At 38.7% G+C, this 111,090-nt stretch overlaps 5 protein-coding genes across 9 annotated transcripts in view; 2 read left to right on the top strand and 3 right to left on the bottom strand.

The window, feature by feature from the left end:
* Window positions 1-7,223: 7,223 nt before the first annotated feature.
* WDR5B (WD repeat domain 5B) lies at window positions 7,224-11,438 on the top strand. 2 transcript variants are annotated; one of them, XM_012780494.3, is made up of 2 exons: window positions 7,224-7,282; window positions 7,745-11,438. In XM_012780494.3, the coding sequence occupies exon 2, from the start codon at window positions 7,818-7,820 to the stop codon at window positions 8,808-8,810; it is 993 nt and encodes a 330-aa protein (XP_012635948.1). In that variant the 5' UTR covers window positions 7,224-7,282; window positions 7,745-7,817; the 3' UTR covers window positions 8,811-11,438. The 2 variants fall into 2 exon arrangements, with proteins under 2 accessions (XP_012635948.1, XP_012635947.1); XM_012780493.3 differs by lacking the exon at window positions 7,224-7,282 and adding an exon at window positions 7,306-7,405.
* Window positions 7,327-63,633, top strand: MIX23 (mitochondrial matrix import factor 23). Of its 4 annotated transcripts, none has more exons than XM_076002038.1 (6): window positions 7,327-7,405; window positions 13,191-13,285; window positions 52,247-52,372; window positions 55,079-55,225; window positions 60,169-60,228; window positions 63,324-63,633. In XM_076002038.1, exons 2-6 carry the CDS (start codon window positions 13,208-13,210, stop codon window positions 63,372-63,374), a joined length of 462 nt encoding a protein of 153 aa, XP_075858153.1. In that variant the 5' UTR covers window positions 7,327-7,405; window positions 13,191-13,207; the 3' UTR covers window positions 63,375-63,633. The 4 variants fall into 4 exon arrangements, with proteins under 4 accessions (XP_075858153.1, XP_020142756.1, XP_012635951.1 ...); XM_020287167.2 differs by lacking the exon at window positions 7,327-7,405 and adding an exon at window positions 11,628-11,715; XM_012780497.3 differs by lacking the exons at window positions 7,327-7,405; window positions 13,191-13,285 and adding an exon at window positions 42,470-42,570.
* Window positions 11,859-41,620, bottom strand: FAM162A (family with sequence similarity 162 member A). The gene is made up of 5 exons (XM_012780495.2): window positions 41,464-41,620; window positions 21,306-21,428; window positions 17,628-17,736; window positions 14,516-14,624; window positions 11,859-12,123 (listed from the first exon to the last, which is right to left on the bottom strand). The coding sequence occupies exons 1-5, from the start codon at window positions 41,495-41,497 to the stop codon at window positions 12,031-12,033; spliced, it is 468 nt and encodes a 155-aa protein (XP_012635949.1). The 5' UTR covers window positions 41,498-41,620; the 3' UTR covers window positions 11,859-12,030.
* Window positions 63,634-72,067: 8,434 nt separating the features above from the next.
* CSTA (cystatin A) lies at window positions 72,068-86,314 on the bottom strand. Its single transcript, XM_012780501.3, has 3 exons — window positions 86,034-86,314; window positions 75,202-75,303; window positions 72,068-72,299 (listed from the first exon to the last, which is right to left on the bottom strand). The coding sequence occupies exons 1-3, from the start codon at window positions 86,163-86,165 to the stop codon at window positions 72,171-72,173; spliced, it is 363 nt and encodes a 120-aa protein (XP_012635955.1). The 5' UTR covers window positions 86,166-86,314; the 3' UTR covers window positions 72,068-72,170.
* Window positions 86,315-106,453: 20,139 nt separating this feature from the next.
* The window catches only part of LOC105879892 (cystatin-A-like), a 12,611-nt gene continuing 7,974 nt past the window's right edge, over window positions 106,454-111,090 (bottom strand). Inside the window, exons 2-3 of the mRNA XM_012780502.3 lie at window positions 107,485-107,586; window positions 106,454-106,682 (exon numbers count right to left, since the gene is read on the bottom strand). Of these exons, the coding sequence (XP_012635956.1) occupies window positions 106,554-106,682; window positions 107,485-107,586 (231 nt within the window). The 3' untranslated portion in view covers window positions 106,454-106,553. The remainder of the gene's footprint in view (window positions 106,683-107,484; window positions 107,587-111,090) is intronic.

The raw sequence follows: 111,090 nt of genomic DNA, 5'->3' as shown, positions 1-111,090 counted from the left end.
AGCCAAGAGTGTGACGCATTCTTCACATCTAGTCTGTAGTTGTGTCTGTGCTCTGGGATGGATACCGTCTGATGTCTGTTTTGTTATTGATGGAGCAGCCACTGCAAAACTAGTCAACTCCCATCTATAACTGTTACTTTTTCTAGTGCTGCTTTGTGCTGAGAGAACATTGTAGTTTACTGCACTCGACCTGTAAAAGACTTTGATTCTTTGTAATTTTAGGGATAAATTAGGTGGTTAATTTAAAGAAGAATTTTCAATGTTGCCTTTACATCACATTAAAATATAACTTCTTTCAGAAGGGTAATAGAAGCACTGATTCATAGTAAAAATCTTGTTTTTAGCTTTGACTTCTTTTGTGGCTGAGTTTTTTAAAATTGTAAATTACTGGTAACATGTCATTTCTATAGGATGTTTTAAATTATGTACCTTCTATTGGATGGTTTAAAATTTTTCATTTTATAAACCAGTTTGAATGGAAAAAACATAAAGCACACAAAGTTGTCTCCTCACGTTAGTAAGAGTAGTGTACATTGGGAATTTTTGCTGCCAGTTGCAGGTGTTTCAATGAATGAATTAAAGTTCATTTAACTGACACGATCTATTTGCTGTCTGAAACAGAGGAATTTGTCTTGCTCCTGTCCTAGAGGAAGTTCATAAAGTATAAGATCTGAACAAGATTTTTTTTTAAAGTATAGAAATGGAATTGGCTAAAAGTTAAATCCCAGCATAATTCAGATGTATTGGAAGTTGGTACTAATAAGGCACCCTTTTTGGTAATAGAAATGACATTTTTAGGGGTAACTATAAATCCTATTTTTAGTTTTCTGCCTGGTAGTCTATTCATTTAGTTTCAATTTCTCAGATGCCCTGTCACTAAGGTGTTGCTTATTAACAAAAGCATGTTGATTTTAACACAGGAAAACTCTTTCGCAGATTTATTTACTAATTGGGGAAAAGTAGCTTTGTTTTTCCTTTCCTTTATATTTTTTCCTTCTTTTAAACTTTCAAAGTGTATTCTTTGAAATGAGAACTTTGGTGGGAAAAAAAAAGCACTGAGAGAATTTGGGATATAAAAGCACCTGGTTTCTGAAGGACCAAAAGGTACATATGGCTGGATTGAGAAATATCAGGGAAGGTAAAGATGATGGATATGAAGAAAGGAGAGATTTAGGAGACAGAGTTCTCTGTGGAACACTTTCATGTTCTTGTCACTAACTAATCAAGACCCTTTGTAACTCTTACTTTGTCAGTTGTACTGCTTTTGAAAATTCTGTTGCCCTACTATTGTTTCTTCCATATGCCAGATAAAGCTGATTGGGTCATTTTCAGCATTAGTGTCACAGAGAAAAACATAGGCAATCATCCCATAATAAATCTGAATTATTCCAGGTTGCTGCTGATTTTGCCTAAGGAAAAATATGTAAGTATATTTTATAAATCAAACTTTGTCAACTAAATCTTTTATTGTACATGGCTACCCACAGGCAACTTTGAATTTACTTCTCTAGTGCTAAATAAACATTTCAGCTATTTAATTCCCTAACTTGGGGTTGCATTATGAAAAGGTTTTCCTCGAGTCCAGGGGTTTCTTTTCTTTCTTGCTGATTAGTTCTGGGAAATTTTTCATATTAATAGACAAGTTCAATATAACTGTTTTAGTGGTTGAGGCTTTTTATGTATATTAGAAATTTTGGTATCTAAGGATGATAGTAAAGAATAGGGAAAATAAGGATTCACTTTTGGAAAGGGGCATTGTTTGCTTTCAACATATACATGCTGTATGTGTGTGTGTGTATACATATATATGTATATATACATAATATGTATATATACGTATATGTATATATACATATGTGTATATGTGTGTGTGCATATACACACACACACATACATGCCGCATACATTCCAGAATTTACTCATTTGCAGAAATAGATATGCTTATATATGGAAGTCTCAAATCTGAATTTTTGTCCACCCCAAATTAATAGGACCATTTCTACTATGAGACAGAAAAGAATTAAATATATATCTGCCCAGTTGGGAAATATTTGGGACTTTTTTTTTATCAAAAGTTAATTTTTAGAAAAAAGTTAAAGTAATTGAAGGCTAGATATAACTGGTACAGTAAGTTGGTGGTAATACAAAGAACATTCTAGCCAGGTTTGGTGGCTCACGCCTAGAATCTCAGCACTATGGGAAGATTATTTGAGGCTAGGAGTTTAAGACCAGTTTGGGCAACATCAGGAGACCCTATCAAAAAATAAAAAATTAGCTGGGCATGGTGGCGTGCGTCTATAGTTATAGATACTCAGAGGCTGAGGTGGAAGGGTTGCTTGAGCCCATGAGTTAAAGGCTCCAGTGAGCTATGATTGTGCCATTGCACTCCAGCCAGCCTGGGTGGGAAGAGTTGAGACCGCCATATCTAAAATAAAATTTCCATAGCATGTTTTATTGTCAGAAAACGATAGGTTATAAGAATGGATACCAGAGCATCAGAAGAATGTGTGATAAAGCAAATATTTATATGCTCATTAAAACTATTAAAGTGCTATTGGACATAAAATACATTTGGAAGCTTGGGGTAGGAAGGAAGAATTAATGGTTAGATGAAGTTCCATTCTGTTTTCAACTAAAACAAGTCCCAGAGTGTTTCCTTATAGGTCAGATAAAAGCAACTTACTTGTCTTTGATTATCTGTTGTGTGTCAGGTACCTGGCTAAGGGCTTTTTCTCACTTAATCCTCCAACTGCTCTTTGAGGTGGATAATTACTACTATATTGTAGATGACAAAATCAAAAGACTTACAAGAAATTACTTTGCCCCAAGGGTCACAATCCTTAGATTCTGGCTGTCCAAGAGAGGGGAAAAGCTCCACAATTTCTATCGAAGAAAGCAGTGGTCATGCAGTAGTTCTGTGCTGAAATACTCCCAGAACTAAATTTCAGCCGCCAGCCCTTTTTGTTGGACATTCTTCCTGAATCTTCCTCATTAGTACACTTAAAATGACTGAATCAGGCATAAGTTGCTTTTAGGTTACATAGTCTGGAATATAGGCCCTCAGCCCAAACATCTTTTTTTCCCTTCTGTGGTGCTAAAATTCTCTATGGCCAGGTAAGGACGGCAGAGGTTTAAAAAAATAATATGCAAATGGTGGATTATGAGTTTTATAACATAGTGGCTAAACTCATGGAAATGTGTTTCTATTCAAATGCAAATGTAGAAGGTATTGACTTAGAGAAAGAAAGTCTTTGGAATGAAGAATTACTGTTTTAGAAAGCAGGGCCATGGATATGAATTTAAGAGTCTATTTCCTAAAGAAGTATAGTCCAAAGGAATGTCAAGAACTAAGATCATCTTTTAATGTATTGGTTGTTGAGTATTTCTGCTTAACCTCAAGTCATTCTGACCTCTCTATATCCTTTTTCAAAGTGGTCTGACACTTTGATTTGGAATGGCTCTAATGATTCTTTGTACTTCAATGTAGTCTGTCAGGCCATGGGTGAGTGCCTTGCACAGAGTAGACATTCAATAAATACTAAGTGAATGAAGGAGTAAGCATCTATGTGATGTTAGTAAAAGGTACTTGATTACAAAAGAAAACTCAAAGGAATTCTTTGATGCTGTTATTTGAAATCAGGATTAATAACTCTTAAAACAAGAGTTGCAACATCTGTTTTATATGCAGTTACCTTTCAGGAGACATAATTTGACGAGAAGTTTACAAAAGCAAACACTGTCATAGAGGAGGTCTGTTATTTAAAAACAAACTATCTCAGAAAAGTTGATGGGTGTATTCCACAGGTTAACTAAAATATAATCAACCTCATGTGTTTATATATACCAAAAATACCTCATCACTCTATTCTGGCATATTTTAAAATTAAGAAAAAATTTTGTCAGTTATAACCAACTGATGTGGAAGCTGATGATTGCCTTAGGCTATTAAACGGGGATTTTTCATTTTTACATACTGTATGTATTGCGAGAACTTTTTTAAATCCATTCCTGTAAGTTACAGGTGAGTAGAAACAGAAGGTGTATTTCTTCACTCCATGACTGCTTCTTTTTTTTTTTTTTTTTTTGAGAGATTTCACTAACCAGATATTTTTTTCTGAAAACGAAACAAAAAATTTTAAAGTAAAACATAGCCTTAGCTCCTGCAAACTACAGTTTTATCTGTAGTACAAAATTGCTGGATTTACAAGTTTATTAAAGCTAGCTTGAATGATTGTTGCCCCCTGTTTCACTTGCACTTTGAAAAAGTCATTGTTTTCTCTAACTTGAAATCAATATATGGTCATTTCTGTGGTCATGAATGTTTTTGCAAAAAATAAAATTACTTTTTAAATTTCTTTATCCATATCCACTTAACCCGAGGAAGCCAATGGAGTCCAGTGAGGGTCCACAATAAGGATCACTGCTTTATCTACCACTTGGGCCCAGCATTATTAAGATAAAGTGATGGGCAAGGAGAAAATAGAAACTCAGAAGACTGTTGTGGTGGGGCTCAACAGGACAAAGTTTGGGAGAGAGAGATGGGCAGGCTGGGATATATAAACTGTTATACAGAGTGGAACTTTTGAAGATTAAGTTATGATTATGAGATCTTGGGAAGTCAGCAGTGACTAGTGTTTCACTGGAGACTGTCTCAGTTTATATTTTAGATTTGTAGTTAATACCTGTTAATTATTTTGGTGCCCCTTTCACTTTAAAAATGTCCCAGTTTGGATGGTGTTACCACCCCATACTTAGCCCAACTAGATTTTTGTACATTTGCTAGTAGTCTGGGTATGTACATAGTTCTATTAATGCTTGATTTTGAGGACTGGATTTGGTAGTCAAGAGTTGCTATGAAGAAAGGTAGTCAAGAAATTCCTTAATGTCAGAATCACTCAGGCCATGGTTAGGTCCTACACACATACCAAGAAAAATTGCTCTATTTGTGGCAATACTTATAGAATATTTGCAAATTTTTCCGGGGGTCAAGGGAAATATACCTTTGATTAAGGTGACTTTGATTGTGATGTTTGTAGTGGGCTAAATATACTCCAGCACCAATATACCAGGCCTCATGTCAAGTGATTGACCTTATCTAATCTATCTTTACTCCTCTGGTGCAGCGGTGCCCAACCTTTTTGGCACCAGAAACCGGTTTCATGGAAAATTCTTCCACGGTGGTTGGCGGGTGGAGCTCAGAACAATAGAGTGCAGGAAAGCTTCACGTGCTTGCTCACCCGCCAATCACCTGCTGTGCACCCTGTACCCCTTCCCAAGTTTCATGGAAGACAATTTTTCCACGGGGTGGGGGCCAGAGGGACTCTGCATTCAGTCCCTAACAGGCCGCTGACTGGTACTGGTCCGCAGCCGGGGGTTGAGGACAGCAGCTCCAGTGCATACAGTTACTGGAAAAATATAGATTTACCTAAATTCTTTAAAATAATCCTAAACTCTGTGTGTTGTGAAATTTACGTTTTAATGAGTTAATAAAAATGGAAATAGGTTTCAATTGGTGCCATTTCTAGGCTTTCTAGCTGAAATCACACTGGCCCAGGTTAATGGGAGGAGGAAAGGAGGAGAAGAGGCAGGATTTAGTCAGAATTGAAGATACTTGGAAGGTTTTTCCCTTTTCAAAATGTTACAGAGCGGGGAGGGGCATGGAGACCTTGCCTTAATAGCTAAGAGTTACGATTTAATGTATATAAATGAATACTCTAGACCAGGGTTCCCAACCTTTTTGGCACTAGGGACAGGTTTCATGGAAGACAAATTTTCCACGGACCTGGGGTGGACTAGGGAGGCATAGCTAGGACGGTGATGTGAATAATGGGGAGCAGGGAAGTTTCACTTGCTTGCGAAGACAACTTTTCCTCAGACGGGGGCGGGGAGGGGAAGGACGGGGCAGAGCTCTGCAGCCAGGTCCCTAACAGGCTGCAGACGGTACCGGTCTGAGGCCTGCGTGGTGGGGACTGCAGCTCTACCATTTTAAAGATGCTCTTCCCATTGCCAGAACTGTCTCATTGCGTTCACACGGTTAATTTGCGCTAGCTTATTTGTACAATTCCTGTTTAAATTTCCAGCTAGAGTAGTAGTAGGGTCTTAATGAGGTTTTTACTATAGTCAATTTATTACAGGTGACCTAATTATGGCTACTGTGCTTTATAAAGCCAAAGATTTTCAGTTATCCCTAATAAATATACAACAGGAGACCCTTTGGTTCCAAATGCTTTTTAATTCTGGACTGACAGCATCTGGCTCTGTCACGGCGAAAACCTTTTAAACAACATTTTCTGCCTCTCTTGGGCGCACTATTGAACTACTACAGGGACGGAGAAACTAATCAGGCTTATAGTTTTTTGGAAAACCTAATTCTTGTTTAAAAGAGTAACTTATGTGTGAATAGCATGTATATTTTGCATACTTTCACAGCTATTGATCATTACTTTTAGAACTAGGGAGAGATCGTAAAGCCTAATTAACAGTAGTAACCTTACCCATTTCTTATCCCGTTCCACCAACCTCTTTGTTCTTTTCTGTTTCAGATCTCACCTCAATTTTCTATGGAAGCTTAAAACTTCCATAGTTTAAGTGCTAAAATAAATTTTTGCTCGTTACTTCTGGCATAGCTCTGGCTTTTAAAGGCCCCTAACAGACATGCTCCTTATCCTTTCCAAAACGTTTTCAGGGAAAACTTTTAGATCAGGAGTTTTATAATGTGGCATAAATTCTGCCACGCACCCCTTGCCTACACATCATCACTGCTCAGCTACCCCAACGCCATGCCACCAGGCTCTGAACCACAGCGCACGGAAGGGCGCAGAACCAAAGCCGCCTGCGGAGGAGGAGTTTACTAGGAGTCGCCGACGGGGTAGATCGAGTTTAGCGCATTTCCGAAAAGCGTGCAGTTGGGCAGTTTACATGTCAGGTGTGGGCCTCAGCCTGCGGCTAAGGGGCAACGGCAAATTCAGCCCTCTCCTGTGACAGTTTCCAGAAAGAAATGGTCTTTGAAATATACATCCGTCGCTTCCCGCATTAGCCAGTCAGGTCTGGGACAAGCCCTGTACACCTAACAAACCCACCGAAGGACGCGGTCACGTTTGTGTCTGGAGGGCGGGGTCGAAAAGGACCTGGGGCGGGGCAGGACCGGCTCCTCTTGCGCAGGCGCAGGAAAGCGTCTCCCATTGGTTATCTGGGCTCGGAAGTGGTGGTTGGGAGGGGCTTCCTTTGCACAGACTTCCTTTCCCGCTAGGTTAGGGGTTGTCGCTGCAGTGCTGTCTCGTAGGTATGTGCGCAAGTAATCCGTAGGCCAGGGCTTCAGAATCCTGTGGCTACGTAGGTTTTCTTTTGGCTTCTGAAATCTGTTTAAAGCCGTGGTTCGTTCGTCCTCAAGGACCTAGTCTGACTGGTAGGATTGCTCATGATGGCAAACATTTGGGAGCTGGCGGTGGGGGCGGGGGGGCGGTGAAAAAATACTTAATGTAGAGATCCCCCTCGCCCCCGCGTTGGACAGCTTTATATTATACATTAATAAAATAACGAGCATTAGTACCTTACTTGTCAACAGCACACAGGACCCTTTCAATAGCATTACTCAAATATTTAACAAAAGAGAGAGGAAAAACTGAAGTGGTCCAAGCCGTGCTGCAGATTCAGTATATATAGTATAAAGATGATCCAGAAATTATAATCATTAAAAACTGTATATATTTGAATCCGATATTTTTATCTTCATTTTGCTGGGCAGAAAACCAAAATACTGGACTGCCTGGTTCAGGACTGGACGCCTAGCCAACCTACTGAATTGGAGCTTCAGATCCATGGCAACAAAGGAGTCAGGAGATGCCAAAGCACAGTTGGCGCTCACTTCATCAGCCAATGAGAGCCAAGAAGTGCCTGAAAAACCGAACTATGCTCTCAAATGTACTCTGGTGGGACATACGAAAGCTGTATCATCAGTTAAATTTAGTCCTAATGGAGAATGGCTAGCAAGTTCTTCTGCTGATAAACTAATTATAATTTGGGGAGCATACGATGGAAAATATGAGAAAACACTCTATGGTCATAATCTGGAAATATCAGATGTTGCCTGGTCATCAGATTCCAGTAGTCTTGTTTCTGCCTCAGATGATAAAACTCTAAAGATATGGGATGTGAGATCAGGAAAATGTTTGAAAACACTGAAGGGACACAGTAATTATGTCTTTTGTTGTAATTTCAATCCACCATCCAATCTCATCATTTCAGGATCTTTTGATGAGAGTGTGAAAATATGGGAAGTGAAAACAGGAAAGTGCCTCAAGACTTTGTCTGCTCATTCTGACCCAGTTTCTGCTGTTCATTTTAATTGTAGTGGGTCTTTGATAGTGTCAGGTAGCTATGATGGTCTCTGTAGAATCTGGGATGCTGCCTCAGGCCAGTGTTTAAAAACACTTGTGGATGATGATAACCCTCCTGTCTCTTTTGTAAAATTTTCTCCAAATGGTAAATATATTCTTACTGCAACTTTGGACAACACTCTTAAACTGTGGGATTACAGCAGAGGCAGATGCCTGAAGACATATACTGGTCACAAGAATGAGAAATACTGCATTTTTGCTAATTTTTCAGTTACTGGTGGAAAATGGATTGTGTCTGGTTCTGAGGATAACCTGGTTTACATATGGAACCTTCAGACTAAAGAGATTGTACAGAAATTACAAGGTCATACAGATGTTGTAATCTCAGCAGCTTGTCATCCTACAGATAATATCATTGCATCAGCAGCATTAGAAAATGACAAAACAATTAAACTGTGGATAAGTAACTATTAATCCCTTTGGAAACCAAGTAGTAGAGCCAAGTTGGCAAAAAAATTTTTTAAAAAGTGGTTTCTCTTAATTTAGGCATGGTTTTATATTTCTTTTTAAATCTGTCTTTGATTATAAGATTTTGAGGCTTATAACCTACATTTACAAAATGAAAACAGTTGGAAAATGATGTCTAGAACTTAGAGCTTCTGACTTCTAATCTTGAGGCCTGTTAGTAATCTCATGTCTCTCTTCCTGTACGGTTTCCCATTAGGGTCTTCTCAGTGACTATCCTAGAGGGTCAGTGTATTTGAGAAATATTTAGAAATTAAGATTATAGAACAGGGGGTGACTAAATAAGGGCATTTGGAATAATTCTAGGGTTTCTGGTTTGGAAAATGCTTAAGTCAGGGATGGTGGTGGAGATTTCTTATCAAGAAAAAACCTAAAAATATACCAAATGTTGCTTACTGAAGGACTGCGCACTACCTTGTTAGATTGTGCTGTCTTGTGATTATTCAGACAAGCTAAATGAATGGTGAAAACTTTTCTCCTTCGTTATATGTCCGACCTACTGTCTCCCACCCATGGTTCAAACTCAGTTCAGAAATCAGTACTTGTGGAGCCATCACTGCTTGCCTCCAGTTGCAGCTGACAGCTGAGTTAGGTGTTCCTATTTCTATTATTCACCAATTTGTATTGTAATGCTTTCATGGGTTTTGTGGAATCAGAAAGTATGTCTCTTTGTATTCTTTGGTTTTTATATAGAGAATTTATGTATTCTTGGTTTTTGTATAGTAAAGGGATTCAAGTAATGTTTGAGGAATGACAGTGTCACCACTGCTTTATTCATTCCTTGCCTGCTTTTGATAAATTTTAGTAACAGATTCCTAAAACATGTTGATTAAAAATAAAAAGTAACCATATCCTCACATACTAACTTTACTCAATAGTGCTTACAGGAAATATAAAGTAGAAAATGATTTCTGCCCACTTTACCCATGGACACATGATACACAAGCAAAAAGAATTTAGAAATTAAGCCAAAAAAAAGAGTACAACATTAATTTAACTGAAAGCAACAAGGGCAAAACTGTCTTCTTTTGTAGATTATAGTACTTTGTAATACTATACATTAAATTTGATTTGCTTGGTAAGTTCTTAGGGATATGACAGAGTTACTTGTAGGGGATGACTGCTAAGAGGTTGGTATGTGAGGATATTGGAAGAAGTAGTATTAGTTAGGAGTAGGTCTGAAATTCTGGCCAAGAAATAGATATTTAACCCATAAAGAGGTAGTCACTATACATTACTGAATAGCAGAATGACACAAAATGAGAAATCACTAAATTCTTGGTGCACAGTAACGTTTGTGAGCTTAGTTTAATGAAACATTTTTATTACAGTAAATCTCTGAGATAACAACACTTTGTAATGTTCTTCAGAAGTTAAAAATGGTACTGCTCTGTGAAGTATTTTTTTTAAAAGAAGTACATTAATATTTACCCATATTTAAAACACTGGCATTAAGTGTCCTAAAATAATTGAATCTTCTAAAATGTACAAGAAGCAATGCTTTTTGATAATAAATTTGCAAATGATAAATATAAAAAAACTTGATATCTAAAAAAGCAGCTAAGGTCAAATTATTCCAAAGTATATAGGCAGACATCATTATTAGATAGATTATGAAACTACAGGGTAGTATGTTACATTTCACTGCATATTTTATTAAACTAAGTTCTCATAGTTTCTCAGCTGCATATATTACTTTTTAATCTCTCTTATAACTATCTGAGGAGAAGAACTAGCACACTGGGATGGCTGTAGTCTCCCCTTATCCTTGGGAGAATATGTTCTAAGACCCCCAGTGGATGCCTCAAACTGTGGATAGTCCCCAATTCTATGTATACTGTATTTTTTCATACATACCTATGATAGAGTTTAATTTATAAATTAGGCATAGCACAACGCACTTTCAGGCCATTATTAAGTAAAATAAGGGTTAATTGAACACAAGCACCCTGATACCGCGAGAGTCAGTATGATAACCAAGATGGCTAGTAAGTGACTAACAGGCAGATAGTGTGTACAGAATGGATACACTGGGCAGAGGGATGATTCAGATGTTGGGTGGATGGAACAGGACAGCAAGAGATTTCATCATGCTACTTTGAGCTGTATGCAATTTAAAGCTTATGAATAGTTTCTCTCTGGAGTTTTCCATTTAATATTTTCAGACCTTGAGCAACTGAAATCACAGAAAGCAAAACTATGGGTAAGGGGGGGTCTAGTGTAATGACTTGCCATCCATTAATACTTATGAAGCATGTTAGAATAAATGAAATGTTTAAAATAGAAACCTATACCTATGTCTAAATATGAGACAACTTAGTATCCCAAAGTCAAAACTAAATGAGATACATACATGCTTGGTACAAATGCTTATCTTTCAGTGCTAATAAAAAATACATTATATTTTCATAATTGAGAAATTTAGTTTCTCAGGCAGCAGGAAAAGGGCCAGTTGAGACTTCTAAGCCATGAAGCTAAGAGGTGACTGTGCTGGCTCCAAGCAACTCAATGATCCTGGGATTTCTAAGTCCTCAAAACTCCCAGTCAGCCTACTCTTACCACCTTGCCAGGACGTTTTCAAAAACTGCTCTCCTAAAAGCTTCCATCTGCCAGCATGCCTGAAGATACTGAGTGTGGTTTGGCTGCTACTCAGGGCTCTCTCTTTTGGGAGCCCACCACCCCAATAGCACTATGGCATTTGGGAAGGCTGGCTCTCCAAGATGTACCTGAGCAGTGTGCTCAACTGGCCTTTCTTATCTTTTCAGAAATGACCTCACACAAGAGAGAGAAATAAAGAGTTAGAAACCCCCATTTGGGCCTGTGGAGAGAAGTCACTTTGGTCACAGGAATAGAAGTAAGATATGGTACTTGTTTTCTCTAAAGAAAACTTAATATTCAAGTTGAAATAAGTTGTTTCAATTTTCCTCTTGATTTTTCTTCAAAAAGCTGAGAGGCTAAATTTTACTTAGACCAAAGCCATAAAACACAGACAAGTCATTCTTTAAGGAAATTTATTTGTACCTATATAGCAGAAATAGGGAAATGGTATAAGTTTGTGCAAACTATACTTTTATGAAATGGATCCCCATAACAAATTCTTTTTAATACAGGCTTGTTGTTGCAGCATTATTCCTCCATTTTCAAAATCCAGCCAACATAGATACCGCTGCTACTCTGTTTTGGCCTTCATAGCTGCTTCCTCTCTCAGGCGAGCTTTCTTTTCTAAGTTCAAGCTAGTTAAAGTCTCGTTCCTTCTGGCAGCCTAAAGTGAAACAAATTTGAATAGGTGATTATTTATGCCCATCAGGGGAGGATGCCATTACCTTCACTAATGACAGCAGGTTAACTAGGGCTGTAGAGGTAGGGAGTGGTATGCTGCTTGGACACTGGACACAGCAGTCCCCTCCATGTGCCTCTGACCTCCATGTGCCTTTGCTTCAGAGAACAGTAGCCCATCCATTCAAGCATAAAAGAAAAAGGGCCACACCATTCCTTCTCTTCCTTTCTGGCCCCTTTATATCTTTAGCCTCTTCTTCCATTATACTTTATTCCGGTGTCTTTCCTGTTTTTCTCTCATTTTTTATATTAAATATCTTCTCATATTTTTACCCCTCTTTTCCCCTTTTCACTTTTCTTAGTTGCTACCCTTTCTCCTTCCTCAGTTCATCTGCATCCTTTCACACCCTTCTAGCTTCTCGCTCTTTTACCGAAAGCATTCAGTTGTGGGAATCCCAGACTTTACCAAAACTACTACCACTGATGACTCCCAGTGCTACCTATCCTACAACTCCATCCTTTCAGTGAGGGAGGCTACTGTCCTCTCCCCTTGTTCCCTTCCGTATGTGAACTGTTAACATTTCTATGAAGCTTACATAAACAGATTAGTTTCAAGGCTTTCATACTAAATAAGTGAAACTAGTATCCTTGGCTGGTATTTTCTTACATCTGTGTAATTCCATACAAAAAGAATTAGGTATGTTGAGGGGGAGGAGAATGGGAGTGGGAAGTTGATAGGGAGAACAAAACATACAATGGCTAATTTCTTTCTTCCAAATCACATTAAGTTCAAAAGTTCTCCATTCTAGTAGCATTTACCAACTTCTGGGAAATGGAAATTATATAAAAGGTAAATGTTACAATTTTATGGTATAGAACAGGAGAGAAACTCTCTAAAATACATAGCATACACCCTTGGATGATGCTAGAAGAGATCCTAGGGGAATAATTTGCTTCTGGAGTATTTAAACACAGCTAGTAAAGTATACAAAAACAATGCAGATTTCTTGGAATTCTAGAAGCACATATTGTCCTGTCCACGTGCTCTTGTAGGTTTCAATCTGAGGACTATGCATGAGAGGTCAAAAAGGGAGACAGAAGAAAAACCAAACTGGGACAGGAAGAGTTTTCAAGAGAACTTCACCCAGGTCAGCACACTTGCCCCTTCATAATCCCATGAGGTCAGCCTAAAATGGTCAGTATTTCCATTTAACTGCAAGACTCTAAAGAGAGCCAAAAGTTCATTTCCTTTTACTCTGGAGTCTCTGAGAAGAAGGAAGTCAGCTAACAGTGGGTGTGTAGAAGCATCATTTTAATATCTGATAATAGTTATAAGACATCTCTTTTCACATGGAATCTGTGACATTAGACATGGTATTAAAATAAGAATTTGACCAGCACTGCTGAATATAAAAATAACTTCATCTTAATAATAATATAATGCAGTATGAGGTTTGGTAACCTACAAACTTGGGTCTGATTTTTATCCTGTCACTTATTAGCTATATGACTTTGGAAAAATTATTTAACATCTCTAAGCCCCAGGTTCCTCCTTTATAAAACATGGTAATAAGAGAACATACCTCTTAGGTTCTTAGGGTTATTGTGGTGATTAAATGAGCTTAACAGTACCTGCTATATAATGAGCACTCAATAAATGGGAACAATTTTACTATCACCTCAATTAGGTCTAGGTTCACACTGTAGGTCTGCCATTAGGGAAATGTGTGGCTTTGGGGAAGTTACTAAAACTTTCTAAGCTATAGTTCCTCATTTGTAAATGAGGTCCTAATAATATCTATCTTATAGTGTTTCTGTAAGGTTCAAATGAAATTATTAATAATAGCAAAGTACCTGGAATATAGGGAGTATTCAATTAGTGATAGCTACTAATTATAATCTGTGTTAAAACGAAAATTTCTAGACTTGTATTCCTATATACTGCTTAAGAGCTATGGTGCTTAGACATGGCTTAGTTTGGCTGAGCTTGAAATAAAGAACCATGATAAGAATGCTCACCATGAGTTATAGTGAAGATAAATATGCTCGTGTATGAGAGTGCTTTATAAATAGGCAAAGGGTTATTAAATATGCCAGTGTCATATTTCTCGGTTCACATTATTTATGACATCTGTGATAATAAAAACTTTTTTTTACAGTATACAAAATGAATTTAGTCCTTCCAATGCCAAAGTTAGGATTTGCTATTTATCCCCAACCATGATATTCCAGGTTTGTTCCTAAAATGTCTTGTTTTGTTTCTAATCATCTCATGTAGAAAGTAGCCTCCTCTCAGAATAAATACGAGGGTCAATCCCTGATGTCCTGCAGATCCTTTGTGGAGAACACACAGAAATAAATAGGAAACCCACTCTTACCTTCTTGCCCTCAATAATCATCAGGATGCATCCTGCCACTGTCAGGGCAATCATTATATAGCTAATCTTCACCCGTACCTTGTTCTTTGCAGCATCAAGCATCTCAAACCTAGTACAATAAGATCATGAAAGAAACTTAACTTTTCTCTTTCTGAAGTCGTAACAGGATAAAAAGCTCTGTGTATAAATTAGAAATGTACTGGTGTCTATAAATATAAAAAAGGAGGTAGGACCTAGAGATCTCATAGGACTTTGGAGGGAGGATGGGGCATTTTTCATAACTATTTATATATAAAATACAAGATAGCACAAATTTAAAGTAGTACATAAGCAGCAGAAAGTTTGAAGACACAAAAAGAAGTCAAGAATGAAACAAAAAAAGGCCAGGCATATTAATCTACACTTGCAATGATGGGCCCCAACTTTGGCTTTCAGGTTTCTAGCAGCCTATGAATGCTGAAAGTGAAGCCAGTAGCTATTTATCTCTCCCTGCTGTTCTTAAGAAGAAGATACTACGTGATATAATGATTGTCTGAAAACATTCTGACAACACATACTGCAATGAGCTTTGTAAGTTTCAACCCAAAGCACAATTCAGGAAGAAAGCAAACATGACAGAGTTAAAAAATGTGTTCCATCTACCCAGATGTTTGCTCTCTGTCTTGAACCAGGAATTAAATTTGAGAATATCTGAAACAGTAGAAAGTTCCTTTAAGCAATGCTCCCTTAATATCTATCCTTTAACTAATGTTTTGCTAAAATTCAGTGTCAGTGAACTTGAGATTGTGCTCTTTGGCAAGTGCTTAAGTGTAGCTCTTCTAAACTGTCCACTGAATATAGATCCATGCGCCTTAACAGAAAGTTGAGGGTTGGATCATCATTCTTGTGTAAAAGCTCAGAGGTGTAAAATGGAAGAGTCTAAAGAGGTAAAGCAGAGTGCCACTTTACCTTGGTGATTCTGCAACTAGGCAACGAGTCATGGTTCCATTTTTAATTTAATTATTTTTAAGAGAAAAGATCTCACTCTGTTGCCTAGGCTGGACCTGAACTCCTGAGTAGCTGGGACTACAGGTGTGCACCACCATGTCCCATAGTCATGGTTCTATTACCTAGGTGTCTGGTAGAGCCTCAAGGCTGGGCATGTGGAGTCCTTATGGGCTAAAGAACTGGCTTCAGTAGACATGTAAATAGGAATGATTATCTCTGGTTGATGGGATTGAAGTGCTTTTTACTTTTTTCTCCCTAGATATTTAACATATATTACTTTTAAAATCACAGGGGTGAGGGATAGTACTTGAAAAATGCTTGTAAGGAGGCACAGGGTCTAGAATGTTGCAGTAGGAGAAGGACCCCTAAAAACATACACAGTGTGAGGTAAGACCTCTGAGGCAGCATGTGGATGGAGTTCTCCAGGTACTGTTGGGCCTGTAGTCTGGTAGGAACCAGGGCCAACTGCTAAGGACAGTTAAGTGGTACCTGTTCAGAACTACCAGCATAAGGATGAATAGCTGCCCAGGCCCAGAGAAGAACCTTCCAGGGTGACTCACTAGGCAGTATTTTGGGCCTAAGTGGATCTTGGAACCATCTAGAAAGCAAACTAAGGAAGGCATTGCATAGCAATGTCTATATGGCATCTGTTAGGGCAGTGGATATATACCAGTTTATTTTCTGCTGGGATATTCAGGAGGAAATTAGAGCACAGGCAAGGACTTGGTTATTGTTATTTCTGGTATGTGTGTTTTGTGGGGTTTTTTTTGTTTTTTTTTGAGACAGAGTCTCACTCTCTTGCCTGGGCTAAAGTGCCATGGCATCAGCCTAGCTCACAGCAACCTCAAACTCCTGGGCTCAGGTGATCCTCCTGCCTCAGCCTCCCGAGGAGCTGGGACTACAGGCATGCGCCACCATGCCCAGCTAATTTTTTCTATATATTTTTAGTTGGGCAATTAATTTGTTTCTATTTTTAGTAGAGATGGGGTCTCGCTCTTGCTCAGGCTGGTTTGAACTCCTGACCTTGAGCCATCCACCCACCTCGGCCTACCAGAGTGCTAAGATTACAGGTGTGAGCCACCACACCCGGCCCTGTTTTTTTTTTTTTTTTTAAACAGTATCACCTTTACTGTTTTGATGGTATGGTCTCATTTCCCGGAAGAACAGATAGCCACTTGAGCTAAGGAGGACCAGGGCTTTCCTGCTGAGATAGTGCTAATGAAAATAATGTGCTGCTTTGACTGGCAGAAGCAGAAAAGCTCTAATAAAGCTGTTGTGAACAGAAAGCAAATACTACCTATCTTCCTGGAAAAGATACCCTTAATGAACTGAGATTTTTTTTCCATCATGACTTGAAAGATGCCAACCAATCAGGGTCTTATACATGAGTCTGGGGTACTGGTTCTTAACTGGGGGTGATTTTCTCCCTCTAGGGGACATTTGGCAATGTCTAGAGACATTTCTGATTGTCACTACGGAGGAAACACTACTGGCATCTAGGAAGTAAAAGCCAGAGATGTTGCTAAACATCCTACAATACACAGGATGGCCCTCTACAACAAAGAATTATCTAGCCAAAAATGTCACTAGTACTGAGGTTGAGAAACCCTGGGTTGGAGGAACCTATATTCATCATCTACAAACTCTGAAAAAAAAACAAGCCCAAGATCCCAGCCAAAGCTAGTTTTAAGGAAGTTGGTGACAGGAGGCACTCTGTCCTGAATTCCAGAAAAAGAATATGTTGCATATAAATAAATTTATGCCTAAGGTTGAATACTCAAGTGGATTTTGTAGAATATACTTATTGTCACTGGTACCTAATTTATACACCCAAAGTAAAAACAAATTAATAAGCAGTCACATTTCTGTAACCAGGAGATGACATCAAACAATCAGTTGGGCAATTACCTGACAGTAGCTGCAATGTAACATACCAAGACATAGGTTTGCTAGCACTGTTTTTATTCCAAATACTTACTAAAAGACAAAATATTTAGAGAAGTGAAAAATGTTTTCAAACTTGGTTGAAAGGGTTGGAACAATCAGGAGTCAGAGGAATTGCTTTTCCCTTAAAACAGATCAGTGAGAACTGAAAGCTGCTTACAACCCTAAATTCAGCACTCACGTGACAGTCTCTGGGATTTCATCTTCCTTTTTGAAGCGACCTGACCATATCAGGATCTTTTTCTCCCAACTTGTGGGTTTGTGTAAAGGCACTCTGTGGCTGTAGGTGTCTATGAGAAAAACCAGACAAGAAATCTTACTTATTTCTTATTTGAGATCATGACTCTCAAATTTAGTAACAGAAAAATGCTGTTTATGCTTTTCAGCCAGTCACTTAACAGACACACTGAGAAACCTCAAGCTACTTATAGCTTTATTTGAGTGGAATTTCTTTGGATATCTCATTTTCCACGTGAGATTCGAAAATTCCATGAAGACTGAGGCAAAATAAAAGCATTATTTCCCAATATAAGCCCCACCCATTGAAAGCAGAAAGAACATCACAAAGATATGGAAGTAAGGATGAACTAAGAAGGGAACAGTGAGGAGCTTGTCTGCCTTCAGCAGAAAAAGAAAAAGGCAAAATCAGATTATAAAAGACCTTGAATATACCAGGCTTAGGAGTTTAGACCTGATTTGGGAACTATTGTACATTTTGAAGCAAGGAAGTTAATGTTTTGTGAAGATTAATCTGCATGATAGATGGATGGAAGAGAGAAAGGGGGATAGGGTAGAGTGGGCAAAAAGTCCAAATAGGAGATTGTAATACACGGGTGAGGTGATATAGTCTGAACAGGAATTACGGCAGAAGGAAGAGAGATGAAGTCAGTCTGAGGATGACTGAAAGAATTTAGAGACTGATTAAGTTGAGACAAAGAAGAAGAAATCATAAAGAACCTCAAACTTTTAGGACTAAGGCAACAGCAGTACTGTTAACCAAAACAAGACTATGAAAGGAACCAGTTAGGAAAGGAAAGAGCATGAATGCTATCTTAAGATTTGTGGAGTCTGAACGGAATTTATAATATCTGAGTTGCTTTCATTAAAAGGTTGGGAGTAGAAATAGACATCAGTGCAAAGGGAGAGCCAGTGAGTGACAAAGAGGAGCAGAAGGCCAACGGCTAAGCCTTGATGCATGACCCAAGAAAGAGGCAGCAGAGGAAAACAGAGTGGGGGAAGACAGATGAGCAAGAAAAGTACAGAATCAAAGACTGGAAGGTAGAAAGTCTTTCAAAGAAAGCAGAAGGCACTGAAGTTAAGGAGCAGAAATAGCTAGCAATCACAGAATGTCAGGGTTAAATGTGGCCTCCAAGGTTATCTCAACTCAACGTCCATCCACTGCCTACGTCTTTCCTGCAGACAAATCATCTCCTTGACTGTTACCGACATGTCACGTGCATTCCCACTGCCACATCTTTGCTTATGCTGTTCCTTTCGCCTAATCAGATGATAACAGCAAAAGGAACAGAAAAGTCATAAGAAAAAAAGTACAGAAAGAACCAAAGACAAGAAAACAGGTTTAGGACAGGTACAGTGGCTCATGCCTGTAATCCTAGCACTTTGGGAAGCCGAGATGGGTGGATCGCTCAAGGTCAGGGATTCAAAACCAGCCTGAGCAAGAGCGAGACCCTGTCTCTACTAAAAATAGAAACAAATTAATTGGCCATAAAAATATACAGAAAAAATTATGGTGATGCATGCCTGTAGTCCCAGCTACTTGGAAGGCTAAGGCAGAAGGATTGCTTGAGCCCAGGAATTTGAGGTTGCTGTGAGCTAGGCTGACGCCATGGCATGCTAGCCCGGGCAACAGAGTGAGACTATGTCAAAACAAAACAAAACAAAAACAGATTTAGAAGTATAGAAATAGTGCTGCTCTACTAGTCTTACCTTTTAATCCTTCAAGCACTTGGCACAATTCTCTTTATACTTTTTCTTTTTTAAATTTTAAGTAACACATACCCATTAAAGATAATTCAGAAAGTATAGATATGAAAAAGAAAAACATGGAGACTCTTCTTAATTCTACTGTCATTGTCATAGCATAGTCACTGTATTTCAATTTTGGTATGCTTCCTAAGTTTTATCCCCCTGAGCATAACCATATATGTATATATGTATATGTGTGTATGATTTTTAATTAATTAATTTTTTTTTTGGAGACAGAGTCTCACTTTGTTGCCCAGGCTAGAGTGAGTGCCGTGGCGTCCTAGCTCACAGCAACCTCAGTCTCCTGGGCTCAAGCGATCCTACTGCCTCAGCCTCCCGAGTAGCTGGGACTACAGGCATGCGCCACCATGCCTGGCTAATTTTTTCTATATATATTAGTTGGCCAATTAATTTCTTTCTATTTTTAGTAGAGACGGGGTCTCGCTCAGGCTGGTTTCGAACTCCCGACCTTGAGCAATCCACCCGCCTCAGCCTCCCAGAGTGCTAGGATTACAGGCGTGAGCCACCGAGCCCGGCCTATTTATTTTTTTTTAGAGACGGGGTCTTGCTCTGTTTTTATTATTTTAGGGATAGGGTCTTGCTATGTTGCCCAGGCTGGTCTCAAGCTCCTGGCCTCAAGCGATCCTCTGCCTCAGCCTCCCAAGGTGCTGGGGCATTCCTGGCTGTGTATGCAATTTGTGTGTATCATGTTTATGCTTACACACAATATTAAAAAAAAGTCTGTATCCTGCTTTATTCATTAACATTATGGTAAACATTTTCCATACTAGTACATGTTTATTTTTCTTTTCTTTTTTGAGATAGTGTCTCAATGTTTCTCTGGCTATAGTGCAGTGGAGTCTTCATAGCTCACTATAACCTCAAACTCCTGGGCTCAAGGGATTCTCCTGCCTCTCCTGAGTAGCCAGGACTACAGGCATGTGCCACCACACCCACCTAATTTTTCTCTTTTTTGTAGAGATGGGGTCTCACTCTTCCTCAGGCTGGTCTCAAACTCTTGGACTCAAGTAGTCCTCTTGCCTCTGCCTCCTAAGGTGCTAGGATTACAGGTGTCAGCCACCTTCCAGTACATAGCATTTATAAGCACCATTTCTAACAGCTGCATAATATCTCATCAAGTAGTTCTAATATACATTAACTAATTATTCCCTGATTATTGGATATTTAGATTTACTTATAATTTCCCATTATATATAAAAAATGGGAACACATACTCAAAGTTTTTTCCGTATGTAGTGATCATTCCTTGGAACAGATCCTGGAAGTGAAATATCAGCTCGAAGGGTATAAATATTTTTAAAATCTTGATAAATATCCTTTGGGAATGGTTTCTTTCCACTCACCAAGACCTGCCTGGTCCAAGTGTACTCCCATGAAGAAAAAACAGTAAAATATCACCTAGCACCCAACAGTTTATATATTATGCCCCCTTTTCTCATAGTGGTGACAGTGACAAGGGTTAGAGTTAGGAATAGGACTGGATGTGGCTGAAGTCAATGCCCATGCCAGAGCTTAGCCCTGGTTAATATTTTACCCAAAACATAATTTCTTAATTTGGTTCACCTTTGGGGTTCCTTAAAAGATCATTTCTAGACCACTATTTACTTTGGGGCATCAATACTCCTAGAGACAGCTCCAGTCCAACTGCTGAGGCAAGAAAGCGAGGAAAATGACAAATGAGGAAAATGAAATCATTATGTGTGTGTGCATAACCAATACAAGTACAATATGAGAGGCCTGCCCTACATGAAAATGTATAAAATAGGAACCCCTCTCTGTTAGGTTCTTTTGATTCCAAGTTGTCCTACTCATTGGGTGCTACCTACCCCATAAATGGAAAATAAAAACTTACGAGATGGAGCTCTGGAACTTTCCTGTGGTTTGGTGCAAAATCCATTTATTCTCTTCAAATCAGAGTTTCTGGTAAGCCTTAGAGATGAGGAAGCATCTCTTTCACATAACCTAAAACAACTTCCTAGAAAAGAGAGAAAAATATTTCACAGAAAGAAAATTTGATGTTTTCTCAAAATGAGAAATGCCTATAATTTATAAATTTCATTTATAAAAGTCAGCTCATTTAGAAAATGAACATACTATCCTATATGTAAAGTACATATACTATATTTAATGTGCTATATTTGGTTCTGTTTTAAAATATAAATGTTTTACTGATTAGAAAATTAGGAATTTATAATGTAAAAAGTTTATCTACTATAAATTTTATATAAGGACTCTTCATATATGTCTTATCATAACAGTAATGGCTCTGGTGGCAACATTATGTATTATGGCACCTGGGCTGTTTAGGTAAATATCAGCAACATCTCAGAAGTGATAAACCAGGTCACCAAGTTGCCAATACTATTCTGGTAAACTCTGGGCAGAGGGCTGCAGTGGCCAGCAAGTGGCTCTCGAAAGCCCGCTCATTCCAAGCCATAACAGAAATAAACTTTAGATGTAGTTATGAATTATGTGCTATTTAAAGACTATAAATGGGATTTTTTTACAGTTAGTTTAAATAGGTGCACAAATTGAATATGGTTGATGCTTCCTGAGTTTCTTTAAATCTACAGTCTCCCCTCCCTTTTAATTTTTTTTTTCTTGTCATTCATTTGTTGAAGAAACTATGTCATTAATCCTATAGAATTTCTCTCATTTTAGATTTTGCTGATTGCATCCCCATGGTGTTATCTTACATATTCCTCTAACAACTTTATTTCTTATAAACAGATTTTTGAGGCTTGATAAAATTCAGGTTAGAGTTTTTAGCAAGAATATTTCATAGATGGAACTATGTACTTCATACTGCATCACATCAAGAGGCATATGTCAATTTTGTCTCTTTTTTTGATACTAAGATTAATAAGTAGATGCTATCAGTCTGATTCACCCCTTATAAAGTTCCTTATCAACTTTTCGTGTTAATGTTTTTAGCAAACAATGGTGATTGTTACTTGGATCCATTATTTCATTAGGGGTTGCAAAATGATCGTAATCTTTTTCACATCAACTACTGTTTTTTTTTTGTTTTTTTTTTTTTGAGACAGAATCTCACATTGCCCAGGCTAGAGTGAGTGCCATGGTATCAGCCTAGCTCACAACAACCTAAAACTCCTGGGCTCAAGCAATCCTTCTGCCTCAGCCTCCTGAGTAGCTGGGACTACAGGCATGTGCCACCATACCCGGCTAATTTTTTCTATATATATTAGTTGGCCAATTAATTTCTTTCTATTTATAGTAGAGACAGGGTCTCGCTCTTGCTCAGGCTGGTTTTGAACTCCTGACCTTGAGCAATCTGCCCTCCTTGGCCTCCCAGAATGTTAGGATTACAGGCGTGAGCCACTGTGCCCGGCCCACGTTAACTATTAACTACTTGGTTATCCTAAGATATAAGTCATAGAGGAAATATGGAATAAATGCTTGATTTTTTCCCTTTATTTACCATTTTCCAAATGAACAAACTGGTTTTCTTGCAACTTCAACAAATGATCTTTTGTTTGAAGGTAACATAAGGAACTCTTGCATTTGAACACATAATATGCTCCAGCCCATTTCAATTATTCCTTTTAATGCTCAAATATTCCCATCTTTAGTCACTGAGAACCCTTCTAAGTTGGCTCTTGAGTCCTTTCAACATATGCTCAGTGGTTATTGATAGCTTCCTTGCTTTCTAACAAGATGTTCCAGACTCATTTAAATGTTTCCTGGCCCTGACTTGGAATCACACATTTTCCCAAGGAGCTCTGGTTCCTTTAAAAAGGAAATGTTTTTAGAGATCCTAGAGGGAGGCTCATTTTTGTCACTGCTTCTAAGCCTTTTCAGTAAATGAAGCTAGGAAATACATACTTTCAGAAAATAAATAAATACATTTAAGAAAGTGGTTTCAGTTAGCAGTTTTCACCTTGAGCTTTAGCATGAACAATTTTAATTAATAAGTCAATAATTAATCAGAATTAAAAGCAGAAATCCCCAGAAATAGTTTTTAATGAGGGTGGGAGAAAAGGAAAGTAATTCTGAGTATGGGGGTTGTGCACGAGATACCAGATCTGAACCCCAAGGTCCTTGGATGTGGGAGAATGGAACCGAAACGAAAGCTGGAAAGGCAAGGCACCAGTGGTAAATCTGACCAAGGCCCTGGCACTACATGATGCTCTGGATGCCCAAGACTTGTGTCTAATGCAACAACAGTGTGCCCTCACAGCTTTGTGGTTAAAGCTAATTTGCTAGAGGATAAAAAGACTGTACCTCTGAAGTTCCAAAGTTCTACTTGGGTGTCCAGAATTTGGACCAATAAAGGGAGGTGAGGAAGTAGAATCAAATATGGTTACAGAGGTGTTCCTCCCAAAGATGGGGAAAAACATTATTTCCTCACTTTTCTCCCTTGCTGTTAAAAAAAACACAAAAAACAAACTTTTGAACATAACAATTTAAAAGATACTACTGTGGACTTCTCATGGGATTATATTTGTGTCTGTGTTAAGATTTTCAAATAATACTTGTATTGATACATAATGCCCTATCATAATGTTCACTCTTTTAACACATACAATTCAGTGGTTTCAAGTATATTCAAGTTCTGTATTCATCACTATTATCTAATTCCAGAAGACTCTGATCACCCCAGAAAGAAACCCTGAATACATTAGCAGTCACTCCCTGTTTCCTCCTTCCCCCAACCCTAGGAAACCACTAATTTACTTTTAGTCTCTATGGATTTGCATATTCTGGACATTTTATATAAATGCAGTCATATGATATGTGGCCTTCTGTGATTGGCTTCTTTTACTTACTATGACATTTTCAAGGTTCATCTATGTTGTAGCATTTATCAGTATTTGATATCTTTTAACTGACAAAAATTATTCTATTGCATATATATATATACACACCAGATTTTGTTTACAATTAGTCAGTTGATGGACATATGGGTGGTTTCCGCTTTTTGGCTATTATAAATAATGCTGTTATAAACAGCATTTGTGTATAAGTTTTTGAGTGAACATATATTTTCATTTTGGGGGGCATATACTAAGGGTGAAATTGCTGGGTTATGTGATAACTCTCTATTTAATCACTTAACTACAAGACTGTTTTCCTAGTGGCTGCAACATTTTATATTTCTTTTTCTTTTCTTTTCTTTTCTTTTCTTTTTTTTTTTTTTTTTTTTTTTGTGATAGAGTCTCATTTTGTTGCTCAGGCTAGAGTGAGTGCCGTGGCGTCAGCCTAGCTCACAGCAACCCCAAACTCCTGGGCTCAAGCAATCCTCCTGCCTCAGCCTCCTGAGTAGCTGGGACTACAGGCATGTGCCACCATGCCTGGCTAATTTTTTCTATATATATTAGTTGGCCAATTAATTTCTTTCTATTTATAGTAGAGATGGGGTCTCGCTCTTGCTCAGGCTGGTTTCGAACTCCTGACCTCGAGCAATCCGCCCACCTCAGCCTCCCAGAGTGCTAGGATTACAGGTGTGAGCCACCGCGCCCAGCCAACATTTTATATTTCCATCAGCAATGTATGACGGTTCCAATTTCTTCACATCCTGTCCACATTTGTTATTGTCTATCTTTTAGATTAAAAACATCCCAGTAGGTGTGAAGTAGCATCTCACTGTGGTCTTGATTTGCATTTCTCTAATGAATAATAATGAGGAAGCTCTTTTCATGTGCTTAATTGGCCATTTGTATATCTTCTCTGGGGAAATGTCTATTTAGCTCCTTTGCCCATTTTTTAAACTGAGTTATTTGTCTTTTTATTGTTGAATTGTAAGAGTTCTTTCCTTATCTCATACATGATTTGCAAATATATTCTCCCATTCCATGAGTTGTCTTTTCACAATCTTAATGATGTCCTTTGAAGTACAAAAGTTTTTAATTTAGATAAGATTCAGTATATCCATCTTTTGTTGCTTGAGCTTTTGATAGCATATGTAAGGTCACAAAGCTTTACTCCTACATTATCTTCTAAGAATTTTATAGTCTTAATTCTAACAGGTCTATGATCCATTTTAAGTTAATATTGGTATATTGTACATGGAAAGGATCCAAATTTGTTCATTGGCATGTGGACATCTAGTTCTCCCAGTACCATTTGTTGAAAAGACTATTCTTTCCCCCACTGAATTGTTTTGGCACAATATAGAAAATCAATTGACCATAAATATGAGAATTTATGTCTGGAGTCTCAAGTCTATTCCACTGATGTATAACGCCTATCCTTATGTCTGTACCACACTGTCTTTTTTTTTAAAAACCTCATTCTAGAGTCTGTAGGCACATTGTTTTGATTATGACAGCTTTGTGGTTAAGTTTTGAAACTGAAGTATGAGTCTTCTAACTTTGCTCTTGTGTTTGTTGTTGTTAAAGATTAGTCTGCCTACTTGAATTTCCTCATGAATTGAAGATCAGCTTGTCAATCTCTGCAAGGAACCTCGCTGATATTTGTTTAGGATTGTGTTCAATCTGTATATCAATTTGAGGAATACTGCTATCTTAAAAATATTAAGTTTCCCAAACTGTGAACATGGGATGTTTTTCCATTTATTTGGGTCTTCTTTAGCTTCTTTCCATAGTTTTGCAATTCACAGAGTACAAGTCTTATACTGCCTATGTTATTCTTTTTAATGCTATTATAAATGGAATTGTTTTTCTTAATTTCATGTTCAGATTATTTATTGTCAATTTCTCTTGTATGCTACAAACTTGTTCAACATTCAGTGTAATGGGGCTATGTGTGTATTCCTTAGGATTTTCTATATACATGATCATTTCATCTGGTGATAAAGGTAGTTTTACTTCTTTTCTAATCTGGTGCTATTTATTGTTTTACCTGCCTAAATTTCCTGAATAGAACATCCAGTATGGTGTTGAACAGAAATGTTGAGAGTGGAGTTCTGGAAGAAAGCATTCAGTCTTTCACCATTAAGTTAGCTGTTAGCTGTTAATTTTTTCCTTTATCACACTGAGGAAGTTTCTTTTTTTTCCCTAGTTTCTGAGCATTTTTATAATGAAGAAGTGTTAGATTTTGTCAAATGCTTTTTGTGTCTAGTGAGGTTATTATGTGTTTTTGTCCTTTATTCTATTAACATGATTAATAATGTTGAGTGACGTATTATCCTAACCTTGCATTTCTAGGATATATCTCAGTTGGTAAGGGTGTATAATCTTTCATATGTTGTTGGATTCACTGTGTAGTATTATTAATATTTTGAGGATTGCTGCATCTGTATTCCTAAGGGATATGGGTCTGTAGTTTTCTTGAGATGTCTTTGATTTTGATATCAGGATAATATGGCCTCATAAAATGAGTTGGGAAGTGATCCCTCTTTTTCTGTATTTTGGAGGTTGTAAAGGATTGATTTTAATTTTTTTTTAAATGTTTGTTAGGATTCACCATTTAAGCCATCTGGGCCTGGGCTTCTTTTAGGGGGGAAGAATTTTAGAATTACTAATTCAATCTCTCTACTCATTAGAAGGCTTTTCAGATTTTTTATTTCTTCTTGACTCACTTTTGGTAATTTTTGTATTTCTAGAAATGTGTCCATTTCATCTAGTTTATGTAATTTTTGGGCATACAAATGTTCATAGTATTTCTTTATATTCTTTGTGTGTTTGGCCACAGAAGTCTCTGTTTGATTATCTTAGTGGTTAGCTAATAATTGGAGAGACTTCCTTAAATGCCTTCCACCAATAAGTTTGTCAGCCTTTGCCGAAGTGCTCTGTGTGCATGCTGGGGCATGTCTTCTACCCTCTGCCAGGCAGTTTGCAGTGCTGCCTTACCCTTCCACTCCTGCTTGTGCAGAGACTCAATGTAAGGTGAGGGTTTAGGACTTCTTAGGTCTTTCCTGGAGCATGTGCACAACCTTACACATATTACATCCCAGAAATATGTTACAGATGTCAGAATGGACATCTCATTCCCTAGCTTTTCCTTTTAAATATTTTCCTTTGCTTATTTGACCCAACTGTTATCACCCTCTCTATCTAAGTAAAACAAGTGCTATTGATGGTTTTCAACAAATGCCCCAAGGAAAAAGCTGTTTGTACTGAATAAGCTCTGAGTCAGGTGAAAAAAACACAGGCTCTATGAGTGGGGTTTTCCAGGAAATCGTCAGGTCAGAAAGTAACAATTCTTTGGAGCTGCAGGTTTGGGGAAGCTCCAAACCTATTCTGCCTTCTTCAGTGCCTGCTAGGCTGCTGATTTTCATAGCTACTGTGATTATGAGGCTGTTGGTTTTCAAAGCTACTATGAAGCTGAAAAGGCGATAGGAATAAAGCAAGTTAAAACTCCAGAAGACATGCTGTTCTGACCCACATCACATCGTGCCAAGCCCCTAGGTTATTTTCCAGAGCTCTGAAAAAGTTGACTTTGACAATTTCTGGCAGTGTTATCACTGTTTTTTAGATAGGAATGGATTTTAAGAGGTCTTTACTCTTGACATACCAGAAGTTGGAATCTCTATTTGTGGTTACCTGCAATCCATCTCTTTCATAAGAGGCCTCATTTTATTTCAGTTTTCGAGGGCTATAATCCCAGATAGCTTTGCCTGTATCCAGGTAAACACAGTATCAGTGCCACCTAGTGGCAGCAAGTGTACACTATAAGGAAAGTAGATAAATTACAATTGCTCTCAGTTTGTTTCCTCATTTTAAATATAGAAAATGTAGTACTTACTTCACCAAGGCTGATTTGGGGGTTAAATGGAAAAACAAACATAGGAGTATCTGGTAAGATTCTGGAAACATCGCAGACTCTCTAAATGTTAAGTTCATTTTTTTGAAACATTATTTAAAACGTTAGTCTTCATAAAGCACTTCCACAGTACTTTTCAATTTTACCCCAAAGGTGGTCAGATTTTCTGACAAAGGTTATGCAGTTATGAGGGCATGGAAAAAGTCTGTGAAATGCTTCGACAGTTTTCATAGCACTCAGGATTAAGACAAAATTATTTAATGCTATGATTCTCAAACTTTAGTGCATATCAGAATCCGCTGATGTCTTTGTTACAACACAAATCACCAGGCTGCCTACCTCCAGTTTCTGAATCCATAGTTCTGGGGTGAAGGCTGGGAATTTACATTTCTAACAAGTTCCTTGGTGATGCTGCTACTGCTTGTTCTGGACTATACTCTGAGAACCATTAGGGTATTCTTCCCCTTAAACTGTGATTAAATATACATAAAATTAACCATGTTAGCTTTTTTTTTTTTTTGATACAGAGTCTCATTCTGTTGCCTGGGCTAGAGTACCGTGGCATCAGCCTAGCTCACAGCAACCTCAAACTCCTGGGCTCAAGCGATCCTCCTGCCTCATCCTCCAGAGTAGCTTCAACTACAGGCATGCGCCACCATACTCAGTTAATTTTTTCTATATATTTTTAGTTGGCCAATTAATTTCTTTCTATTTTTAGTAGAGACAGGGTCTCGCTCTTGCTCAGGCTGGTTTCAAACTCCTGACGTTGAGCAATCCACCCATCTCGGCCTCCCAGAGTGCTAGGATTACAGGCGTGAGCCACTGTGCCTGTCCCATGTTAGCTATTTTTAAGCATACAATTCAGTGGCATGAAGTACATTCACACTGTTGTGCAACCACTGCTACCATCCATCTTTTGGACTTTGCCATCTCCCCAGAGAACCACTGGTTTAGTGTGACCTACAATGGGAATGCTGTCACATTTCTCCTCTTTGGCAGGCACTTAGAAAGGAACAGGGTTAACTGGCAGCAAGATAGAAGGAATCTGCTCTCTAAACAGAAAAAGAATCAATAATTATTTCCTTAGATAGCTGCCCATCCCCATCCCTCTTAATTAGAATGAAGGCAGTTCAGGGGAACAGAACAGAATAGAGGCAGTTTAGGAGAACAAAAGACAAGTTGCCTCTCAGCTCAATTTAGGAAATAATAAAGCAAAAAATGTTACCATGTACACCTACTCACTATCAGTCACATATAAATGCATGTTGGAGATACTCATTTACTCAACAAATAATAATTAAGCCCCTACTATGTGCCAGGCACTGTTTTAGGCAACACACAAAATAGATAAAAATTTGTATCAGTAGAACTTACATTCTACTGGAGAGTTACATATATGTTAGATACTAAGTGCCAAAAAGAAAAAAAATAAACAATGGGGGACATGAAGTGTGCCTTCAGAATGGGGTATATATGTGGAATTTTAGATAGGGATGTTCTCTTTGAGTATGTCACTTTTGAAGGAAGTAAGGGAGCTAGCTATGCAGCTATCTGATGGAAGAATATCCCAAACAGAAAGAATAATAAATGCAAAGGCCCTAAAGGTGGTTTTAGGGCCCACAAAGAGGAGGCCAGTGTGGCCAGAACAGAATGACTAATGGGAAGAGAAGTAGAATTGATGTCAGAGAGGTACCTGAGGTCAAGGTAGGAGGTAGGGACTTACAGACATTAGATGTTTAACTACATCAGAAAATATCTCCCAACTTTTTCTTACTGCAACTTCATACTGTATGCAAATAATGTTTACCTCCCTACAACATAAATGCTGATAAATATGATCTTATTATATACAATAGAAATAATAGACCAATGTAAAAATAATTTTTAAAAATGCTATCACTAAAAAAATGTCTAAAGTGCTTGATGTGGTCTTGGTTTTTATCCTGCAATTACAGCAAAATGAAAGCATCAATAAGTTTTAGTAAGTTTAGAAGACCTTCATTTTCTATCTCAAAGAGATAGAATATATTGCCCCAGACATCCAGGCCAGAAATTTTCCATCTTCTGGTAGATCATAATTAAAAACATACAAATCAAAACAAAAACAGCCCTTTAACCTTCTGGCTACACTTGCAGCTTGTCCCTGACTGACCAGTTCTGTGTCCCCAGGGCTCTAGCAGGAAGTCAAGATGAAGCCTCACAGCTGTCTCTAAGGGACTGGCAATTAGCTTGTTAATCATATATAGAGGTTCTCAAACTATAATATGTATCAAAATCACATAGAGGATTTGTGATACAGATTATTGGACCCTATTGATTTAGTAGGTGTGGATGGAGCCTGAGAATGTGCAGTTCTAACAACTTCCCAGGTGACGCTGATGCTGCTGGTGTGGGGACTCATAATTTGAAAACCAGTGCCTTTAGAAGTACTGTTGCTAGCTGGAGGCTGTAGTGGGTCAGCCAGGATGAGGCTGGATGAAGTATTGGCTATTCTCCTGGTAGTCCTCTCTTTTCTATAAATATCCTTTCCAACCCCATGATAAACAGTGGCAAGAGGTGGGGATGCTTTTATTTTCTCAGAATCTTTCACGATCTTCCTAGAGATAATTGTCAGTGATGCAACCTGGGACGTGACAAATCTCTGGGAATCAGTGATAATAAATGAAGACTCAATAAATGTTGGAGGAAAAGGGGGCCTTTAGAAGATTATCTAATCTAGTGTTTCTTAACCGATTGTCAAACCAATTGTTAGGTGTGTAGCAAGTAATCTGTTGCTAGCTATGAAGCTGGCTAATGATTTACTTTAAAAAACACACACACAGCATTTGTCAAAACCCAAAAAACTGTACATTACAAAGAACTTTAACAGACGCAAATTTTAAAATATAAACTAGCATGTTGGGGGATACATACATGTATTTGCCAGCTTTACTCACCAGAAGGCCCTGGAATCAGTAACACCTCAGTTGCAATGAACATGCCTAGCACCCAGATCTTGGTTTCTAAATACCATTTTCCATTCTCCTTGGAGAAAAATGGCTGATTTTACATTGGGACTGAGAAAATACAAGAGCCGGGAACATCTTTTAGAGCCAGAAAGTAAGAAAGTGTTAAAAACACACACACACACACACACACAAAAGGATGAGAGCATGTAAAGGGACACAGGAATTGATCTAAACTGGAATAATCTGAACAAGAAAATAAATTATGTAGTAACGGTAATAGTTATAAACCCAAGGTATAAAATATATGAGTCCATACTCACATAAATAACACAGGATGAATGAATGAATAGGGAGAAGAATAAATTTTCCTTCCAGAAAAACTCCAAATATATGTAGATACTCCTCTCTTGAATTCCTTAGTCCCTTTAAGTGTGGGTTGGACTCAGTGACATACTTTCAAAGAATATAGAAATGGAAAAACAGTAACTTTACAGGAGAGAAACAACTAGTCAAGGTTAAAATTACCAGTCCCAAATAATGTGGACAGCATGTACCATTTAATATGATGGGATGGGAAGGGCACTTTATCTCTGTGCTATTTATTCTTCTCTAAAACTCATAACCCTAGTCATGGAAAAATATGAAACAAACCCAAATTGAGAGACATCCTACAAAATAACTGGCTAATATTCCTCAAAACTGTCAAGTTCATGAAAATTAAAGAATGTGAAACTGTCACAGACCAGAAGAGACTAAGGAGATAAAACAATTAAATGCAATGTGGTTTCCTGGGATTGGATCCTGGAACAGAAAATGGGTATCACTGAAATAACTGCTTTAGTTAATAGTAATGTACTAACGCTAATTTTTTTAGTTTTGACAAATGTACCATGGTTATGTAAGATATTAACATTACAGAAAACTGGATGAAGGGTATACAGAAGTCTGTACTATCTTTGCAACTTTTCTGTAAAATTATTCTAGAATATATTTTTAATAACATGGGTACTTGCATTTTAATTATGTCTTGTTTTTACTTTATATTTATCTTATAAATATTTTGTATTTACTTGATATTTAATATGAAAAAATTAGAATTTGACAGTATCTCTGTAAAAATGTCACTTTCACTCGAACTTCAATATACTTCTGGAATGAGAGGGAGAAGGAGGAATGGGTTACAGTAGGAGATGTGCCCAATTCAGGATAGATGAAGAACATGCAGGTGAAGTGTTCCTTGTGGAAATGAGATGAGAAAATGACACTTGATGGTATTCACCTTGTCATACTCTAAGACCTTGCTATTCTCAAGTGTGGTTGATAATCACCTGGGAGCTTGTTAGAAATGCAGACTCTCAATTCCCACTCAAGACCTATGAAATTTGAATCTGCAATTTTAATGATATCCAAGTGATTCATATGAACATTATATTTTGAGAAACAAATAGACACCCATATTCATTCAACAGTTTCTGAGTATTTACTGCCAGAAACACAAAGACCAATAGTGCATATTCTAAAGTCTAGAACAGTGCTATTCAGCTTCAGCTAGGAGCTTCCCAGAAATGCAAATTATTTTTTTTATAGGCCTTCCAGGTGATGTTTACACATAATAAAGTTTGAGAAGCACTGCTCTGAAAAAATGGATTTCAAACTTTGCATATTGGAATCACCAGAGTACCTTAAAAAAAAAAACAACCAATGTACAGGCCCAACCCAGACTGATTAAATTCCAATTTCTGGGAGCAGGACTCTGGCATCAATATTTTCAAAAAAGATTCCCAAGCGATTCTAATGTACTGCCGTGTTTGAGAAACACTCTTTAGCACAACCAGTTGGGAGACCCTGTTGAACCCAGTCTATGTAAATGATTGATCAGGGTATACCTGCAAAACTTAATACCTGTGTTTCAGGCTGGGTTCAAAATCCCTCTTTTCAACAGATAATACGCTGAAAAGAAGCTCTGCTTTATCTCTAACTTCTGCACATCAATAATATATAATTTATTACTTTGAAAGTTTGGAATTCCTATAGAGTATATTAAAATACGCCCAGCTTTCAGATTTTAGAGCATGTAGTATCTAACACACTGCTTAGTACCTGAAGACATGCAGTATAAATTGGTCTACAGTCTTACCTTCTCATACCCCTCAGAAAAAAGAGATTTTATCTCACATCCTTCCTCCACAGCACCTGGCTGCCCCTCATGGGTAAATACAGTGTCTGATTATCTCACAATGAATGGCCAGAGCCCAAAGAGCTGATCCTACTGCACTGATGTGAGACTGCTCAACCTTCTCATTTCCTTTTCCTAATGTTCCAGAAGGCCAGAGGCTACTGTGACCCTGGCTGGAAAAAGTAGCTGTTTCTGGGGCAACAATATTCCTTTCCCATGGAAAGATTTAGTATTTAGATTAACCCACAAATGCATATTTAATCCTCTTAAAATGGAAATAGGGTATTGCTAATACTATAATGTTTGCTTTGATAGGAAAGGGCAACTTTAAGGAAACAACTTTGAAGGTTTTAAGTCTCAGGAGAAAAAAAGCTAGATGAATAGTTATCCTGAGGATACCCAAGTCCATATACAGTCATCCTTCAGTATCCATGGGGGATTGGTTCTAGGACGTCCTTGCAAATACCAAAATCTGCAGATGCTCAACACCTTTGAGCACTGTATAAAATGGCATAGTATTTGCATATCACCTATGCATATCCTCCTATATACTTTAAATCATATCTAGATTACTTATACCTAATACAATATAAATAGTCTATACTATATTTTTAAAATTTGTATTATTGTTATATTTACTTGTTTTTTATCGAGGTTGGTTGAATCTGCAGATGCAAAATCCATGGATACAGAGGGCCAACTGTATATACACCAATCAGTACCGCATTTTGTAATCTAATGAAATTGTATGTGAAATGTTTGTAACTGCTCAGTAGACTAAGCAGAAAAAAGAATGATTAAATTATGGTAATTATGTTGTTTAGGGAAATTGGAGCTCTCATTCCCACCTGGAGCTCACTCAGAATAGAGAACCACTGATTTAATTCCACATTAGAATCAAAGCTGGGCTGCCATAAAAGCTGACCACAAATAAACAAAAGACCGAATCTGAAATACTAACTTGCTCTGGGCCTTTCCATGACCAGACCTGAGTGGCTTGAAATCTCCTGTGTGCAGCTATACTGACAGGGATGGATTTTTTCTGCCTTCAAATGCTGATTTGCTCTGCTCTTGTAAGTGACATTGTGGATCTGTCTGCCAGACAATCCACACTTACAAACCTAACTACCAAGCCAGTGAGGTTCATGCTGAATCTGGGACTCAGAATCCAAGTGATGATATTGGCCTAACTTGCTCTGGCTCTGGGTATTGTGGCTATCCGTGCTTCCCCACAGTCAAGAGTCCTTTTCTCTGCCATACCCCCAAAAAGGCTTTGCCAAACATACAGAGCAGTTCTGAGCAGGGAAATGACAGTAACTGGTGTCCTAGGAAGATAAATCTGAGTGCGGAACACAAGACCAGGCCTTGGTAAGGGCAGATGTGGGGGGTAAAAGGAGCAGGAGTGGGAATACATGGGCATGGAAACCTCCTGTTAGGTAGTGTCACAACACTAGTTCCTGGGTTGTGTAAAGGAAATAAGACAGCTGTGGTAACGGAGAAGACCTGCCTGACATGTGAAAAATACTCTGGAGGAAAAATGGGCAAGACAGATTGACACTGAGTTTTTGTGGGCTGGCTAGACCCCTAATCACCACTTGTAACATTGTTTCTACATGGAAAAAAAACCCTTTCAAAGTTTAAAAAACCTTGTAACCCAACCAGTTTTCAAGTCAGGGGGAGACTACTTTTCCCCTGGACTCCTTAGTAGTCTGTTAATGGGAAATCCTTAAAAAAAAAAAGTCTTACAATTCTATGTATCTAGGTGGTCAAACCACAGTGAAATGGGCACCCCTTGGCGACCGTTTTTCCTCCCATCAACATTCCAGCCCACAAAGGCCATGCTCAACAATGGCTATTTGAAACTTTCTAGGCCTTAGTTGTTGACCTAAGAGAATTGTGACAGAAACAGATTCCCTCCCTCCATCTGCTTTCTCATCCTTCCCTCTCACGCTCAGAAGAACACCAGTCCTCCTTCATTCTGAACCAGTCAGCCCTTCCATCTGTGATCCCTCTCCTGAGGAATGTTGTACCAAACTTATCACAACCTCTAGTTCCTGATTTTCCACTGCCTTTTCCCTGCCAAATATGTCCCCCATCTTTAAAAACAAAACCAAAAAACTTTAAATTATAAAAGTAATACTCATTACAGAAAATGTGACAGCTAAAAAAAAGTATGAAGAGCACTCATCATTAGGGATAACCTGTATTTCTTTTGAGACATTTTCCTACACTTATATACAACATATACATTTTTCATAATCAGATAGTACTGTATCTTCCTTATGTTGCAAATACTTTCCACTATTTTTTTTTCTTTTGGAAACAGGGTCTCTCTCTATTGCTTGAGCTAGTAGTGGCATAGTGGTGTTACCATAGCTCACTGCAACCTCAAACTCTTGGGTTCAAGTGATCCTCCTCCCTCAGCTTCCTGAGTAACTAGGACTACAGGTGTGTACCACCGTGCTCAATTTTTTTTTTTTTTCATAGAGATGGGGGTCTTGCTGTGTTGCCCCAGCTGGTCTAGAGCTCCTGGCCTCAAGAGATCCTCCTGCCTCAGCCTTCCAAAATGCTAGGATTATAGGTGTGAGCCCTGAATTTAATTATTCCCTAAAACTGGATTTGCTTCTTATTTTCCACTACTACAAATGTTTCAAATGAACAGTTTTCTACATAAATCTTTGATGGTATTTCTGATTATTTTCTTAGAACAAAATCCTGGCAGTGCAGGGTTAAAGAGTATGAACCCTTTTAATGTTCTTTATATATATATAACAAAATACTTTCCAGAAAGGCTGAACCAATTTACACTTCCACCAGTACTTGATAAGAATTTCTGTCTCATTATGCCATAGTAACACTGAGAGTCCACTATGTTGGACAAAACATTCACTTGTTCTCGACAGGTCCTATAAATAAAATACTAATCTCCTTTCTTTCATAGCTCTAATGATTAAATAGTGGCACGTATTTACTACCTTCACTTCACCACCCACATTTTATTTTGCTACAGTGTTTCTTTCGCCAATCACTTGACTAAAATTGCTCTAATAACATTAGATCTCTTTCTACTCATACGAATACATTTTTAGATCCTCATCATTAGTCCTTTTGACTCTACTCTTCCCATCTTGGTGGCCATTTGACTCCATGATCTCATCCTTCTACAAGCATTCAATTCCTCCTTACATCATACCACCACATTTTCTCCAATCTTCATCTCCAATCTTTATGATCTATCTTCTTTATTATTATTTTTTTAATTCTTTTTTTCAACAAAGTGGTAGCTAGGTCTATCTTCTTTAATGTCCTCTTTGACACTTCCTATTACTTACACTATGTCAGGCCTCCAAAGTTCAGTCCTTGCCACTGTTCTGTGCTATTCTCTGGAAGGACTCCTCCATTCTAACAATCAGATCCACACTAATTGCTCCCATATCTTTATCTCCATAACTTTACCTTTCCTTTGTCCTTAGTTTTTTGACTGAGAGGTACCATCATCACCTGTAACTCCACACCACCTACGACTCAATAATGCACTATATTCTCTGCCAAACTAACACAAATGGTATTTCTGATTATTTTCCCAACTTTCTTATTTCTGACAATGGGGCACCAATTCTGCAGGCCTGAACACCCAACAACTTGTCTTTAAGACCATCCTTACTCAATGCCTCCAAACTCACACCAATAATTTCTTCAAGACCTAGATGTATTCCTTTGTCGTTTCCATCAATACCTCATGTATCAACTACTATAACATCTTCATAGGTAGCAGCAATTCAACTTGTACACAGTTGTCTTGTTCATTTTCCAGAAATGTTTATTACTTTTCCTGCTTAATGCTTTTTTTGTTCAAATTCATTTGGTCCAAACTCCTCAAAAGACCACACTTTATCTCCTATTCCCTCCTGATCAAAATCCAAGGTAATCTTTCCTCCCTCACACTGTCTTCAGACTTATTACCACCCTACCTGTGCTCATGTTACTCTCACACCCCCCTTTTGGTTCAACCCTCCAACTGATAATCTTAACTTAAAGCATTCTCTGAATTCTTGAAGCCAGTGGTGTCCTGGCTCTTGAGATGGAGCCCAAGATGTCCTGATTTGTACTGTTTGCCAATAAACGTCACCATAGCAAATTTTAAGCTACCAATGTAATGTCACTGATTGTGAAATTAGGAAAAAATGTGCACAAGGACAGTAGGAACTGGCTCCAGGGCACCACAGCAGCACTTATAACCTGCTCTGTAATCTATAATTTTATATATACTGTTTTCTATAGGGTTTGTAGGTGTATTATATAGGTTTGTTTGTTCATTGCAATAAACTGGCCCTAGGAATTGGGGCAGTCCATCATTCATTTTAGAGCTTTCACAGCTCTACAGGGTGCCCATTGTGTGCTCAATAAGCAGGCAAGGCCTGGAGAGGGGTGATAAGCAAAGCCAAAGATGGGGATAGTTAAAATGGGCATGTCTTCATTTAGGGTAGGTTAGCAAGAACAAACAAAAAGAACAATGAAGGAGCAGAATGTAGTGGAAATAAAATCAGAATTGGAGCCAAAAGGATACTGGTTATGTCCCAGTTTCCTATGTGTGTGATCTTTAGCAAGTCAATTCCCTTCCTGGCCCTTAAGTTTCCTCATCTGTAGAAACTAGAAACTAGGTGACTGGGTTATCTACCTTCCAAGATATCTCTAGACTCTAATGCTCTGGGATGTGGGTTAAATTGACAAGGAGACAACCTATAGTCCAGTGGTCCCCAACCTTTTTGGCACCAGGGACCAGTTTCATGGAAGACAATTTTTCCAAGGATTCAGCGTAGGGGGAATGGTTTCAGGATGATTCAAGTGCATTACATTTATTGTGCAGTCAACTGTCTCTGCTAATAATAATCTGTATGTAAGCTGCTCACCAGTGCGATCATCACCATCCCAGCTCCACCTCTGATTATCAGGCACTAGATTCTCATAAGGAGCATGCAAGCACAGTTTACAGTAGTGTTCGCACCCCTATGGGAATCTAATGCTGCTGCCTATCTAACAGAAGGCAAAGCTCAAGCGGTGATGTGAGTGATGGGGAGTTGGTGTAAATACAGATGAAGCTTCGCTCACTTGCTCACTGCTCACATCCTGCTGTACGGCCTGGTTCCTAAACAGGCCACAGACTGGTACTGGTCTGTGGCCCAGGGGGTTGGGGACCATAGCCATAGTCCATTGTATTGGTTAAAAATAATGATAATAAATTCATTTTAATATCTGACCAGTCAATACAGTTGAGGGCAACAAAACTGTTCTGAAGATGTGAAGAAACCTTCTTGTAAGGCCATTTCATTCCTTTGATCTAATGATCATTCTGTGGAAAGATACAACATCCTGAAAGTTATATCTATTTTATTCTACTTTCAGGAGAAAAGAGACAGAAAAACCCACCTAATATCTGCAGCATGTTCCAAAATATTTCCTAGTGCCCCTCATCCAAAAAATATGTATTGCCTATCTACTATCAGCTGGACACTGATAAATGGTAAGGATTTAGTTTAAAAAAAAAAAAAAAGCAGATCCAGCCAGTCTTTACCCTCATGGAACCCACAGTAGTGTGGGTCAATAGCCATTTCATTCCTAGTCACCTGTATCAGTGCTTTTTAACTTAAACAGCGTGAACTCCTCTGAGCAGCAAGCTATGGACCCTCTCAGAAACAGGTATGCAATAACAAAAATTTGAGTATAACTTGAGAGGTTCACAGGACCTTTCCATTGTGGAGGTATACAACTATCATAAGTTAACAATGTTGACCTGTTACCTACAAAACAATAAACAAATTCAAGCTCATAAAAGCGTATATTCTGTTTGCTATGTTGTGTTTGCTAAGGGAGTATAGCAAAGATTTCCAAAAGAAACTAAAAGAAAAGTTCTATCATTTAACCCTTTGCACTCGCTTGCTTTTTCTCGATTCCTTTATTCTACTCGAGATTTAATTTTTTAAATACCCCAGAATAATAAATACTGGAGTTTCTTTTCGTACAAACTTATTTATTTGGATTTTTTTATATTTCAAATTATTGATATATTCAAAGAGTAACTTTAATCTCTATAATTTTTCATGGTGTGAGCTGCTACCGATGCTGTGTTGAGTCACACTCGACATCCTAGTGCAAAGGATTAAGTTTTGATTATATGAAATTTCATTTACCTAAAGTATCTTATTCCAAATAATATTCTGGATAAGTAAGGTACGCCTAGATTATGTTTCTATTTGATCTACATAATTCCTTTGGTTAAGGCTGCTTATTGGTCCCCTTTCTTGAAAAACCATTTGCACGTGAATGTGTACTTCCATTTCACAAATAAATCTGCATTTCATGACTCTTCCATTTCACATTAATGCAACCTAACTAGTCATGACAAATTCATACACATACATATCCTGAATAAACAACTTGAACAATATCAAAGAGCACAAATTCTAAAATTAGAAGACACCAACTCCTCTTCTGGCTCTAACATTTTCTGGCAAATCATTTAAGTCTCTGACCTATGTTTCTTCATTTATAAAGTGGAGATGGAATAAAACTTACCTCTGAGGGCTGCTATGAGAAATCAATCAAATAAAATAATGCATATGAAAGAGTTTAGCTATAAGATGGGCAAAAGTGGGTAAAAGACACAGCAGATTGTTTGGAGTTGCTTACAAAATATCAGATTCACAGATCATTTGGAGGGAGGTGCTCATGTAACACCCTTAGTGTGCTATTAAAATTTTTCTATCTGAAAAAAAGTGTCCTTAAATTGCTCAAGGATTGTTTTGGTTAACTGCACAATAGTGAAGTTCTTAAACATGAGAAGATAAATTACTTACAACACACTCAGTCTTAGTTGCAGATATTAAAGTCCATTTTAACTTTTTCACAGAGCAATGATTCTTTCACTTGCCTTGTTGAAAAGGTTTATAATAGTTAACAGGATGTACATAAAGATTTTAGGTGAATTAGTTTGATGAAACTGACAAAATAAATAGTATGAAGGCTTTTCTTTTTCAGTGGAGCAGGTGTTTACTTTTAAAGGAAGTAAATAATACTCTTCAGTTTGAAATACATTTTCCAGTTTATTCTCCACTGAAACACATGATAAGCCATGGAAAGGAAAACTTTTTTTTTTTTTTTTGGTTATGTATCCAACTTGTGAAACAATCTAGCATTCTGGGTTTTTTTTTTTGGCATTATTTCATTTACATTTACAATGTACATTTATGTTATTTCAAAACCAAGCTTGGGGCTATTCTTCCTTTAAAAATTGAATTAAACAACTTTTTAATGATGTGGTACCATGGAACAAAAAGATCATTACATCTTATCAAATCTCATGAAGTTGACCACACCTTTATCAAATCTCATGAAGGTGACCCAAAGAGTGAACTGCCTCGGTATCTAGAAAAAAGTCAAGATGGAAAAAAAAAGAGAATATTTCTTAAGAATGGGCAAAAAGAGAAAAAGAAAAAAAGCCAAGGTGCCAGCACTCTGATTCCTACTAAGCCAAGGCTATGCTAGTTTTCCCAAGAAGGCAAATTAAGCTCTCCTTATCTGACTTCAAAATGCCTATCACATAAATGTCAACTACCAAAACAAACTGCAGATCCTGCAATTACATAACACTTTCCTCCAAGAAATTCAAAGCACTTAATTGCAGAAATGTTTAAGAGTAATGCATCCCCCATTTTAAGAAAACAAAACAATTATTCCCTAAGACCTTAAATCCCTTGACTAATCAGACACTTAATGAGTGGGAAACTCCAGACTCGAGGATTTCTGAGACCTGGGATAAATTCTTGAGATGAGGGGGAAAGGGGAAAGAGGGGAAACTCACGCAGAGCAAATGATGGGGGAGGTTAGGGAGTTCCAGGAATGGCAGGTGCATTAAAGACTGAGCTCAGGGGAGGCTGGGGACAGGGATAGAGGGAAGGGAGGGAGGAAAGGCCCGTTAAGTTGGTGGGAGCTGGGTGGATGGAGAACCGGCTGCAAGATTTAACTCCATGCCTGCCTCCAGTGTCTGCTCAGTCCTTGTTCTCGCCCATTATTGCTCCTAAGCGGGTAGGATTCCGAGCAACCTGGGCAGAGCAACTCCCGGGCCTGGGAAGGCCGCAGGATTCCCATCCCCAGCGGCCAGGCGGGCTCCCTTCCCTCCCTCAACCCGTCCTACGTCTCACCTGCCGCCAGGCGCAGGCTGCGGAGGCTCCCCATTGCCGCCTACTCCGCCGACCAGCACAGAACCGCGCGGGGCCCTGGTGGCGCTGGTGCGCGCAATGTCACGCAGCGCTGGAGTGGGAAGGGCACGGGCGTGCTGGGGGCGGGGCGTGCACGACGCGGGGGCGGACCCGCGTCACGTGCAGGCGTGCGGGACGTGCGCGACGTGCGCGACGCGCGGAGGACGCGGGCGGTACCGCGCCTTGCCCCTTGGGCGCCGCGCCCGGCCGAGCTGTGGGAACGGCCCTGTGCAGCGTGCGGTCCGTGCGCCTTCCCCTTATTACTCCCTGGTGCTCGGAGTTCCTGTTTAAATAGAAGAAAAAATGTAGAACTTTTGTGAGCTGTGAGCTCCCCAAATACACTAGATAAGTCAGTGTGTCAGCATACTGTTCCTCCAGTGTTTTCAGTGAATATTCTTTTATCAAAAACATAATTAAAGTGGCCCTATTTTTTGTTGACTTTTGAGTATCCCTGAGCCTACGCAGAGAAAACAACGTGTATGTTTTCCATCTTGCTATTTATTTTCTAAAAATATTTTATTTCCACCTCTACATACCTAACTCCACCCATACCCACCCACCTACACTGCCAGAAATGCCCTTTTTATCTTGACATTTCTTAGTGGTCCCAAATTCTTAATGAACAAGACCTCCTTGCTCTCTAAGGTCGGAGGTGGGGGTGGGGTGGGTAGACACTGGAGTGAGAGGGGTTAGCAAGGCCTTCCTAGATTTTCCTCTCGGAATGACCTGGTTGGTGTGACCAGAAAATTGTTTCCCTTTTGTAAGAAGATGGGATTGGAGTTAATGGTCCCTTCAAGTTCTGACAATCTTTGATCCATGCATGTGGGCCACTTGCAGGAGGGCACGTTAAAGGAGTTAGAGTGAAAAGCAGGACAGCAGGGTTACACCTTCGATGTGGCTGGGGATCACGGAGAAGTCAAGCCTTGCACTCAGGCGGCGTCCCAGACACCTTTGCTCCGCGGTGATTGGCCGGCAGCGGGGTCCTCGCGTTTGTCCAATATGGCGGCGCCCAGTGGCGGTGTGAACTGTGAGGAGTTCGCTGAGTTCCAGGTGATGGGGTTTTCCTCATGTGGCAGGCGTGTCCCTCCTTTTGTCCCCAGACCCTATTCCCTGCTCTAGGAGGGAGTATGGACCAGTTGTGAGAAAAGCGGGCAGTTCAGGGCTTTATTTGTAAACCAGCGGAGGTCATGGGGGGCGCTGGTTTGGCCTTAGAGAAGGAGGTTGCTCCGTGAAGGGAGGGAGAAGGGGGTCATAGTTCTTCCTGCGCCGCGCAGGCCTTGACTGGGAAATTCTGGGTAGTTCCGCGGGGATAAAGCCGAGCTCTGGCTCTGAGGGTAAGGATTGTAACGATTTTGTAGTAACTGAACTCAGTTCCCAGCCTCTGCCATTCCTCTTCCACTTTTAAGTTGAGCTTTTGTGGGAGAGAAAAAAAGTGAAGGAGAGCTTATTTACTTAATAAAGCAAACACTTGGCACAATTTATTATTTTTGTGGGAGAGGTCTTTTGGAAGTTTCCAGAGGGGATTAATTCTAATACCTGCTTCTGTCTAGTTACAGAACTGAATTCAAAAATCATGACCTTAAAAATATTGAGTTTTTAGCTAACGAAAAATATTGAAAAATAATTTCATGTGTCATTGACCTATGTTTAGTAAGCTTTGTGCTGCTAACGGTTTGAAAGTAGTGATGTTCTTGAAGATAATCTCAACAGACTGAATTATTTGACAGATAGCATTTGGCCAAAGTAGTTTATATGGGGTCTTTTCACCATTGTTTGCATCCTCTTCACCACCTCAGTTGCTCTTCTAGATCAGAACAACAGCAACCAACCTCATACGCCATCAGAGTGCCCAATAAATAAATACAAATACTTGTAAAATTTTTAATAGGAAAGAAAAAGACTGTTGGATTCAAATTATACGGAATATTTAAGGTTAATACACCCATTTGTGGCCTTGGCCTTGTCACTTCAGTACTGTGACATAACTTGAGTTAATGAGCTCATAATTTAGCAATGGTAGTCTTAAGGTCAATGGGAAAGAGTACTGATTAGGGAAATTAATATTCTGGGTTTAGGACTGTATCCGCCATTAACAGCTTTGTGACCTTGTGCTAATTAACTCCTTAGGGAATTAACTTGGATCTGTAAAAAAGATTGTTTTAAGTAACATTTAAAGCTGTTTCCATGTCTATAGTTATTCGAATCTGTGAAATTAAATGTCAAAGGATCGCTTTAAGCTGTTAAAACATCCCAGAGTGCTTAAAGAACTGTTTGATTTTTATTTTGCATGGTCAGATAAAATGTAAGTGGGTCAAAAGCTAAACTGTCTTGCCTAACCATTCCATTCACAGAGATAATGTATATTAAAAGGTCATAAAATGAGTCTTAGTCAGACGGTCTGGTTTTACACATCAGGCCTTGGCACATTGTTTAACCTCTTTGTAAATGGGCATACTACCTTAGGCACACAAAAACATAAATGAAGATGTTATAAAAATGTAAAATTTTACTATAACGTTTAGATTTAGTAGGGATATAAAACATGGAGAAGATATTGAAAAAATGAATAAAATGCTATGAGAGTTTAGAGAGAAATAAGTCAAGAGATGGAAATTGAGTTGGGCCTTAGGTAGACAGAAACCAGGGTACTTCTAGGCAGAAGCAGTAATATATAGGCAAAGTTTTTATGTATTTGAGGGTAATAGAAAATAAGTATTGCTGGAATACTGTATTAGTTAGTACAGGGGCACATTGGGATTACACAAAAATTTGGAACCAGACAATGGAAGGCCTTGCATGCAAGTGTGAGGTTAGGAAGTCATTTTTGAGCAGAGTGGGTGAGATGATCAGAGAGAGGTGGTTTAGGAAGATTCATCACTACTGCCACTGGCTTTGTTTAGGCCTACCCTGTTGTTTTTGCAACTAGCTTTCCAACAGGTCTCCCTGTCTAGGTATTCCTTTCGCTAATATATCCCCCTTCAATCTAAATTCCATAATACCGTGGCATATAATATTATCTTCTGAATTTTAGAATCCAATTCATGCTTCTAGTTTTTAGGCTCACATGATTAAACTGCATAACGTGGCCTTTTAAATAGGATCTCAAAGTGTGTCTCCGTAGTCATATCTCTTACCACTGCCCTTATACATTTTTCTTTCTTCCCACTCACCTACCACCACCTCCAGCATGCATTTGAACTCTGCTCTCCTGTCACATAGGCCTGCTTTTTTCCTGAACATATGCACTTTGTCATTTCAGTGCTTTTTTTAGACTGATTGCCACTGTGAAATCCCTTCCTCCTACTATCCCTGAGACCCAGTTCATATATTGCCTGGACAAAATCAACTAGGCATTCCTTCCCAGAATTTTTGAAGTCTTTATATTTCTATTAGGAATATTTATTTATACATAATTGATTTTTAGTCATATGGTAATTAGACACAGATTTAGTAGATTATTTTCTAGCATCAACCATGGTTCTTCTTTCTCTCTTTTCCTGTCCCCTGGGGGTGCTAGGTGTCAGAGGATTCTGGCAGTTAAAGATAAGTTTGTGTTTCTTGCTTGGGGAGAGTGCTGTGAGTCTGGCAGTAAAAATAGGGTTTGAGGGACCATATCTGCCTGAAAAAAGCATCATGCTAATGAGGTCTATTTCTGGGTACCTTCAGGCAGAGGGGGAGGAGAGAAAAGATTAAGGGAGTTCTAGATCATTCTTTGTTTTTTTTTTTTTAATGAGACAGAGTCTCACTCTGTTGCCCAGGCTAGAGTTCCATGGCATCAGCCTAGCGCACAACAACCTCAAACTCCTGGGCTCAAGCAATCCTTCTGCCTCAGCCTCCCGAGTAGCTGGGACTACAGGCATGTGCCACCATGCCCAGCTAGTTTTTTCTATATATTTTATTTGGCCAATTAATTTTCTTTCTATTTTTAGTAGAGACAGGGTCTCGCTCTTGCACAGGCTGGTTTTGAACTCCTGAGCTCAAACAATCTGCCCACCTTGACCTCCCAGAGTGCCAGGATTGCAGGCGTGAGCCACCGCGCCTGGCCTAGATCATTCTTTAAAGTAAATTGTATTTTAGTTGTATAGTAGCCCTTTTCCTACCCCCATATACCCTCAAAACTGTGTAAAGTAATAGAGGGAATTTTCCTGAGGATTAATCTTAGGAATAGACTACAATATAATTGTAGGGGCAGTAGAACGTTTTCTGTCCTACCCACTACTAAATATGAGTACTCCTTCGGTACCTAAATTGTCTTCCAAGAGGATAAGATTTCCCCCCCTACAATTAGAAGATATAAAATGTAATTCCAAGAAAAGTGTCTGAATAATCTCAAAGGGTCAGCCTAAAATTAGAGATTAATAATATTTCAAATCTCTTTGTTTTGAGGAAGATAGAAGATAGGTAGGACAAGCTTGGGGTACTACAAAATTTGTGGAGTTATCTTTTGCTATGATTTGATGTATAGAAACTGAAGGTTCTAGGTCCTACACAAGATGTAGCCTTCAGAGAACCTCTTAACTGTATTTTTGTATTATCTCTGTGGACATGTGTTGTAGTTTATTGTGTGTGATATCTGTTCAGGGATGTCTTTTGTATATTTTCTTAGTGAATTTGTGAGAAAGTGGGGGGAGAGTGTGCCATTGGATCTAGGCATCAGGTAGGTAATCAGTAATTCCTATGAATGATCCACATGCTTCAACAGTAACATTTTTGGGCCTGCGCTCACCTTCATTTGCTCTCAGTCTGTGAGGGCCACCTGACCTTTTGCCTAGAACTTCTGGAATTGCCTTAAGAGCTTTGGTACTTTTTCCCTGTAAAGAATTGTGAACCTGGTGATGCGGTTTATAGTTCTTTTCCTTCCCCTTTTCCAGTTTTGAAAGAAATCCCTTCCTCATCTTACCTCCCTTTTTTTCTTGTCTTTGGCTTTTCTGGAATCTTTTCTGTAATATTTAAGAATAGCTTACAGTTCTCAGCAATCTCTGAACAAGTACATTATCAGTTTAGAGATTATTATTGTATTTTCTAGAATATAACACTGTCCAATAGGACTTTTGGTAATGGTGGAAATGTTTTACATTTGTGCTGTCTACATATGATAGATGTTAGGACCATATGGCTCTGGAACACTTGAAATGTGGCTAGTGCAACTGAGGAACTATTAATAAATTTCAAATTGTGTTTAATTTAAATAACCTCACGTGGGTAGTGTCTGCCCGTTGAAAGCTAAGCTCTGGATCATGTATTGATAATTCTCTAGACATAGAGAAAAACTAATATATAGTCATGTGCCACATAATGACATTTTGGTCAGTGACAGACCACATATATTACAGTGGTCCCATAAGATTATAATACCATGTTTTTACTGTACCTTTTCTGTGTTTACATTCACAAATAACAAATATTTACCATTGTATTATACTGAAGCCTACAGCCTGCAGTAGAGTAACATGATATACAAGTTTGTAGTCTAGGAGCAATATGCTATATAGCCTAGGTATGTGGTAAGGCTTGTGTGATTACACTATGATGCTCACACAACAACGGAATCATCTAATGAGGCATTTCTCAGAATGTATCTCCATCATTGAGTGACACATGACTGTATTTGATCCACATTTATAGGTTCCATTGGTAAGACTGTAAAATTGATGGGTTCATTACCTATTTAATGCAGATAAATTCCCATTGCTGTGCAAGGAACTTAATGGTATGTCCAAATTGTTTTATTGGAGGGGAATTTGGCTGTAGTGGTTAAGGTATAGCTGGTGTTCAAACTCAAAACTGGTTAAAGTTCAGAGTCAATAAAAACCCTAGGCAATGTCAAACTACATAATCTTTCACCTATATTGTTGTACCAATCTCCTAACTTATCTCTTTACATCTACTCTTATTCCTCTCCAGTCCAATTTCTATACCTTAACGTAATCATTTCAGAACACAACTGTGATCATGTAACCCCACCACCATACTTAAAGCACTTCATTGGTTACCCAAAGCTAGGGGAAAGACTAAAATTCTGTAACATGACCTGTAGTAGTGGATCTCAACTCACACCATGGTTTCTCTTACTATCTGCACTTAAGCCACATTAATTTTTCAATCCATTAAACATTGTTTAAATAACTCACTTTAAGGTCACCCATGATTTCCATTCTGCTAGGTCTAAAAGTTAATTTCTTGTACATATAATTCTTGACTTAGTAACATTTACCACAATTGACCATTTCCTCCTTTAAACCTTTCTTCCCCTGACTTCTGTGACATCATAGACTTTTTTTGTACTTTTAGATACTAGAATTCCTTCTTGATCATTGGCTTTCTTCACTTCCTATAGTCTCCTTCAGTGATCTCTTCTAATTTCATGGCTTTAAGGAACATCAGTTCATTAATGTAACTCTAGCCTTGATCAGTGTCACACAGGTATATTCAACTTTTTTTTTTTGGAGGCAGAGTCTCACTCTTGTTACCCTGGCTAGAGTGCCTTGGCATCAGCCTAGCTCACAGCAACCTCAAACTCCTGGGCTCAAGCAATCCTTCTGTCTCAGCTTCCCAAGTGGCTGGGACTACAGGCATGCGCCACCATGCTCGGCTAATTTTTTCTCTAAATTTTTAGTTGTCCAATTAATTTCTTTCTATTTTTAGTAGAGACGGGGTCTCGCTCTTGCTCAGGCTGGTTTCGAACTCCTGAGGTCAAATAATCCGCCTACCTCGGCCTCCCAGAGTGCTAGGATTACTCAACTTTTTACTCTACTTTTCTACTCATATCTAACAGGCATCTCAAACTTAACAAGTCCAAAACAGGACTTTTTAAAAAAAAAAACAGCTTTATTCTACAAAATCCCAAGCATACACAAAAGGAGAGATGGTACCATATACACTATGAACCCATCCCCCAACTCCAGCAATCAATTCATGGCCACTCTTTTTTCATCTATATATTACTACCACTTGCCTCACCTTAAACTGGTTATGTTGAAGTACATCCCAAATATCAGTCTTTTTTTCTGTAAATATTTCCATCTTTATCTCCAAAAGATCACAAAATTTTAACACAATACTATATTCCATAACAATTAACAATAAGCCTTATTGTCATTAGATACAAATTAATGTTATCCCTTGCTTAAAACCCTGTTGCTGGTAGAACAGAATCCTTAATCATTTCCATGGTCTATATCAGGGGTGGGGAACCTTTTTATGTTGGAAGGCTGGATTAATTTAGCTGTAATCAAATAAGGCTGCATTCAAGAAACTTCAATTAGATACACTTAAAAATGTACATTATATTGTAAAAATCTAACTACTGTATACTTAATAATTTCAAAAAAAACTTTGTTAATTTTAAAGTTAACTTTTTTTTACTTCATCAATTTACTTCTTTCAAGAGGAAAAATATCTTCACAGGCTGAATAAGGTTAAAGTTAACCTTTTAATGGCTTCGTTGTTTCTGCTTTTTGTTGGAACGCATCTGAATATTTGGTTGAAGCATGGAGATCTGCAGTTTCAATTGATCCTCTAGTCATTTGTGACCTTAAGAGCATCTTGATTTGGTAGGAGAATGTAGATTCGCAGCAATAAGTGGTTGAAAAACAAGAAAGAATTTTTTGGGCATGTTGCTGAAGGCATGGGTATTCTGCATTTTTCCATGTTTTAGTTGGGTCTCTCTTAGCATCAATTACTTTAAAATGTCATCTATTGAGAGCTCAATCAATTTCATCTATAGTTATTTACGTGCCTTGGTGATATCAACTAGGTGAGGCTGAAATGCTAATTGAGTGTGATGTCATGATTCTTAAAGTCAGTGAACCTTTCATTGTATTCTCTAATTAATAGGTCTATAACAGCTGCATATTCTTCAAATGATTCGCATATATTATCCTGCTCATCAATGACCTTTCCTAATTGGAGAAATGTTCACCCAAAATTTCCTTTTGAAGAATTGTTTTGACAAAAGATAGCTTTTTTGAAATGCTTGTATTTTTTTGCCACATGTCATATATAGACTTAGTTTTACCTTGCAAAGAAATATTCAAATCGTTTTGATTTGACATGATACCACACAGAAATGCTGCATTCCTAGGAAAATCTTGTTTCAATAATTCACATTGCTGATTCTGTTCTTCATAAAATTTAACTGTCTGTTCTAGCAGAGATAAAATTCTGATGTTAGACCTGTCCATGCAATAACTAATGCACTTTAGAATGATATGGCAAATCCACACTGAATACCTCATTGTTCAACTTAAGCATATTATGAAACTAATGATGCTGTGTTATATTTGCACACAAATAGTTAATACTTGCAACTTGTTGCAAAGTGTCACTTAAAATAGTAGCTTTAGCACAGATATTTTGCTGATCCAAGATACAATGAAAAGAAATGAAAGCATCTGGATCTGTTAATACTTTTTTATCTGTGCAATAAACCCTTCATGGTTTCCTGTCATGGAAGGTGCACCGTCTTGTACATACACTCACTAAATTTACCAAATTCAATCTAACTTCATGACATTTATCTTGAAAGTTGTTCTGTTCCCAAGAGTGCCCAAAGCAAGTAACTTTGTAGCAAAGAAAATTTTATGTTATGACCCAAATGAAGTATAAAACCTGCTTCAAGTCAATAGCATGAGCTGATTCATCCAAAGCGATTGAATAATACATATTTTCCTTTTGAAGTATTACATGAAGTTCTGTTGAAGGCTAATTCATACTGCCGATCAGTGATGATTCTCCTTAAAAGAGGCAGTTGTTTGTACTTTGAAATGTTATCAGGGTCTAAGCATCCTACGACTTCAACAATGCATTCTTTCACAATTTCTACATCACTGAATGGGAATGGCTCCCCCACCCACCACCCACCCCTGTATATAAGCTACTTTATAAGTTGCTTCAGTGGCATTATTTCCAGGCCTAGTAGGGAAGTGGTCAGATAAGTTGTGCCTCCACAGGAAAGAATATTTATGCAACTAGTAAAACTGTCTTCAAGGCATTTTTATTAACAAGGGCAAAATGCTCATAGTATGATGTCATAAAGCAGGACTTTATAATGTTACAAAGTACCTAAATTTTATAAAAAATATTCATAGATATATGTAGGAAAAAAGACCAAAGGGACATGTTAAAATATTGACAATAGTTAACTATGGATAATTTTTTTTTTTTTTTTTTTTTGAGGCAGAGTCTCACTCTGTTGCCTGGGTTAGTTAGAGTGCCTTGGCGTCAGCCTAGCTCACAGCAACTTCAAACTCCTGGGCTCAAGCGATCCTTCTACCTCAGCCTCCAGAGTAGCTGGGACTACAGGCATGTGCTCCCATGCCCGGCTAATTTTTTCTATATATTTTTAGTTGTCCATTTCTTTCTATTTTTAGTAGAGACGGGATCTCACTCTTGGTCAGGCTGGTTTTGAACTCCTGACCTTGAGCAATTCGCCTGCCTCGCCCTCCCAGAGTGCTAGGATTACAGACATGAGCCACCGCACCCAGCCAACTATGGATAATTTTTATTTTCTTTAAAATTTTCTTATAATTTTTCTAAAATGAAAGTAATACTTGAATCACAGTAAAAGTTTTTATTTTAACAAATGGATAAGGAAAGATATGAAGGAGTTGGTTGCAGTCAGGGATTTAAGTTTGGCAAAGGAAAGAAGTAGGATGGTATGTTGAGAGAGAGAGAATCAAGCAGTTCTTTTAATACGTATATTGAATGTTAACTTGGATGTTTTCAAAAAAGTATATTCCTAATAGTTTGTAATTCTGTTTTCTTTGATTTTTCAGTAGTCATGGTTTTTTTGTTAATGTTTGGGTTTTTTGTAAATTTGAGAAACAAGAAAAAGAAGATGTATTGCTGGAAACATCTGAAGACGGAATGTAGGTGATTCTCAGCCTTCTCTAGTGACAAGGGAGAAGTGGTGTGCTAATCCAAATGTGGGGAGGAGGGACTATACGGGGTGGGTCATTATCACCAGTCTTTCTAAGTTCCCTGCCCTTTTGGTATTTTTCTTTTGGTTGGTTTTTTGAGAGTTGGAGACTTTCTGAGAAAGAGGATATCCTTGGGAGATGTGTGCAGGGTTACCAAGGGTAAAACTGATTTCGTGCTGTGAATATGAAAGCCATGAAGAGCTTTGATTGCTTCTCTAGCAGTATGTTTTGTTTTACTTGTTTTTATCTAAAAAATGATACATGATTGTAGTAAAAAACTAAAAGGCTAAAAGCCTAAGAGGGTATAGATTACTTTTTGCAAGTTAACTACTACTAATAGTTTCTTGCATATCTTTCCAGAAGTTTTCTACTAGCATCTTTTATAATGACAGGTAAAGAGGGAATAGAGCAAGCTGGATCCTTACACTGGATTATGATGGAAAATCTGTGGTAGTCAAGTTCAATAGAACTCTATTGGCTGTGTGCTGGAGATGGAAAGAGCATGCACTGTTTCCTAAGCACGATGCCAGCAATTGGATTTAAGTATGAGTAAGATAGTCCTAACCCTCAAGACAATCACAGTTGAGCCAAGGAGGCAGAGTTGGTGCCCACTATTAGAATTACTATTACTGAACCTACCTATCATCCTTATATAATAAAGATTTTCTTATGGTTGTACTATATTTGGCTTGGTCTAACTTAAAGTGTTGTGAAATATCCAAGAGCTTTGTTTTTTGCTTAAAAACTTATTTTTTGTTACTTAACTTTCCATTCGGGTTATATTCTTTTATTTTAAATATATATAGGAATTACTCAAGGTGATGAGGACAATTGATGACAGAATAGTACATGAATTAAACACTACGGTTCCAACAGCTTCCTTTGCAGGGAAAATTGATGCCGGCCAAACCTGTAAACAACTTTATGAGTCTGTAAGTGTATCTTTTGAATCTCTCTTTCACTTCTTTTATGTCTCTCTTTGCAGGCAGAATAAGAAATCAATGATCATGTAACTAAACTGTGAATAAAAGAATGACATCTTCATGTTTCCTTGCCCACATCTGAGGATGTATATAAGCTTCGATCTGGTTTCTGCAAACTAAAGAAACTGTGTGATCTTATGCACTAATCTGTGAAGAGATAGTTCTAAAGAAATGGAGCAGCCATTTTTTTGGCCTCTGCGTTTGCATACTTTAACTTACAGAGACCTTCTGCACAAAAGAATAAGAGGGGAGTGAAACAAACAGCAAAGTAAAACAGTAACAAGAGCAAGGACTTTGAGTAAATAAACCCGAAAAAGCCAGACAGCTAATATATGGAAGAATTAAAACACTTCACACCTTTTATATATATTATATCTTCTTTTTTCCCCTTCCTCAGGAAGGAGAAAAGAAGCATTTAGCAGTTGAGAGGGAAGGAAAGCCACAAATAAAATGTCCTTTCCTGAGGCTTTGGTTTCTCAAATATATAATTTTTTATTGCCTTTATTTCTCTTTCTAATTTCCAAAAGCCGAAGGAAATAACAATACAGTTAAATATTTGTTACAGTTTATTTATTTATGTCCATTCATTAACTTGAAAGTCCAAATGATACTTGCTATTTTAAATTCTACCACAAGGTTACTATTTGGATTCATGGTCATATAAATAAAACATTATTTGAAACCTAAAGTGCCTTTCCCAAATCCATTTTAGATAAGCTTATTCATATCAATTCAGAGCATTAACTACTGGTATTTTTATAGTGCTTTTATATTAAAGTATGTATGTTATTTTATTGAATGATCAGGTAAGTCCTGTAGCTTGAGAAAATTGCAAAATTGTGGACTTTATTGAGTAGAATCCAGTATTGGGAGTAGGTAATATGGGTCTAAGTCCTAATTTACTATGAGGTTCTTTGACACTTCACTTAGTTTCTTTGAGTGTCTCTGGTTAAAGAACTAGAATTTATGGTCACTTTACTGATACCCCCTTCTTACCTCACTGCTGATATAATCTCTATAGTTCATTCAGTTGTTTCAATTTGTAATTTTCCAGTTAACCTAGAGGTTTATAGTGCAGTGATTAACAACATGGATTCCAGATCTAGAATAAACCCCACCTATGGTACTTTTTAGCTGGGTGACCTTGAACATGTTATATAACTTCTTTGCCTCAGTTTCCTTATTTATAAAGTGGTATAATAATAGTACCTAGTTCATAGGATTGTTAGAGGATTGAGTTAATATAAAGTGCTTGCCTATACTAAGTGTTTTGCATATAAATGTCTGCTGTTACTACTATCATTATTATTATATTTTAATCCTTTGTTGAATCAGGATAACCTCGCATACTAAATTTGGAACCTCTCTGTTTTGGATATCCTTGTGTATGTGTTTGGGTTTTTCTTTGTATCTGCCTCCTAGAGGGATCCAGTAACATGTATATCATGTAAAGGATAGTTTATCAAGTAGCTTTGCACCAGGTATCAGGCCTGCAACAGAGTACCCATGCCAATAAGTACCACTGAGTTCCTTTAAGTATTGGCTCAGTCAAGAAGTAGAACTCTGGAAACGTTCACATTGCTCCTAGTCACCCTGGCTTTAGTCCCTGACCCAGCTTCCTTCTGTAGTTGATGAAGGAATATTTGCATTTTCTGGTGATAACACTTCTTCGTAGGAGATGATCAGTAAAGTTATTATGAAGCACTAATTTTAGAAATTCCAAATCTCAAAAGGATACTCATGGTAAAAGTAAAATAATTTCAATGAGATCCCCTTATTAGAGCATATTCCCTTCAATCTGTGAAATTTTTTTAGCTTTACATTGTTTATTCCTATGATTAACATAAAAATCAATACTGGACAATAAAAAGGTCTATGAACTTGAAACAGTGATTTACAAATGCAAAATTTAGCAGTATCATCAAAATTTGGCTGTGATCATGGAGTGTGTTTGAAACATGACCATCTTACCCAAGACAGAAAATCGTTAAGAACTGTTTTTTATTAGCTTTATTACATTAAGATGGAGGTTATTAAAGAGTCATCCTGTCAGATATCCTTGCTTTCGATCAGTGCACAACAATTCATGCAACCACTGTGCTTCATATGTAAGTTCCCCTTATCAGTACTTATACTTAATGATCTTGAAAAGGCTTTGTCTTACATAGGTAAGTAAGATCTTATTTAGGTTGCTTAATTTATAATTTCTTTCACTTGTTGACAACATGAGACTGAAAAAATTATGAAAGGACAAAAAAAGAGGAAGAATTGCAATAAAAGGCTCAGAGGTGTGTGAAGGTGGGTATAGGGTAGAGGAACATGTGGATGGAATAAGACAGTGATGTGGGGTAAAGGAAACTGCAATGAAAGGCCCAGCAGGGGGAATGCAGGCAGAAAGGAGCAGGAAATACTGAGAACCTATTGAGGAAGAAAACAGTCTAGGACCTCATACCCTCTCCCCTCAGAGGTGCTTCCTGTTATCTGTTTTTAGATGATTTAGCTGATGTAGTCTTCCCTTCCATGGATTCAATTTTTAACAATGTTTTACAAAATATTAAATTTCTGTAGTATCAAAATGAGGATTTTTTTAAGAAAACACTAAAATGTAATAAATCCATGTGTTTTTCCCCCCTTTTCATTCCTTTGTTCTTTTAGTTGATGGCAGCTCATGCCAGTAGGGACAGAGTCATAAAAAGTTGTATAGCCCAGACCTCAGCAGTAGTAAAAAACCTTCGAGAAGAGAGAGAAAAGAATTTGGACGATTTAACGTTATTAAAGCAACTTAGAAAAGAACAGACAAAGGTAAGTTGAACAGAATTGACATTTCTCAGGCAAAGTTTATTTAATTGTAGCCTTCAAAATAAAGGCAGTTTTTAATATGAAAATTTTGGAATAAGTAATGGTTATTTAAAAAAAAATAACCAGGAGGTTAATGCTTCATTTTTATTGGGCTTTATTTTATTACATTTAGATGTTAGTTGATAAATTAATGTGTATTTCATAAACAGATACAGTGTAGCAGCTTTAGCTAAAATAAGCATGTAATTTTATATTCATTCCTTTTTTCCCCCCTCTATTGAAGGCTCAGTACAGACCAGCACCACATCAGAAGTTCTAGGGTAATCACATCTGTATGGTATCTGCCTTTTGAGGCTTAACTTGAGAAGAAACATTTCTTAATATATTTAGAGTTTGAAAATATTTATTTCTGATTTCATTCTGTAGAAATCTGCTGTAATATAATACAGACTATTTAGCTTTAGGATATTACTCTCTTCAGCCATAAAAATGTAGTACTATTTAAATATAACCAGATTCACTAGTACCTCATTATAATTTATTACCCTACTGTGTAAAAGTTGTTATGGGTCTTTGGCCTTTTTTGGACATGCCTTTTGTCCACTTCATCCCCCCTCCCTGCAGTGTTTTCACTTTTAAAAAAACAGCAAGTACTCACCTGGGATGTATCAGAGGAAGTTTCATTTTCCCAAGACAACTGTAATGCAGACAGTGTGAACCTCAGAATCTAGTTAATGCAGCAGAACTGTTTCTTTGTAGCCCTTGTCTGTGATGTGTCAACAAAACAATTGAAATATACAGCATATTTTATTATATGCAATGCGTTGCCGTCTTTTTGTTAGGGCACTCTTAGAGGGAACTCTTTGTTTTGTATAATTTCAAACTTACAAAAAAGTTGGAGGAACAGCACAAAGAACTTCCATGTACCCTTTACCTATATTCACTTATTGTTCATATTTTGTCCCACATACCTAACAATTCATTCTCTCTACCCTCCCTCTCCCCCTCTCCCCACGTGCATAAACATTTTTTCCCCCTGAACTGTTTTGAGAGTGTGTTGGAGACATTGTACCATTTTTACCCCTAAATTCATTAGTTATTTCCTAAGACAGGGATTTTTTTCTTACATGATCACTGTACAATTAGCAAAATCATGTTCATATTTTAAGTTGGCACAATAGGTGACTTACAGATCCTTGTGGAATGAAGTCATGCTTTTCATACTGAGTAGTTGTCAAGTTTGCCCTTAGATTAGTAGATATAGCCAAACTGTGAAAAGGGGACCTTGTCATCTCTCGAAAGCCTTTGGTAGAAAAGAAAAGAAAAACCTTTCCATGTACACAGGTGCATAGGCAAGTTGCAGCACTTTCTCGTCATTCCACCGATTCAGGATGTCTCACTGGATCCAGTCACTGTCTTTGCTGCTATCTTTGTTCATGACTACAGATTGTGACTACCGTATCAGGCACTGGCGGATTCCTCAGACAGTGAATTTATGTGATCATGTTCATCTTACCCTACCCTCTATGTTCATGAAGGCTTATAGATAGATGATTTAAAACTGATTAAAGTCTAGGTGATTTTGGATTTTGTATTTCAACAGACTCTTGAAGATGTTGACAAAGGAAACTATAGGGCAGGGCTGTTAAATCATAAACCAAAAAAATGCTGTTTGCAAATTAAGTTCAACACAATAGAGTGACTCTTGTTAGTGAAGAGCAAAGTTCAAGGCTCTAAACCACTGAGTATTTGGGAGTGTCACACAAGTTGCTCAGGCCTCACATCTTCCCCTGTCCCTTTAGATCCCAGAGAGAATCACCAGGACCACTGCAAGGAAGGTTTTAGAAACCAATCAGAGAGCTGTGTGAGGTTTGCTTTCTGGCCTTATAATACATAGAGCTAGGGGATAACCATCAGTAGTATGTAAGCAAAAAAGGAAATGGGAAATGTGCCGTGAAGATTATGGAATCAAGAGAGAGCTGTTATAGATATTTCAGCTCTACCTGTTCATTTTCCATTATAGGAAACTGAGACTCAGAAATACTAACTGAGATTCCCATATTCATGAACTAATAAGTGGTAGAACTTGGACTCTAACCCATTTCTTCTGACTCTGGATTCAGTCAGTTTCTTTAAATTAAGTTGTGACTAATAGTCAAATTCCACTTAGTTTAGTGAGCATACTTTATTTAGATACAGAGATCTAAAAATCTTCAGTTCTTTACCTGAATCTTTAACTCAAAAAAAGTACATTCCTTGCTGGAACTCTGTAACTGCTATCACCTATTAGTGGCCATTGAGAGGAAATTTACCTGTTGAAGACTCAGAGCCTCAAAAACAACTATCTTAGAGGTGGCAGTTTATTGATGCCACTGATGAAATTGTATTAGAAGTTGGCTGTAATATCTCCAGTGTTCTAGAATATGAAAAATCATGGTTTATAAAGGCAGACAGCTCTAAGGCAATAAATCCTATATACCTTGGTGACTTTGTAACCTTGTAAATAAATTGCTCTGAAACTTCTGATTTTCAGTCTATAAAATGGGGTTGATGCTTAGTAACTTCTTATGTTTTCTTTTTTCTTTTGGTGAGGATAAGATTGCATAATATATGTGAGAGCTAGCATATTGGCTGTTACAAAGTAGCAGTTCCTTTCCCTTTTGAGTCTCTGTGACTCCATATGTGTTACATTAATTGTCTTTATGATATCACCAACCAGTGGCTTCTACCCTTTGTTTAATGAAGTTTTAACCATTGTTTAAGAGCAGGATATTGTGGGGAGAGGATTCAGTGTCTTCTCTTTTTTTGATGGTCTAATTATTCAAAGATTTTTCTTATATATTGCAATAATCTGCCCCCATGTAATGTATATATACTACTCCTTAATCTTCTCTCTGGAGCACCACAGGATAAGTCTAAACCCCTTTCCCCATGGCATCTCTTTAAATATTAGAGAGTTATTATGAAGACTGTCTTAGTGACATGTTGTCACACCCTGCTATTGAACTGAAGTTATTTCCTTTTTTTTTTTTGAGACAGAGTCTCACTCTGTTGCCTGTGCTGGAGTGTCCTGGCATCAGCTTAGCTCACAGCAACCTCAAACTCCTGGCCTCAGGCAATCCTCCTGCCTCAGCCTCCCAAGTAGCTGGGACTACAGGCATGAGCCACCACGCCCGGCCCAAAGTTGTTATTTCTTTGGCAGTGAGTTGACACTTTGATGGGAGTAGTGAAGCTTTGATGATTTTGCTCTGTATGGCTGATTAAAATGTCAAACTTAAGTTGCTTGGTGGGCTTCTTCAGGCTTGTTATTACTCCACAATATAGGACCAATTGTCAGATATGCAGTCCTTCTCTCATTCCACAGTTCCAGCTATGTGTACCTGACTGTGCTCTGATACCAGTTCTGAATCTAGGAAGGCAATTTGCAAGGAGCCATTGGATCAGTACCAAGTTCCATTTTTATTAGTGTTGCATGCACATTTCTCAAACTTGCCAGAGCTACACTCCTGATTGGTCAGGATCTTTGGCCTGGGTGTCAGACTCATGTTGCCCAGATCTTGTCAAGCTCTCTGGCATTTTGTTCCCAAATCTGGTCTGGGTTTCTGATTGTGGCCTCAGGAAAACATTCTGGTTTTAACCTCTTTGCTGCCTCAACCTTGTAGTTCATGCTTTATTCTTCTCATTTTTTGAGCATTTAAGCCCTGTTCCTGAAACTAGCTAGCTTCTTTCAAGTCCTCTGACCAGATGTGACTAGGAGTACTATGGGTCGTGGCAATGAAATTGGCTACTTTTCTGTGCAGTAATTAGGTTGACAGTTATAAAGAAAGTTGGGGCCGGGCGTGGTGGCTCACGCCTGTAATCCTAGCTCTCTGGGAGGCCGAGGCGGGCGGATTGCTCGAGGTCAGGAGTTCAAAACCAGCCTGAGCAAGAGGGAGACCCCGTCTCTACTAGAAATAGAAATTAATTGGCCAACTGATATATATATAAAAAATTAGCCGGGCATGGTGGCACATGCCTGTAGTCCCAGCTACTTGGGAGGCTGAGGCATTAGGATCGCTTGAGCCCAGGAGTTTGAGGTTGCTGTGAGCTAGGCTGACGCCACGGCACTCACTCTAGCCTGGACAACAAAGGGAGACTCTGTCTCAAAAAAAAAAAGAAAGAAAGTTGGAAAGACAGCATTTTTAGCCTCAGACCTCTGGTTGTAGGTCAAGATGTGGGAAACTCATACCTTTCTAGATCACTTGGGCCTTGTATAGTCCCTTTCCTCTCCGTTTTACTTCCTGAGTCGTTTTTCTTAATTCTCTATCCAAATCAGGTTTCTACCTCCTTGTCTTTTTTTTTTTTATTCCTCTGTACTATCTTTGCAAGTCTGTAGTTGTATAATGAATTTCCAGAACTGGAATTGTTGGGTTTAAGGACGTGTGAATGTACATGTTTGATGAGTCTAACCAAATTGCCCTCCATACAAGTTACAACAATTTATACTCTTACTAAGAATGTGTATGAGTATATCTTTTCCCACACCTTCACTAAATTAGATTATATCAGACTTTTTCATTTTGTCATACTATGACTTAATATTAATTTCTTTATACATGAGTAAGATTGAGCTTTTTTTTTAAAGCCTATTCCTGAAGAATTGAGCATTTTGTTTTATATGTTTATGGTCCATATGTATGTCTTCTGTGAACTGACTGGGCATTGGAATTTTTTTTTAAAGCTCTCAGGTTGATTAGATTAATAATATGCAGCAAAGGTTGAGAGCCACTGTTATAAAAGTTTCACAATTGATTAGATATAGGGAGAGTGAGCTGTGTCAAAGAAGGTTCAAAAATCTACCATTAACAGATAAAGAATACAAAAGCAGCAGCAGATTTTCTTGGGAAAAGAGTGTGGTTTTAGTTCTTTAAATTTCATAACTTTAATTTTTTTTTTCTTTCTTGCAGTTGAAATGGATGCAATCGGAACTGAATGTTGAAGAAGTAGTAAATGACAGGAGCTGGAAGGTATAAAATAATGTTGGTTCTTAGAAAGAAGTTGCAGGGAAACTGAACTACCAAAGGGAAGCCAAGGGAGAAAGAGCAAAGAACACCTTAAGGCTCTAAGGAAAATAGGAGAATAGAGATCACTCATTTACATTTACAACTCAGGGTTTTAACCTTTTTTTGGTTGTTGTAGGGGGGCTTGCAGTTAGTGTTTAAATTGAGCCATTTTCTAAAAATCAGCCAGGCACAGTGGCTCACACCTGTAATCCCAGCACTTTGGGAGGCCAAGAAAGGAGGATCACTTGAGGCCAGGAGTTTGAGAATAGCCTGTGCAACATAGCGAGACCCTATCTTTAACAAATAAAAAAAAAATTAGCAGGGCATGGTGTGGCCCACACCTATAGTCCTAGCTACTGAGGAGGCTGAGGTGGGAGGATTTCTTGAGCCCAGGAGTTCAAGGCTACAGTGAGCTGTGATCTTGCCACTGCACTCCAGCCTGGATTACAAAGTGAGACGCTGTATCTGTCAAAAAAAAAAAAGAGCTTTACAAGCATATGGTAGAATTGTATGACCTGCTATCATAACAGACTTAGAGATATTCTTTTATCTCCTAATACTAATTACAGGCGTATTTGATGTATAGGACCTTTAAGGAGGTTATTTGTTAAAATTAGCCTTTTGAGCTGAGGTATTTTTCATAAATTTTCATATCATTAGCTACCCTTTACAGTTGCCTGTCTTCTAATGTATCTGATCATGAAACTTTTTATTGTACATAACTTTCCTGGTATCTGATGGGGGGGAACTTTTATTGCTCATAGATTCATATGCTCCTTAATACCACTGCATAGTTCTGATTAGGAACTAGATTAGGGGACCAGATCCCAGTACTTTACATGTAGTCAAAAATCACAAAACTCTGACTTTAGTTTTCTGTAAAAGTATATCCATTTACCCCTCTCTAAAACTCCTCATCTATAATATTTCTAAAGGGCCCAAATCTATTAAATCTGAGAAGATGAACTGAAAATTTTGTTTGATTTTTTGAATTTAATGAAGGGGTATTAAATCATATGCTTTTAAGAGAGAGGTTAACTAAACCAAAAACAGAATGTACCAACTTGCTGAGACATGAATAAATTGCAAAATACAAATTGACTTTCTTTGCTTTATCACATTTCTTTATCTCATCCTCTTTGCCAAGATTTCCTATTCCTGCCCTTTCTACCAATGTGATAAGGTGTTTGCCACTTGGAAGATTTTGGCAGTATTTGTACGTTTATATTCTCTGGAGAAACATTAATAATATTTACTCTTGGGGATTGGGTGAAGGAGAGGTACAAATGAACATCTGGCTTGAAAACCAAGGGTATAGGTTATGATATATGAAAAATGTAGTGGGGAGAGTGAACTGTTTCAGATTTGATATTAGTTTTAAAGAAAATATGCTTTATCCACTCAACAGAAAATGAGGCTCCTTGCCTGTTTTAAAAAGAAGAAAATGCAGCTGTGGTGTAGTAGGCCAGTAGAAGTGGATCGGATAGGAAATCATTTAGGATAAAGATTTGGAGAGGCTCAGCCAGGTTGTATATATCATCCCAACTCTAGTGTTTCAAAGCCACTAATCTGAGGCCTCGTCTGGTCTGAACATTGGGAATTTCAGGGAAATATCAGGACTGGAAACTGGAGTGAGATGAGCTATAAGATGAAAGGCCAGAAAGAGTCTACATAATTTCTAACATGTTTTCTTTTAATTGTGAGGCACATACACCAAAGAGTATGTAACATGTAGAATTTAAAGAATATTATTAAAATGAACATACATGTATCTGACCCCCAGCTTAAGAAATTGAATAATGCCAGTACCTTAGAAGCTCCCTGTGTAGATTTTTCTTTTATTTTTATGATAGTTAACAACAGCCAACATAAGTAATTTAAAAATGATTTATTCTTTACATCAAGGTAGTCTGTATGGGGGTAAATTCTGTGAAGAAATTCTTTTCGATTTTAGAATATTTTAAATTGGACACTAAAAATTTTTAGATATATGATTCAAAAATTTTTTAAATATTAAAGGATATACAGTAAAAATTCTGCCTCCCACCCCTTTCCTTCAGCTGTCTCCTGTCCTTTTCACTTTTTTCTCTGAAAGGGTGGTATATGCTTTCAGATATTTGTAACTTTTCTAGTTTTATGTGTGTATGTATTTTTCTGCCTTTATTACACAAATGGAACTATGCTGTGCACACTTTGTTTTTTTCCTTTAATATATGCTGGAGATCTTTTCAAATCAAAACATAAAAGCTTCCTTATTCTTTTTTAAGCTTGCATAGGTATTTCATTGAATAGCTGTACCAAATTTTTCTTTAACACAGTCACATATTGAAAAACATTTAGTTATTGAGTTATTCTTGGGATTGAGTGAGGGAGGGGTACAAATGAACATCTGGCTTGAAAACCAAGGGTAGAGGTTATATATGAAAAATGTAGTGGGAAGAGCGAACTGTTTCAGATTTGATATTAGTTTTAAAGAAAATATGATTTATCCACTTAACAGAAAATGAGGCTTTAAAAAGAATTTTAAGCATTTACGTTTTATTATTTGTTTAGATTTTTAGAAGCAAGGTAAGTAGAACAAAAAATTAATAAATTCATACAGTTTCGCAAAAAATTGATCTACCTGGCAAGTATACCTACTTGTGAAAAGGATCTGACACAATTTAGAAAAGGACAACAAATATTTAAATAACAAAATCTATTCTTAAAAAAGAAGGAAAAGGTTTATCTTTAGTGTATTTTAGGTATTTTTATCTAATTGTCCAAGATATGTCCAGAATATGGAACTGATGTTTATTAGTTACTAAATTAACTAGCTCTTGATGATTTTTCCTTGAATAACTTAATTTTATTAAAATATTAAATTATCTTATAAACGTAAATCAAGGCCTCTTACGTACTCAGCACCTGATAACTGATGAGGAAACTCTTCTGTTTCCTGGATCTGTTGACCTGGGACAGACATAATGTCCTTCTGATGCACGCCACATTGAATTTAGTTCCAGGCCTGCTTTATACAGAGTGACTTAGTGACTTTTGTTTCTGTTTAAATATTTTAGGTGTTTAATGAACGCTGCCGAATTCACTTCAAGCCTCCAAAGAGTGAATAAAGAAAGAAAGATACTTTTTATTTAAAGGACCGGGTCATCTCATAAGAGCTAAGCATGACAGATATCAACAGGGTGGGCTTCCTAGGATGATTTCTGAGCCAACAGTCCAAGACCTTTTGTTGATTTCAGCCCCACTTAGCCAAGACCTCAGTACAAATAATTCTGATAATTATGAAGAAATCAACTGCTATTTTATACTGATTCTATAAAAAAAAAGTTTTGTAACTATTAAAATAATTTTCTGACTCAGTGTACATAATTACTTGATTGTTTTCTATGTTAAGACAGTAAGTTCTCATAAGAGATTTGCACTTTCAATATCTAATTTTATTTCAGTTGTACTTTTTTTAGTTTTACAAATTTATTTGCATGGATGTGGACCTTTTGGTTATTGGTGAGTTTATCCCTTGACTTATCTTTGGGTTGATTATAATAATTTTTTTATTTTTTGTTTCATCTCTTGTCCTTGATTCAGGATGTGGGTTGATTATAAAAGGGTAGTAGCATGAGCTAGACACTGTCCAAAGAAGATTTTTTTTTATGTACGTTAACTTGTTTTCAAATGTAAAAACTAATTTGAGGTGGAATCCTTTCCTGGACAGTATTCCATGGAAAGCAGAAATTCAGGAAATGGAAAAGCAGGGAGGGCTTACATGATAGTAAATGAATTAGTAAAAAACCTACTGTAATTGTAGGATTTGGTCTTTGCAAAGAAACACTTTCTAGAACAGAATGATTATCACATCTATTTGTTACCTCACAGTTCTGCAGCAAAAATCTGGGCAGACTTGACGAATTCTTTGCTTAGGGTCTCACATAGCTGAAATCAAGCTGAGAGCCAGGCTGGGCTATTATTTGGAGTCTCTAGGGCAAGAATCTACTTCTAAGCTCATTGAGTTTGTTGGCAGAATTCAAATCTTTGCATTGTTGTACTGAGGTCCCCATTCCCTTTCTGGGAGTGGGACATCCTGGAGAGCCAATTTAGGATTCTGCCTACCACAGTGATCTAAACAAGCCACCTGGCTCTGGCCCAGTTAGATTGACCAAAGAGGTCTCTGATAGGCCTGTGTACATTGACTTTCATCAGATTATGCATTTGGAAATAAGCAATAAGAGAACAGAACTTTTTTGAGCTCTTATTGTAGGTCATGGTTTTAGTTTGCTGGGTATATTGGTAGAACAAGACCTACATTTGTGGAGATAATCTAGTCTTCTGAATAAGAAAAATTTCTTAGGCGTCGGGCAGTGAAAAAGATTTTCTGCAAAGTTGATGTATAATCATTTTTGAATGGATGAATGAGTTGAAAGGATGGACGCAAAAATGAAAAGACAGTGAAGATCTTCCTGATGCTACTGCTCAGGAGGAAATTCACATCCTTGGAAAGGATTCATAACAGCCTTTCCAGAATTTCAGGTCTGCCAAAATGCGTCTAGCTAAGCCAATTATGCTAGTAAGATTACTGAATCATTCCATTGTAACAGATATTATGAAAAATGTGCAATTATGACAGTGTGGAGTGATTTAGTATGAATGAATAGGTTTAATTTTTGATGAATGGCAACGAAAGCCTCATATATGAAGATGGGTGACACATTGCTTTTTTTGGAAGTTGATTTGTTTGCTGAAACATATGTCTTGTGTGTAATTACTACCTTAGAACAATTCGTTGACTGTCGCTTGAAGGACAGGTAGGATTCGGTGACCCACACACAAAAAGAGGAGAAGGAGAATCTTCAGAGATGAGTTTGGCCCTTCCTCACCAGGACAGAAGGCAGCCATGTGAAGAAACACCTATGATAATACATTTGCAAGTTCTTTTTGTTTTTTTGGGTTTTTTTTGAAACAGAGTCTCACTTTGTTGCCCAGGCTAGAGTGAATGCTATGGCGTCAGCCTAGCTCACAGCAACCTCAAACTCCTGGGCTCAAGCAATCCTTCTGCCTCAGTCTCCCGAGTAGCTGGGACTACAGGCATGTGCCACTATGCCCGGCTAATTTTCTCTATATATGTTTTTAGTTGGTCAATTAATTTCTTTCTATTTTTGGTAGAGACGGGGTCTCGCTCAGGCTGGTTTTGAACTCCTGACCTTGAGCAATCCGCTTGCTTTGGCCTCCCCGAGTGCTAGGATTACAGGCGTGAGCCACTGCACCGGGCCTGCAAATTCTTTTTAACAAATAGTTGAATACCTTACATATTCTAGCTTAGCCACTATCATTACATTGCTGAACAAAACAAAAATAGCTGCTCTCAAAGAGCTTACATTTAGTGAGGAGAGATAATACTAAAGAAATAAATTATATAGTATACTGAAATGTGATAAAGTTCAATGCAAAAACAAAATTAGGAATGTGGGTGAAGAGTGGGTTGTAAACTATTTTGATTGGAGAATATTATATTTTAATTGGCCCTTTGAAAAGCCAATTTGAGATTAGAATGTACAAAATAGGTGCAGTAGCAAAAAAAAAGAGTTTTCTAAAAGTTTTATAAGTTGTGTTCTCTTTTATAAGTTGTGTTCCAGGAATAGCAATTTGGGAAACAGAGTAATAATATACTCAGTGCTACTGCAGTAGACCCTGCTGATGTGCCACATTTCCAGGAATGATACATTTCTAATCTTGTAAACTGGCAGGTTAATGAAACGTGGTCCCTATTTAATTTTATTTGTTTAGCTTTAGAGACAGGGTCTCATCACCCAGGCTGGAGTCCAGTGGCTGATCATAGCTTGCTGCAGCCTCGAACTTCTGGGCTCAAGCAATCCTCCCACCTCAGCCTCCTGAGTGGCTGAGACTACAGGTTGCCCCACCATGCTTTTTTTAGTTTTTTTGTAGAGATGGGGTCTTGCTATATTGCCCAAACTATTTTTTTTTTTTTTTTTTTTTTGAGACAGAGTCTCGCTTTGTTGCCCAGGCTAGAGTGAGTGCCGTGGCGTCAGCCTAGCTCACAGCAACCTCAAACTCCTGGGCTCGAGTGATCCTTCTGCCTCAGCCTCCCGGGTAGCTGGGACTACAGGCATGTGCCACCATGCCCGGCTAATTTTTTATATATATATCAGTTGGCCAATTAATTTCTTTCTATTTATAGTAGAGACGGGGTCTCGCTCTTGCTCAGGCTGGTTTCGAACTCCTGACCTTGAGCAATCCGCCCGCCTCGGCCTCCCAAGAGCTAGGATTACAGGCGTGAGCCACAGCGCCCGGCCCCAAACTATTTTTTGCTTTTGTTTTTTTTGTTTATTTGTTTCTGTTTTGAGACACACTCTCACTGTGCTGCTCAGGCTAGAGTTCCATGGCGTCAGCCTAGCTCATAGCAACCTTAAACTCCTGGACTCAAGCGATCCTTCTGTCTCAGCCTTCCAAGTAGCTGGGACTACAGGCATGCGCCACCATGCCCGGCTAATTTTTTCTATATATTTTTAGTTGGCCATTTAATTTCTTTCTATTTTTAATAGAGACAGGGTCTCGCTCTTGCTCAGGTTTCCAACTTCTGACCTTGAGCCATCCTCCTGCTTTGGCCTCTCAGAGGCCTCACATTAGGATCATAGGCTTGAGCCACCGCTCCCGGCCAAGACCCAGTCTTAACCTCTGAACTTCTGTGTGTCCTGTCTTCCCTGGCCAACTCCTACTCACACTTCAGGTCTCAGCTATCAAGTCTTTCAGCAAGATAACACCTCTATCATGATCTCCATCATACCGTTATGGTAATTGCTGGTTTATCTCTTTCCTCCACCTATTTGTGAGGGCTGGCACTGTGGTTCTCAGTGCCTGGGATGCATGAGACACGGCTGTTTTCCTATTCTATATCCATTCTCATCTTCCTCACCAATGAAATCGTGGTTTTGTTCAGGGTAGCAGTCAACCCAGCTTCCCTTGCAGCTCCTGGTAGAGTGAGACAGTTCTGGCCAGTGAGATAAAAGCAGAAGACTGCTGGACATTAGGACATTTTCTCCTTATGCAGTTCTTCTCATACTGCGGTTTAGACCAGCAGTGCTTGGGTAGCTCCTTGGGAGAGACTCGCCACTGCGTCTGAACTTCCCGTACAGCAAGGGAAGCCTCAGGGGCCCAGGATGATTTGTTGGCCCTCTCCTGAGTGAGAACTAGACAGAAAATAATTGAATTTCTCCCTCAGGAAGGGGAAGAAATCTGCTTCCCAGAGAAAACAGTCATTGCCCACAACCCTGGGAACAGTCATACACTCTGAGTCTTCACTTGGCCCAATACCAGTCATTTAAAATGCTGTCTGTGGCAGAAAATTCTGGGAGTGCCTGTCACAGCTGGGACTGAGTCCCTCACCCCTGCAGGGCAAGAGTACATTCCCTCAGTTTCTCTTTTTGGGGTCAGGCAAAATAATTTTTGCCATCCATTACAAATGTTTGCTCCCAGATCCCACTCACTTCAAATTTGGTGCGGAAATATTTCAGAAATGTCATTTTTCCTTTGTTTGCAATAGTACTGCTAAGGGAAGACAGTTTTTTTGGTGGGGGGAAACTTGCTCCTTTAAAAGTGCTAAATGGCCAAAAAACTTTCAACCACATTCCATCAGTAATTTATGAAATTGTAGGTCTATCTTCTTTTCATTACTCTGGGAATGCCAATAATTGTTGTTCAAACACCCTTCCTAATCCTTTAAAGTAAGATACTCCCTTTAAAAAAATTCATCTAGGTGAAAGTTGTTTTTAAACTATTCTAGTTTGTCACTTTTTAACCAATTTGTAATTTATTATGGTATATATGAAACTTGCTACACAGAGAACTAATTATTGAGATACTGAGGATTGCCAAGGATGAAAGGAATTTTTTAATACAAAAGACAAAAGACAGATGTCATCCTTGGTTATCCTCAGGAGGATAGGAGAAGCAACCTTAAATTCCTCTTCTGGAGAATACAAGAGACGTGCACTGGGGAAGGTTGTGGGGATGGTGAGTCTTGGGTCAGGAAGCCTGCCCAGGACCCTTTGGAATCTCAACTCCTTTGTTTTGCAGAAATTCTGCCATTTCTGGGAAATAACTCAAAAAGTTCAAGTAGCTAGTTAAGGGTGGGATTATAAAAAAATCACACAGGGGTCACTGAAATGTGTTCACAGAGCTGGTTATTGTATCAGGCCAGTGGGGTTGTCTGTGGTTGTTCCTGGTACGTAAGAGCTCTACAGCATTAACACGGGTTAGCCAGGGGAGACGCTTTTCAGTTACTGTTACTGTGCTGGGAGCTGAAGACAGATGAACAGGACAGTTCCTCCATTATGAAGCATTAAGAGTTGGCGGTGGTGATAAAAAACAATCACTGTTTCAACTCTCACTTCTTTATCTGCTTCCGGGGTCAGAATAGCTGAGAGAATGAATTCTGAGCATGTGTCAGTAGCACTTGGAGGTTAGGAGCATTGACCCAGGAGGCAAACAACCTGGAATCCTATCCTCCCTTCTCTACTAACTAGTCACGTGGCCTTGCAAAAGTAAACTTAACATTTCTACATTCAGTCTTCTATAAAAAGGGGATATTTATCTCATGAGGTTGTTATGAAAATTAAATGAGTTAATTTTTGTATACAGTGTGAGGTAAGGATGCAGTTTCATTCTTTTGAAAGTCCTATCAAATTGTCCTAGCACCATTTTTTGAAAAATTCTTCTTCCACCTGTTGGTCTTGACACCCTTATGAAAATCAGTTGATCACAGGTGCACAAGGCACCCCCATCTCAAGTCTTTGGCATACTACCTGGAGTATAGTAAGCACTCACCATATATTAACTATTATTATTTGGGATGCAGGATTGGCAAGTAGCACTAGCAGGGTGATAGGCAGAGTGCAGAGCCCAGAGGGGGACTTTAGAGTATCTTTGAAATAGGTTTTCTGTTCTCTTTCCCTGCTCCCTTCTCTCCTCTTCACTGACCCTCCTTTCCATTTCTTCTTGCCCTCTCCTTCCCCAGCAATTCAGTCCAAAATCCATTAAGTAGGGCCAAGGAAAGCAGACATTGGTTTGGGATGGTCTCAGACTAGATGTTGGAGTTGGCTTCCCTTCAGTAGGTGTCCAGCCAGGCTGGTAGAGCACAGCTGGAGGGGAGAGGGCAGGCACTTGGGTAGAGTGATGGTGGCAGTGGCCCAGGGGAGGGTGTCAGCCTGAGCACCAGAATGGGGTAGGAGTGGATTGAGGAGTGCAGGTGGTGGCGGGGTGAGGAAGATGGGGGTGCCTTGTGCACCTGTGATCAACTGATTTTCAATAAGGGTGTCAAGACCAACAGGTGGAAGAAGAATTTTTCAAAAAATGGTGCTAGGACAATTTGATAGGACTTTCAAAAGAATGAAACTGCATCCTTACCTCACACCGTATACAAAAATTAACTCAAAGGGGATCAAAGATCTAAATGTAAGAACTTAAACTATACAACTCTTAGAAGACAACATAGAAATAAATCATTATGAGCTTGGATTAGGCAAAGGATCTTTAGTTATGATACCAAAAGCATGAGCAACAAACGAAAAAATAATACGGACTTCATTAAAATTAAAAACTTTTGTGCTTCAAAGGATACCATCAAGAAAGTGAAAAGATAACCACAAAATGAGAGAAAATATTTACAAGCCATATAACTGATAAGGGACTTGTATCTAGAATATATGCTATAGTTTGAATATTTGTCCCCTCCAAAACTCTAATTGAGTTTTGGACTCTTATTGAGTCCCCATTGTGACAATATTGAGAGGTGGGGCCTTTAAGAGGTGGTTGGCTCATGAGGGCAGGGATTAATCCCTCATAGATTGATGGATTAATGGGAAATTGTGGACGTGGGACTGGTGACTTTATAAGAAGGGGAAGAGAGACCAGACCTGAGTGGGCAGGCTAAGCCCCTTCACCCTGTGGTGCCTTGTGCTGCCTCAGGACTCTGCAGAGAGCCCCCACCAGCAAGAAGGCCCCCACCAGATGTGGCCCCTTGGCCTTGGACTTCTCAGCCTCCATAACTGTAAGAAATAAATTCCTTTTCTTTATAAATTACCCAGTTTTTGGTATTCTGTTGTAAGCAACAGAGAGCAGATCAAGACAATATGCAAAGAACTCTTAGAACTGAATAGTAAGAAGACAAATAACAAAATTTAAAAATGGGCAAATGATCTGAATAGACATTTCTCCATGGAAGGTATAGAAATGGCTTGTCATGTCATACAAAGATGCTCAACATCATTAGGCCTGTGGGAAATACAAATAAAAACCACATGAGTTATTATTTCACACCCACCAGGATGGCTAGCCTCTAAAAATCAGATAATAACAGGTATTGGTGATGATGTGGAGAAATCAGAACCCTTATACACTGTTGGTGGGAATGTAAAACAACAAGGCTACTTAGGAAAACAGTCTGTAAATTGCTCAATTTATACATAAAGTTAGTTACCATATGAACCAGAATTTCACTCCTAGGTGTATACCCAAGAGAAATGAAAATATATGTGCACACAAAAACTTGTACATAAATGTTTACAGTAAGCAGTATTTATAATAATCAATAGGTGAAGGCAACTCAAATACCTATCAACGGATGAATGGATAAACAAAGTACGTAAAATGGTATATTTGGTCATAAATTAGAATAAAATACTGATACATGCTTCAATACGGATAAACCTTAAAAACATTTGGCTAAGTGAAAGAAGCCAGTTACAAAAAAACACACATTATATAATTCCATATATGTGAAATGTCTAGACTAGGCAAATCTAGACAGAAGGTAAATTAGTCTTTGCTTGGGACTGGGGGTATGGAGGAAGATGGGGAAGCAATAGCTAAAAGGTATGGGTTTCTTTTCAAGGTGATGAAAATGTTCTAGAATTGACTGTGGTAGTGTTTGGACACATTTGTGAATACATTAAAAACTAATTATACACTTTAAATGAACAAATTGTATGGTATGTATTTATATCTCAGTAAAGGTGTTAAACAAGAGGAAAATGGCAATTAAATACAGCACACAGTTTTGGACTGGATCTTTTTTTTTTTTTTTTAAGAATATGGGATCTTGCTATCTTGCCCAGGCTGGAGTGCAGTGGCATTCACAGGTGAGATCATAGCTCACTGCAGCCTCGAACTCTTGGCCTCAGGATATTCCCCCACCTCTGCTTCCCTAGTAGCTAGGTGCATGCCCCCTCACCTGGCTTAGATCATTTGGAATAAACATTATTGGGACAACTAGGGAAATTTGAGTGATATCTGGGGATGAGAGGCTAGAAGTGTATTAATGTTAATTTTCTTATTTTAATGGCTATATTTCAGTTATGCAGCGGAGTATCCTGGTTTGTAGGAAACGCACACTAAAGTATTAGTTGGTGATGGGGCATCATAGTAGGTAACTTACTCTCACATTTCCAAGAAAAAAAAGTGGGGTTTTATTGCAACTTTTCTGTAAGTTTAAAATTATTTCAAAATAAAAATATATTTTGTAAACTACTTGATTTAATTTTAAATTGTGAGGGTAGAGATGGAATGGTGGGGGTCTCAGCAACCACAGGGAACAAGGAGATTGGTTAACTGATAGTCCATGATTCAGCCTGCCTGTGGTGGAGGTGGCAGTATCTTTTAGCCAGTTGCATTAGGCCTAATTTTAATCCATTTTCCAGTTGACATTGATTTATTTAGAATTTATAATGCAAAGCAATAACACTGACTTTGAGGAAAAAAAGGGTAAGTTCTATTTAATACAATAAATGAGAAATAATTTATTTGAAAAGGAGTGCTTCTTTATTTTTGGTTATATTTACTAGAAAGGCTCATTGTTCAGTAGCTGGTGGAAGGAAGCAGAACACTTTGGGAACATGCTGCTAAAAGCCGGTCAGCTCATCCTCCTTGGTTTTGTCAGTCTGGTAACCAGAAAGTTCCAAACCCTGACCTTGTCCAGGAAGACTTTTGAATACTTTCAAGTGCATATAACAATTTTCACATACTCGTACCTAAAGGGTATTTAAAAAAAGAAAAAGAAAAAGATTCACTCAGAGGGTCCTCCATCAAGTGAAAGACATTCAAGCCCATAAAGACAGTGCAGTACTCCCTTGGGAACCAGCATTGCTAGACCACCCACCGTTCTTATACTCTTTGCTTCCATAAACCCACCACCTTATTTTATGAGAGAAAGGGCGGGCCAATAGCATGGCAATGAGCATAGGCTCTAGTTTTATTTTCTTATTCTTTAAGTTATAATCTTGAAGTCAGAAATGAAGTCCAGAATTGTATTTTATTTTCAAAGTTTCACAGAGCAACAAAACAAGTGACAGCCTATATTTTTAGCCTATATTTCTACTCCCAAAGTATGGCACCTTATTTGCCATGCAGTTTGACATGGGAGAAGATCAGAATTGCCCTAGGAAATTTGGGATGCATGATGCCCACACATTTATTAGAACCCATTTTATAAATGCCCACTGATAGGACTGAGCAAGGCCCAGGGAACAGACAGCTCCTCTTCTAAATTACAGGGTCTTGCTAAGAAGTCTTGCTAAGTGGTATGAAGTTTGAAAAAGTAGTTTGGACAGGAATCTGGGACCAGTAAACTCATGGTAAGAATTTTTACTTTTCTTCTTGGTTAAAGCAATAAAAGCTTTGTCTTATATAATAATGTTTATTGTGTTCTGATGTCACTTCCTATCCTTACAATTGCCATTTGTCAAATGTTCACTATGAGCCAGACACTATGATGAGTATCTCATATACATGATTATATTTACTTATTATTTTAGGCCTGAAAAAAGGCAGAACCATGTCCATTTTACAGATGTGGAAGAATGTTAAGAGAGATTAAGTAGTTTTCCACAAATCTCTCAGCTAGTAAGTGGCAGAGCCAATACTTAAACCCAGATGTGTTGGGCTCCAACATCTATGCTCTTTTCACTCTACAGCGTAACATTTTAAAAGCACTTTCTTTGTCCTTGGAACAGGGCATCAATCTCTGCCAACATTACTAGAGGCAGCATGGCCAGTAGGTAAGCATCAGACTACCTGGGTTCCAATCCTGGCTCTGCTCTTATAGTTTTGTGACCTTTGTTAGTTACTTTACCAGTCGGGGCTCAATTTTCTCATCAGTCACACAAGAGAAGTGATTGTACTTACTTCATATATTTGTTGTGAGGATTACGTCAGATAATGTCCAGCTGTTCGAATAGTGACTGGCACATTGTAAATCCTCAGGAAATTTCTAGCTTGTGTATGTAAACCTCACAGTACTCTACAAAGTAGGTTATTAGCCCCACTGTGCAGAGGAGGAAATGAAGGCTCAGAGAGGATGAGGAGGGAGCTTCAGTCACACAGGTTCTGACTGGGAGAACAAGTCCAACGAGGGTTTGAACCCAGGCTGGTCTGACATGGAAGCCTCCAGTCCTTCCCTTCTACCATCCTGCTTCTTGCGAGGTACCTGACATACACAGAGACGGTCACACTGCCAGCAAGACCTTACATCAAGAGAGGGGCCCAGCGCAAAGGGATCCACACCCAGACTGAAGGAGGGAACTGGGGTCAGTGGCTGTAGGCCAGTAGGAGAAATTCCATAGCAGAAAGATGGAAAGATTGAGACAAAAGAGAAAGACAGAACTGAGGTTAAGAGAGGGCAAAAGTGTGGGCAAGGGAAGAAATTTTCAAGAAGAAATTTTTGAGACAGTTTTCTGAAAAGCTTTTAAAGAAATGTGTGAGCTGGTCAATATGTGCTTGGATTAACCATAAATTACCATAATGATGATCCCAATTTTGATGGACTATTTCCTATCTTTGAACAAAGCCATTTTTTACTAGAAATCTTTCTTTTCTGCCCCTGAGGAAAGCAGGTTGAGAACGGAGGAAGCAATGCCGTTGCTGTCTAAGGATCCAGCAGGGTCTCATTCACGTGTCTGCCCAGGCCTGGCCTACACACTAAGGGCTCCGATTTGGCAGGGCTGGGCAGCTCCACCCACACAGCCCAGTATTGTGACCTTCCTATGCTGAGCTGGCTAGATTCGCTTATTTTATTTTTCTGCTTTAAACATATTTTTAAAAGTATACATTTTTAGTAAACTATTTATTAAAGAGAAATAAACCACACTGGGCCCTGGCCAAATGATTAAGTAAAGATTAAGTAAATGTACTTGAATATTTGTTATTTTTAAAATCAGAATTATCATCTTCTTAATACAGAAGGATGCAAATGGCTCCCAAATATCCACAGTTGCCTTTAACTGGTTCTCTCTCAATAATTTCAGTTAGAAGTGGATCAGTGCATCATTTAATTTTTTTCACATAGCTATCAAATTAACTTTTAAAATATTTTAAGTTTTCCACTGCTTTAAACTATGTCGAGAGTGCCACAAATTGAAGCTACTAATTCACGTTGCAAAAATAATCCTTTAAATTATATTAATCAAAATGTTTATTTAAAGGGCAAAAATAGTTTACATTATTTTCCCAGCTTATGATTCAAGTCATTTCTTAAAACCACTTAATTTAGACTTATAGAATCATTCAGCTTTGAGGTGGACTATACTTCAAGATACCAGCTGGTCTCACCCTCTGCCTTCAGGCAGATGAAATATTATCCTACCTCTTTATAGCCATGGCCACAAACGAAGCATGCCCTGAACTGTTATGAAATCTTTCCCCATACAATCCCTGGAAATTAAGAATCAATAGTAAAAAGTGTTCTCAATTCACAAGGAAAAAATGGTATAACATCATGTGCCAAATTTGAAAGTCTACCACTTGGAAGGTATCATCTGAGCATCTTAATTTAGGACAACCAGAAAAACAAATTATATGGTAGGGGAAATAGTAAGCATTTATGTAAATTGAGAAATATAATATTATTTAGTGCTAAGGTGGATGTTGAACTCTAACCTTAATGTAGTAATTTATTCCAGCAACTACTTGAGTTTTATACTCTACAGCTTCAAATTCTTCATAAGTCTCATTTGTTTTTTCTTCAAGTTGTGGTTTAACCTTCAGAAAAGAAAAGAGAAAACAAATTATCAAAGCCATATTGGACTCCATATATGTGATTTACCAATCTGGGAACCTCATGCTCCTAAAAGTCCTCAAAGATGGGAATTAAATCTGTGAGTTGTTTTTAGTATTGCAACAGGAAGCACCTATCTTGAGTAAGATTACAGGGGTTAAAATGTTCAATTTTGTTGCTCTAGGCTGAATTTATTATACATTAACTTGGTATGGTAATGAAATATGGTATTGAGTTGTAAAGCTAATAGTTATCTGTGTCTTTCATTGATAAAAACAGGAGAGCAATAATTACTATTTGATTTTTTAAAAAATTATTTAGAAATAATTTTAGACTTAAAAGTTGCAAAAATAGTACACTAAATTCTCTCATATAATTCACAGTTCCCCCTAATGTTGCCATCTTACATAACTGTAACCAAACCAGGAAATTAACATGGTATAATATTAAGTGGTTGATTGACCTTATTAGAATTCTGCCAATCGTCCCTAGAATTCTGCTCCTGGATGTCATCCAGAATTCTACATTGCACTTAGTTGCTCTCTCTCCTTAGTCTCCTCCAATCTGGGTTAATTTGTAGGTCTGTCTTTGTCATTCACCACCTTGATAATTTTGAAAAATACTAATCTTATAAGTTGTAGGCTGTTACTCAACTTGGGATTGTTTGATCTTCTCTTATGTCAATAGTTTACATTTTTGTAAGGACAGAACAAGAATAACATGCTCTAGTGCATCCCATCAGGAGCTACCTTCCCTGTTTCTTTACTAGTGATGTCAATCACTTAGTTAGGATGTCTGCCAAGTTTCTCCACTATAAAGTTACTAGTTTTCCTCTTTGCAATTATAATAATAAATATCTTGTGAGGAGACACTGTCTGACTATGCAGCTGTCCTGTTTCTCTTCGTACTTTCATCCACCAATTTCAGCATCCATTCATGTTTCTTGTCGACAACAATTATTACTGTGGGGATTGCCAAGTGGTGACTTTTCCATTTCTATCATTCCTTGTACATTTATTAACTGGAATTCTACTGTAAGGATGAGCAATTCTCTCTCCCTCCTATTTATTTATTCAATTACTTATTTTCTTTCTTTTTTTTAATTTCAGCATATTGTGGGGGTACAAATGTTAAGGTTATGTACATTGCCCTTGCTCACCCCTCAAGTCAGAGCTTCAAGCCTGTCCATCCCCCAGATGCTGCACATTGAACTCATTATGTATATATATACCTATACTCTCCTCCCACCCCCCGACCTGCCCAATGCCCAATAAATGTTATTCCTATATGTCCACTTAGTTGTTGATCAGTGAACCAATTTGCTGGTGAGTATATGCGGTGCTTATTTTTCCATTCTTGGGATACTTCACTTAGTAGAATGGGTTCCAGCTCTATCCATGAAAATACAGGAGAAAATTTTCCCATGCCACACATCTGCTAAGGGGCTGATAACTAGAATCTATTTAGAACACAGGAAAATCAGCAAGAAAAAATCAAACAACCCTATCAAAAAGTGGGCTAAGGACATGAACAGAAACTTTTCAAAAGAAGACAGAATAATGGCCAATAAACATATGAAAAGATGCTCAATATCTCTAATCATCAGGGAACTGCAAATCAAAACCACCATGGGACATCACTTATCTCCAGTGAGAATGGCCTTTATCAAAAAGTCCCAAAGCTTCTTTATAAAGTTGGCATGGATGCAGAAAGGTAGGAACACTCCTACATTGCTGGTGAGACTGCCAACTAGTACAACCTCCGTGGAAAGCAATATGGAGATACTGTAAAGAGATACAGATAAACCTACCATTTGATCCAGCAATCTCATTACTGGGCATCTACCCAAAAGAACAAAAGTCACTATATAAAAAAGACATCTGCACTCAAATGTTTATAGCAACACAATTCACCATTGCAAAGATGTGGAAGCAACCCAAGTGCCTGTCAATACATGAGTGGATTAATAAATTGTTGTATATGTACACCATGGAGTCCTATTCAATTACTTATTTTCTATTAATATGACTCATGTATATTTCTTTTATTCTATGGATTATAATTCATTACTACTTATTTTGTTGCTCAAGTTGTTCTAGATTTGGCCATTGGGAGTCTCTTCACTGATACCTGTGTCCTTTCAACATGCTTCCACCATTTTTTGAGCAACTAAAAGATATTGCAGGCTTATCTTGACTTTTCCCTGCCTCCCCCTGGAACCAATCATTTCTCAAAGAAAATGGCCCTGGCTCCTTTTATTGGAGAATGGTATTTAAGACCCAAGATTTTGACACTGTATATTCTCATTGTTACTAGATGTCATTGCCTCTGGGCCCACTCAGTACAATGAGCTATAAAATGTACATAAGTATACTCACTCACACACATATCTTTATTGATCTGTATATGTAGTGCACACACGCATATATATAAGTGCAAACATTTGTGTGCACACATTTGTGTGTGTACAAATAATATATTATGTATATACATTATATGTGTGTGTATGTGTGTATAATCCAACACCATAGGATTCATTTAGCTTTGCCCCTTTCCTTATCTGTAACTCCTTTCTCAAACACTGAGAAAGAAGTCTGGTTCTCATTATTCTCAATGTATTTACATATTTGTTCAATTCTAGCATATGCATAAAACAATTTCAGAATTGTAAACCCAGACTCCTATGCAAAGTAATTTACCAACAAGAGTACAGTATTTGTGTACAGTTCTTATAATGAGCCTGTGATTGCACTGGGCACCCTGGCTAATCTAAGATAACCTCCCCATCTCAAAATCCTTAACCTAATCACACCCGCAAAGTCCCTTTTGCCATGGAAGGTCACATAGTCACAGGTTCCAGGGATTAGGATGTGGACATCTTTGGTGGGCCATCATTCTGTCTACCACAGGGAGATACATGCTTAGATGCCAGCTTTCCTGAACCAAGCATGAGAAAGGAGCTAGAGGGTCCCAAATGCACTGAGTAAACTTTTACTGAATCCGCTGGTTTTCAGTATTGGTCCTTCATTGCTACCCTCAGCTGGGCCTCGGATGCTAGAGTCTCCTATGATCCCTCTGCCTCAATTTCTGCTAAGAGTAAAGCTCCTGTCTTCTACCAGGGTAATAGCTTGTCTTCTAGGTTGGAGGAGAGGGAGGGGAAGGTCCGGTTGTTTCTCATATGGATCTCCCGTCAAACCTCTCGGTTTTGGCCCCATGCTGACTCTTCAAGTTTCTTATGTTGCTAATGCCCGAGCCATTGTGAGGTTCTGCAACATGAATCTGCCTGCTTCTGGCTTGGACTTTCCCCTCCCTCTAGGGGCTTAGATTCTGTCTAGACCGCTCAGTCATTTTCCATTGTTCACCTGTTTTCCATCTTCCAAAATATTGTTGGTATCTCTGTGGTGTTGTCTGCCTATCTCCTGTTGTCTTTTATCTGTGGGTTTGTGGCCCACCTTCAGTCTTGGTTGGAAAAGGAAATAACTCTGTGTGTTGAATATAACTTGTTTACAGGGAATTTGCCTCCGTGGCCTTCACTAAAGCACTCTGTGCACACACAACGTCAGTCAGGCCTCCTGGGGCCACCTGGTCCTTCCCATCAGAGGGCAGAAGTTTGAATCCTTTTTGGTTGATGCCTTAGTTTGGATACCAAAACTGTTTTTAAAGAAATAGACATTTGCAAACTAGGAGTCCTCAGATTACTTTTGAGGGGCCAGACACTGCAGACACCATCAATTTCTCCTATAACCTTCAGAACAGATGGGGGAAATGTGATTCATTTGTTGAGAAGGAAAATGAAGCTCCAAAGTGGAGACAGTGAGGAGACAAATACTGAGAAAAAAACAGAAATGGGAAGAGGCAGGGCGCAGGAGAGAGTAGAAGGTGGACAAGGGTACAGAGAGAAGACGAGGAAAGGGCTTACTGTCTTAGGGTCCCCTGTCCTAAGTCTTTTGTGCTTCCAAATGAGGAGTTGCCAGCACTGGCTACTAGTCAAATTGGGAGCTGAGTTGCAAAGAGTTAATCTCTACACTAAGCCCAAAAGTATTCTGTTATGTCGTTGTTGAGACAGAGTCTTGCCCTGTTGTAGGGTGGCGTGTAGTGGTGTCATCATAGCTCACAACAACCTCAAACTCCTGGACTCAAGGGATCCTTCTGCCTCAGCCTCCTCAGTATCTGGGACTACAGGCACACGATAGTAGAGACGGGGTCTCCCTCTTGCTCAGACTGGTCTTGAACTCTTGAGCTGAACCGATCCCCCCCTTTCCTCCTCCCTCGGACTCCCAGAGTGCTGGGATTACAGGTGTGAGCCACCACCACCTGACAAAAGTATCTATGTAAACCTCATTTTACAAATCAGAAAACTGAGGCTATAAGAACATGACTGCTCAAGGGTGAAAAATTATTAATCATAGTTATTTTAAAGTTCTTGCCTAGTAACATAAGAATATGATCTGTGTTCCTTGTGTTTTCAGTCTTTTGGTCAAGTTTCATTTTTTATCATGTATCATAAGTTTTTATTTCTATCCGTTCTAGAAATAGACCCAGATCTGTAACCTTTCCACTGTATCTGTGCAGTCCACAAATCCAGAATTCTCCATGAGACAGTTGATTTCAAATATCTGGTTTGTCTTCTGAAATACCCTGGCACCTGTGTGATTGTGTACCTTGATTTCTGGCTCACTGCCTTGCAACCTGCAGCCTCCCTCCCCCTTTCCAGGAAAGCAGATTTGTGTGGTTTAGTGTTGGATACTTTGGACCTGGGTGATGAGGTTGGAGCTGGGGAGCAGGGGCCGAGTAGGGGAGCTGGTCAGTGAAGGCAGCTTGGTTTCAGAAGGTGCTTGGTGCTGAAAGACCTCCCAGGATGGGTACCAGGAGGATGAAGTTCAGCTGGGAGTCACAGTCAGGAGCCCAGGGGGTAGACAGACAGACCTTGCACTGAATGCAGTTGGACTCTGCCTCTGTCAGCCTGCCGTGCATGGTGGTGGCAGTGGTGATGGAAGGAACAGAGGTGGTTTCCTGATAGGTCCCCAGCCAGGAGAGGAGGCTACCAGGGAGGAACACCTGGTAAATACATTTAGCCTTTCAAGCTTTTCTGATTGCTAGGAGCACAAATGTTGGTGAGTCGGTAGTTCTCTGAGATCTGAGCATTGGAGCCACGAGGCACTCAACACCCAGGCGTTTCCCCTAATGTGTGATCATTCTACAGAACCCATTGGACAGTGCATAATTTAGGAGAGAATGGATGGAAGGATACTAGTGGCAACATGGATAGATTATATCTGGGGCCATTTTACAGAGTACAGAAGGAGAGTCTGGGTAGTAGCATGAAAGGACAACAGGACTGGTAAGATGTGACTTGTGGAAATTTGTCATCTATGTTTTGAAGGGAGGAGGAAATATGGGGCAAGGCACCCAGGATGCAAGAAATGAAGTCACCTGGCTCAGAGAGGAAGGGCTGGCTGAAGAAAGGAGACAGAGCCTAAGACTGGAGGGAGGATGGAGAGCCAGTGGGGGAGAGGGACACTGGGGCATTTCTCACCAGCTGCCTGCAGTCCTCTAAGTAGGGCAGGAGCTGAGACACCTGCTGGAGGGACCACGGGGATGGAGGGACTGAGCAGCCTCCATGGGGTTTCTAGGCAATGACCAGCAAATGTGACTGAAAGGATGTCCTGGCACCAGGGTCCTGCTGCAGTTGTTGGGCATGAATTCCTAGATTTGAACTGGGTGAGGTTTCTGGGGTTCTGCCCTTCCTTGAGCAAGTGCTTTGATTCTGGAGCAGATGCCAAGCAGGAAGTGGTGCAGTGGGAGTGACCTCAGGCCTGGCATGCCAGGAACTCCCAGGTCATGGAAATAGGGGTGGAGGAGTGTAGGAAACCGCCCAGCCTGGGGTCCAGGCTGCATGAGACACCGAGTGGGCCGGGCATGTTCTGATGAAGGGGGGAGGCGAGTGCCTGGAGGACCCTGGTGTGGCTGAATGGAAGGTTCTCTGGGTGTGTGGCAGCAGGAGAGTGACCAAGGAGGACGCTGTGGACAGAGAGGGGAACAGGAATTTGTGGATGGGATGAATGAGAGCCATGACATGCTGAACTGCAGGGCGTGCCCAGGATGGCATGCAATGAGGTATTCGCCTGGTGTCCTGGCTGACAAAAAGTGTGTTCTGTGTTTGTCAGGAATGGTTTCAGCAATCAGGTTTATGATTAAGTGGTGTGTGTGCACACTGCATGTATGATTATGGCCCTTATTTCTAAAAAATAATAATAATAATAATTATTATTATTGAGTTGGAGTGTCACTCTCTTGCCCAGGCTAGAGTGCCGTGGAGTCAGCCTAGCTTATGGCAACCTCTATCTCCTGGGTTCAAGTGATCCTTCTGCCTCAGCCTCCCAAGTGGCTGGGACCACAGGCATGCACCACCATGCCCGGCTAATTTTCTCTGTATATATTTAGTTGGCCAATTAATTTCTTTCTATTTTCTAGTAGAGATGGGACCACAGGCATGCACCACCATGCCTGGCTAATTTTCTCTGTATATTTTTAGTTGGCCAATTAATTTCTTTCTATTTTCTTGCTCTTGCTCAGGCTGGTTTCGAACTCCTGACCTCCAGCTATCTGCCCACCTTGGCCTACCAGAGTGTTAGAATTTCAGGTGTGAGCCACCATGCTCAGCCTAAAAATAATTATTAAATAACATTACTTTCCATCATATAAACATACTTAGAATTGTCATCTAATGTTTATTTACATATGACATAAGATAAAACATCAGTCATAATGATCCAGAGGCTTTTGCTGTGGGGGCCATGCATTTATCTGAGTCTCCATTGCACATGTTACAGGTTCCAGGGAGGCTGCGCATGGCTCTGTATTTCTTTATGCCTCTCCCTTACCTCCTGTCTGTTGTGCAAGTTTCCCTGAGGGCAGGAACCATTTCACATCCCCTCCACCCTTCCCACAGTGCTGTCCACATAATCGATGTTTTCCATCCTGACAACTTGTCTCCCACAACAGAAAAGATGGGTATAGCGATGACCCTTAACTAATACAAAGAATCTTGGAAGAGGAGGCAACATACACGTGTACTCTGGACCCAAGCATCCTTGGCATCCTTTAATACACGACACCACAATGACCCATTCAATCTCTGCTATCCTCAGGATGGGAAAGCTCTTTTCCTCTGTCTTCAAAAATGTTCAAATTTTCTTGATCCCCAAACCCTTTGTTTCCCATTCTTTTCTTTCTGAGCTCATCTAACTTCCCTCTTTACTTTGATGTCAAATTCCTTGGACACCAGCTATGACTTTTCTTTGACACTTTCCCCTTTCCCCAATGGGATTCTTCCTTCACCTGGCATTTCGCTAAGAAGCTCTTGGATAAGGACAGAGAAAGTTGATTAACTTTAGCTCCTTTAAGAATACTGCATTTTAACAGATGATTTTAAAAAATAGAAATATATTCAAAAATCAAAGGAATAAAACTATGAAGTAAATGACGGGTAGTAGAGATCTTCCCTGAACCTCCCCAAATTGCACTTGGGTTGTGTTTCCCAGCACCTGCCCATTTGCCTACCACTGCATGGAGACCTAACTAATTCTATAATCTTGGAGTTGATTCAAGTTCCCCACCAATAGGGTGGTTATAAGGATACCTGCCTCTTGGGCTTCTTTGTAGGAAAATAAATGGGAATACAATAAATGGGAAAGTGCTTCCTAAACTATAAAGAGTCTCCTGACTATTCCTGTACCTTCCATTACTTGCCTGGGAATTGTCCCCTAAGGCTCTCTCTTGCAAGAGAGGGCAGATAAGATATAATGAAGAGTTCAACACCTGAGGAACAAAACTACTACACTAATTATTCACCTGAAAGTAGGATGTTTGACAAGCATTCTCTAATGTCTTTTATGGTCTAAAACCTATGACTGTGCAAAAGTAGTTAATAGGATATTCCAGCTATCTTGACTTCCCCTACACTGCAAACTCCTTGAGGGCAGGGGCTGTATCTCACAGCCCTTATGCAGCTTCTACAATATTTAGGCTAGACACCTAACAGAATATCTAGGAAATGCACCTACCATGAAATGACTCATTGGTATTCACTTCCATATTGATTGAAATGTGAGGCTGGTGTGTGCACAGAGAAGACACGTTTCCTGTACCCTCTCCCCTCAGCGTGTTTCTCTCACCTCACAGAGCTTCTCCATGTTCTGCCACCGTGTGGAAAAGATCTAGGGTGAGCTCACTTCTTGAGCAGGTGACTCTTAACCTCTTTGAATTTTAGTTTCATCATCTGACCAATGGACATGATGGTTTCCCTGCCCTCCCCAGAGGTTATGAAGATGGAATGTGAGTTTGGATTGGAGGGCAGGCTTTTAAAACTGCAAAACACCTTCCTGGGGTGAGGTAGCTGTTGTTGATACTGTCTCTCATGCTCCTTCTCTGGCAGAGGTGGAGCCTGAGGGAAGCAGCTAGAAACACACTTTCAAATTAATTTTATGTGGCTTACAGACAGGTGTTGTTAACAATGCAAGGACTTCCAGCACCTTCCTATTTAAAAAAATTATTATTCTTGCTAACCAGGCTTTTTAGAAAGTCATTAAAATTTTCTGTACCCTTTCTGTTCCAAATCTCTGCTGTTCCCTATCCTCCTACAGCTCTGTTCCTGTAAAGGGCCAGAAATGATTTCAGTCAAAAGTTTGAAGTAAACAACAGTGATGCCTCAACTGCATATTTCTTTTTCATTTTCATATCATTTTTATTGCACATTATCCTACCTAGGCCTTACAGATCTGAGATTGGCAGGGCTAGAGGTGTTGTCTTCATTTTACAAATGAAATTGAGAAGTTTTATTTGGGCACCCTGAGTTTTAGAGCCCCATCTCCCATAGGCTGTGTAGGATGCCATATATCCCTGGTCCTGTTGGCAAGTGAGTCTTGTACAACAGCAGCGTCGCCTGTGAGCCTGGTAGAAATTGTGAACTACAATAAAATACTAAGCACTCCAGAAGACTGAATGGAAGTCTTATAGGCCAAGGGGACCCCAGATCCCCTAAAGCTGAGTTGCTGGCCATGAGAAGAGAGGTCAGATATGCCTCATCATGCCCCCTTCCCTTCCTGGAGAGATAATTTGTAACTCATTAGCAGGCTTAAGGCTATGCAAGACAAAGCTTAAATCACCCCCTCAGGTCATCATTTTAATTAACAGATCACTTCAGTTTGGTTATATGTCCAGTGGCTTGTCTCTGATTAACAGACTTCCTTAACTTAACTGAAAACATTCCAAACCTTGAGACAAAGCTTAATTTCTTTAACTAATCACAAATCAAAGAATCTTTAAAACTACTGTAACTTGTAATCCCTTGCTTTGAGATATCCTTCTTTTTTGGGCAAAACCAATGTATGCCTTCCATGTATTCATTCCTGAGTTTAAATGTAATTCCTGTTTCCCTGAAATGTGTAAAACCAAACTGTAACCCAACCATGGCAAGACCAGTTGAACAGGCTTCTTGAGTGTGGCTCTCTGGACCATGATCACACATATTCGGATCAGAATATACTTCTTTAAATTATTTTACAGGGTTTGGGTTCTTTTCTGTTGACAAAGTGGAGAATATCAGGCCCACCCCAGACCTCCTGAATCAGAATCTGCAGTTCACCAAGACCTGCAGGTGATTCATGTTCACATTCAAGTTTGAGAATGCTGATTTGATTAGGAGATTCAAATAAAGGCATTAATTACTTAATATCATTTTCTTGAAGGAAAAAAAGCTCTATGGTATTTATTTTTAAAGATCTCTTGAATGAGAAATATTTAGTCCCAAAGAATGAGTGGTAGAATTCCAGGCCTCTGGCTCCTTAGAGAGTTTCCTGGACATAGATGATCCCATCTCTTAAACCACACAAATATCTGATCTTGCTTGCCAAACAGTGAGATAGAATGACATTTCAGAGAGAAAAAACAAGGAGAAATGGTACAAAACAATAAGGCAACAAATTACAAACCTAAAGCAGTAATTGGTATGCATTTTCCTTTCATAAAATATGCAAATAAAGTTTTACTATATAGGAGATAGCTAATCAAACAGTACTTAGGAAATGTATCAACTTGCTAAAAACATTGAGTTCTGTTTTTCCCTGGGATAAATAATTTGGGTGTCTATAACATTTTAGAATCACCATAAAGTATCCAACTTTTCTTTTCTACTAGTTTAATCACCCTCTGACTACGAAAATACTACAACACTATTTACACAAATATATAGGAAGTTTGTAAGTTCCTTTACAATATTGTTCTTCATTCAACTTATTTTAAAAAACTCCCTGCAACTCATTCCAAATCTACTTCATCAAATTGTTAACAACCTGAGACTTTAATTACATGTTGGCTTCACTTGGTGAGATTAGAATAATTTCATCATAAACTGATTTAATAATCCTAGATTCATACCCTGTAAGAGCTTAAAAAATGACTCAATAGAAATTTGTCTTTTGCACATGGAGAAAATGAAGCCCAGAGAAGGCAAATGCTCAACACCACTCTCAGAGTGTTGGGATTATTTGAAGTTTCATCTGAAAAGCTCAACATTCCATTTTAGTTGTAATGAAGGCTGCACAAGACCACACACTTCCCAATGTTCTGGTTCTCATGTTCACTCACACTCTCACCCTGAGGACAACGCATGAATCAAGATTTTTGTATCAAACTCTTCCCTGAGTCAACTCACCTTATCAGCAATCTCCTGGATTTCTGCAGTGGCAGGCTTGGCATCACTTAAGCCTCCAGGTATCATTTTGGCAGAAGGCTTCTTTGCTGGGCAGGATGCCGGAACCGAAGTGATCATGTAGGGTGGAGACATGGGTTTTTATAGAGCTCCGCCTATAGAATGTTTCATGTTCCATAAAGAGCAAAGAGGCACGAGGAAAATGACTATGCCCAAAGCAAGTCTTGCTTTCTCAATAGATATGCTAAGTGGAATCTGGAAGAAAGAGAGGCTGGGGGAGGAACAGATGGGTGTGTACAGGAGTCATGCTGCAACAAGCCTCAAACGTCCCAGCATTCTCCCTGACGATGGCTCCATCCTGTTTCATCATCTGCAGTATGAAACCTGAATCACAACCAGAATTTCTTAATGTTTCAAAACTTCTAACACAAAATTCTTTAGAGAAATTCTTACCAATAATATTAATGCTGATTATCTAGAATTTGTCTTTAAAGAAAGTAAAGGATCTATCTGGAGGACCTTGGCTGAATATATGTAGTTTTATGGAAATTTGTAGAAATATTTAAAGTACAGAAAAAACCACAAAGAATAAAATCACAAACATCTGTATTCCTATCACTCCGAATTCAAACATTTAATATTTTGTCATATTTACTTCCTCTTTTTTTTTCTGAGATGGTATTTCACTCTGTCACTCAGGCTGGAGTAGGGTGGCAACATCATAGCTCATTGCAGCCTTGAACTCCTGGGCTCTAGGGATTCTTCCACCTCAGCCTCCCAAGTAGCTGGGACTACAGGCATGTGCATCAAGCCTGGCTAATTTTTCTTTCTTTCTTTTTTTAGAGAAGGGGTCTCTAGAGAGGGGTCTGGAGAGAGGGGTCTTACTATGTTGTCCAGGCTGGTCTCTAACTCCTGGCCTCAAGAAATTCTCCTGCCTCAGCCTCCCAATGTGCTGGGATTACAGTAGTTAGCCACCATGCCTGGCTTTTTTATTTATTTGTCATTATTTTTAAGAAATAAAATATTACAGCTATGGGTGAAACTCTCCACCCCACCCCAACCTTGCTCTCCACAGAGGTAAATTACACTGTGAGTTTGGTATCCTTCTAGTCCATTTTTATACCTTTACTTAGTGTGTCCTTAAATTTTTTACTCAAATTATATGTTAAACATACATCCTATGTTATGTTCTTTTTCTGCTCCATGTGTTTTTGAGTCGTGATACACAGATGGGAAGTTAATCCAGTTCATTTCCTTTAACTGGTCTGTGCTATTCTCTGCTAGGTCTACATGTTTTTCTGTCTAACTGTGGCATGTTATATGCTAGTCCATATTTTACATACTCACTCCCCTATTGATGACGATTTTGGTTGTTTCTACCTTTTCACCCTTATAAACAATGTTGTATTTTTTTCCCTCTTGTACATACATGTGTGAGGGCTTCAGCAGGCAACTTATCTACAAATAAAATTGCTATGTTGTGTGAATATTTATGGAGATTTTTTCATTTTTTGGGAATATGTAATACATATGCATAATAACAATGTTCAAAGGAACCAAAGAATTTATAATATAAGAACTTCTTCACTCACTGAATTCCTCAGCCACCTTCTACTCTCTAGAGACAACCACTGGCACCAGCTTCTGTGTATCGTTTGGAGATATTCTATACACATTGGAATATAAATAACCACATGCACATATATGCACATATACATGTGCATATGTTTTTCTTTTATAAAAATGGAACTCTACTACATAAATTATCATACTCTTTGCTTTACCCCTAATAATATAATTTGGAGATTGTTCTATCTCACTATATAGAGAGGTGTTTCTTTCCTTGTAACTGTTTGGCAGGTGCTCGGCAAATTCTTGTAGGCGGGCGAGTGCCTATCTAGCTGCTCTAAGGGGCATTGTACAGGTTTGTCTCCACTGACTGCTCTCACCCTGTGAATTGAGAAGAACAGCAAACGGGGATGACAAGGTGCTCACTCAGGAGGCCACAAGTCACCTGAAGACGTAGGCTCAGCTTTCTGAGGACACTGTCTCTGGCTACAGAGAATCCTGACAGCCTCCACGTGCTGTTCTATCATCTTCATGTGTCCTCAAGTCAGAGCTTCTCATATCCCGACCCCCAGCTTTTTTCACAGCCACAGCCCATTTCTATCTCTCCGGTCAGTCCAGGCCATCCTGATGCCACCTCCCCAGTGGCAGGGGACATGGGGAGCCGCAAGTCCTCTGTTCTCCGTCTCGGGTCTGTTCTCTGATACTCTCAGCTCTTCCCTCTTGATTCTCAGTCATTTATTTTAGAAGTAAAAACTTCCCCAAGACAAATATTGCTTTTGTCTTTTGTATTCCAACTATAATAATCCTAAATCTTCTCAAGGTAGGATGGATGCCTGCCACTCATGGGGGAAGAATCACACATGAGAAAGTGCAGAAAAGAAAAGCACACCAATTAATATCTGTGTTAATTATTAATTAAACTAAACATACAATTGATTAAATAAACATTTATTTGTAAAGTACTTTCAAGATTTCTTATGGGATTTTTTTGGGTATGAATTATTCAGGGTATTTTTATGAAGCTAGACATCCTCATTGGTTTCGTACTTCTTATCTATGAGCTCCACTTCCACAGAGGTACCTGTTACAGCAGTTTTCTCTTTCATGGGCTGAGTTATGGGGCTTCCCTATGGGTTGGTTGCCTCTTATTTCACCGTGGACTTAGAGCTCTTGGACCGTGAAGATACTGAGAATTTGGGCTTGTCTCTAGCTTTTGTTACAGTCTGTGACTCTGGACTTTCCCAGATGCTCATTGCGGGGGTGAGGAGTGGATCCGCTCGCGCACCATCCCCCCCTCCGTGCCCACTCCTGGGTGTCAGGCTGGAAAGGCTGGGGGGTGCTCATGGCGCGGGTGGGGAAAGATTTCTCACACAGATATGAAGATATAACTAAAAAGTTAATTTTATCCTTTAGAAGGACAGAGAGAATGAGAGAGAGAGGGAGAGAGACAGAGAGGAGAGTGAGGAATTAGGGTAAGAGAGCAGGGAGAATACCGGTGCCTGGTGAAGCATTCAGGAATGGTATGGAGCATTTGAAGCTTGGGCCTCAGCAGACTTGCACATCTTTTACTGCAACTGCAACATTTGCAAGAAGCAGCAAATTCCATTCCTCCCGAGGTCTGCCTAAAGTGTGAGTAAGGCCATGTGGACCGATGGGACCCTGGGACATGCCGAACAGCCACACCATTACCGTTCTGTTAAAAGAAGGTACCTCACACTCTCATAAGAAACGATACCCCCTTAAAAAGGAAGTTTTAGAAGGAATTCATGGATTAATTTGACCTTATTGGTCCCCTTATAAGAACCCAGTATTACCTGTCAAGAAGGCCATGAAAATGAGTATAGATTCATATAGGATCTATGAGCCATAAATGATATCGTACGGTGTCAAACCCACCTAAAGTGGAATAAGGTGTTACAGGAGTCATGCTGCAACAAGCCTCAAACGTCCCAGCATTCTCCTTGACGATGGCTCCATCCTGTTTCATCATCTGCAGTATGAAACCTGAATCACAACCAGAATTTCTCAATGTTTCAAAATTTCTAACACAAAATTTTTTAGAGAAATTCTTACCAATGATATTAATGCTGATTATCTAGAATTTATTTGACTTTAAAAAGAAACTAAAAGGATCTATCTGGAGGACCTTGGCTGGATATATGTACTTTTATGGAAATTTGTAGAAATGTTTAAAATACAGAAATACTCAAAGAATAAAATAACAAACATCTATTTTCCTGTCACTCAGAATTGAAAATGTTAACATTTTGTCATATTTGCTTCCTCTTTTTTTTCTTTTCTTTTTGAGACAGGATGTCACTCTGTCAGCCAGGCTGGAGTGCAACAGAATGATCACAGCTCACAGTAGCCTCAAACTTCTGGGCTCAAGGGATTCTCCCACCATAGCCTCTCATGTAGCTGGGACCACAGGCATGCGTACCAAACCTTGCTAATTTTTCTTTCTTTCTTTTTTTTTGTAGAGAGGGGTCTTACTATATTGTCCAGTCTGGTCCCTTAATCCTGGCCTCAAGCAATCCTCCTGCCTCAGCCTCCCAAAGTGCTGGGATTACAGTTGTGACCCACCATGCATGGCTTGTTTACTTATTTATTGATTGATAGTTATTTTTAAGAAATAAAATATTACAGGTATAGGGGAAACTCTCCACCACACCCCAACCTTGCTCTCCACAGAGGTAAATTACATTGTGAGTTTGGTATCCTTCTAGTCCATTTTTTGTACTGACTTAGTATATTCTTAAAATTTTTTCTCAAATTATATGTTGAACATAACCTATGTTATATTCTTTTTCTGCTCCATGTGTTTTTGAGTCTTGATACACAGAAGGGAAGTTAATCCAGTTCATTTCCTTTAACTGCTCTGTGCTATTCTCTGCTAGGTCTATATGTTATTCTGTTCTGCTGTATGTTATATGCTAGTCCATATTTTACATACTCACTCCCCTATTGAAGAAGATTTTGGTTGTTTCTAGTATTTTACCCTTATAAACAATGTTGCATTTTCCCCTCTTGTACATACATGTACAAGGTGTGAGGGCTTCAGCAGGCAACTTATCTACAAACAAAATTGCTGTGTTGTATGATTATGTATTGATATTTTTTCAATTTGGGGAATATGTAATACATATGCATAATAAAGATGTTCAAAGGAACCAAAGAATTTATAATATAAGAACTTCTTCACTCACTCAATTACTCAGGCACCTTCTACTCTCTAGAAACGACCCCTGGCACCAGCTTCTGTGAATCGTTTGGAGATATTCTTTACACATACGAATATAAACAACTACATGCACATATATGCACATATACATGTGTATATGTTTTTCTTTTATAGAAATGGAACTCTACTACATGAATTATCACAGTCTTTGCTTTTATCTCATTATATGGAGAATTGCTTCTTTCCTTGTAACTGTTTGGCAGGTGCTCGGCAAATTCTTGGAGATGGGCCAGTGAGTGTCTTACTGGCTGCTCTAAGGGGCATTGTACAGGTTTGTCTCCACTGACTGCTCTCACCCTGTGAATTGAGAAGAACAGCAAACGGGGATGACAAGGTGCTCACTCAGGAGGCCACAAGTCACCTGAAGACGTAGGCTCAGCTTTCTGAGGCCACTGTCTCTGGCTACAGAGAATCCTGACAGCCTCCACATGCTGTTCTATCATCTTCATGTGTCCTCAAGTCAGAGCTTCTCATATCCAGGCCCCCAGCTTTTTTCACGGCCACAGCCCATTTCTATCTCTCCACTTAGTCCAGGCTGTCCTGATCCCGCCTCCCCAGTGGCAGGGGACATGGGGAGCAACAAGTCTTCTGTTCTCCATCTCAGGTCTATTCTCTGACACTCTCGGCTCTTCCCTCTTGATTCTCAGTCATTTATTTTAGAAGTAAAAACTTCCCTAAGGCAAATACTGCTTTTGTCTTTTGTATTTCTACTCTAATAATCCTAAATTTTCTCAAGGTAGGATGGATGCCTGCCACTCACGAGGGAAGAATCACACATGAGAAAGTGCAGAAAAGAAAAGCACACCAATTAATATGTATGTTAATTATTTAATTAAATTAAACATACAATTGATTAAATAAGCATTTGTTTTTAAAGTACCTTTAAGATTTCTTATTGGATTTTTTTTTTTGTTATGAGCTATTCAGGGCATTTTTTTGGAGCTAGACATCCTCATTGGTTTCGTACTTCTTATCTATGAGCTCCACTTCCACAGAGGTACCTGTTACAGCAGTTTTCTCTTTCATGGGCTGAGTTATGGGGCTTCCCTATGGGTTGGTTGCCTCTTATTTCAACGTGGACTTAGAGCTCTTGAACCAAAAAGATACTGAGAATTTGGGCTTGTCTCTAGCTTTTGTTACAGTCTGTGACTCTGGACTTTCCCAGATGATCATTGCCGGGGTGAGGAGTGGATCCGCTCGCGCACCATCCCCCCCTCCGTGCCCACTCCTGGGTGTCAGGCTGGAAAGACTAGGGGGTGCTCATGGCGCGGGTGGGGAAAGATTTCTCTCACAGATATGAAGTTATAACTAAAAAGTTAATATTATCCTTTAGGAGGACAGAGAGCATAACAGACAGACAGACAGACAGACAGAGAGGGAGAGGAGGGAAGTGGGGAAGAGAGCAGGGAGAATACAGGGGCCCTGGTGAAGCACGCATGATGCTGTGGAGCATTCGAAGTTTGGGCCTCAGTGGACTTGCACATCTTTTACTGCAACTGCAACATTTGCAATAAACATCAAATTCTATTCCTCCGAGTTCTGCCTAAAAAGTGAGTAAGGCCATGTGTACCTATGGGACCCTGAGAAGGACCATAACAGCCACACCAATTACCTTTCTGTTAAACGAAGGGACCTCAATCTCATAAGAAACAACACCCCCTTAAAAAGAAAGTGTTAGAAAGAATTCATGTACTAATTGGTTCTTAATGGTCCCCTTATAATACACCAGTCTTACCTGTCAAGAAGGCCATGATAATGAGTATAGATTCGTATAGGATCTATGACCCATGAATGATATCATAGGGTGTCAAACCCACCTAAAGTGGAATAAGGTGTTGCCGCTTGCCCTCCTCTGGATAAGGGTAGTCCCGAGAAGCAGGCTTAAGTTAAGGCCCCATGAAATAGTTTTTGAGAGACCCTTTCTAGCACCCCAAGGTAAGTATGGTAATATAATAATGAGTAAGAAAGCAGAGTACAGCCATATATCAAACAAATACATCAAATAATAATCACTATTCATGGGTTTGCCTCCTTCAGGTCCTGCCCCAGTGGGAAACACCCCTCCACTCCTTTAAACCAGGAGACCAGGTGTTGCTTAAAGCTTGGGAACAACAAATACCCAAATAACAACTGGTAGAGAAATGGGACGGACCCTATGAAGACAGAGAGACAACCCTTTAATGAGGATTTCCCAATCTCTAGCCTCTTCATCGGATCTGTCTCACTATTAGGTTTGCTATTGTGACTAATATCTCCATACTTAGGGGTCTCGTGTTTCTTTGTCACCAGCCCTGTATCAGACATTAGGTACAAGGTGACATAAAGGACCCACAGTACTACCAGTGCCTTAGATATCAAGTGGGGTAAAATCTCTTTTATCAGGTATTCTCCATTTCAGCTTGTTAATCCTCATGGTTGTAGTTGTTGCTCATGCCCTCTTCTCACCTGTAATCTGCTGCATTCTTTATTTGTGTGAATCTACTGCCAAAGCTTTGCAATGGCATAAATAAGTACAAACCTTCCACCTAAAACATTGCCCCACGTCAGCAGGAAGTAGCTACATGACTATGCTGTCCAACATCCCATAGATATGGAAGGTACAATGGACAGTGGGGAATATGTAACAGAGGGAAGGTTCTGAAAAAGGGAAAATGTTTTATGAGCTGTCTCTTTAAAACCCCTCACCCTTTTTGGGAATTAAGATCTGCATTCCTGGCCAGGATGTAAATTTGCTGTCAAATTAATAAACGTCTTTTTCTCTTCCTCAAACCATTTGTCCTCATTCTTTGGCTTGGGGACAAGTACCAAATTTTCAGTAACAATTCTACCTAGATCTCTTTGGATGGGGAATGTTCTAGTTCCCATGAGGATTTACACATATTTTGGGATTCTAGGTGGTATTTTTTTCCTTTTTGAAAGCATAATTTATGTGCAGCAAAATGTACAAATTTTAAGTGCACAGCTCAATAATATGTACCTTAATTTTTATCATTGTTTACATACTTGGAATAAGTTGTAGAATATTTATTTGGTTCATCCCAGAAAGTTCTCTCACATTCTTTTCTGTCACTATGATGTGCTCAACCACTAGTCTTGTGTGTTTGTTCTACTTCACATAAGTGGAATCATATTGTAGGTGCTCTTGTGCTTCATTTCTTAGCATAATGTTTTTGAGATTGATCCCTGTTGTTAGATTTATCAATAGTCATTTTAATTGCTGTGTAGTAGTCCCGTGTATTCATATATCCTGTTTGTATATTCATTCAGTCTCTTGCTGTTAGGCATTTGGATTGTTTCTAGTTTTTGGCTATTTTGAATAAATCTGGTATGAGTGAATCACTTTTCTTGGGCATATACCTAAGAGTGGAAATCCTGGGATATAGAGAAGGTGTATGTTGAACTGCAGTAGAAACTATCAAATAATTTCCAATGTGATCCTACCATTTTATATTATTTATTTATTTTTGAATAAATATACCTTTATTTATACAGTTTTATGGCTTATTTTTTAAAAATAATTTTTATTGGAAAATACTAAGGAGATACAAGTGTTTTTGTTACTTGGATGAATTGTATAATGCTTAAGTCAGAGCTTTTAGTGTGCCCATAACCAGAATGGTGTGCATTGTACCTGATAGGTAAGCTTTTATCTTTCCTCCCTTCTTAGTTTCCAATGTCCTTTACCCTACTTTATGACCTTGGTTGTACTATTTTTACTTCATCAGCAATTCATAGGAGTTCTGTTTCCTCCATTCTCTCCAACACTTGGTATTGTCAGTCTTTTTAATTTTAGCCATTCTTTTGGGTATATAGTATAGCTCACTGTGTTTTCTGTTTGCATTTACCTGATGAATAAGAATTTTTAGCACCTTTTCAAGCATTTATTGACCTTTTGGATATTTTCTTTTGTGAAGTTCCTATTCAAGTCTTCCCCATCACCCCTGCTGGACTTTTTCTCCATATTGGAAAAGTTCTTTATAAATTCTTGATCTTAGTTCTCTGTCAGATAATGTAATATGTATATATGTACATGGTATATGTATGTGCATATATATAATATTTTCTCTCAGTTTTTAGCTTGCCTTTTTATTCTCCTAAATAATAGTCTTCTGATGATAATAAATAATGGTTTTAAATATTAGTTTTAAAAATTAGTTTTCCTAAATAATAGTTTTCTGATGAGCAGAAGTTTCTAATTTTGATGAAGTTCTTTTTTATTCCTTTCATGTTTATTGCGTATAACACGTTTTAAAAATATTTCCCTAAAAATAGAGTTCAGGAACATATAGTCCCATATTTTCTGTTAGATGTTTTATACTTTTAGCTTCTACATTCAAATGTATGACCCATCTCAAATTTGTTTCTGTATGGTATGTATGAGGTGGAGGCTGGGAGATTCAAGTTCCTTTTGTCTTTCCTTCCAGATAGCTGGTTGTTTCGACATTACCCATTGGGGAAAAAAACAATGAAAAAAACCTTTATTTTATATTTTATCAATGTCTTTGTTAAAGATAAATTGAGTATGTAAGTATGAGTCTATGCATTTAGTATTAAGTGCTTTTTCCCTGTCAAGGCCCAATAAGACAGGAGAAAGGGGAAATGGCAGCTAATTTCAAGTATCTTGCCACAGAAGTCTAGATCCTGAGCAAGACATGTGGAAGGAAATGGTAAATGGTTGTTACATTTGCCTTTTCTTGCCCCCAAGAACAATATTCCTATCGCATACAGATGCTCCTCAGCTTACGATGGGTTTATGTCCCAATAAACCCATCATAAGTAAAAAATATGATAAATTGAATATGCACTTAATACCCCAATAAACCCATTGTAAAGTTGAAAAATCTTAAGTTGAACCATCATAAGTCCAGATGCAAATGAACTTATGATGGGACTATGTCCTGATAAATTGATGGTAAATTGAAAAGATTGTAAGTCAAAAATGCATTGAATATGCTGACAAACTCATTGTAAAATTGAAAAATCCAAGTTGAAGCATTGTAAATCAGTGACTGTTTGTATATAATTCTTTTTTTTTTTTTTTTTTTTTTTTTTTTTTTTTTTTTTGTATTTTTTTTTTTTTTTTTTTTTTGAGACAGAGTCTCGCTTTGTTGCCCAGGCTAGAGTGAGTGCCGTGGCGTCAGCCTAGCTCACAGCAACCTCAAACTCCTGGGCTCGAGTGATCCTTCTGCCTCAGCCTCCCGGGTAGCTGGGACTACAGGCATGTGCCACCATGCCCGGCTAATTTTTTATATATATATCAGTTGGCCAATTAATTTCTTTCTATTTTTATAGTAGAGACGGGGTCTCGCTCTTGCTCAGGCTGGTTTTGAACTCCTGACCTTGAGCAATCCGCCCGCCTCGGCCTCCCAAGAGCTAGGATTACAGGCGTGAGCCACAGCGCCCGGCCTGTATATAATTCTTCTATTGGTAAAGGCATTAAATTCCAGGCTTGTTAACATCTTATATGCATTTAGGGATTGCTGAAGCCAACATTGTGAGATTCTATCCCTTCTCCATCTCTTAGGTGTTACCGTACTCACTCTCCCTATCTCATCTGTTAAAATTGACTCTTAGGATAGAATCTGTAAATCTTTCACAAAATGGTGCAAATATAAAATCTCACGGGTATTTGCATTTTTACTGGAGTAAGTGTTTTGAGATGAAGAAATGTAATGCTTACATTTTAAGCAAGAGGTGAGCAAATACATGTTGTGAAGTAAGGATTTTTACAGCATCTATGAATCACATCAGTTGCATAATCACCTCACCTTTTTGCATGTAAAGCTGGCGTTTCTGTGATTCAAAAATTTGTTCTGACTTTTTGAAACCACAAGTGTCTACTGTACCTCCATACTTCTCTAGGAATCCGCCTCTACCCATTTCAACAGACCAAAGTTGCCAAGAGTGAGTGTTCAGAAGTTGGTGCACAAGGGAGGAGGTAGTTTTAAAATATGGGTAAAGCAATATTGGATTTAACGTTTCTAGAGAAGAGTTGAAAACTGAACAAAAAATCTATCTAAATATCCTTAGGTATTTATATTTATTTAATTTTTCCATATTTATAATAAAATATTTAAATATACAGTTTAGAGTTAGGTACATATCTGCATTAAATCTTCTTTAATGAGTATCCTTAATTGAGCTGATAGTTATTTTTTTAAAGAATAATATACTTATTAATTTATATCCATAACCAACCACATCTTAATTATTGGGCTCCTGGCATTCTAGACCCTTGAAGTTTTCTGGACATCTCTGACTTCTGTGGCCATGGAAAATTCCTAAAGCTGCAAGAAGCAAAAAGCAACAAAAATCCTAGCAAAGACAAGGCAAAGAAAAATAAAAATTCTGGCCACAGAGGGCTCTGGCTTTTCATTGGGGGTGGTTGCTAGTAATGGGCAGAGGGTGAGGCCCCTGGGAAATCCAGAAAGGTGGAGTGCAGTGGCTGATCATAGCTTGCTGCAGCTCCAACTTCTGGGCTCAAGCAATCCTCCCACCTCAGCCTCCTGAGTAGCTGAGACTACAGGTGTGCCCCACCAGGCTTTTTAAAAGTTTTTTGTAAAGATGGGGTCTTCCTATGTTGCCCATGCTTGTTTTGAACTCCTGGTCTCAAGTGATCCTCTGTGGTTCCATTTTAAATTAAGAAAAATGAATATTCTACCTAGAGTTAGATGATCTAATCAAAGGTGTTAGAGATTACTTCAATTACTCACAATTTCTGTGTGTATTTACCTTTGGAGAATACCCTTCATTGACTTGATTGACCCTTAAAAACTTCTTATTATTGAGCATAAACATTGAAGAATAAAGAAAACAGAAAGTGATTACTCCTGACAGGGTAGCATTTCCACAGCATTTTATCCTACAGCCTCATGTTGGGAGGAAAATTCAAAATGTTACTGAAAGGTTTAAGCAAAGGTAACTCCCAGCTTCTGAATGCAGTGGCCATCTGAGGGCACCTCTGTTAAAGGGGAGAGCACTTGGCCTCGGTGAATCTGTGGGTCTCCTGGTGCATTGAGAAGGGATAGCTAATTCATTGACACGTAAAGATAATTGCTGTATGCTAAATAATTCTTACACTCCGGTTTTTTTTTAGGTTTAGCTTTTTTTAAAAAATTGGTTTTTTGAGATAGAGTCTCACTCTGTTGCTCAGGCTAGAGTGCCGTGGCGTCAGCCTAGCTCACAGCAACCTCAAACTCCTGGGCTCAAGCAAACTTTCTGCCTCAGCCTCCCGAGTAGCTGGGACTACAGGCATGCGCCACCATGCCCGGCCAATTTTTTCTATATACGTTTTTAGTTGGCCAATTAATTTCTTTCTATTTTTAGTAGAGAAGAGGTCTTGCTCTGCTCAGGCTGGTTTGAACTCCTGACTTGGATGGATCCTCCCGCCTTGGCCTTCCAGAGTGCTGGGATTACAGGACTCACGACTGTGAACTTCCCGTACAGGGAGGAAAGCCTCAGGAGCCTCCAGGGGTCCAGATGAGTCGCTCCCCTTCTCCTGAATGAGGAAATAGACAGAAAACAATTGAGTTTCTCTCTCAGTTAGGGGAAGAAATCTGCTTCCCAGAGAAAACATTCATTGCGCACAACCCTGGGAACAGTCATACACTCTTAGTCTTCACTTGGCCCAATACTAGTCGTTTAAAAATACTAAGGGAAGACAGTTTTTTTTTTTTTTTTAAGTGCTGAATGGCCAAAAAAGTTTCAACCAATTTCCATCAGCAATTTATCCAACTGTAGGTCTCTTTTCTTTGCATTACTCTGGGAATCCCAACAATTGTTATTCAAACACAACTTCCTAATCTTTAAAATAAGATACTCCCTTTAAAAAAGTCATTTAGGTGAAAGTTGTTTTTAAACCATTCTAGTTTGTCACTTTTTAACCAATTTGTAATTTATTATGGCATATATGTGTAAGGCTGGTGGTGGGCCCCTCCCTTCCCTAGATAAAAAAAAAAGAGAAAAGGCTCACCAGACCCACCAAGGACAAAACTGCCAGGCCCCATGGAGAGGAACCACCCCCAGATTTGCACCTTGATAAGAAAGTTTCTGCTCTTGGATTCCACAAATACCTCCAGCCCCTCCTATTTCTCAACCACCACCCAAGGTCACAATAGAGAATCCCCAGCAATTCCTGCCACAAGTCCCTAGCCCCGCCCAAAGGGTATAAAAGGCCTCAGACCCTTCAAATGGTGGTGCCTTCTGGGGCCCCCTCTCTAGGGACTCCAGAACCTCCTCCAGAGAGCATTAAATAAAGCCACATGGTTTGGCCCCCACTCTTTATTTCTGTCTGTCTTTTCTTCTCGTCACTGCTGAAAAACTTTACAATATGAAATATGGATACAAATGATTATCTTCCAAAATTTTTCAATAGCATTTAGTAAATAAAAACATATTGTCATATTGCTTTTATATCACCTGGCTTGAACAGATTTGGCTCATATTTTCTTTCACTCTTTTTTTCTGTTCCCAGTATATATTCTGTTTCTAACCTAATGCCAGACAGTGAAACGTTTTATAATAAATTTTAAACTTTAAAATTTTCAATTCTATTACGGCAAGTATTTTCATTAAACCTTCTCTCTTTATGGCACAGTAGAATGCAACGCTAGCTGCTGTTAGAAATGCCTATACGATTTCCTAGGGATTTTTATTTAATTGATCTGCGGTGGTACTCCAACCTGGATTTGTTGTTATTAATTTGTAAATTAAGTGATTCTAATACACAGGCAAGATTGAGAATTCCTGCACACATTAATTGATGTTTTTTCCTATTTTTATTATTGTTATGTTCTTTTAACATGAAGTATACCTAACCAGCAACAGAATATGTTTATCCATTTATTTAAATCTTTTATTTTGGATGGTGAAGTGTATGGTCAGTGTGTCGCATGACAGGGATTTGTTCTAAGAAATGTGTTGCTGGTAATTTCATCATTGTGTGAGCATCACAGAGTGTACTCACACAAATCTATATGCTACAGTCTGCTACACACCTAGGCTATCTGGCATTGCCTATTGCTCCTAGGCTTGCGCAGCATGTGCCTACTGAATACTGTAGGCAATTGTGACACCATGATAAGTATTTATGTGTCTAAACATACCTAAACATAGAAAAGGTACAGTAAAGATATAGTATAAAAGATAAAGCGTACACCTCAATAGGGCACTTAGCATGAATGGACTGGAAGTTGGTATGAGTGAGTCAGAGAGTGAGCGGTGAGTGAATGTGAAGGCCTAGGACATTACTGTACACTGCTATAGGCTTTATAAACGCCATGCACTTAGGCTACATGAAATATATAAAAAATGTTTTTTCTTTAATAAAAATCTTAGCTTACTGTGACTCTTTTACTTTATACACTTTTAAATTTTTATAAACATTTTGACTCTTCTAATAGTGCTTAGCTTAAAACATACAGATTGTAAAGCTGTATAAAAGTATTTTTCTTTCTTTATATACTTATTCTATAAGGTTTTCTCTATTTTTAAAAATTTTAATTTTTTTTTTTTTTGAGATAGTCTTACTCTGTTGCCTAGGCTAGAGTGCCGTGGCGTCAGCCTAGCTCACAGCAACCTCAAACTCCTGGGCTCAAGTGATCCTCCTGCCTCAGCCTCCCTAGTGGCTGGGACTACAGGCATGCACCACCACACCTGGCTAATATTTTCTATATTTAGTTGTTTGGCTAATTTCTTTCTATTTATAGTAGAGACGGGGTCTCGTTCTTGCTCAGGCTGGTCTCAAACTCCTGAGCTCAAGCAATCCTCCCACCAAAGCCTCCCAGAATCCTAGGATTACAGGCATGAGCCACCGTGCCCAGACCTATTGTTTTATTCCTTAAAATTTGTTACAAATGAAGACACAAACACGCACATGAGCCTAGGCCTACACAGGGTCAGGACCATAAATAACACCATCTTCCACCTCCACATCTTGCCCCACTGGAAGGTCTTCAGGGTCAGCAACACACATGGAGCTGTCATCTGCCATGACAATGCATTCTGGATACCTCTTGGAGGATCTGCATGTGAAGGTTTTACAGTTAACTTTATTAATAAGTAAGGCATATACTCTAAAATAAAAAGTATAGTAAATACATAAACTGGTAACATAGTCATTTATCAAGTATTATGTACTGTACATAATTGTATGTGCTATACTTTTATATGGCTTGCAGTGCAGTAGGTTCATTTATACCAGGATCACCACAAATGTGACTGATGTGTTACACTAAGACATTGCAATAGCTATGATGTGACTAGGTGATAGGAATTTTCAGCTCATTATAATCTTATGAGAGCACTGTTGTATATGTGATCCATCTTTGACTAAAATGCTGTTATGCAGTGCATGACTTTCTTTGCATAGGTTCTATCTGTCCCTTATTAGAGTAATTCTTTTTTTTTTTTTTTGAAACAGAGTCTCACTCTGTTGCCTGGGCTAGAGTGCCGTGGTATCAGCCTAGTTCACATCAACCTCAAACTCCTGGGCTCAAGTGATCCTTCTGCCTCAGCCTCCCGAGTAGCTGGGACTACAGGCATGCGCCACCATGCCTGGCTAATTTTTTCTAGATATTTCAGTTGGCCAATTAATTTCTTTCTATTTATGGTAGAGACAGGGTCTCACTCTTGCTCAGGCTGGTTTCAAACTGCTGACCTTGAGCGATCCTCCCGCCTCAGCCTCCCAGAGTGTTAGGATTACAGGCGTGAGCCACCGCGTCCGGCCTAGATTAATTCTTAAACATGTGATATCCAGACTTTCCACACCAAAATCAACATAAGGTAAATCTAATCATATTAATCTTGGAATTTCAGGTATCTTTAATCAGCGGCTCTGTGTATATAGCTATAGATGTGTGTGTCTGTTTGCATGGCTCAGAAAAGGATCCTTATGGTTACCAAACCCAGAAGGCGACTGGCCTAGTTCTGTTTACTCCCTACACAGACAGTCAATTATTGAGACACTGAGGATCCCCAAGGATGAAAGGAATTTTTTAATACAAAAGACAAAAGACGTCTGTCAGGAGAACAGGAGAAACAGCCTCAAATCCATCTCCTGGAGCCTACAGGACGTGTGCACTGGGGAAGGTTGTGGGGGATGGTGAGTCTTGGGTCAGGAAGTCTGCCCAGGGCCCTTTGGAGTCTCTGCTCCCTTGTTTTCCAGAAGTTCTGCCATTTCTGGGAAACAACTCAAAAAGTTCAAGTAGCTAGTTAAGGGCGGGAGTATAAAAAACCACATAGGGGTCACTGAAATTTGTTCACAGAGCTGGTTATTATTACCAGTGGGGTTGTCTGTGGTTGTTCTTGCTGCTTAAGAGCTCTACAGCAATAACCCTTTGCACTCGGATGTCCAGTGTAGACTTGACATGGTTAGCTGTTGTGGCCCATTTACAGGACGGAGGATGAACACAGAACACAAAACACAAATGCAGAACACAAAGAAAAATGCAGACACACATACAGATGGTTGACTCGAGTACTAATACACCGGGTCCATTTTATTTTTATACTTAAAAAATTTAAAGTTAGTTCCTTGTACATAACTGCCCATGCATTGCAGCAATGGCCATAAATTCCAGAATAGCCTTAGGGAAGCAGATATCCCCTGACTCAGAATTTCAAGGTGGTTGCTCTAGGTGCTAGGCATAGATCACAGACGGAGATTAGGAAGGATAGGCAAAGGGAGCCACAGGGGGCATTTCTCATCTCCAGCTTCTCTTAGGGTGACCCCCTAAGATCTTCGGCTGAACCCTGGCAGCTGTGCTTGGTTTAGGTTGCCCCTCCCTTGAGGGGTCTTACCCGTCATTGACTAACCAGCCATCTTATGAGGTGTTTATTGTGTGGCCTCCAGACCCCCAATGCCATGGGGTGGAGCAGCTCTTGCTTATTTGCAACTCAGGTCCTTTGTTATGCCTCTAGGCAACAGCTTTGTTTATCACAGGGAGCCTATCCAGAGCACATTACTTTCAAATGCTCTGGGCAGAACACGTACATTACTCACTAACTTTAATTCTTAAACTAGGAAAATATATGTCAGTCCCCTATAGTCAGCAAAAATTATAGAGATTAAAATTACTCTTTGAATGTATCAATAATTTGAAATATAAAAAAATCCAAATAAATAAGTTTTATGAAAAGCAACTCCAGTTTTTTATTCTACTGCCGCGATTTGTAAAATCTGGGGCATTTAAAAAATTAAATCCCGAGTAGAATAAAAGAATCAAGAAAAAAGCAAGCAAATGCAAAAGGTTAATACAGGTTAGCCAGGGGAGACATTTTTCAGTTACTGACTGTTACTGTGCTGGGAGCTGAAGACAGATGAATAGGACAGTTCCTCCATTATGAAGCATTAAGAGTTGGCGGTGGTCATAAAAAACAACCTCTGTTACGACTCTCACTTCCTTATCTGCTTCAGGGGTCAGAATAGCTGAGAGAATGAATTCTGAACATGTGTCAATAGCACTTGCAGGTTAGGAGCATTGACCCTGGAGGCAAACAGCCTGGAATCCTATCCTCCCTTCTCTACTAACTAGTCATGTGTCTTTGCACAAGTAACTTTTATACACTCAGTCTTCTATAAAGAGGGGATATTTATCTCATGAGGTTGTTATGAAAATTAAATGAGTTATATCTGTTAAGTATTTGGCATACTACCTGGAGTATGGTAAGCACTTACCATATATTAACTATTATTAATATTTGGGACAGGGGAATAGGCAAGTGGCACTAGCAGGGTGGTGGGCAGAGTGCAGAGCCCAGAGGGAGACTTTAGAGTATCTTTGAAACAGGTTTTCTGTTCTCTTTCCCTGCTCCCTTTCTCTCCTTTTCCCTTAACCTCCCTTCCACTTCTTCTTCCCCTCTCCTTCCCCAACAATGCAGTCCAAAATCCATTAAGTAGGGCAAAAGAAACCAGACATTGGTTTGGGATGGTCTCAAACTAGATGTTGGAGTTGGCTTCCCTTCAGTAGGTGCCCAGCCAAGCTGGTAGAGCCCAGCTGGAGTGGAGAGGGCAGGCACTTGGGTAGAGGGATGGTGGTGGTGGCCCAGGGGAGAGTGTCAGCCTGAGCACCAGAATGGGGTAGGTGTGAATTGCAGAGTGTAGCTGGTGGATGAGGAAGATGGGGGTACCTCGTGCACCTGTGATCAACTGATTTTTAATAAGAGTGTCAAGACCATTCAACATGGGGAAGAAGAATATATTCAACAAATGGTGATAGGACAGTTCAATAGCATAATCAAAAGAATGTAGCTGCATCCTTACCTCACACCATATAGAAAAATTAAGTCAAAGGGGATTAAAGATCTAAATGTAAGATTTAAAACTATACAATTCTTAGAAGACAACATAAGAGCAAACCATTATGTGCTTGGATTTGGCATAAGATCCTTAGTTATGATACTAAAAGCATGAGCAACAAAAGAAAAAATAATAAGGACTTTATTAAAATTAAAAACTTTTGTTCTTCAAAAGATATAATCAAGAAAGTGAAAGGACAACCACAAAATGAGAAAAAATATTTACAAATCATATATCAGATAAGGGACTTGTATCTAGAATATATGCTATAGTTTGAATATTTGTCCCCTTCAAAACTCTCATTGAAATTTAATCCCCAATGTGGCAATATTGAGAGGTGGGGCCTTTAGAGGTGGTTGGGTCATGAGGGGATGGATTAATTCATGCATGGATTAATGGGTAATTGTGGAAATGGGACTGGAGGCTTTATACAAAGGGGACGGGAGACCTGAGTGGGCAGGCTCAGCCCCTTCACCATGTAATCCCCACCAGCAAGAAGGCTCCCACCAGATGTGGCCCCTTGGCCTTGGACCTCTCAGTCTTCATAACTGTAAGGAATAAATTCCTTTTCTTTATAAATTGCCCAGTTTGGGGTATTGTGTTGTAAGCAACAGAAAGCAGATCAAGACAATATGCAAAGAATTCTCAGAACTTAATAATAAAAAGACATATAATGAAATTAAAAAATGGGCAAAGGATCTGAATAGACACTTCTCCATGGAAGATATAGAAATGTCATGTCATGAAAAGATGCTCAACATCATTAGGCCTGTGGGAAATACAAATAAAAACCACAATGAGATATTATTTCACACCCAGAAGGATGGCTATCCTCAAAACATCAGATAATAACAAGTATTAGTGAGCATGTGGAGAAATCGAAACCCTCATACACTCTTGGTGGGAATGTAAAACAACAAGAATACTTTGGAAAACAGTCTGTAAATTGCTCAAACAATTAAACATAGAGTTAGCATGAACCAGCAATGAACCAGCATATGAACCAGCAATTTCACTCCTAGGTGTATACCCAAGACAAATGCAAAATATGTACACACAAAAACTAGTACACAAATGTTTACAGTAGCAGTGTTCATAATAATCAAAAGGTGAAGGCAACTCAAATACCCATCAACTGATGAATGGATAAACAAAGTACATAAAATGGAATATTTGGCCATAAATAGGAATGAAATACTGATACATGCTACAACACGAATAAACCTTGAAGATATTTGGCTAAGTGAAAGAAGCTAGTTACAAAAACACACATTATATAATTCCATATATGTGAAATGTCTAGACTAGGCAAATCTAGACAAAGGTAAAGTAGTCTTTGCTTTTATGGAGGGTATGGAGGAAGATGGGGAAGCAATAACTAAAGGTATGGAGTTTCTTTTTGAGGTGATGAAAATGTTCTAGAATTAACTGTGGTAGTGTTTGGACACTTTTCTGAATACATTAAAAGCTGATTGTACACTTTAAATGGGTGAATTGTATGGTATGTAATTTATATCTCAATAAAAGTGTTAAAAAAGAGGAATATGGCAATTAAATATAGCACATGGTTTTGGACTGAATCTTTTTTTTTTTAATGTACGGGGTCTTGCTATCTTGCCCAGACTGAAGTTCAGTGGCATTCACAGGCGAGATCATAGCTCACTGTGGCCTCGAACTCCTGGCCTCAGGAGACTCCCCCACCTCTGCTTCCCTAGTTGGTAGCTGCATGCAACCTCACCTGGCTTGGATCTTTTTGTAATAAACATTATTGTTACAACTAGGGAAATGTCAATGGACTCTGAAGATCAGAGGCTAGAAATGTATTAATGTTAATTTTCTGATTTTGATGGCTGTATTTCAGTTATGCAGGTAGTATCCTGGTTTGTAGGAAATGCACACTAAAGTATTAGTTGGTGATGGGGCATCATGGTAGGTAAATTACTCTCAAAAGTATAGGAAAAAAAGTGGGGTTTTTTGGTAACTTTTCTGTAAGTTTAAAATTGTTTCAAAATAAAAATACATTTTGTAAACTACTTGATTTAATTTTACATTGTGAGGGTAGAGAGGGAATGCTGGGGGTCTCAGCAACCACAGGGAACAAGGAGATTGGTAAACTGATAGTCCATGATCCAGCCTGCCTATGGTGGAGGTGGTCGTATCCTTTAGCCAGTTGCATTAGGCCTGACTAATTTTTACCTGATTTCCAATTGACATTGATTTATACAGAATTTACACTGCAAAGCAATGACACTGAGTTTGAGAAAGAAGGGGTAATTTATATTTAATAGAATAAGTGAGAAATAATTGAAGAAATAATTTATTTTAAAAGGAATGCTTTATTTTTGGTTATATTTATTAGAAAGGATCATTTCTCAGTAGCTGGTGGAAGGAAGCAGAACACTTTGGGAACATGCTGCTATAAGCCGGTCAGCTCATCCTCCTTGCATTTGTCAGTCTGGTAACCAGAAAGTTCCAAATCCTGATTATGTCTAGAAACACCGTCGATTACTTGCATGTGAATATAACGACCTTTGCCTACGTGTACCTGAGGGTATTAAAAAAAAGAAAAAGAAAAGGATTCACTCAGAGGGGCCTCCATCAAGTGAAAGATCTTCAAGCCCATAAAGAAGGTGCAGTTCTCCCTTGGGAACCAGCATTGCTGGGCCACCCACCACTCTTAGACTCGTTGCTTCCATAAACCGACCACCTTATTTTATGAAAGGGCAGGCTAATAGCATGGCAATGGGCATAGGTCCTAGGTTTATTTTGTTATTTTTTATATCTATTATGTTTATATTTATATTTTGTTATAATCTGGGCACAAATGAGGTCCAGAATTGCATTTTATTTTCAAAGTTGCATAGAGCAAGAAAACAATGACAGCCTATATTTTTGGCCTATATTCTTACTCCCAAAGTGTGACACCTTGTTTGCCATGCAGTTTGACATGGGAGAAGATCAGAATTTCCCTTTTCTGGCATTGAGGAAAGCAGGTTGAGAATAGTGGAAGCAATGCCATTGCTTTCTAAGGATCCAGCAGGGTCTCATTCACGTGTGTCTGCCCAGGCGTGGCCTATACACTAAGGGCTCAGATTTGGCAGGGCTGGGCTGCTCCAATCTCTGGAAATTAAGAATGAATAGTAAAAAATGTTCTCAATTCACAAGGAAAAAATGGCATAACATTATCTGTCAAATTTGAAAGTCTACCACTTGGCAGCTATCATGTTGAGCATCTTAATTTAGGACAACCAGAAAGAACAAATTATATTGTGGGGAAACAGGAAAAATTTTATGTAAACTGAGAAATATAATATTGTTGAGAGCTAAGGTGGATGTTGAGCTCTAACCTTAATGTAGTATTTTATTCCAGAAACGACTTGACTTTTATACTCTATGGCTTCAAATTCTTCATAAGTCTCATTTGTTTTTTCTTCAAGCTGTGGTTTAACCTTCAGTAAAGAAAGGAGAAAACAAATTATCAAAGCTATATTGGACTCCACTTATGTGATTTACCTATCTGGGAAGCTCGTGCTCCTAAAAGTCCTCAAAGATGGGAATGAAATCTGTGAGCAGTTTTTAGTATTTCAACAGAAAGCACCTATCTTGAATAAGATTACATGGGTTAAAATGTCTAATTTTGTTGCTCTAGGCTGAATTTATTATACATTAACTTGGTGTGGTAATGAAATATGGTATTGATTTGTAAAGCTAATAGTTATCTGTGTCTTTCATTGATAAAAACAGGAGAGCAATAATTACTATTTGATTTAAAAAAGTATTTAGAAATAATTTTAGACTTAAAAGTTGCAAAAATTGTACACAAAATTCTCTCATATCATTCATAGTTTCCCCTAATGTTGCCATCTTACATAACCATAACCAACCAGGAAATTAACATGGTATAATACCATTAAGTGATACAATAGTATTAGAATTTTGCCAATCGTCCCTAGAATGTCCCTTTTCTGCTCCTGTATGTCATCCAGGATCCTACATTACATTTAGTTGATCTCTCTGCTCTCTCTTCTTTGTCTCCTCCAATCTGGGTTAATTTCTAGATCTGTGTTTGTCATTCAAGACCTTGACAATTTTGAAGAATACTGACCTTATAATTCATAGGATGTTCCTCAACTTGGGATTGTTTGATCTTCTCTTATGTCAATAGTTTACATTTTTGTAAGGACAGAACAAGAATAACATGCTCCAGTGCATCCCATCAGGAACTGCCATCCCTGTTTCATTACTAGTGATGTTAATTTTGATCACTTAGTTAGGATGTCTGCCAGGTTTCTCCACTGTAAAGTTAATATTTTTCCCCTTTGTAATTATAATAATAAATGTCTTGTGAGGAGACACTGTCTGACTATGCAGCTGTCCTGTTTCTCTTCATACCTTCATCCACCAATTTCAGCATTCATTCATGTTTCTTGTCCACAACAATTATTACTGTGGGGGTTGCCAAGTGGTGACTTTTCCATTTCTACCATTCCTTGTACATTTATTAACTGGAATTCTACTGTTAGCAAGAACAGTTCTCTCTCTCTCCTATTTATTTATTCAATTACTTATTTTCTTTCTTTTTTTATTTCAGCATATTATGTGGGTATAAATGTTAAGCTTACCTATTTTGCCCTCGCCCCGCCTCCTACCTCAACTCAGAGCTTCAAGCCTGTCCATCCCCCAGACGGTGGGCATCGCGCTCATTATGTATGTATATACCCATACCCTCTACCCCCTCCCACCTGCCCGATGCCCAATAAATGCTATTCCTATATGTCCACTTAGTTGTTGATCAGTGAAACCAATTTGCTGATGAGTACATGTGGTGCTTATTTTTCCATTCTTGGGATACTACACTTAGTAGAATGAGTTCCAGCTCTAGTCATGGAAATAAGGGAGAAAATTTTCGCATGCCACACATCTGATAAGGGGCTGATAACTAGAATCTATTTAGAACGCAGGAAAATCAGCAAGAAAAAAAATAACAACCCTATCAAAAAGTGGGCTAAGAGGCCGGGCGCTGTGGCTCACGCCTGTAATCCTAGCTCTTGGGAGGCCGAGGCGGGCGGATTGCTCAAGGTCAGGAGTTCAAAACCAGCCTGAGCAAGAGCGAGACCCCGTCTCTACTATAAATAGAAAGAAATTAATTGGCCAACTGATATATATAAAAAATTAGCCGGGCATGGTGGCACATGCCTGTAGTCCCAGCTACCCGGGAGGCTGAGGCAGAAGGATCACTCGAGCCCAGGAGTTTGAGGTTGCTGTGAGCTAGGCTGACGCCACGGCACTCACTCTAGCCTGGGCAACAAAAGCGAGACTCTGTCTCAAAAAAAAAAAAAAAAAAAAAAAAAAGTGGGCTAAGGACATGAACAGAAATTTTTCAAAAGAAGACAGAATAATGGCCAACAAACATATGAAAAGATGCTCAATATCTCTAATCATCAGGGAACTGCAAATCAAAACCACAATGGGACATCACTTATCTCCAGTGAGAATGGCCTTTATGAGAAAGTCCCAAAACAAGAAATGTTGGCATGGATGCAGAGAGATAGGAATACTCCACTGCTGGTGGGACTGCAAACTAATGCAACATCGGTGGAAAGCAATATGGAGATACCTTAAAGAGATACAAGTAGATCTACCATTTGATCCAGCAATCCCATTACTGGGCATCTACCCGAAAGAACCAAAAATCACTGTAGAAAAAAGACATCTGCACTTGAATGTTTATAGCAGCACAACTTAGCATTGCAAAGATGCGGAAACAACCCAAGTGCTCATCAATACATGAGTGGATTAATAAATTTTGTTATATGTACACCATGGAGTACTATTCAATTACTAATTTTCTATTAATATGACTCATATATATTTCTTTTATTCTATGGATTATAATTCATTACTACTTATTTTGTTTCTCAAATTGTTCTAGATTTGGCCATTGGGAGTCTCTTCACTGATACTTGTGTCCTTTCAACATCCCTACACCACTTTTTGAGCAACTAAAAAGTATTCCAGGCTTATCTTGACTTTTCCCTGATGCCCCCCGGAACCAATCATTTCTCAAAGGAAAATGGCCCTGGCTCCTTTTATTGGAGAATGGTATTTAAGACCCAAGATTTTGACACTGTATATTCTCATTGTTACTAGATGTCATTGCTTCTGGGCCCACTCAGTACAAAGAGCTACAAAATATACATAAGTATACTCACACACACACACATATCTTTATTGATCTGTATATGTAGTGCACACACACATATATATAAGTACACACATTGGTGTGCACACATTTGTGTATGTACACATAATAAATTATGTATATAAATTATATGTGTGTGTGTGTATAATCCAACACCATAGGATTTATTTAGCTTTGCCTCTTTCCTTTTCTGTAACTTATTTCTCCAACACTGAGAAAGAAGTCTGGTTCTCATTATTCTCAATGTATTTACTTATTTGTTCAGTTCTAGCATATGCATAAAACAGTTTCAGAATTGTTAACCCATACCGCTATGCAAGCAAATTTACTAACTAGAGTACGGTATTTGTGTACAGTTCTTAAAATGAGCCTGTGATTGCATTGGGCACACTTGGATAATCCAAGATAACTGCCCCATCTCAAAATCCTTAACCTAATCACACCTGCAAAGTCGCTTTTGCCATGGAAGGTAGCATAGTCACAGGTTCCAGGGATTAGGATGTGGACATCTTTGGTGGGTTATCATTCTGTCTACAAGTGGATAAATGCTTAGATGCCAGCTTTCCTGAACCAAGCATGAGAAAGGAGCTAGAAGATCCCAAATGCACTGAGTAAACTTTTACTGAATCCACTGGTTTTCAGTATTGGTCCTTCATTTCTACCCTCAGCTGGGCCTTAGATGCTAGAGTATCCTATGATCCCTCTGCCTCAATTTCTGCTAAGAGTGAAGCTCCTGTCTTCTACCAGGATA

This window comes from Microcebus murinus, chromosome 1 (genome assembly GCF_040939455.1).
Source record: "Microcebus murinus isolate Inina chromosome 1, M.murinus_Inina_mat1.0, whole genome shotgun sequence".
Classification (NCBI taxonomy): domain Eukaryota; kingdom Metazoa; phylum Chordata; class Mammalia; order Primates; family Cheirogaleidae; genus Microcebus; species Microcebus murinus.
Note: the sequence above shows the minus strand (reverse complement) of the source record. Positions and strands in the feature narration are given on the sequence as shown.

Coding starts and splice junctions, on each gene's coding strand:
- CSTA (XM_012780501.3), bottom strand. CDS start 86,165: ATGTCTCCACCCTACATGATCACTTCGGTTCCGGCATCCTGCCCAGCA. Junction 75,304..86,033: donor TCCAGGAGATTGCTGATAAG/GTGAGTTGACTC, acceptor TCTTTTCTGAAG/GTTAAACCACAACTTGAAGA. Junction 72,300..75,201: donor GAATAAATTACTACATTAAG/GTTAGAGTTCAA, acceptor AATACCCTTTAG/GTACGAGTATGTGAAAATTG.
- WDR5B (XM_012780494.3), top strand. CDS start 7,818: ATGGCAACAAAGGAGTCAGGAGATGCCAAAGCACAGTTGGCGCTCACT.
- FAM162A (XM_012780495.2), bottom strand. CDS start 41,497: ATGGGGAGCCTCCGCAGCCTGCGCCTGGCGGCAG. Junction 21,429..41,463: donor CAGCCTGCGCCTGGCGGCAG/GTGAGACGTAGG, acceptor TCTCTTTTCTAG/GAAGTTGTTTTAGGTTATGT. Junction 17,737..21,305: donor AAGTTCCAGAGCTCCATCTC/GTAAGTTTTTAT, acceptor TTTTTCTCATAG/ACACCTACAGCCACAGAGTG.
- MIX23 (XM_076002038.1), top strand. CDS start 13,208: ATGCATGAGAGGTCAAAAAGGGAGACAGAAGAAAAACCAAACTGGGAC. Junction 13,286..52,246: donor TTCAAGAGAACTTCACCCAG/GTCAGCACACTT, acceptor AAATATATATAG/GAATTACTCAAGGTGATGAG. Junction 55,226..60,168: donor TTAGAAAAGAACAGACAAAG/GTAAGTTGAACA, acceptor TCTTTCTTGCAG/TTGAAATGGATGCAATCGGA.